This window comes from Pseudonaja textilis, chromosome 2 (assembly GCF_049901715.1).
Source record: "Pseudonaja textilis isolate UNSWEBS1 chromosome 2, rPseTex1.2, whole genome shotgun sequence".
Taxonomy (NCBI): Eukaryota; Metazoa; Chordata; class Lepidosauria; order Squamata; family Elapidae; genus Pseudonaja; species Pseudonaja textilis.
Window position 1 is genome coordinate 844,223 of NC_141991.1, and position 111,853 is coordinate 956,075.

Here is a 111,853-nt window from a genome sequence, read left to right on the forward strand (position 1 = left end):
CCTGAGAAAGGTCTGTAATAGTGAAATATCTTGAAAGACTGTTAGCTGTCACCTTGCTGGAAAGGAAATTCACTGTAAACTAAGAGGTTTATCGGGATGAGGCGTCGGCTTCGTGCCGTTGGGGAAGTCTAGGTCAGAACATAGCTCTTGGAGAAGTGATAGGTGCTGCAAAGGATTTGGGGGAAACGACCCGCTGCGGAGGATATGCCATTAGCATGCACCAATTCCCTGCTAGACCACCGGGGTCTCATCTAGGATCCTTCCAGGAAGGGGGTGCTCCTTGGGGTGGCAAGAAAACCAGGTCTTTGAGGCCTCAACCAGCTCAGGCTGCAGATAGAAACTGACAGGACAAAACACACTTGCTCCTATGCATAGAAAGCACGGGTGTCGGGGAGAAGGGCAGAGCGAAGGGTGTTGTTACTGCCATTTTAGCTTTTTACATGCATGAGGATTGCAGTGTACTGGATGGAAGCAAGCAGGTCACATCCCAACACACATGCCAGGGGTGAGGATGGATGGGCAGTCATCTCCCAGATATTAAACCCAGCAGCTTGCTAAGGACTGAGCTGCAGCCTCAAAAAATGTCCCCGTCCCACCCCAATTCCTCTTGCTTAGTAAGGCCTAGAAAATTGTGTCCAGTTTAGGTCACCAAATTATATATAAAAAAAAAGATATTGAGACTCTGGAAAGAGTGCAGCAAAGAGCAACAAAGATGGTTAGAGGGCTGGAGGCTAAAACGTATGAAGAACAGTTGCTGGAATTGGGTATGGACAGCCCTAGAGAGTCCTCCTCCTTAGAGAAAAGGACTAGGAGTGACATGACAGCAAGCTGGGGAATTCTGGGAGTTGAAGTCCACAAGTCGTCAAGTTTGGGGACCCCTGATTTAAAGCAATAAAACGGGTGTCCAACCTTGGCAACTTTTTAAAACTTGTGTGGACTTCAACTCCCAGAATTCCCATGGCGGGCTGGGGAATTCTGGGAGTTGAAGTCCAACAGGCCTTAAAAGTTGCCAAGGTTGGACATCCCTGCAATAGAGAGCGCTCAATTCAGGAAAGTACCACTCCGGGTGGCTTCCTTGGGCAAACATCCTTTTCCTCAAATGCTGGTGTTCCCCATGGAACCCCATTACCCCCCACACACACACCCTCTTCTTGTTTAAAGGCTAAAGGGAAGCCATTTGCAGCTTTGGAAAAGGTGAAGCCATGTTTAGGCAGTTCAAGCCACTAAAATGCAACTTCCTCCCTCTGGCACCAATGGAAATCCGCCCCCCCTCACCCCGGTTTCCCCGCGGGTTTGAGAACAAGCGGCCTGCATTTCTCTTGGATGGCAGGGCAAACATTGGAGTTTGGATGCTTCAAGGGGTTGGCCATGCTACAGAAGGAAAAGGGCAGCCTCGGACATCTTATTTATTTGCGCATATGAACATGGTCACCCCAGCCATGTTGCAGGTGGCTAACTAAAGAGCACTAAGAGCAAGAAATTGGATACAACCCTGAGGTGCAGCTGGAATTGTGATTTGGGCTCCTTGATGATCCCCCAATTTAACTCCTTCCTGGGCTAAGCAGGACTTGACCTGCACTGCCAAAAGTCATTTCAGAGCGGACAGTTATGGGCCTCACCATAAACTCCAGCTCCATTTTAAATCTTTCTACCCAGCCCATTGAGGACAAAGTGAGTTTTTATTTTTTTAAAAATGAACACACAAACAAAAAACAGACGAGGAAAGCGTTGTTCTTTTGCCTTACAGGAGGTGTAAAATACTATATCCAGAATCAAGGCAACAGAATGGTTTTAATGTTCAGTTTACTGGATTATTATTATTATTATTTGAAATGGAGGAAAAAACAATCCAAATTTCTCAGCAAAAGCAGCGTAAAAAACAAGGGTGGGAACTCTTTACATTAGAAAATATAAAGCTATCCGGACAGAAACAGCCATTTATTTCAAGATGCCCTTCCCCGCTGTAGAACCAAACAACGGTACACGTTAAAAAAAAAAAAGTATTGGAAAAAAACAAACAGCCCAACGCAACTGAGACTTGGGTTCAGGTGATATGTTTTCAGAAATCCAGCCTGATTCAGGATCTCCCAGAAATGTTGGAAGATTACTCCAGAGGTTACAAGGATCTGCCCATGAAGTCAGAACCAACACTTTTTAGAGGTCAGGATGGGACCCCTTTCTAAGCTCCAGATGCTTTGACTTGAAAAAGTTTGCCACACCTCGAATCCTCAGCCTCACTTGCTGCCCTCCCGTCTGCAAAATGGGTATAAAAGGAATCTTACTCGAAGCAGCAGCTCGGTAAACACTGTACTTCCACCCCCCCACCCCCCTCCCCATTTTAAGTTTACAAGCCTGTGTTTTGATTGTTGGAACCAACTTGGTTCTTCAATATTCTTAGTCAGTATGTGTGTGTGTGTGTGTATATATACCTATATACAATAAATACAATAAATAAATTGCAACTGAGAAATGGGAAGACGAATAGCAGCACCTCTTAACGGTCATTTGAAGAGCTTGTGTTGGGTATAACATTGATACACCAACTAAGTTTGGGTGAATAAATATATAAACCAAGGTTTGGGTGTTTGTAACTTGTAGCTTTAAGCACCAAACTGCCTGTAATTAAGGGTGCGGTTACAAACGGCAATAAAAGGCAGTAAGAGGAACGTAACCTCTCTCTGCTGGTTATTCTCTCTGCTCTGCTTGATCTCTCTGCTTGCTCCTGTTTTTGTTTGCTACTGTTTGCTACAACTGTTTGAATACCTGAACGAAAGGACTATTTCATTGATGTGCTGATATCCTGTGAATACTCAGCGTTGTCTTCAAAAGGAAAGGTATCAGAGGAGAAGATATCTTTACAAGCAGATAAGGATATAGAACTGACTAGTAAATGGACTAAGTTACTGAATGGATATATTTGTGAATGACATATGGACTGATTGACAATGTTTAAACTCTAATTGGATTAAACACCTATTTAAACTACAAACAGTGTTTGTCATCAGTGTGTGTAAACTCTAGGGCCCTTCCTCTCTCATTTGGCTGCCTGGCTTGACTGCTGCTGCACATTCTGTTTGGGGGTTTGTCCCCAAACACTAACAGCTTGCGATTTTCACCTCCTTCTTTTAATTACCGGAGAAGTAAAATGACCTTGAAGGTATCTGCTTTTAAGTGACTATGTAAACGTGGGTTGATTATTCCTATTTTGCAGATGGGCAGATGCAACTTCCTTGCCCTAAATCCACCTCCGACAGATCAAGCGCTCTGCGGCTTTCTCTCTTTTACTGCCATCTGCCATCCCGGGGGCTCAGAAGCCCGCGGCAATCCTTCCTATGGGCCTGAAGCATTGCCTCAGGCTTCCTTGCATAGATTAAGATGGGATGTCCGCCTAACACGCTAAAGGCAGGGAGACGTGGTGGAATTTGCCAAGCTGGCAAGAGGAAATGGAATTGCTCTAAGGAAAAAAAAACCTATATATATATAAAAGTTATGGGTCCTCAGTCCCATGTCTTCCTTTTCGTGCCCCTGCTGGGCCTGGCCTCAAGGCCACAGGAAGTGGCATCAGAGGTGGAAGGCTTTGGGGAATCGGGCGCAGCAGCCTCGCTTGGTCCAGCGGTGGGAGACGGCTCCGGGACTGGGTCACCGCTGCCCCCAGGCAGGGCCACCGGAGGCACCGGGCAGGGAATGACAGGACCGGCGACCGGCTCGGAAGGCATGCCAGGGACGTGGCCGGACGGTACTGGAGCTCCAGGTTCTGGGGGACCCCAGGGCGGGTTGCCATACCCTGAGTAAGAGCTGGGGTTGGTGTAGGTGCTCTGGGCGGGCGACTTCTGGCCCGTAAAGACCTCCGCGATGGCAGCCATGGCGGAGGTCTGCCTTCCCAGGAATTCCCCCAGGTCACTGTGGGAGCGTTTGATGGCGTCGACCATCAGCTGCGCCGTGGCTCGATCCTGCCGCCGTTCCTGCTTGCGGTGCTGCCTCTCCTCCTGCCTGGCCCTGTCAAAGGCCTTCAGGTCGTGACAGTGCAGGCCCCGCATGGCATCCAGCAGCATGGAGGGGGCCCGGGAGGCCGACTCCACCAGCTGCATGCTGGTCTCCAAGCGCTGCTTCCGGTTCCTCATCCTCCGATTCCTCATCCGCTCGGCGTTGGTGAGGGGCCTCCGGAACTCCTGGATGGGACCTGAGGTGGGCAGGATTGGGATGGAGGTGGGGGGAAGATGTAGAAGGGTGTCCAAGGAGAGGGGGAAAAAAAATAAGATCTTTGCTGGAGACCTGAGATTTACAACCGTGAAAATTGTTCCTCACTTACCCCCCACCTTTAAAAAAAAGGGTTTTTTAAAATTGCAATTTTGGCTTGTCTAGTGTTGTGGCCTGCCGGCGGCTAGCGGAGTGTGATGACCCAGGGCATGGCACCAAGGCAACACAGGCCGATAATCAATAAGAATCCCCTTGTTATCTCCAACTTTGCCCCCAGTGTCCATGATTACCTTCTGGCTGGAGAGAAACTCTCCCGGGAACAGCCTTTGACGGCAGAAAATTCAGTCCAAAACGTGAGCAACACAAACTGTAACTCAAACTCCAAACAAGCCAAACTGAAGTAATTAGTTTGGCAGGGCAGGACCATGAATTCCAGACTTGAAAGCACGGCAAAATTCACACAGTTGGGAAGATGCCAGGAACAGAGATAAGTCACAACAGTGCAAGATAAAGTCACGTTTGCTCCCCACAGCTCACTGCACGCAGCTTGCCTTTTTTTATACAGTGTTCCCAGCTGTGGCTAATGAAGGGAATCAGGGCCCTTTCTCCCCTGCAAGGCACGCAAGCCATGTTGCTCCCTTCTCAGTTCCTCCCTGCGTAGTCCTTAACGGCCGCAGTGGAGCCCAAAATTAAAGGTTGCTGAGTGAAACATTTGTTAAGTGAGTTGGGTCTCCTTTTACAACTTGGCTCGGTGGTTAAGTCCATCACTGCAGTTGTTAAAATTAGACAAACTGCCGTTAAATGAAAGCTGGCTTCCCCATGGACTCTGTTTGTCAAGAAAGTCGCAAAAGGGAATTGCATGCAACCGTCATAAATATGAGTCAGTTGCCAAATATCTGAATTTGACCATGGGGATGCCACAACAGTCATTAAATGTGAAAACCGGTCAGAAGTCTTTTTTTTTTTAGTACTATTATAATTTCGAATGGTCATTAAATGGAACCGTTGTAAGTCGAGGACTACCTGCAATGGTTTCTTCCCTTTGCAGCCAAGATAGAAAACCACTTCTTAAAAAAACTAATTTTTAAAGACTGAAGATTGAAAAACAGATCCGTTCAAAGACCCCCAAAAGATTGATTTCCCTGTTTTAGTCACTCTTGCTGCCCTTCGGAAAGATGGAGCTCCAACCCCCATGTTTCTCAGCCGGCGCCGATCTGCTGAGGGAAGTGATGGGAAGTGGAGTCCCACCAGTAGAAGGAGATGTAGCTCCCCCTGGAAGATCAGCTTACCGTAAGGGCGGAGGGTGGCGCCGTCGTCGGACGCCGACTTCCTGCCGAGCATCCTCTGCCGAGCATCCGCCGGCACTCGCTCCGCCACAGTGGGATGGGGGGCTGGCTGTCCGATGGCCGGGTACGGAGACTGGGGGGCTAAGGGTGGGTACTGCATGGGCAGCGCCACCGCGGGGTAATGGACCTGCTGTGACAGGGCAGAATACTGGGCAGGTGGTGGCCGGGTAGGATTCAACATCAAGTCCTCGAAGGACCACATCACCTGAAAATGGCAACAGGGAAGTTAATTCAGGCTTGTTTCTATCTGGGGGAAATGCTCTGAGGCAGCGGGTAGCGAAACTTGGCTCTTCTATCACTTATGGACTTCAACTCCCAGAATTCCTGAGTGAGCCAAAAGAGGTTCCCCATCTCTTGGCCTACTGGTTTTTCAGTTGTGGGGGAAATCCATTTTTTGACTTGAATGGGACTGTTTAATATACAAATTTAGGGCAAAATTGATTTCCCTCACAACTGAAAAACCAGTAGGCCAAGGGATGGGGAACCTTTCATGGCTCACTCGGGAATTCTGGGAGTTGAAGTCCATAAGTGATGGAAGAGCCAAGTTTCCCTACCCGCTGCTCTGAGGGAACTGGGTTGTGTATCGATCAATCAGAATAGAGCTGGAAGGGACCTTGGAGATCATCTAGTCCAGCCCCGTGCCCAAGCAGGAGACCTGGCCTATACCAATTCAGGTAAGTCTCTTTTTAAACACCTCCAGGGATGAAGCAGCCACAGCCTCTGAAGGTAAAGCTTTTCCCATTGGTTGACTGTCCTCACTGTTAGGAAGTTTCTCCTTGGTTCTAAAATGGATGATCTTTGTGGCTAAGTTTCCCTCCCTTGCTTCCGGTCTTGCCTTCTGACGCTTTGGAAAACAGAATCAGAATCGAGCTGGAAGAGACCTTAGAAGATCCAACCCCCTGCTCAAGCAAGAGACTGCACCCCTGCACCCATCATCGCATCGCATGCCCCAATCACCATCCGTCCCAACTGGAGACATCCCCTCACCCAGGTGCAGGAATAACATGACCTTGACTTAGAAAAAGAATGCTATTATGTCTAACCACAACCACTCCAAGAACTTCCCCCCTCCCATTGTCCCAGGCTCAAGAATGTGGCAGCGTGGAAGCATCTGGTGTCAATATGGCTTCCCCTCTGACACACACACCCCTCTGATCCATGGAAAACAACTCTTTCCGCGGAAGCGGTCCCTGGTGCCCAAAAGGTTGGGGGCAGGGGCTCTGTTTTACATCTCCCTGTAATCTAGCCAAGGATTGGTTTATGAGCAGTTGGACAATATGTCCATATTGGTTACCTGTGGCTCTTTCCTTTGGGTCTCTCTCTGCCGCGCCAGGAACTCTTCTGAAAAGGCCACTGCTTGGCTGCAGCTCTCCGGCCTCCGTTCCCGGACCCAGCTCTGCATCTCCTGGGGAAGGATGGTCAAAAATTGCTCCAGGATCAGCAGCTCCAGGATCTGCTCCTTGGTGTTCCTCTCTGGCCGGAGCCACTCGTGGCAAAGCTCCTGCAGCTGCCTGCAGGCTTCGCGGGGTCCCTCAGCCTCTCGGTAGCGATGCCGCCGGAAACGCTGGCGCAGGATCTCCACACCGACCGTCCCTTCGTTCGGAGGCTCCTCCTTGAGGCCCCCGTGGCTCCTCCGTTCTCGCTGCTCCTGGACGTTGTAGACCGTTTGAGTCCCCCTGCTCAGGCTGGCCAGAGTCTGGCCTCCCCATCCTCCCGAGGGCCAGGGGCTCGAATTGCCCGGAGTCTCGTATGGGGCCTGGAAAGAGCTATTGTCCCACGTCAGGGGCTTGGGTAGAGCTGGGTTTCTCCACCCCGATGGAGAAAACTCCTGCCTGGGGGGAGCCCAGTGATGGGGCGGGAGAAGTTCATCCGGCTCCTGTTTGACGTGGCGTGAGGACTCTCCAGATAAGAACTCCCGCGTGGAGCCGATCTGAAGGAAGCGCGAGACCCCTCCTCGCCCCATCTCTTGCGTGGCCCTGTCCTCCATCTTCATGGCCGGCCGCGGGCTCGGCTCGGCAGCCCCCTGCAGCTGGAGGTGAAGGGCAGCTGTTTCCCCTCTCCCCGACGCCATTTTGTCCCCCGCCGCGAGGGAGGCCTCTGTCTCACCTCGGGACGAGCGAGGTGAGGCCCTGGGGCCCTGGCAGGAAGGATGGCTGGCCCTGCCCGGCGGCCAGCGGGGAGTGCAGTGAGAACTGCAGGGCACGGAGAAGATTTTGCCTATGGGTTCCTTCTGGAAGGGAGGGGAGGGAGAGCAGCTCAGGCTCACCCACCTCCTCCACTCTCTCAAAGCAGGAAAAGCAGTCAGACCCCCAAGCTCGAAGGCCTGCCTTTCGGCCTTGCCCCTTGCCTTACAACAGAAGCAGCCAGGGAATCGACGGCTGGGTCAAAACAGGCGGCATTGCTCCCAGACAAGATCTCATGATCATCGTGAGAAGTAGCGGTGGCCTGAGGTGATTTCTGGCTTTCTAAAAAAAAAACCTAAAGAGACATAAAATGTTGGAGAAAAGACTTATTACCACAGGATTTATTTCAGCTGCTTCCATCCCACTGTTCTGGAAAAAGATAGATATGAGGGTTGTTTACTCATCTGGACTCTTTTTTTAAATTTTGTTTTTAAATAAACTTTATTGGATACAAAAAAATTAATATACAAATCTGCAAACTCAAAAGACAAAGATTCATACAACCAAACGTCACAATAATCTCTGTGCTAAAACTAATTAAACTTTCCTTTAGGACATTTGACAGTGAGTTGAATATTTCCTAAATTATATTATGCGGCCGTTATACCTTGTTTCCTATAGGTTCTCTGTTATTTATATTCTATCAGACATAATGTTCTGTTATTAAACGTTTATTGTTGGATTATACTTATTTATTTTTAACCGATGAATTCCTTCTATTGATTGTTTAAAGAACGGGGGAATCTAAGACTAACATTAACGATTCCTGTCTTGACTCTTTTGAGGGGTGAAATGTTCAGCAGGAACCAATTAAACCAGATGCAACTTTTAGTATGTTTTGCGTGGTGGCCCCATGCAACTATTTCCCTGATCTCAGGGAAGATATAACAGAATAACAGAGTTGGAAGGGACTTTTGGGACCCTACTAGCCCAACCCAACTCCCAAGACCCTATACCCGTGTTGGCGACCCTATGGCACACGTGCCAGGCGTGACAAGCAGAACCATTTCCCCGGGCACACGAGAGGTCACCGGAGGACTCCCACTGCACATGCGTGTACGCGCCGCCACCCGACAGCTGATTGTTGGGTATCTGGCGCGCATGCGCAGGAGGTGCATGGGAGATGTGTGCGCATGCACAGGGGGCACCGGGGGGGGGCAGCACGCATTGCCTTCTGGGTACTGGCGTGCAAGCCGAAAAAGGTTAGCCACCACTGCCCTATACTATTCCAGGCAAATGACAGTCCAGTTTTTAAACGTTTAAAAATACCGATTGAAACTAACGTTTGGTTTAAAATAGTATTTCTCAACTCCATCTTCGCTACAGAATTAACAGAGGGAAAAGAATCAAGATCACATGAAGTGTCAATGCCACTTTATAATGCCTTGTTAGTAAGGCCACACTTGGAATATTGCATCCAGTTTTGGTCACGACGTAAAAAAAGATGTTGAGATTCTAGAAAGAGTGCAGAGAAAAGCAATGAAGATGATTAGGGGACTGGAGGCAAAACATATAAAGAACAGTTGCGGGAACTGGGTATGTCCAGTTTGATGAAAAGAAAAGGGTCACATGATAGCAGTCTTCCAATATCTCAGGGGCTGCCACAAAGAAGAGGGAGTCAAGCTATTCTTCAGAGCACCTGAGGGCAGGACAAGAAGCAATGGGTGGAAACTAATCAAGGAGAGAAGCAACCTGGAACTAAGGAGAAATTTTCTTACAGTGAGAACAATCAATCAGTGAAACAGCTTGCCTCCAAAAATTGTAAATGCTCCAACACTGAGAGTTTTTAAGAAGAGATTGAACAACCATTAGTGGCAACTACTAAAACAGGTATAGGAAACAGGTGACAGTAAATTACTTATGTCAGAGTTGGCTTCATACAGGGTAGTGCCAGCATGTTGCCTCAAACCTTTGAAGTTTGGCTCAAGAATCATGATTTAATTAGAGCGATTGCTGGAATCCTGACAATTCCATTCCATTCTATTCTCCTCTATATTCTATTCTATCCTCCTCTACATTTTATTCTATACTATTCTATTCTATTCTGTTCTGTTCTGTTCTATTCTCCTCTACATTCTATTCTATTCTCCTCTACATTCTAATTCTATTCTATTCTATTCTATTCTCCTCTACATTCTATTCTATTCTATTCTATTCTCCTCTACATTCTATTCTATTCTACATTCTATTCTATTCTCTACATTCTATTCTATTATATTCTACATTCTATTCTATTTTATTCACATCTACATTCTATTCCATTCTATTCTATTCTACATTATATTCTATTCTATTCTCCTCTACATTCTATTCCATTCTATTCTATTCTACATTATATTCTATTCTATTCTCCTCTACATTCTATCCCATTCTATTCTACATTCTATTCTGTTCTATTCTCCTCTACATTCTATTCTATTCACCTCTAAATTCTATTCTATTCCATTCCATTCTTGTTCTTGTTCCTATTCGATTTGCCTGTCTTGCTCAGCAAAACCCTACGAATCCATACTTGAGGTCTGGAAAAATCTTCACCGTGTAGCCCCCAAATTGCATTTCTCTCACCCTGGGGAGTCCTAACTGAAGATCAACTGCAGAAACAACTTGTTAGAAAGGAGACAGGAAAAGCATGCACCCCAAAATGGCATAAAATAATAAAAGGAAATGGTGGCAGGAAGCAGGTGGTATCACGAGGGGGCGGGGGCGTGTAGCAGAGGGTGCCGGGTGGCAGTTAACTCTGTTAGAAAGAAGGATGGGTGGGTGCCAAAACAGGTACTTATTTAGTGACGTTTCAAAGTTGCAACCGTGCTGAAAAAAGTGACCATTTAGGACCATTTTTCACACTTCGTAGCATCCCCATCCTCATGTGATCAAAATTCAGATGCTTGGCAACTGGTTCGTACTTATGACCATTGCAGTCATCCCAAAGTCCTGTGTAACCTTTGGATGAGCAAAGTCAATGGGGAAGTCAGATTCACTTACAAACTGTTTTCCCAACTGCAGAGATTCACTTAACAGCTGTGGCAAATGTCATAAAATTGGGGTGGGGGACAATTCACTTAACTGCCTTGCTTAGCAACAGAGATTTTGACCTCATTTGTGGTCGTAAATCGAGGACGACCTGCATTAGAAGACCACCATAATATGATTTTAGTCTTCAGTCCCCTAATCGTCTTCGCTGCTTTTCTCTTTCTAGATGCTAGAGACTCAATGTCTTTTTGGTCATGGAGACCATACAGTATTCCAAATACGGCTTTACAAAAGCAATATAAAGCAGTGATCACCAACCAGTGCACCGGGGGCCACTGGTGGTGTGCGAGAAAGTTTTGGTGGTCTGCAGAGAAATGTCACCCCCAAAGGAATTAATCCAGGCTGCGTGGGAACACAAGGCTTGCGTCGCTTGCATTGCAAACAACACAAGGTAGTGAGGGGAGAAGGGAAAGGGCAGAGGGGGAGAACTTACCCCACGCACCTCGCCTGGCCACTGGGCTGCTTCTTTATGCTTCTTTCTTCTGCTGCTTTTGGCTGCAGGCAAGGAAAGCAGCAAAAGTCTTTCTTTCTCTCCCCCAAACTCTGCCAGAAATGAGTCTTTGGGACCCTGCAAGGCATCCTGCTCCAAGAGGCTGCGCCGGCAAGGACTCATTTCTGGCGGAGTTTGGGGGAGAGAAAGAAAGATTTCTGCTGCTTCTGCTGCTTTCCTTGCATGAAGCCAAAAGTCTCTCTCTCCCCCCCCAAGAATGGAGCTGGAGAGCATATCCTGTGATCCCAAAGAAAGAAAGAAAGATTGATTGGTAGGAAAACAGGGTCAGGAATTTCCCTGCAGACTTTTTAGGGGGTTTTCCCCAGGGTCTCTGGTCCGCAGGATTTAAAATTATGTGCTTGGTGGTGCCTGAGGTCCAAAAGGTTGACGACCCCTGGTATAAAGCAATACTAACACGTCACATGACCTCAATACTATCTCTCTCTTGATGCAGCCTAGGATTTCTTTTGGCAGCTGCAACACACTGCTGGCTCATATTTAAGTGGTTGTCCCCTGGGACTCTTAAGATCCCTCTAAAAGCTACTACTGTTGGGCCAGGTACTTCCTCTTCTACATCAATGCACTTGGTTTTTCTTGCCTAAGTGTAAAACCTTTATTTTATCAACACTGAAACAGCATTTTGTTGGATAGATACTTGTGTTCAAATCTGTCAAAAAAAAAATTTGTTATATGTTGTGCCTATCTTCTAAAACAAGAGTCTTCAAACTTGACAGCTTTAAGACTTGTGGATTTCAACTCCCAGCAGAATTCCTGAGCTAACATGACTGGAGGAGGAGTTCTGGGAGTTGAAGTCCACAAGTCTTAAAGCTGTCAAGTTTGAAGACCCCTGTTCTAAAAGGTTGGCTCTTCCCTACCCCACCCCACCCAGCTTGTTATCTGCAAATTTGATAAATAACTCTTCTATTGCTTCATCTAAACCGTTTATGAAGCTGTTGAAGAGTCCTGGGACTGAGACAGAACCCTGGGGTACCCCACTGCCTACTCACAGAAACAAAAACTCCTGCAGTATTTCTGCAAAGTGGAACAAGCCACTGTAAAGAAAGAGGGCTTTCTCCTTATTCGGCTGCTAAATGGCCTTAGGCAATAGCATCATTGCATAATATTTGATGCAAGGAAGTCTATGCAAGGAAAACACAGCAGGTAATATTATCTTGCCTTTATATCTCACATATTTCCTTTCTACCTCACACATTATTTCCTCTCTCCTTATCACCCAACTGCTTCTGCTTTTATTATGTTGCTCATGTGACCTCGTGCTAAAACAGGCCAGCCAACCGATGGACAAAAATACAGCATGCCCAGGCTGCAATGTCTTTTATTTGTATATTCTGCATTTTATCTATTTTATTGCAAGCCACCTAGAGTCTCGTATGTCAGATGAGCGTCTCTCTAAAACAAATTCATTCATTCAATTCTGGACAGCGAACAATCTACAGAACGATGCCCATCATAAAGAACCAAAAAGGAAAAAAAGAAAATTTAAAATACACAGCTGCCAAAAGGGATTATCGTCATCTTCATCATTTCTTCTATTAAAGAATCTATTCTAATTCTATTCTATTCTATTCTATTGCTATGGTATTCTATAGCTATACTACAGGTAGTCCTCAACTTACAAGAGTTCACTTAGAGACCATTCCAAGTTACAAATGGAACTGAAAAAACTAACTTACGACCATTTTTCACACTTAGGAACATTGCAGCCTCTCATGGTCACATGATTTACATTCAGATGCTTGGCAACTGATTCACATTTATGACAGTTGCAGTGTCCTGAGGTCATATGATTCCCCCCTCTTGCTACCTTCTGTCAAGCAAAGTCAAGGGGGAAGCCAGTTTCATTAAACAATGGTGTTACTAATTTAGTAGGCCCAGAACGGCAGTGATTCACTTAACAAACATGGCAAGGAAAGTCGTGAAACGAGGCAAAATTACACTTAATACATTTCTCACTTAGCAACATACATTTTGGCTCAATTGTGGTCGTAAATTGAGGACTACATGTATTCTATTGCTATGATATTCTATTGATGTTCTATTCCTATTATATTGCTATTGCTACTCTACTGCTTTGCTACTGCTATGCTATTCCTGTGCTAGTGCTATTTTACTCCTATTGTTATGCTATTCTATTCCATTGCTATTCTATTGCTAGCTAATCTATTGCAATGCTAATCTATTGCTATGTTATTCCTATGCTATTGCTATTCTATTGCTATTGCTACTCTATTGCTATGCTATTGCTATTCTATTGCTATTTTATTCCTATGGTATTGCTATTTTATTCCTATTCTATTGTTATGCTATTCTATTCCATTGCTAGCTAATCTATTGCAATGCTAATCTATTGCTATGCTATTCCTATGCTATTGCTATTGCCACTCTATTGCTATTTTATTCTATTCCTCTTGCTATGCTATTCCTATTCTATCCCATTGCTATTCTATTCCTATTCTATTGTTATGCTATTCTATTCCATTGCTATTCTATTGCTAGCTAATCTATTGCAATGCTAATCTATTGCTATGTTATTCCTATGCTATTGCTATTCTATTGCTATTGCCACTCTATTGCTATTCTATTGCTATTTTATTCCTATTCCTCTTGCTATGCTATTCCTATTCTATTCCTATTGCTATGCCACTCTACTGCTATACTAATCTATTGCTATGTTATTCCTGTTCCTCTTGCTATGCTATTCCTATTCTATTCCTATTGCTATGCCACTCTATTGCTATGCTATTCTATTCCTATTGCTATGCCACTCTATTGCTATGCTAATCTATTGCTATGTTATTCCTATTCTATCCCATTACTATTCTATTCCTATTCGATTCCTGTTGCTATTCTATTGCTATGCTATTCCTTTGCTATTGCTATTCTATTGCTGTTCTTCTATTCCCTATGATTCTATTCATCAGTGACGTTCGGTCCTTATTGTAGCTGTTACAGCAAAAGCAGCCCTGAATTCCACGAGATTGGGTTTCTTAATCTGCTCTAATGCTGTAGTAGTGGAAGAAACCCCAACCATTTGCAGCACTTAACGGGGTTCACTCACAGCAAGACCTTTGGAGAAAGGGGCACCAGGGTGGGACTTTCTTACTTTGGGGCAGGGCGATACTCACTCCTTTCAATGCGCCCGCTTCAGCCGGCGCCCTGTCAAGATCGGGGAGGGGGAGCTGGACTACAAAACCCATCCCCTCCAGCTAGCGGGTTCTGCAACCTATAGAATTAGAATGCACCGGATTGTTGGGGGGGTGGGGGGAGGAAGCCTGCATGCCAGCCCTCCCCCCTTTCGCTGCAGGCCCGTCCCCGCCCCAGTCTCCTCCCGTTTCGCCGCCTCGCCGAAACTCACCTCCTGCCAAGCGGAGGACCCGCAAACGGGCCGCCCCTCCCCCCCCCGCGCGCCCGACTTCAGACAATCCGACGGGTTTCGGCGGCTACCACTTCCTCCCAATCGAGAGTAACGGACAGGAAAGGGAAATGCGCGCCGCTGCTTGCGCTTCCGGGCTGCTCTAGGCGACATTACTTGGTGGTTTCAACTCTTTCAAAGGTACCTTAAAACAGAATAAACTTCCGTTGGAAGTTCTATCTAGGTCAAGGGTCTTCAAAGTTGGCAAGTTTAAGACTGATGGACTTCAACTCCCAGAATTCCCGAGCTAACATGACTGGAAGAGGAATTCTGGGAGTTGAAGTCCACCAGTATTAAACCTGTCAAGTTTGGAGACCCCTGTTCTAGGGCTAGGTAGGACGTGAATGAAAGAGGGGAATTGCTTCAATAACTTCCCCTCTCCCGTTTTAATTTTTTTTTTAACGGTCCAGAATATATCCCTGCCTACTTTAATGTTATGGCTGAAATGTTATGTAGGTTGCTTTTCTGACCTCAGGTTGAGGTCATTTGCTTTGCACTCAGCACTCAGCCCATGCTCAGGAACACTCTCGATTGGGAAACTGTCTAAGGGTGAATCCTCACCGGGTCTGTAGGGACTATGATCAGGCAGACTCATCAGTTGAAGGACAAGGCATTGTGTGCTTGTTCAATGAGTCTTGGCTTGCTTCAAGGAATCAAAGTTACAAGTGGCAATTTAGGCTATTGAATTTGGCAGTGCCAAATTAATGCATCAGAGATTTATTTATCCAGCCATTATCCAGCCATTAATTTATTCAAATTTATCATAGCTGCCAATTCCAATAGACTCTTGAACACATCCAGGAAAACGGAGGACAAGGACTGGTTTAGGTCTACATGCTGTGAGAATCAGGAAGGTTTTTTTTTGACATTTCTTCACATTCATGGAAATCTCCCATGGGAATTCGCTTGTTTGTGAGATGGGCAGCTATATAAATTTGAAAATAAATATATGAGAACAAGTGTCATTACTCCAAATGTCAGCACCACAATGGCCAAAGGATCCTAAATGGCATTACGGAGTAGTATTTTAAGAAAATAATATAACAGCCCAAGATGCCTGAAATCTTTTAAGATTTTGATAACGAATACATTAAAGAGATTTCATAGTTGGGTGCCCAATGGGGTATTTCAAATACTTTATACAGGTAGTCCTTGGCTTACGACCACAGCTGAGCCCCAAAATCACGAGGCTAAGTAAGAAATTTCTTAAGTGAATTTTACTCCGTTTTACGACCTTTCTTGCCACCGTTATTAAGTGAATCACTGCATTTATTAAGTCACTAACACAGTTGTTAAGTGAAGCTGGTTTCCTGTTGACTTTGCTCGTCAGAAGTTTGCAAGAGGGGATCAAATGACCCCAGGACTCTGTAACTGTCATAAATATGAGTCAGTTGCCAAGGATCTGGATTTTGATCATGTGACCATGAGGATGCCGCAACGGTCGTAAGTGTGAAAAATGGTCATAAGTCACTTTTTTCAATGCTGTTGTAACTTCGAACTTTGAACAGTTCACTAAGTGAACTGTCAAGGACTTACCTGTAGTCACATTTGCAATCACACTTCAAACTCAAACACAATATTTGTCTTCGCCTTCGCGTCGGAAAGGTGAGGCTTTCTGTACATGGTTTTTAACCCCTTGACAGAATTAGTCCCCCAACCCATTAGCAGTTTTCATAAGGCAGAAGCCATCTTACATTGACCAGTGTCTATCATAAGCCACAAGGTTGTCTAAACGTCTTATGACCCCATTGTGAAAATGACAGAATCAGTTGTGTCCTTTGCACCATTTGTCAAGAACATAATATGTGTCTTTTGCACAATGCAGAATGATTTACATGTCACTATTTGTCCTTCATGGACATCCATGCCCTAATGTAAAACCAGCATATTATTTCATCAAAGCAGGACTATTTTGCAAATGGCCTGCTTTGCAAATGGCCACTTTGTTAATATGGCTATGATGCTGGGGGAAGAGAGCTGGTTTGGTGTAGTGGTGAAGGCACCAGAAGATGGTGAGTTCTAATCCCAACTGAGCTGCAAAGCCAGCTGTGTGACTTTGGAACAGTTGCTCTCTCACAGTCCTAGTGTGGGAAGAAATATCCACCTGGATCGATTCCAAGCCGGGAGAAAGATACTGGAAACACGGAGGCTGATTGGAAAGATGGTTTATTGATGAAGCAGAACCATATGGGTTTGTGGTTCTGGGCAGCTGACCAAATGGAGTTGTGAGTGGATGGTTTTTATACCTTCTTTGGGCTATGCACTTCAACTTCCTGTTCCTGTGGAAGAACTTGTATTCTATTGGCTGTTGTCTGATTCCTATAGGGTTATGTAGGGATCGTAGCTGGCTCTATAGGCAAAAGAAGAAATGCAAATCCCAGGTCTTCTCTGAGCTAAGTTTGGTTGAAGTTTGGACTGCTCTGAAAGACTGTTGAGCAATTCCTATTGTGTCTTAATGGCTTTGACCTGTGTTGGATCTGGACTGAGGTCTAATCCTACCATTCTGCCTTTGTTCAGACTTTGCTGCAGGGAGTTTCAAAATATCCTGAATGGATTTCTCCCTGCAGTATTTGCTTTGCCTATGAATAGAGCTATCTAGATACTTTTTCAATAAGCTTTTTATCTCTTTAGTGCTGACATCTGCCATGGACTACTAAGGAAAGTGGGGTTTGCTTTCTGCCTCTAAAAAAACATGTTTCTCCATTTCTCCCTTTGGGGAAATATAATATTTTGCCTTTTATTAATATTCTTCAAAATATTTCATTCTTTTAGGAGGAGTTAGGCACTGACTTTCTAGGGAGAAGGCAGCAAAGGCAAACCACTTCCAAAATCTTGCAAAGAATATGTAGGTTCAACCAGTTGCCAGCAGTCAACACTTTTTCAAAGGGGTAAAAAAATCAAATCATCAACAACAAAATGGCTGGAGATGTCAGGCTTGCCTTCATAAGCTTATAGAGCTTGGCCCCAAAGGACTTTCACATTAACCGCTTAATTCTGAGGGGTCTGGTGATCACTGACATCGGTTATTTTCTTGAAAACATTTTATTACCTAACTAGGTAACATCTTCAGTGCTAGAAGGGAGTGGGATTTGCTCCATTTACAGATAGTCCTCAATTTATCAACTGTTTGTTTAGTGACCATTTGAAGTTACAAGAGACTGAAAAAAAGTAACTTATGACCGCTTTTCACACTTACAACTGTTGGGCATCCCAATGGTCAGGTGATCAAAATTCATATGCTTGTCAACTGACTCATATTTATGACGGTTTCAGTGTCCCAGGGTCATGTGATCAGCTTTTGCAACCTTCTGACAAGCAAAGTCAGTGGGGAAGCCACTTAACCATGGTGTTATTAACTTAACTGCAGGGATTCACTGAACAACTCTGGCAAGAAAGGTCATAAAATGAGGCAAACCTACTTAATAATTGATTTCCTTAGCAATAGACATTTTGGATTCAATTGTGATCTTAGGTTGAACATTTTTTTAAGCTAAAGTGGCACAGAAGCCCCAATGCTTTCACTTCTAATTGCATGAGTCTATAATCAGGGGTTTTCAAACTTGACAGCTTTAATATTTGTGGACTTCAACTCCCAGAATTCCTCTTCCAGTCATGTCAGCTCCCCAAGTCTTAAGCTTGCCAAGTTTGGTCTATATACATCTCCTAAACTCAAAGAAAATGGCAGAATGTAAAAATGACACATGAGAAATAGATAAAAGTAAGGGGTTTTTATATCCCTCTTTTTTCCTCAATTCTCACCCCAACTATCCCTCTGAATCTGTAGTCCACTGTAATAATTACACCAATTTTTCAAACTTAGCAACTTTAAAATGCGTGAACTTCACCTCCCAGAGTTCCCCGGCCAGCTTGGCTAGATAGGGAATTCTGGGAGTTGGTCCTCACATTTTAAAGTTTTTTTTTTTACACAGTTGGGTTCTTTAAAAATAGGAATCTCTGCTACCCTCTGCTTTTTTACTTTCACAGGAGGGGTCTATAAAGCACAGCCTCCCACTGAATCCCATAGATTTTCACACCAGCCCAGGAATCCTTGTATTGAACCTTGAATCTTGTTTCTGTTGCTCGCTTTTGGAAGGAAGTTTCCAAGTATTTATAGCAGGACCAGTAGATTCTGTAACAGCTTGTTCCCTATGCCATCCATCTTGCAAACTTGGGTTCTTTTATTCTGCCATGTATATGGAAACATCCGAAATGGACTGTGATGTTTCTTTGTCATATACGTACGTGTATGTGGGTATATTTTTATTTTATTTATTTTATTTTATTTATTTGTCAATTGTTTACGAGATAATAAGTAAAAGTGTATACATAATTATGAATACATGAAATGAGTACATATAAGAAAAATGAAAGAAAAATAAAAGAAACAATAGGACAGGGACGGTAGGCACGTTGGTGCGCTTATGCCCGCCCCCTACAGACCTCTTAGGAAAGGGGTGAGGTCAATAGTAGACAGTCTAAGGTTAAAAGTTTTTGGGGTTTGGGGAAGAAACTACAGAGTCGGGTAGAGTATTCCAGACATTGACCACTCTGTTGCTGAAGTCGTATTTCCTGCAATCAAGCTTGGTGCGGTTAACCTTGAGTTTGTATCTGTTGTGTGCTCTTGTGTTGTTATGGTTGAAGCTGAAGTATTCATTGACAGGTAGGACATTGCAATGTATGATTTTATATACCATGCTTAAATCAGACCGAAGATGGCGTAATTCAAGGTTTTCTAGTTCTAGAATTTCAAGTCTGGTGGCATAAGGTATTCTACAACGAGTAGAGGAGTGGAGAACTCTTCTTGTGAAATATTTCTGGACTTTCTCAATTGTGCTAATATCAGATACGTAATGTGGGTTCCAGACTGATGAGCTGTATTCGAGTATTGGTCTAGCAAATGTTTTCTATGCTCTAGTTAGTAGTGTGATATTACCAGAGAAAAAGCTACGTAAGATTAGGTTAACAACTCTTAATGCCTTTTTGGCTATGTAGTTGCAGTGGGCACTAGCACTTAGATCATTAGAGGTGAGTATTCCAAGGTCCTTTACAGAGCTTGGATCATCAACAAGATCTTGACTATTCAGCTTGTATTTTATTTTCGGATTTTTTTACCAATATGTAAGACAGAGCATTTATTTGTTGAGATTTGAAGTTGCCATTTGTTTGACCATTCTGATACACAGTCAAGATCTTTTGAAGGGTAGCAGTATTGTCTGTGGTATTGAACAGCTTTACATCATCAGCGAAAAGAACGCAGTTGCTCTTAATATGATCACAGAGGTCATTTATGTAGAGTATGAAGAGAGTTGGTCCTAGAACACTGCCTTGGGGGACACCACTATTGACAGGTACAGAATTTGATAGGACACTCCCAATTTTGACCATTTGTTGTCTGTTTGACAGGAATGCTTCTATCCAGTTATGCAGTTGTCCAGAGATACCATAGGATTTTATTTTTAGTAGTAGTTTGTCATGTACCACTGAATCAAAGGCTTTACAGAAGTCTATGTAGATTGCATCTATTGTTTTGCCCTGATCAAGTTGTGTAGTCCATATGTTTTTGCAGTGTAAGAGTTGCAGATTACAGGATAGTTTTTTCTGAAACCAAATTGTTTATTGGAGAGTAGGTTGTTTGTCTCTAAGTGGAGGATGATGGATTGGTTAATAATTGATTCCATGACTTTACAGGTGACGCAGCATAAGGAGATTGGTCTGTAATTTTCAACTAGGCAAGGGTCTCCTTTTTGAAGATGGGGATGACTGTGGCTTGTGACCATAGGTTAGGCAAGGAACTGGTCCTGAAAGATTTTTCAAAGATTATGCTTAGAGGTTTGGCTATGGCAGTGGATAACTTTTTTAAGAAATAGGCACATATTCCATCCGGTCCAATAGATAGGGATGGTTTTAGATTGCGTAGTGCTTTTTCAACATTGTCTTCTGTAAAATCAATATGTATTAGATCACTGTAGTTATCTGTGGTTCGGCTAGGAAATGCTGGGCATGATCCATTGCTGTTTACAAATACTGAGCCAAAAATGTCTTAAAGATGTTGGCTTTAATGGTGTCGTCGTTGCAGTCTTTACCATTAGGTCCTATCAGGGTGGGATGGACCTTGAATCTTTTAGTTTGTTGTTTACAAAATTGTAAAAGCATTGGTGGAATTGGTGCTTAGAAGGTTTTCCTCTTGTTTAATGTGATAATTGGTGCATTCGGTCTTTATTTGGTGGCATAAATTTTTGTATCGGCTTTTGAAATTGGCAACGTGACCAGATTTGTTTTTCCGCCAGAGTGATCTCTTTTTGGATTGAAGTTTCCTTATTGTTATGGGCAATCTGTTTTTTTGTTTTGTTTTGGGAGTAGTTGTTGGTACATATAGTTTGATGACTCTTTTGACTTCAAGTAAAAATATGTTGTAATGGTCTTCAACAGTATTGCATCCAGTGAATAGAGATTGCCAATCAAGGGATGAGAGATCGTTGTTTATAAGATCATAGTTGCCTTTTTGAAATTATAATTGGGGATCACATCATTGTGGTGGTTTTTGTGTGAACGTATGTTGAGACAAAAGTCAATCATATTGTGGTCACTGCTGGAAAGGGTTCTTTAGTTTGTATTCCGTAAATTAAATTCAAACTATTGCAGAAGATGAGATCGAGGCAGTTGTTTAGTCTAGTGTTGTTGGATACTAGTTGTTCCAGTCCCAGATTTGTAACAGCATTGTAAAAGGTTGCATGTATGGTTTCAGTTGTACATTCATTTAGGGTCCAGTCAATATGAGGCAGATTGAAATCACCAAGAAAGATAAAGGGTATGGGCAGGATGCTGCCCATGTTAGTAGTGTATTTAGCTTGTTTACATGTTCAATGTCATAATCAGGTGCTCTGTAACATAGTAAGAATCGAATTGTGATATTTAAGGATAGTTCACAGATAATGGTCTCAGGAAGAGCAAGCTCCTGGGTAACTTGGATATTTTTAGATGTAAGGACTTTTTATAGAAGATAGCAACACCACCTCCTCTACGAGTTTCACGATCTGATCGGTAAACATGATAGTCTCTTACTGTGGTAATGGAGTCGGGAGAGATGCATTGAGCCATGTTTCACAGACAAATATAATGTCGAATTTAGCCATATTTAGTAGGAGGAAAAATTCAGGTATTTTATTTACAAGGCTTCTTGCATTGAGTAGCTTGCATTTAAGGCCAGCAGTAGTTGGAATTGAGGTAGTTAGGGCCGTGCGTGCCTAGTCTTGGGTGATGGTGGATTGGTTGAGGTAGGGTTGTGGTTGAAGGTTAAAGCTGAGTTGCGGGATAGTTATATTTTGAGAACTGAATGCAACGAAATTTTATTTTAATGTATGCTGATTAGTGTACATTTAAAGTGACAATAGTTTTCTGTTCTGTTCCATTCCAGTTCCATTCCATTTTATTCCACTCCATTCCAGTTTCATTCCAATTCTATTCCATTCTAACTTTTGAGTAGCTGATGCAGCTTGCGTAAAGAGGGCAAAAGGAAAAATAAACCAGGAACACTTCACCAATGCCCTTAGTACAATCAAAAAACAAATATATTTTTATCCGCGAGGCGAGCGGCTGCTCGGAGCCACCGATCTTCTGAAAAACCACCTCTAAGGCAAAATTAGAGGCAAGGAGCTCCGGTTTTTGAAGGGTTAAAATTCAGATTACTTTGCTAGAGAGGTGTGGCCGCGGGGGAAAGAGACGGGGGGGGAAGCTTCTTTCTGTTGAACCCGCCGTTCTTCGGCAAATTTGCAAGCGGATTAGCCTGCTTTAAATTGCAAATCCAAGATGAATTAGAAATAAAGTTTGAGGTGGAGGGGGCCTTATTCCACAAGCGCGCCTTTATTCGAGGCCGGAATTCCCATTGCAAGGAAGATCTCTCGGGCCTTACTCGGCATCTGTAAGTGAAGGGGCGAGGCGGGAGCAATAGGAAACGCCAAATGAAGAGGGGTATACGCAGCCCCCCTTCCAAACGGTCTTTGATCGCGTGCACAAGACTGCCAATGAGTGAAGGGGCGCTGTTAATTGGCTTTCATTGCATTAATCAAGGATCAGGGGGAAACTATTGAAATGGAAGCTAAACAGGTAAGTAAATGCATCTTTAATTCAAATGCAAGCCAGAGTAGAGTAGAGTAGAGTAGAGTAGAGTAGTTGAAAGAAACTTGCAGGTGATCTAGTCCAACCCCTTACCCAAGCAGGAAGACCCTACACCATTTCTGACAGGTGGCAGTCCAGTCTCTTCTTGAAAGCTTCCACTAACGAAGCAACCACAATTTCTGAAGGCAAGCTGTTCCATTGGGTGATTGTTCTCACTGTCTCCTTATTTCTAGGTTGAATGTCTACTTGATCAGTCTCCATCCATTATTCCTTGTCTGGCCTTCAGGTGCTTTGGAAAGTAGCTTGACTCCTTCCTCTCTGTGTGGCAGCCCCTCAAATATTGGAAGACCGCTATCATGTCTCCCCTGGTCCTTCTCTTCACTAGACTAGCCAAGCCCAGTTCCTGTAATCGTTCTTCATATGTTTTAGCCTCTAGTCCTCTATCTTCCTGGTTGCTCTTCTCTGTACTTTTTTAATATAAGCAGTTTAGAATTGCAATGTCTGTTGCAATTACATTGTGTGTGTTTTTTTCCCCCTCTGGCAAGTGAGAAATTGGTCTATGACAGTTCTCTGCTGCCAACTCGCCACAGCCAACTCACCGCAGGGCAAGAGTTACACTAATATCAAAGAAATAGTGGAATGGAGCCATTGAAGGACGCAAAAGGAGGGACAGAATGAAATGTGAATGGCAAAACTTAAAATAATTTTCTTATTTATTTTAAATAATTAAATAGAATTGTTAAATTGTCCCACACAGAGTTGTCCCACAGCGAGTTGGCTGTGGTGAGTTGGCTCATGGGAAGTTGGTGGCGGCGAATTGTCCCACTCCAACTGGGAATGGTTCAGTTTGGATGAACCACAACCACAATCCTGTAAAGGAGGTCAGATTGGGGGGTGGGAAAGTTGGCTGGCTCTGAACCCACAGAGTCCCGCTAGCAAGTGACAATCTGAAGCCAGCTATTCATAGCATTAATGTTCACAAGTGAAACCTGAATTTCTCTTAGTAAACAAAGCTGTTGTCCAAGTGTGTTGTGCTCAATTTTACAACCTTTTTGCCACAATTCTTAAGCAAAATTTGTCCATGATGTGTTTGGAGTGCCAGACTTCAGGGCTTCATCCCAATGCAGCATGTTTCTGCCCTTTTAGCCACATACAGGCCAAACACCAACTTTAAACCAGGAACACATTATTCTGTGTGATTTTAGGGACTACACCCTATGTGATCCCTTGCCATTAGCTCTGCTGGTTGGAAACAATGGGAATTGAAACTTAGAACACCTGGAGGCTCCCTGTTTGAGTATTCCTGTCCTCATGAATCTTTCTATTTCTTATTTTTTTTAGGGAATTGATCTTGGGGGAGATGAGAAGCCCCCCATCAATTTGCCTCGGGGAAGCAAGATCCCAATACTGGATGTTTTCCTCTGCACTTGAGGGAAGAAATGGCGGCTTGGAAGTGAATTAGATTCATCCAGGGAAAAAGATCATGCCTTTGGAGCGGGAGGTGGAGATTTCAGCCTCGGGGTTTCAGAGAGTCATCTTTGACCTGGACACGGAGCCAGAAATCAAGATGGAAAAGCAGGACGTGGAGCCTGAGAGACAGGCCCACCTGGCTGGGCATACCGAGGCCACATCAAGAGGGTTGTGCCACCCACTTCAGCACATTAAACAGGAAGATGACGAGAGTATGGAGCCACAACAGTGGGAAGCACAACAGTGCAACTTTCTCGACACATCCCCATCTCTTCCTCGGGGCCAGGGGCTCTCCGAGTTGCCGGAGGGGATCCTGCAGCATGGACCCAAGGCTTCTCCATCCATTTTGGAAGGAGCAGGGCCCATGTCTGACTGGGCTAAAGCAGGGAAGGTGCCCAAAGTGACACTGGACAGCAGAGACTTCAGGATGCCAAGTGGGGGAAGCGAGGAGCAAACCGAAAGGTTCGAAGCTGGCAATTCCGAATGTCAGCGCCAGCATTTCCGGCAGTTCAGTTACAGGGAGGCTGAGGGCCCGTGGGAGGCCTACTGTCAACTCCGGAAACTTTGCCACCGGTGGCTGATGCCCGAGAGGCGCACCAAGGAGGAGATGCTGGAGTTGGTGATCTTGGAGCAGTTCCTGGCCATCCTGCCCCTGGAGATGCTGAGCTGGATCCGGGAACAGGATTCTGAGAGCTGCTTGCATGCAATAGCCTTGGCAGAGAGTTTCCTCCTAAGGCAGCATGAGAAGCCAGATCAGCAGGTGAGGGTTACTTCTGGAGATGCTGAGCAGCAGAGGATCAGAGGAGGAGGAGGAGGCATGGGAGTCAGGCCCAGCATCAAGGCAACCTGAGAGCTCCGAGGGGGAAGAGGGAATGGAGCTGTCAGAGATAGAAACAGAGGCAGAGCCTGGACTCTCAGATGGAGCATCAACAGTCCCCAGGTCTGGAGGTAGCCGATGAGGAAGAGGAGGAACAGCTGGGTCCAGTGCCTGACGCGCGGATGCTCAGAAGGCAGAGGAGAGGAGACCAGCGGAAATCTAGGGGCTGATCCTTGGGACCGAAGAGCCACCACTGCTAGCGAAGCTGTGAGGATAAAAGGCAGGAGGCAGAGATGACTAGGTGTGGCAGAGAGACTTGTTAGCCTGCTGTGAGAGAGAAAGAGGGAGCATCTCTAGGATCATTTGATCAAAATTCAGATGCTTGACAACTGGTTCATACTTATGACCGTTGCTATGTCCCAGGGTCATGTGATCCCCTTTTGCAGAGAGAGAAAGAGAGGGGGGGTTGGCAGTGGTTTGATGCCAATTTTGCTTACTTGTGGTATAATGGGTGGCCAATAAATTAGATAATTAAATAGATGAGATAGGTAGGTAGGTAAGTGGCTGGCTGGCTGGCTAGATTAGATTAGATTAGATTAGATTAGATAGATAGATAGATGATAGATAGATAGATAGATAGATAGATAGATAGATAGATAGATAGATAGATAGATAGATAGATAGATATTGACACTGATTTGCTCTCCAAACTTGTTTCAATTTAGTTTCTCTCCCCCCCCCCAGTTTTTATTAATTTTTTATTATATAAAATACAAAGAAGATAAGAAAAAAATAGGAAATTAAGGGAGGGAAAGGGAGTGGGGAAAATGGGGAGTGAAATACAAGGAGAAAAAGAAAAAAGAAAGAAAAGGGGGCAGTGACTTCCAACTCTTCTTAGCACAGTACAAGATGAACACACTCCAATTTTTTGCTTAACTAGCCATTCCTATAACATCAAATCTTTCTCATCAACAAAACCCAAGCCAGAGTTTCAGGTTTTTTTTTCCTCCACAAGCACCAATGCCAGAAGGGATATCCAAATGAAAACAAATGTACCTCTTTTTGAATACAATAATCAATTTAACCATGCCTGCTTTATCTTCCTAGCCATGGAAATAATGTGTATTTCTATATGCACCTAAGTGATCTTTGGGAACTTTCACCCTTTTTATTTACAACATTCATTGTATTCTTTCCAATTCTTTGACCTGACTAAAAAGAAAAAAAGGGGGGGGGCAGGATTTATTTTATTTTTTTTAGTTTTTGGACGTTTTGTTACCAGGTTAGGTAACATCAGGATTTTCTTGTCCTATTCTCCTTCGCTTATCAATGTCTCGTGTGACAGTTTGGTCGTTTGATCGGTTGTTCTTTTGGAGCTCAATTTAAATTCTGAGCAGCTGATTGGTTGCTCTTGTTGATCGGTCGTTCGAATAGTTGGGTTTCTTACGTATACATATGCTGGCTCTAGATCAATATGTTTGTTAATTGCTCCTTTGGTAGAAATACCAGGCTTCAATAAATTCACATGTGTGGCGAGTGCTGGCATGGCCAATGATTTTTGTTCCTTCCTAATCAAACTGGTGCTTATTCAGGATCAGTGCGGTTCGAGATCAGGGATTTTTGATGGTGCTGTTGAAATGCCAGTTGATGTTCATGAACCCTTGTTAACAATTGCCTTCCTGTTTGCCCCACACAGAATCGCTTACAATCGTTGCAATTGGTTTTGTATATACTATATGTTGCTGTTGTCTTCCTTCTGTATTTTGTCTTTGACTTTCGGTAGCTCTTTTCTGGGTGTAAATCTGGGTTTGTAAGCTATCCTTTATTCCTAGAGGGTCGCAGTATTCTGGCAGCCATTTCAGATGTTCCTTTGATGTGTGGAATGTATTACTTCATATAATAAAACATAACACGTAATATAACAGATAATCAGAGTTGGAAAGGACCTTGTAGGTCATCTAGTCCACACACACACCCCAAGCAAGAGACCCTACACCATTTCTAACAGATGGGAGTCCAATCTCTTTTTGAAAGTCTCAGGTGATGGTGCTCCCACAACTTCCGAAGGCAAAGTTGTTCCATTGGTTGATGGCTCTCACTGTCAGAAAGTTTCTCTTTATTTCCAGGTTGAACCTTTCCATGTTCAGTTTCCATCCATTATTCCTTGTCTGGCCTTCGGGTGTTTTAGAAAATAGCTTGACCCCTTCCTCTCTGTGGTAGCCCCTTAAATATTGGAAGACTGTCATCATGTCTCCCCTGGTTCTTCTCTTCCCTAGACTAGCCAGGCCAGTTCCTGTAACCGTTCTTCATATGTTTTAGTCTCCAGTCCCCTCATCATCCTGGTTGCTCTTCTCTGCATTCTTTTTCTACAGTCTGAACATCTTTTTTATAATGTGTCCAAAACTGGATGCAGTACTCTGGGTGTTGTATTACTAAGGCTTTATAGAGTGATATTAGTACCCCACTTGATCTTGATTGTATCCTTCTGTTAATGCAACTTAGGATTGCATTAGCTATATAATACACAATTTAATTTCATAATACGATCCTTGTCATCCAAACCCCGACAAAATACACAGCCAACCACCACACAAAAACAAGTCTTGCCATACAGTACATCAAAGGAACATCCAAAATGGCTGCCAGAATACAGCAGGGTGGATTTGATTTAAATCAAGCCAATTAAAATCACGATTGAAATCACTAGTAAAAAGGCTTGATTTAAATCAACTGGATTTAAATCATAATTTTTAAAGAGCAGCTGTCATCTCTGTCCCACAGCAGCTCCTCCTCCTCACCTGCTGTTGACTCACTGACAGTCCCAATATTGCAGAATTTTGCTACATAACTAAGCTTCCATTTCATGCTGAATAAAGTAAATTATTAATGTACCTTAAATAGAAAACTATATTTAGCTAGATTTTTACTCCAAAAGCATTTTATTAAAATAAATTTGATAAAAATAAAAAAAACCTATTTAAATAAAAAAAATCCAATTTTAATTTAATAAAGCTGTGTTGTTGTTTTTTAAAAAAATTTAAATCGATTTTTATCTACCCTGGAATACTGCAAATGTTTCAGTTAGCAACATCAATTTTGGGCTCAATTGTGGTCGTAACTTGAGGACTACCTGTACTTCTTTTACCTTTAGGCAATTCTTCCTAATGCCCAACCACTCATTCAGTGACAGAAGTTATGAGGGCATTGTGGGGGAAAGACTTATGATTATTTTTCACCATGTTACACATGATCAAAATTCAGATGCTTGGCAGTGGGTTGATACCAGAGTGGATAAAAATCAATGGTTTTTTTTTTAAATTTAAAAATCAGATTTTTTTTATTTAAATCAGATTTTTTTTATTTAAATCAGAGGGTTTTTTTAATCAAATTTATTTTAATAAAATGCTTTTGGAGTAAAAATCCAAATAAAGATAGTTTTCAGTTTAGGATACATTAATAATATACGTAGTTTGTGCATTGATGAACTCAGACAATTTCACAGCAGCTTCACAATAGCTGCTCTTAAGTTGATTTAAATCAAGCCTTTTTATAGTGATTTAAATCAAATCCACCCTGGTTGATATCGTATTTCTGATGGCTGCAGTGTTCCAGGGTCATGTGATCACAGTTTGGGACCTTCTGACAAGAATTTCACTTAACAACTGTGTTCTAATTTAACAACGGCAGTGATTCATTTAACAGGTTTGGCAAGAAACAACGTAAAATGGGGCAAAACTCAATTAACCACTGTCTTGGTTAGCAAGATAAATTTTGGGCTCAATTGTGGTCATAAGTTAAGAACTACAGGTAGTCCTTGACTTACGATCATAATGCTATAGACACTCAAAATTTCTGGTGTTAAGTGAGACATTTGTTAAGTGAGTTTTGCCCCATTTTACGACCTTTCTTGCCTCGGTTGTTAAGTGAATCGCTGCCATTGATAAGTTAGCAACCCGGTTCTTAAGTGAATCTGACTTCCCCTTTGACTTTGCTTGTCGGAAGGTTGCAAAAGGGGATCAGGTGAGCTCGGGACACAACAACCGTCATAAATAGGAACCAGTTGCCAAGCATCTGATTTTTGATCACATGATCATGGAGATGCTGCACAGGTCACAATTGTGAAAATCGGTCAGAAGTCCCTTTTTTCATTGCCATTGTAACTTTGAAATGGTCACTAAATGAACTGTTGTAAGTCAAGGACTACCTGTACTTAGACTTCCCTGCAAACGTGGACCCGTGGTGGCAAGTGGCTAAAATGCAGAATTGCAGGATAATTCTGCCAATTGCTAGCAGTTCGATTCCTTCAATCCTGACCGATTCAAGGTTGACTCAGGCCTTCCATCCTTCCGAGGTCGGTCAAACGAGGACCCAGATTGTTGGGAGGCAATAGGCCCTTGATGGCGAATCTATGGCACGCGTGCCACAGATGGCATGCACAGCCATTTGTGCTGGCACGCGAGCTGCAGGCAAACTGACCTCACTGAGCATGCATGCGCCTCACAGCTGATTTTCAGCCTCCTAGAGGCTTGAGGAAAGCCTTTGCAGGGTGAAAAATAGGCCCGTTTCAGCACTTCCTGTATTCCCGGAAATACCAGAAGTGATGAAACAGGCCCATTTTTCAGCCTGCAAAGCCTGCAGAAGCTTTCCTCAAGCCTCTGGGAGGGCAAAAAAGGCCTCAAATGGGCCGAAAATCAGCTGGGAGGTACAGTGCAGGTAAAGGGGGAGGGGGGGATGATTGGGGTGTGTGTGCATGCATTGCCCTCTAGGTGCTGTCACACAAGCGTAAGCATGAAAGCACATGCACAATTTTTGACACAGGAGCCCAACAAGGTTAGCCACCACTGCAATAGGCTGACCGTGTAAACTGCTCGGAGAAGGCTAAAAGCCTTAATGAAGCGGTATATAAGTCTAAGTGCTAGTGCTGTTCACTGAACCATCGTGGCAAGAAAGGTCGTAACGTGGAGCAATAACCCCTTTAAGAGTCTTGCTTAACAAACACCATTTTGGGGGGCTTGGTTGTGGTCATAAGCTCAGGACTGCTTGTACTAGATTACAGGCTTTCTTTCTTAGACCCTTGGAAGTTATTGCCCCTTTCTGCGTTCAGAAGGTCCCGAGTTCAAATCCCTAACAAAATCGAAACATAAGTCTAAGCGCTCTTAACTATTGCCATTGTTATTTCAGTTCATTGGGTCTTCTCCTGTCTTCTTAGAAAATAACAATGGGGTGGGTTTGGGTGGCTGCCCTACTTTGTTTGGAAACATGCCCAGCTACCCTTCCCCCCCTCCCCAAAGAGGCAAAGGGGGTGTAGGAAGTATCTATCTCAAAAAGATGGCCATTTTCTCTACCCACGGTTATGGATTAAAATTCCTCTTTTGTTCCAGATGACAGGGATGAAGGAAGAGGAGGCAGCAGCGGATTTCCCCGAAGGGAAAGGAACTTCTCTGGATGTTACCCTCAGGCAGCTGAGCAAGGAGGTCAAGCAAGAGGAGGATGGGAAGGCCTGCATGACAGGTAAGGGGTTCCTTTGTTGGCAAACTACAACTCCCAGCTGTCTTTGCTCTCAGCCGTGGAAGCTTTAGCGCCCTCCATTTTGTTCATTGTGGAATTTCACCGCTAGGGGGCAGCCTTTGCAGCATCAGCCTCCATGCTGTGACTGAAGAATTTGAATTATGTCACTTGATTTGAGAAAGGGGGCGTTATCCATACAAAGGAGAACACAGGAAAAGAAGAGGCTTCCGGCAAGCAGAGTCGATGGGGAAGTCGGAGGGAAGTTGGAGGCTGTGATCACATGAGATCCTTAAATGTTGGAGCAAATCTTGATTCCAATAAGGACTCAAGACCACAAAAGGTGGAAGAGTACAGGTGTTTATTTTGCTTAAAGGGTTCAGAGCATTCACATGACAATTTCTGAACCCCCAGCTCTTCCCGAAACAATGCTTTTATACCTAAAATGACATCAGCCAGAACCTGGGCGCTATTCTTAACACTATTCACCAAATAAGGACAGTTATACATATTTCTATTACATATTTCCTGTAATTTCATCCCTGTTCTTCCCCCGCTTCATAACAACCTTCACAGTCCTTGTTGAGGACTGCCAAAACTGCCATCGCTAAGAAAGGTGGTGATGTGAGATCATGCTTTACAACTGTGTTGTTCAGCAGTGGCCGTTCCAGTCCCCCTTTGTCCTCATAACACGAGAACTACAAACGCAAAGAACTTTTGGCCTTCAGAATGTGGCTGAACCTCCCCTCTCAGCTGTCCTAGACAACTTGGCTGAGAGTGAGGACTTCTGGGAACTGTAGTTCAGCAGCATGTGAAAGGCCTCAAATTCCCAAAAAGGTACAGGTAGCCTCCAACTTACAAGCATTCGTTTAGTGACTGTTCGAAGTTACAAGGGTGACTTATGACCATTTTTCGCACTTAGGACTGTTGCAGCATCCTCAAGTTCCCACGATCATAACTTGGACTTTTGGCCACTGACTCGTATTTATGACAATTGCCATATCGCGGGGTGACGCGATCATCCTTTGTAACCTTCTGACAAGCAATGGGGAAGCCAGATTCGCTTAACAACCATGAGATTACTGCAATGATTCGCCTAACAACTGTGGCCAGAGAGGTCGTAAAAGAGGGCAAAACTCCCTTAGCTGTCTTGCCTAGTGAAGGAAATTTGGGGCTCAATTGTGGTCATAAGTTGAGGACTACCAATAATGGGAAGAAGGACTAACCTTGAGGGGTAGAAGGAGGAGACACAACCCAAACAATGGTGAGACAAAAGAAAATTCGGTCTTGGCTAGAATAATAAAAAGTTGTGGCAGGAGGTGCTGTTAATCTGAGGCATTCTGTTCCACTTTTCCATATCTCACCCTACTTGGCAGTTGAGTGACCGTTGGCAGGAGAGATAATCCTCAACTTATGACCATAATAGATCCTGCCCATTAAGGTAATAGGTCACAATAGTAGTAAAGTGGTTATGTCTAATTGGACTCATTGTTATGATCTCTTTTCCAGTGGTCATTAAGTGAGCTCACTATTCACTCTAGGGCATTTTTGTAAAAAAAAAAAAACAGAAGTAAACACTAGTTGCCTAGTGCCCAAAATGAGGTCACGTGACTGCAGGGGAAAGGGTCAGCCATTGGAATTTTGGAACTGGGTCGTAAGTAACTTTTGGGGTCTCCATTGTAAATTCAAATGGCCACTAAGCGATTGGTCATAATTCGAGGACTATCTGTATTTTCACTGGCCTGCTTCTGAGGCTCCCCTTTTTCTTCCCTCAGCAAAAAATGGGTTCTTTTGCAAAACTTCCAATTCCCCCATCCTTGAAGACCCTTCTGTCAGGATTCCAGCGATCGCCCTAATTAAATCATGATCCTCCAGCCAAACTTCAAAAAACTTCACAGGATTTATTAGGAACGACATACTGGCATGACCTGTACGAAGCCGAATCTGAGATACGTAATTTACAATCACCTATACGTAATTCCCCTCACCCCTCTGAGTGTATCATAATTCAGATTGTCCAACGAAACACGTTCATGGCCTGGGTGTCATCAATCACGCTCTCCAGTAGAGGATTTTTGCACCCAGAATTTACCTCAGTTACAATCGTTGTGAGAAAAGCTAGGAATGTGCTTCTGGGTTCATTTGCCATATGCTCCTTCAGGGTTTCTCTCTCCCACTCCCTCTTTCTTATGGCAACTTGGAGACAGGCATAGGAATGTTTTACAAGTTGACACCTTCCTCATTCCTTGGCATGTTTGAGCAGTCCAAGGAATTGCTTACTCTGCCTGAACCCTAACGAGAGAGGTACTAATCGGTGGGGGTATTATTGCATTTGGCAGATGACAAAGGGCAAAGAGACCACCAGGAGATGATGACAGAGAGAGAAAACATCCAGGATTTAAAAGAACCTGTCTCCAATCCGACCAAGCCAACCAAAGAACAGCCAGAAGAGCCAGAGACCGATCCTATTGCATTGAAGAGGAGAGACCTCTACACAACCATCCTCAGGCAGCCGATCCCCAAAGGGAAGCAACCAAGTGACAAGCTGTTCCATAGCCTCAACAAGCATCTCCAGGCCCACACCGGCAAGGAGCTGTTTGAATGCTCCGATTGCGGGAAGGCCTTTATTTCCAGAGCCGGCTTCATCGTGCACATTCGAGTCCATGGCCGGGAGAAACCCTATGAATGCTCGGAGTGCGGGAAACACTTCCGCCGCAGTTCGCACCTCAACAACCACAGCAAAATCCACACCGGGGTGAAGCCCTTCCAGTGCTCGGATTGCGGGAAGACCTTCAGCCGTAGTTCCAGCTTGGTTTCCCATCAGCACATGCACACGGGGGAGAAGCCCTACCACTGCGCCTCCTGCAGCAAGCAGTTCTGCGACAAATACAGCCTGGTGCGCCACGAACGCCTCCACACTGGCAACAAACCCTACAAGTGCACAGAGTGCGGGAAGAGTTTCAATCAAAGCCACCATCTCGTCACTCACAAGAGGAGCCACACGGGTGAAAAGCCCTATGTGTGCTTGCTGTGCAGCAAAAGCTTCTGCGATCGGTCCACATACATCCGGCACCAGAAGAACCACATGGGCGAGAAAATGTTCAAGTGCTCTGAGTGTGGCGAAAGCTTCAGCCGGAACAAGCACCTTCTCCGGCACCGGAGAATCCATACGGCCGGGGAGCTGTACACCTGCTCCGATTGCGGCGAGAACTTTTCCCGTCAGTCGGGCTTGAAAATGCACCAGAAAATCCACACGGGGGAGAAACCCTACGAATGCGGGGACTGCGGGAAGAAATTTAACCGAAGCACCAACTTGATCAGCCATCAGAGGGTTCACACGGGAGAAAGACCGTACGGTTGCCCCGACTGTGAAAAGAGATTTAGTCGGAGGACGCACCTCGTGAGCCACCAGAGAATCCACGGGCAGAAGACGGAAATGCCAGAAGGGCTGGCTGCAGCAGGTCTGCATCCCCCTGCAGCAGTTTTCGTGCCCACGCTGTTCATCACAACCCTTTGAGGTAGGTCTGTTGGGTCTGAGAGGCGGGCAAGGGTGTGATTCAACCAGTATAACAATCGGTTTGGTGAGCGCCCACTCTGCGTTCATGCCCCGCGTTTAAAAACGCTAATACTTACCTTCAACTGCAGCTGAAGAAAATGGCTGAGTTGCGGCAAACGGCTCTGCCACGTGAATCAGCTGTGCTCTAACAAAAAGACATAAAGCACAGGAAAGAGCCGAGGCCGGTAGGTGGGCCCACATGCTCATCCGAATGAACCGGTTTGGAGCCAGCTGATCGTCAGAACAAGGGGTTCGCCCGAACCGCGAGAATCCCACCCTTGGAGGCGGGCCCAGCCGAGATGATTCAAGAACTCTGTGGGGTTCCACAGTATTTTCCCACGGTTGAATGACAAAAATCGACATTGTAGTGTGATTTGATGTCGAAAGATGTTGAGACTCGACTCTAGAGAGAGCGCAGAGAAGAGCAGCAAAGTTAATCGGGGAAAGGAGGCTAAAAGATATGAAGAACGGTTGCAGGAAGGCCCAATCCTTTGTGCCTTGAGTGAAAAGCCTGGGCGATTCGTTCAATGATCCATCAATATGTTTTCTTGGCTGTCCATGGTAGTCTCTGGGGTCTCCTGCAACACCAAAGTTCAAAATGGTTGCAGGAAATGGGTATGTCCAATTTAATGAAAAGAAGGACTAGGGGTGACATGATAGCAGTCTTCCAATATCTCAGGGGCTGCCCCAAAGAAGAGGGAGTCAAGCTATTCTCCAAAGCACCTGAGGCAGGACAAGAAGCAATGAGTGGAAACTAATCAAGGAGAGAAGTGATCTAGAATTAAGGAGAAATTTCCTGACATTTAGAACAATTAATCAGTGGAACAACTTGCCTCCAGAAGTTGTGAATGCTCCAACCCTGGAAGTTTTTAAAAAGATGTTGGATAATCCTTTGTCTGAAGTGGTGTAGGGTTTCCTGCCTAGGCAGGGGGTTGGACTAGAGGACCTCCAAGGTCCCTTCCAACTCTGTTACTCTATTCTAATTTCCCCAAAATTGATAAAGTCTGTCAGACTGGTGATCTCTCAGGAAAACGTCATAGCCTTGTCTGAAATTTTGCAGAATCTCATACAGGAACACAAAACTCATGCCAATGTTAGTGCTCACATGGACCGTAGGCAATTTTTCAAGTTTAATTTTTGTGTGTGTGTGTGTTTAACCATTTTTATTGAGTTATAAAATATAATAAGATACAGAATACAAAAATAAATCGGAAAACGGTGGAGAGGAGGAAGGGGAAGAGAAGTGAGGAAGGATAAGGGGGGATAGAAAAAGAAACATTGACTTCCAACTCTCTCTGTTGGAGTGAAATAAGGCATTAACATCAAATCACAACTTTTTGTTTTTTTCATAATAATATGAGTAAGCCGTTTCTATAAAGGTCTTATCGATCTACTCAGTAAAGCCCAAAATCAAAGTTTCTTTCTTTTCCACTTCAAGCACAAAGATAGAAGCAGTCTTCATGTGGAAACAAAAGGACTTATGTTCATTTCTTTCATCCAAACAGTCAATATTGTCATTTCAGCCAACTCCCATCAACCTCTGCAACCATGGTAGGAACCAAAGTGTCCTTTCATTTTTGCGCATACAGCAGTCTTGCTGCTGTCAACATATATAATAACAAAGTTCCAAAATAATTTTTCAAGTTTAATAATGGGCATCTAGGATGATATCCGGTGGTTATACCATCAAATTGCATCCCAAAGGTGCTTTTCCAAAAGGCAACAAGGCTTTCTTAGTTTTTCCTTGAAAACGTTTTGCTTCTCATCCCAGATGCTTCTTCAGTTCTTCAGAAGCTTCTTGGATGAGAAGTGAAATGGTTTCAAGGGAAAAAACAAGAAAGTCCGGTTGCCTTTTGGAAAAGCACTTTTAGGACAACCATGACCAGAATGAGTGAGAATCTCCATAAACCTCAGGTTGCAAAGTTGCGCTGTAGACTGAATCTATGGATCAGGAGCCACAAAGGAGCTGCTGATACAGTTCTACAAGAGGAATTATTGAGCCTGTCATCTGCACCACTATAACCATCGGGTTTGGGTCTGCAACCCAACAAGACAGACACAGACTTTAAAGAGTAATTAGGTCTGCAGAAAAAAAAAACAATTACTACCAACCTGCCTTCCATTGAATATACTGCATGAGTCAGAAAGACGGCTGTGAAAATATTTACAGACCCCTCACATCCTGGACATAAATTGTTTCAACTCCTTCCCTCAAAACAACACTATAGAGCACCGCACACTAGAACAACTAGACACAAGGACAGTTTTTTCCTGAACGCCATCACTCTGCTAAACAAATAATTCCCTCAACACTGTCCAACTATTTGCAAAGTCTGCACTACTATTACTGTTAATCTTCTCATCACTCCTATCACCCATCCACTCCCACTTGTGACTGTATGACTGTAACTTTGTTACGATTCATATTGACTGTTTCCTAGTATGATTTGATTATTTGTACCCGATGACTATATTAAGTGTTGTACCTTATGATTCTTGATGAATGTACCCTTTCTTTTTATGTACACTGAGAGCATATGCACCAAGACAAACACCTTATGTGTCTAATCACACTTGGCCAATAAATTCATTTCATTTCATTTCAAAAGCCATTACAGGTAGTCACACTTACTGACAGCAATTGGATGTGAGGACTCTGTGGCTAAGCAGCAGGATTTTAAGGCATGTCACAGGACTGTGCTGATTTGGTGATTTACTGAGAAGCATTTTGCCATGAGGAACCGTATAAATTATAAACAATATAAATTGATATTGCACGTTCCAGAAGCAACCTTCTCTCTGAAGTGCCATTTTTCTACCAAATGATCTCTCTCTTTTTTTCCCCATTCTTGTATTTCAGATGAATCATTTAATTCTGAAGGAAGACCTTTACCAGTTTGCCTCTTCGGTAGGAGCAGAGTGTCGCTGTTACAGCTGAATGTCAAAAAGGGGAATACGGAGGAAATGTGCTGTAAAACACATTTCACGTGGGTTGAGGAACGAATTCTCTACCTCTCCACCAAAATCTAGCCCTGGTCCTCAATCTAGCCCCACACTTCCAGCCTTTTTTGCTAAGAATTGTAAATCACTTATGTGAACTGTTGTATGTTTCTGTTTATGACTGTTGCTTTTTTTTTTTTTCCACGTGGAGGAAATTGTATAACATCAACAATACAAGTCATCCATCAATTTGATTTGGGTTTTTGCGTCTTCCTGAAATTAAAGCATCCTACACTCACTATCCCTCCCTTTTTCCCATCTATGATTTAGGAATCACTTTTGTTGAGAATGATAGGGCAGCTCCTTATACCCATGGCGAAAATACACACTTTCCAATCCATGGACAGGCAAAGTACAACCAAGAGTTGTGTCCTGGTTCTCCTCTTCCTTATGGCCAGGGCAAAATTTTGTCCCTGGATTCTTAACAATTTCATCACTGGAAGCTTTCAAGAAGAGACTGAACTGCCATCTGTCAGAAATGGTGTATGGTCTCCTGCTTGGGCGGGGGTTGGACTAGATGACCTATAAGGTCCCTTCCAACTCTGTTAATCTGTATAATTCAGGATAAGAAGTACAGGGAGTTTACTTATTTACTTACTTACTTAGAAATTTTATATTGCCACCTACTTGCACATGGTGACCCAAGGCAGCTTACATGAATATAAAAACATTGTATATAAAACATAAAACTAATAGAAGTAAATAATCAAATAATACGATAGCCCCCCACCCCGGCAACAACATACCACACAAGCCATTTAATGGGCTCCATTCCACTTTGTGTTCCCCAGGCCTGCTGGCAGAACCAGGTCTTCAGCGCCTTCCGGAAGAGCGTTAGAGAGGAGGCCAGTCTAATCTCTGGGGGAATGACGTTCCAGAGAGAGGGAGCCACCACGGAGAAGGCCCTTCTTCTGGGTCCCACCAGGTGTATTAGAGCGGCGTCTAAATGAATTTTAAAAAATTGAATACCTTTAAAATCAGGTTAGATGCCACAGAAACAATGTAAGAGACAGAGCAGATGCCTTCAAAATACGACTTCAAAAATACTTTAAAACAAATCTTTACGGCTATCTTTTCCCTGGACAATTAAAATCAAAATGGACTCTTTCTAATCCTGGTTAGCACAAAGTAAGACACAGGCAGAATTTAAAAGATTCCTTAATATGATAGATAATTTTATTCGTTATCAAAAAACCAAATAATTGGAAATCAAGTTACGCCATGAAATCACAAGTGTTTCATGTATTTGGTTAAGCATGTAACTTTATCCTTCTTTTATCTTTTCCAGATGCCAGATTGCAAACTATTGCAATCTTATTATTCCGGCTTCAGGGCTTTTTTGTATGATGCATTAATTCACCTTCACCCTGAAACTGTGTCATTGTACCACCTTAACACTCACTTGCACCCCAAAAGTTCCCCTGCCCCAGAAATTCTACTCCCTCCAGCGCAAAAGCACAAAAGAAAACCCTGGACAGATCCATCCATGCAAATTTAAGCGCCTGTTTCCCGGATAGGCGTGGCCTCTCTAGGAAATCCAACTCTGTAGATTTAATCCTTTTCATTATCTCAGCGTTTCCCAACCTGGGCAACGCTCGCTGGTGGGACCTCTCTGAGAATTCTGGGAGTTGTAGTTCACACATCAGGTTGTCTAGACTGAGAACATTACTTTTATCTTATGGGAAAATGTTATTTCAGAGACGCTTACCAACTTTTCAGCTACCTCTCACTTCCATGCCTTTAAAGCAGCTTGATGTCAAAATCAATTTGTCAAAACCTGACCAATTTTTAGAGGTGTAAACTCTAAACTCCCAGAATTCCTCATCCAGGAATAACTGGGAGTCCACCCATCTCAAAATTACCAAGGCTCTAAAGCATTGGTTTAGAATAGTTAACTGCAAGTGGTTTTATTCTATTGTAATACTAATAGCAATAAACGAGCAACGACAACTAAAATATGGAAGTAATTTTAATTGTATGTTTGAGATAAGGGATCCAGTATCTTCATTTTATCTCAATCTAATTTATCTCCAGGATTGGTATGACAACAGAATGGACCACTTTCAAGCATTAATTTCTGAAGATGGTTGAGAATATGGTAAAGTGGAAAACAAAGCAAACAATTCAGCCCCCAATGTTATGTTTCTTCCTGGCCAATCAGACCTAAGATACATTGAATAAAATGAGATTTCCTCTAAGATAAGTGTGCATAGAAGTACAGTCCTTTATAACTTCTTTTCCTTTCTTTCTTCCTTCTCATCTTCTCCCTCCCCTTTTTACCCCCTTGTGTCTCTACTAATTCTCTCTTCTGTATTTCCCTCTTCTGTTGCTTTCTGATTTTATACTTACTTTTCACTCTATTTTTTTTGGAGTTGTTTTTCCCAATCTTAAACTTTCCATTCTCTTTCCCCCCCTTTCCTTTTTTTCCCCCATCTAAGATTACTTGTTCATTAAAGATGGCTTCTTCTTTATTGCAGTCTTCTTGTTCTGCAGGCATTTCTTGTTGTTTCTCATAATTCCAAATCTCCATTTCTAAAAACTGAAATACAAAGGCAAAAAAGAACCTCTCCCTTCTTGTGCATCTTCTTCATATTTTTTAAGTTCCATTTTCAGTTCTTCTAAAAGTGGAGCCATTTTAAACAGTTTTAAACAACCACCCAATTGATTTTAGACATTCAAATACAATAACCAAAAATCCAGAAATTATCAAGTAATCCAAATAGTCCCGAGTTATATCTTCTTATTTCTTTTTCCACTTTCTCTTCCTGGGGTTTTTGTTGCGATATTTCAGTTAGAATATATCTTTTGGAAGTTTTGTTGAGATTTTGCTGTAAGTTCGTATTAATTCCAGGCAGTCTCCTCCCTTCCAGATCCTGCCCTTTTATTCTTTTTCTCTCCTTTCCTGTTTTCAAAAGCTTTTAATTATCCAGAAACCTTTATTATCCCTTTGACTTTTTATTTTCAGCATTAAATGCCTATTAATGTCAAAGTGGATTTTTTTCCAATTTCTTGCTTAAGTCTCTTAGCTGTCAGTATAGGAAAAGGAGAAAAAAAAACCAAATATTTTCCCCTTTCTCTCTCCTTCACAGCTTAAAAATCTTCTTAGGGAACAATGTTATTGTTTTTTTTTAATAGTTTCAATTCCAGGGTACCTTATTTGTTGCTTTTGCTGTTTGACCCGGTCAACCAAAACTTTCTCTTCTTATCTTCCTCCTGCACATTCTTTTCCAGTCAAGTTCTTCTTTGTGGTGGCCATTTCTGACCACCGCTACAGCCGCCTTCGGGAAAGGGAGTAATGGCCAGCTGGGGAGGAGAGATGTGGCTCTCCTCAACCCTGCAGGCAGTCTCCGCCTCTTCACCACCTCTACAGGGTGGCTTAGCCCCAAAACCAGCCAGCTCGGGGTGCTCCAGCGGCGAGCACAGATCGAAGCCTCGCAGAGACGAGGTTTCAGTCTGTCGCCAAAGAAGCTCAAACCGGAAGTCGGCAACTGGCTCATATTTATGACAGTTGCAATGTCCTGGGGTCATAAGATCAGCTTTTGCAAACTTCTGACAGGCAAGGTCAATCTTTGGAGAATCCCGATTCACTTAACAACCATGTTACTAACTAAACAAATGCAACAACTGTGGCAAGGAAAGAATGGGGAAAACTCACTTAACAAATGTTTCAGCAACATATATCTTGGGCTCAATTGCTGTTGTAATCTGATTTACAGTTAAATTTAGTTAACATTAAAAACAGTTAATATTGTATGATTATTCTCTGGTTATCTATCATCCCCCTGATCATATTAATTCTGAAGGTTGAAATCTACATGTCTAAAAGTGGCCAAGATTGAGAAACATTGACTTAAACAAGTAAACTGTGCTAATACTGGTCAAAAAAAGTGCCCTCCCCTATTGGAAGTATGGTCTGACTTTTAACATACCTCCATTCCTGATCTTGCAAACTCACGCATGTCCTCCATTCCACACGAGTCGCACATATTGAGTTCTCACAACCCCTCACAAGGAGATCAGAGAACTACAACAGGAATGGGCAAGGTGAGTCTATTTTAACCTTTATTTTATTCTATTTTATTTATTTCATTCATTCATCATTGCTTAGCATCTTTCTTGAGTCCGGCAGGTTTGTCCAGAGAATTCTTCAAAGCCAGGGAAAAACTCCAGGCAGTGCAGTAATTCCTAACAGTTGGAACAATTCATGAGTGGAATGAGATGCCTCCAAAAGTGGGTGCTCCATCACTGGAGGCATTGGATTAGATTAACAGAGTTGGAAGGGACCTTGTAGGTCATCTACTCCAAGCCCCTCCAACCCACAAGTCTTAAAGTTGACAAGGGTGGAGACCCCTGGTATAAAGGGTTTACAATAGTGGCGAATATCTCTGTAGCTCGGATGTAGGATGAGAGGGAATGTTTCGGAAGGAGGGAGACTCACATTATTGCCTTTTTACACACACACACACACACACACACACACACACACACAACCTTTTGGTCCCCCACCCACCCTCCACACCCCCAGATTTCATGCCAAAGGAAAGGATGCTTTCAAGGCTCCCCAATGTCATCTTATTTGGTCTTGAAGACACCAACAAATCAGTTGATATCACCAAAGTTCTTAATATAATAAGCAACTCAAATACAACAAACATCTCTCCTGAAGATATCATTGAAATAACCAGAGATGGCCCTGAGTCCAAATACAATGATGGCTTGGTGGCCCCAAAATTTTGTAGAGTTGTTTACAAAAATGAGTCCAGCAAACGCATATTCGTGCATACAAAAAACACCATTGCAAAAAACAATCCCAACCACAAAAAACTTCTCTCAAGACCAGACTTATCCATACTGAAAAGAATCTGCTCCCGTGAATTCTGCACAGAACTCAAAAAACGTCTAGACAATGGAGAAAAGGACCTGTACATTGACTACCATGCTGATTCAGTGGTACATGACAAACTACTCCTAAAACTAAAATCTTATGGTATCTCTGGACACCTGCATAACTGGATAGAAGCATTCCTGTCAAACAGACAACAACTGGTCAAAATTGGGAGTATCCTATCAAATTCTGTACCTGTCAATAGTGGTGTCCCCCAAGGCAGTGTTCTAGGATCAACTCTCTTCATACTCTACATAAATGACCTCTGTGATCATATTAAGAGCAACTGCGTTCTCTTCGCTGATGATGTAAAGCTATTCAACACCACAGACAATACTGCTACCCTTCAAAAAGACCTTGACTATGTATCAGAATGGTCAAGCAAATGGCAACTTCAAATCTCAACAAATAAATGCTCTGTCCTACTTATTGGCAAAAAGAAAATCAGAAAATAAAATACAGGGTGAATAGTCAACACCTTGTTGATGATCCAAACTCTGTCAAGGATCTTGGAGTACTCATCTCTAATGATCTAAGTGCTAGAGCCCACTGTAACTACATAGCCAAAAAGGCATTAAGAGTTGTTAACCTAATCTTACGTAGCTTTTTCTCTGGTCACTAATAACTAGAGCATACAAAACATTTGCTAGACCAATACTCAAATACAGCTCATCAGTCTGGAACCCACATTATGTATCTGATATTAGCACAGTTGAGAAAGTCCAGAAATATTTCACAAGAGTTCTCCACTCCTCTACTAGTTGCAGAATACCTTATGCCACCAGACTCGAAATTCTAGACCTAGAAAATCAAGAACTACGCCGCCTTCAGTCCGATCTAAGTATAGAATATAAAATCATACATTGCAATGTCCTACCTGTCAATGAAGACTTCAACCATAACAATACAAGAGCAAACAATAGATACAAACTCAAGGTTAACCGCACCAAACTTGATTGCAGGAAATACGACTTCAGCAACAGAGTGGTCAATGTCTGGAATACTCTACCTGATTCTGTGGTTTCTTCCCCAAACCTCAAAAACTTTAACCTGAGACTGTCTACTATTGACCTCACCCCTTTGCTAGGAGGTCTATAGGGGGCGTGCATAAGCGCACCAACATGCCTACTGTCCCTGTCCTATTGTTTCTTTTATTTTTCTTATATGTATCTGATGAAAGGAAAAAGAAGCCTTGCCCTTTTGTGTAGGCAAAGTTCTCTCCTTTTGTGGATTCAAATTTCCCGGCTGGGAGAAATGGAAAACGATTTGGTCAGCTGCGTTGAAAGTCAGAATCAGTTTATTAATAGGAAGGCAGGTAAAAAAAATCTCACAGCGTTTTTAGGATTAATCTAATCTTGTGAATAGAGAATCTCTTTTTTATACCCTTCAGATCCTTTGATTTTGTGAGCGTGAAACTTTGAAGTCTTTGATTGGTGTGTGGGTGATGAGTTCCTGTCTCTTCCTGGGATCTTGGAAATTGTTTTATAGAAGCTGTTTGTTGCATTAGGTTGCAATATCCCGAGTTTCCTGTTACGCCTCTTGATTTGCTTTTCACAAGTTTTATAGCTTGCCATCCATTTGATTTCTATGGGAAAGGATCTTAGCTAGTTTGTAGGGTTTTTTTTTCCTCTGAATCTCATGCCTGTCATTTTCTCCTTCCTTTGTTGTGAAAAGTAAGCTGGCTCCAGCTATTTTAACAGCCCTACTTGACAAAGGGTGCGGTGGTGGGGGCTGATGGAGCTGACCCTGCTTGTGTTTTCACCTCTTCCTTTCTTCTAATCTTTTCCTAGAAGACAGGGGAATCACAACTTCCAACATACCCATGTATTCATAACTATCTGTTTACTTATACCTATTATCTTGTAAGCAATTGACAAACCCAACCCAACCCCAAAACCAACCAAACCAAACACAACCCAACTCAACCCAACCCCAACCCCAACCCCAACCAAATCAAACCTAAACCAAACCAAAACCAAACCAAACCAAACCAAACCCAAACCCAAACAACCCAACCCAAACCAACCCAACCAAACCAAACCAAATCAACCCAAACCAAACCAAATCAAACCAAACCCAAACCAACCCAAACCAAACCCAACCCAACCCAACCCAACCCAAACCCAACCCAACCCAAACCCAACCCAAATGAAACCCAACCCAAATGAAACCCAAACCAAACCCAAACCCAAACCCAACCCAACCCAACCCAACCCAACCCAACCCAAACCCAACCCAACCCAAACCAAACAAACCAAACCAAACCAAAAAAAAAAAAAGATCTGCCGCGCATCTCCCCGCCGGCGCCGCAATGGTTAAACGGGCCAGCGAGCTCGGTCGCTTAGAGAGACAGGAAACGTGGAGCAAAAAGGGGGGGCGGGGGGGACGACGGTGATCGCCCCCCCCCCCTCGCATCCCTGCACCTTCCTGTCCCACCGTGCCGGGGGTGGGTCCGGCCACCGGCCGTGGGAAGAAAGGGGGAAAAAAGGCTCGCCGAGCTCCGGTGCGTCGGGAGGGAGGGAGGCGCTTTCCGAGAGCGCAAAGCGCAAGCGACGAGGGGCGTGTAGGGCGGGCGGACACCATTGCGCGTGGGGATGGGGTGTGGGGGGGCGATCGCTTGCAAGCGGGGGAGGGTGGCTTTCTCCCCTTGCGAGCCCACGCAGCTCCCCCCACCCTACCCTTCCCCCACCGCAACTTGGAGGGGAAAAACGCTTTGGCTTTCTTTTTCTAAAGCTGCCCCATCCTGTTTGCAAAGGTCGATGCTGATCCCGCCCCAAAAAAGAGGGCTTTGCTTTTGGTCACGGATTGGGCGGGGAGGCGTGAGGCCGAAGGAACCCTTGGTTGAGGTGGGTGGGCTTTGAAAGCTCTTTCGTGAGGTGCTAATATTCCCCTAGAGATAACGCTGCAGTGATAAGATTTTTCAGCCATCCTTTGTTGACTTAGATTCAGTTTGTTTCCGAACAGAGCTGGAAGGGACCTTGGAGGTCGTCTAGTCCAGCCCATTGCTCAACCAGGAGTAGTTCCCCCCTCTAGTCTAGAGAAAAGGAGGACTTGGAGGTGGAGGGACATGATCAAAGTATTTGAGAGGCTGCCACAGAGAGGAGGGGGTCAATTGAATTTTCCAAAGCACCAGAAGGCAGGGCGAGAAACAATGGACGGAAACTAAGCAACCTGGAATTAAGGAGAAACTTCCTAAGAGAAATGTCTATGGAGATTTATCAGTCACCCGGGTCCTAGTTGTCCCAAAGGGGCTTCTTTTTTTGTGTTTTTTTTTCCCAAGAGGCAGATGGACTTTCCGGGTTTTTCTTTTGAAGACTTTCGCTTCTCATCCAAGAAACTTCTTCATCCTAACAGAAGCTTCCTAACAGTCAGGACCACTAACCAGTGGAACTGTCAGCTTTGGAAGCCATATTGTGACCCCACACGGCCACATTTTTGAGCCTGGGAAAATGGGAGGGGGCAAGTTCTTGGAGTGGTTGCGGTTAGACATAATAACATTCTTTTTCTAAGTCAAGGTCATGTTATTTTGCACCTGGGTGAGGGGATGTCTCCAGTTGGGACGGATGGTGATTGGGGCATGTGATGCGATGCTGGGTGCAAGGGGGTGGATTTGTAATTTTTTTACTTATTGACTTTCAGATTCGGGATTCCCCAGATGTGCCAGTTTGCTATCCAAATGAAACAAAACTTTTGAGAAGATGTTTGTCTCTGAGTTATTGTTTGGAGTGGAACACTGACAGGACCAGCTTGTCATAAGAAGTTGTAGGTGCTAGTATGATTCAATTGCTTATTGTACCCTATGACTGTTATTAAGTGTTGTACCTTATGATTCTTGACGAATGTATCTTTTCTTTTATGTACACTGAGAGCATTTGCACCTAGACAAATTCTTTGTGTGTCCAATCATACCTGGCCAATAAAAAATTGTATTCATCCCTGGAGGTTTTGAAGAAAAGACTGGACAGCCCACTTGTCTGAAATGGTATAGGATCCCCTTGAACGAGGGCTGGACTAGAAGACCTCCAAGGTTCCTTCCAGCTCTATTCTGATTCATTTCAGACAAGTGGCTCTCTTCTTCAAAAATCTCCAGTGATGAAGCACCCACAACTTCTGAAGGCAAAGCTATTCCACTGGTTAATTGTCCTCACTGTTAGGAAGTTTCTCCTTGATTCCAGGTTGGTTCTGATTTGCATCCCATCTTTCGTGTAGGAGCTTAAAGCCATTAATATCCCTTGTACCCTCCTTCTTATTTTTCCCCACAACAACACTGTGAGGTAGGTTAAATTGGGAGAGAGGGATTGGCTCAGAGTGCCCCGCCCCAGCAGCTTCTGTGGTAGATGGGTGGAACTAGGGCCTGAATCCTTCGCATCCCGGACATAAACTGTTTCAACTCCTTCCCTCAAAACGATGCTATATAGACCACTGCACACCAGAACAACCAGACACAAGGACAGTTTTTTCCCCCCGAATGCCATTACTCTGCTAAACAAATAATTCCCTCAACACTGTCCAACTCTTTACAAAGTCTGCACTACTATTACTGTTAATCTTCTCATCACTCCTTATCACCCATCCCTTCCCACTTGTGACTGTATGACTGTAACTTTTTCGCTTGTATCCTTACAATTTATACGGACTGTCTCCTAGTATGATTTGATTGCTTAATTTGTACCCTATGACCATTATTAGGTTTTGTGCGGGATGATTCTTGATGAATGTATCTTTTCTTTTATGTACGCTGAGAGCATTTGCACCAAGACAAATTCCTTGTGTGTCCAATCACACTTGACCAATAAAAGAATTCTGTTCTATTCTAATTCTAATCTCCCTACACCAATTCAGCACGTACATACTGGAGATGGAGAGAAAGGGAGGGAGGGACATATTGTGTATACAGGTAGCTCTTGACTTACAACCATTCATTTAGTGACTGTTTTAAAGTTACAACAGTACTTTAAAGAGGGACTTTTGACCGTTTTGCACACTTATGACCGTTGCCGACACAAGAACAAAATTCAGTTGCTGGGAAATTGGGTCATATTTATGACGGTTGCAGTGTCCCACAGTCACGTTGATCCGCTTTTGCGACTTCTGACAAGCAAAGTTAACGGGGAAACCAGCTTCATTCAACATCCGTGTTACTAATCTAACAATTGAAGTGATTCACTCTACATTGTAAAATGAGGCAAAACTCACTTTAACAACTGTCCTGCTTAGCACAGAAATGTTGGGCTCATAATTGTGGTCGGAAGTCGAGGACCACCTGTATGTACAATATGCCTCTATGTGTTTTATTTTGAACTGATGAAGGTTGGATATTTTTTTTTCCCCAGCAGGCCGGGGTAGAAATGGAGAATCGGGGACCAGTACGAAAAGTTCCAAGAGGACGGAAAAATTCTCATCCCGTTCAGCTCGGAGCCATCCAAGACTTCTCGGTTGGACTAGATTCCCGGTTTATTAAGCAGGAACCAGAAGAAAATTCCCAGCAGCCTTGGGATGTTCAGTGGCAGGATTTCCTGAAGGAAATGCAACCCTCTTGTTCTGGGCAGAAACGCACTCGGCTACCCAATCCTGCCCGGTCCGGGGACAATTCCCAATCCTCGTTTAAAGAAACGGCTGATTTGAGTCAGAGGCCAGGGAGAAGGAGCCTAACCCGGCTTCTGCCAGGCCCCATCCAAGATTGCCAAGACTTAATGTCCTCAGGGAGAGTGAAGGAAGAAATTTTGGAGGGGAAGAAACCCCTGCCTCCGAAACGGAGCGACAGCGGTTCAGGCACTTCCGCTACCTGGAAGCCGAAGGGCCCAAGGAAAGTTTCTTCCAGTTGCAGGAACTCTGCTGGCAGTGGTTGGAGCCCGAGAGACGCACCAAGAAGCAGATTCTGGACCTGATAGTGCTGGAGCAATTCCTGGCCATTTTGCCCGCAGAGATGCAGGGCTGGATCAAGGAGGGCAAGCCAGGGAGCTGTGCCCAGACGGTGGCCCTGGCAGAGGATTACTTTCTGAGGGTGCAAGAGGCTGATAGACTGCCAGAGAAGGTAAGCACAGCCCTCTTCCTCACCTGAAGGCAGCTGGAGATAAAACCAACAGCAGTGTAAACTCTGCGATCTGAGGTGAATGTTGCTAGATCTGTTTACTGAACTATTCGTCGTGGTGGCGCAGTGGTTAGAGTGCAGTACTGCAGGCTACTTCTGCTGACTGCCGGCTGCCTGCAATTTGGCAGATCGAATCCCACCAGGCTCAAGGTTGACTCAGCCTTCCATCCTTCCGAGGTGGGTAAAACGAGGACCCAGATTATTGGGTGCAATATGCTGACTCTGTAAACTGCTTAGAGAGGGCTGTAAAGCACCGTGAAGCAGTATATAAGTCCTAGTGCTACTGCTGGTCCTTGCTTTTCCTGCCTAAAAGGAAATTGGCCTTAAATTACCTGGGGTTCAGTTCAAACGTTACCCGTAAAGAATATTTGTAGCTCAGGGTTGATATGAGGGGGTCCTTGGAGTTCTCTGAGCTTGCTTATTATGTTGCAGGCGTTTTATTACCCAAACTAGATAATTTCACCTCTCTGACAGGGCAAGACACCAGAATATAAACTGAGTGTCAGCCCTGGGTTGTGCAGGGCTGCCATTCTGGTGTGTGTGTGTGTGTGTGTGTGTGCGTAAATCATGTCTTAACTAGAGGTAAAGTCAGCCAGCCATGATCAAAACAAACTGTAGCTCAGACCCGGAGCCTGTGAAAATTATGCTTCCATTGAAACTTTGTTCCTGTTTCAGGTGTCCTGTCCGGGGGAAGAAGTCACTGTTCTTAATTCTTCTAAATCAAAGCAGTTTCCATCTGAAGCAGTGAATCATCTCTCTGCAGAGGCAGAAGAAGAGAGTGATGAAGAGGCCAGTTATTTAGGTAAGAGATAAGGTCTTGTCCTTCTTTTTTTTCTTCTTTCCAACCCCAAAGAACATTTGAAAGAAGTGACAGGTAGCCCTTGACTTAAAAACATTTTGTTTAGTCTCCATTCCAAGTTACAACAGCACTGAAAAAAGTGACTTATGGCCATTTTTCACACTTGCAACCTGTTCTAACCGAGGCTTCCTGAGACCATAATTAAGCACATGTTTTAGTCCAAACAACTCTTGTTTTAGTTCAGCGCTGGGAATTATGTTCATTCCCAGCCTGTAATGAGTCCCAAATAGTCCCTCGAGATAAGCACCCACCTTTATATCCTTTGAATGGCTGCCAACAACTAAAGTGCCAAATTAGCTGTAAAAAAAAACCCAACCGAAGTACCAAGTCCACACAGAGCTTCAAAGTTTAATCCGAGCAGAGCAAACAACTTTCAAAGGTTTCTCTACCTTTGCACTTCCTTTATACCTTTAGGGGAGGAGGAATCACCTCCCAGCCTTACTCCCGAGTCACCCCTTTTGTCTTAGCTGCTCTCGCCTTCCAGCAGCTCTGCGCACACGCGCACTGAGAACAGACTCCGCTTGTTCCTCTGCCTCGCTGCTGACAGATTCCGAAGGCTCCCGAGTCAGCACCCCACTCCCAGATGGTCCTGGCCCCCATCTCTGCATTGGATGCAGGACCCTCATTTGAGTCCTCCCCAGACTCCTGGACTGGTCCCCGTTTTTCCCCATTGTCCAATTCAACTGCCATCTGCACAGGCTGCTGGTGAACCACAACACAACCATTGCAGCATCCCACAGATTCACATGATCAAAATTCGGACGCTTGGCAACTGACTCATATTTATGACAGTTGCAATATCTCAGTGGGGGTGTGGGGGTGTCATGTGATCCCCTTTTGTGACCTGACAAATAAAACTCAACGTGGAAGCCAGATTCACTGACCAACCGTATTACTAACTTAACTGCAGTGATTTTTCTCTTGGGTCACTATTCCTAGTTACGTTTAATTTATAATTATTGCAAGTTCAGTACGATTGAACGGGTTCAGAAGTATTTCACGAGAAAAGTCTTGCACTCTTCTCTGTACACAATATAATTCCCTATGCTACTGGGTTCGAAATTCTCGGTTTGGATAACTTAGAACTGCGTCACTTGCAGCCAGACCTAGATATTGCATACAAAATTATATGTAGTAATGTTTTACCTGTAAATGGCTTTTTTTTGTTTTAATTGCAGTAATATGCGTGCTAACAACCACTTTAAACTCAATGTAAATTGTTCGAAACTTGACTGTCAAAAAATACAATTTCTGTAATAGAGTTGTCAAAGTCTGTTCAGTTGTTTCAGCTACAAATTTTCAGTTTCAGTCACGAATTGACTTCCGTGCACCTTACATCATACTTAAGTGGTTAGTAGAGGCGTCCATAAGTGCGCTGACGCGCCTATCGTCCCTGTCATTGTATTTTTATTCTTTTATTCTTGTTCTCATTTTTGTTTGACAAATTCTAATAAATAACTTTAGTAGGGCTATGTTTGGTAAACAAGAGCTTTTAGCGTTTATGCTTTGTATAATGCCTTGCCTTAGAAGGGCTGGTTACTGCCAGTCATCAGGCTAAACCAGTGGTCAGCAACTAGAAACCCATAAGCCACATGCAGCCCATTTGCAAACCTTTCCACTGCTAAATTGGAAGCAGGGAAACAACTAACTTTCAGCAATTCAGCTTTTGCAGATGTTTGAAACCATGAACGGTGAATCAAGATTGATCTGAGAGGCGCAACATTTATTTTTCCAACATTGAATTCCCCCAAAGTGTGCAGTTGGAATTGAGGCTGGGGTTTCTTACTCAACACCCTTCACATCACCCCACTCTTTAAAAAAATAATAATAATGAGCAAAAAACAATCCCCATGTCATCCTATAACGCCAGCAGCAGCCCTCTGGCTAGTAGTCGGTCTGGTTTCTAACTCAAATATATTTTTATTTATCTGTTTTTAATTAATCAAATTTATGCAGCTGCCCATCTCCCTGATAGGGGACTCTGGACCGTGAACAAGAGTAAATAAAACAGCCAATATAAAACTGATATAAAAAAAATCTAAAAATCAGAACAATAAATAGCATAAAAATGGCTCCCTTGGACAGATCTGGGATCCCCTGGGAGCCCTGGCCTGGCAGGTCTTGAGGGCCTTGCAAATGAACAAAAGAGGGCCAATCCAATTTTAGGGGACAGGATGTTCCATATAGTAGGTGCTTCAGCAGCGAAGGCACCTCTCCTGGGACCCACCAAATGTAGGATCTGGCCGACAGTACCCGCAGCATGGCTTCTCTGCATGATCGGGCTGATGTAACTGGCCCTCAGATAATATCTCCCTTAGAGAGTGGGATGTGTTGGGTCCTTAGGGATGCTGTGTTTCTAGCTAAATATGAAGCTGTATTTATTCTGTTAACTATAGAATAAGCAGCCTGATGTCAGGCCCCAAGAACCCAGAATGACCCACGGAGTTACTTCTGTGTAGTTTCTCTATTGTTTTTCACCGACAGACAGAATCTTGCCAGACTATCAGCATAACTATAGATATAATCTGTGAACTGCTAGAGAGGGACTGTTTTAGTCCTCTTCCTGCCTACCAGACATTCCAAGGTCTGATGTCTCTGGGCAACAATTCCTCCTGGAAACAAGGAGAAACTTTCTGACAGTGAGAACAATCAACTAATGGAACAGAAGTTGCCCTCGGAAGTTGTGGGAGCGCCATCAGTTGGGATTTTCAAGAAGCGATTGGACTGCCATTTGTCAGAAATGATGTAGGGTCTCCCGCTTGGGTGGGGGGGTTGGACTAGATGACTTACAAGGTCCCTTCCAACTCTGATTATCCGTAATCTATCCTCCCTCCTGAGACACCAGACAACATTCCACCACATCAGATTATGTCAGCCCCACGAGATAGACCAGACCAGAAAATCAATATCACAGCAAGGCTAAGACTAAGTGTATTGAGATTGGCTATAGTAACAGAATCCTGCAAGTCTGATTATGCTGTACATAATCCCCATTCTTACATACCTGTGAATTAGGGAGGTGTCTAAGCAGCTTTTGAATGTTGCGTGGACTTTAGGTAACTGCTGTTGCATTTCTTCATCAAGGTCATTTTATTTACGCTCCCCTAGTCACGATTCTCCTATTTGTACCTCCAGGCAATGACCAAGGTTACGAAAACGAGGAGGAGAACTTCCCCTTTGAAAGGCACCCACAAGTAGGCATCAGTGGACTGTCCTTGGCAAGACTCCATGGGAAATTATATCAGGTCTGTGGACTGGAAAAGATGGCAGGAAGTGAGCCCCACCAAGAAATCCACCAGGAAAACCAATCGGGGATCCCAGCTTTTTTTCATGAGGAAAGCTTACGAGAAAACACCTTCCAGCCGGGACGCCAGAAGGGAAAGAGGACGAATACAGGTCCCGCCAGTTGGGGGACAGTTCTAAACCGTGGTTTCGAATTCCCTCCAAACCGGAAAATGCAGAAACTCTACACGTGCACCTACTGCGGGAAGGTCTCTAATAACAGTGCGCATATGATCATCCATGAGAGGACTCACACAGGCGAGAAGCCGTACAAGTGCTCGGAGTGTGGGAAGTGCTTCAGTACAAACTGCAACCTGATGAAACACACCCGGGTGCACACGGGGGAGAAGCCCTACCAGTGTCCCGAGTGTGGCAGGAGCTTCAGCGACAAGGCCTCGCTCATCGTGCACGAGAGGACCCACACCGGAGAAAAGCCGTACGAGTGTCCGGAGTGCGGGAAAAGCTTCACCTCAAGCTCCAACCTCATCACCCACAAGCGGGTGCACACCGGGGAGAAGCCCTACAAGTGTTCCGAGTGCGGGCAGAGTTTCGTTCACCGGCCACAACTGGTTATCCACATCCGGACGCACACCGGAGAAAAGCCGTACGAGTGTCCGGAGTGCGGGAAAAGCTTCAACCAGAAAGCCGATCTCATCATCCACCGGCGCATCCACACCGGGGAGAAGCCGTACGAGTGTCCTGAGTGTGGGAAAAGCTTCATCTCGAGCTCTTACCTTCGTAAGCATGAGCGGCTACACACGGAGAAGAAAGCGCCCCCGGGCGAAGAAAGCCACCGGTGCGGCTATTGCAGGAAGAGCTTCATCAGCCGATCCAAGCTTCTCATCCACGAGAGGACCCACACGGGAGAGAAGCCCTTCGAGTGCGCCGACTGCGGGAAGAGCTTCAGCACCAGCTCCAACTTGGTTAACCACAAGAGGGTCCACACGGGCGAGAAGCCGTACCTGTGTTCCGATTGCGGGCAGAAATTCAGCACGAACTCAAACCTAGTCAATCACCAGCGGGTTCACACGGGAGAAAAGCCGTACAAATGCGCTGACTGCGGTCAGAATTTCGGTCATAAAGCTTCTCTCCGGAGGCACAAGAGAATCCACTCCAGGGAAGCCACCAGATGTCTGCTTGGAACGGGGGCGAAATGTTAAAATCAAACTTATAGCCACGTGGAAAGTTGCCTTATGCTACGATAGACTCCTGGCCCATTGAGTCAGCATCACTCTGAAGAAACCATTCATGGACAGGTGTCATTCGCTGCCCTACTTGGAGAGATCAAACATAGGACCCGATACATGCCCAGCCTGTCCTATGCTTCTGATCTGGGATCCATCAGCTGCATTTCCAGATGTTATTGGAAAATTCCCCAATAGGATGAGAAGGCAGTAGCCACAAAGGCATGCAATCTCTGAGCTGCACTTCTTCTGCACACGCTTACTTGAAGACAAATGAAGTGGGGCTCTACCAAGTCCCCAATTTGGTTGCAGGAATCCCAGAAATCACCCAGGGCTCCGTTAAATCCAGCAAAAGACTTTGGTGTCTTTTTCTAACATCTATGTTCTACTCGAATGGTCCACCAAGACGGGTCGCCAAACTTTTGGACCTCAGGGACACCAAACTCATAATTTTAAATCCCGCAGACCAGACCCTGGGAAAATCCCCCAAAAAGGTCTGCAGGAAAATTCCCCATCCCGTTTTCCTACCGATCGATCATTCTTTATTTGGGATCGCAGGATACTGTCTCCCGCTCTGTTCTCAGGGGGAGAGAGAGACTTTTGGCTTCATGCAAGGAAAGCAGCAGATGCAGCAGAAATTTTTCTTTCTCTTCCCCAAACTTCACCAGAATGGCTCAGCCTCTTGGAACAGGATCCCTTGCAGGGTCTCAAAGACTCATTTCTGGTGGAGTTTGGGGGAGAGAAAGACAGACTTTTGCTGCTTTCCTTGCGTGAGCCAAAAGCAGAAGAAGAAAGAAGCAGCCTGGTGGCCAGGCAAGATACGTGGGGCGAGTGGACAAGTTCTCTCCCTCCACCCTTTCTCCCCACCTCCCCTCACTACCTCGTGTTGTTCGCAATGCAAGCGACACAAGCCTTGTGTTCCCACAGGCCGTGTGGGGGCAGCACAGCCTTCTGTTCCTGTGCAGCCTGGATTAATTGCTTTGGGGGGCGTGCTTTGAGGGTGACATTTCTCTCCGGGCCACCAAAACTTTCTCACGGACCTCCAGTGGTCCCCAGCCCATTGGTTGGCAACCACTGTACCGAGCGGTTTGGGTCGCTCCTGGTCTATTACACTGAATAGGGACGTATTAGAATTTATTATACAATGGAGTTGGGGTCTAGATTCCTTCAGGGGTTGGAATTGAGGGGGAGCTTGGGTTAGCTTCTTAGGAAGTTTAGAAACAATTGAGAAATATTCCTTGATAAGGAAGCACCATTTGCAATGTGTTAGCAATACTGTTGTGGTGGAATGAAGTCTGGAGTCCCAAGAGGGAGGGGCTATTCCCAGATGGCAAAAGAGCAGCGGAGCTTGGAACGTCTGGTAGGCGGGAAGAGGGCTAAGATGGCCCCTCCCCAGCAATTCACAGAGTACAGATAGTGTCAGGTTTCCAAGTGATGAAATCCATTTAAAAAGAAAAGAGCAAAGTCCATCTTCCAAAAAATTTCTTTTATTTAGGAAAACATCAAATGGGCAAACTCTGTTGTAATTCCGGATCTGACACAACCCGGAAGTATACCACATAATATTGGAAGTTAGAAACAGCCCCCCAAAGTCACATTCTCCAATAGGAGTAAATCAACGTTTCCTGGTGTCATCAATCTCCACCTCCAGGTCTCAGCAGAGTCAGCTTTTGTTCCCACGGGAAGGAGAACCACCTGGCCTAAACAACTCTCTCTCTCCTTAGGAATGTGGCAAGCCCAAAACCCTTTCCCCCATAACCAGCAAAGAGAAAGAAAGAAAAGGAACATATAATAAGCTTCACGCCAAGGCGAAGGACGTCAAACAGCAGTCCCCCTGACTTCCATGAAGTGTTTCCGTTGTGGGCCGCAAGTGCATCGCTCATCAGAGTGCTTAGCACAAGCACCAATACCTCAAGTGAGGTACACCGGCTCCCTTAAAGGGAAAAAGGCACCAAGAAAACCTCCAAGCTTCCAACCATTCGCTTAGTGATCATTAAAAGTTACCACGGTGACTTATGACCGTTTTTCACTCGTATGGCCATAGCAGCATCCCCATGGTCACATGATTAAAATTCAGCTGCTTGGCAGCTGACTCATACTTATGACGGTTGCAGTATCCCAGGGTTGTTTGGCAAGCAGAGTCAATGGGGAAGGCCAGATTTCACTTTACCACCAACTTACTAACTTTAACAACTTGCAGTGATTCACTTAATAACTGGCAAGAAAGGTTATAAAATAGGGCAGAAATTCATTTCACAAGTGTCTAGCTCAGCAACGGTAATTTGGGGCTCCATTGTGAGTGTAAGTCAAGGACTACCTGTATATCTATAGTTATGCAGATAGTAGCTTTAATCTAGCAAGAGTCTGTCCATAGGTGAACAACAACAAGGAAAATAGAATAGAATAGAATAACAAAATTGGAAGGGACCTTCTAATCCAACTCCTTGCTCCGGTAGGAAACCCTACGTACCATTTCAAACAAAGGGTTGTCCAATCTCTTAAAAACTTCCAGTGTTCGAGCATTCATAACTGCTGGAGGCAAGTTGTTCCACTGGTTAATTGTTCTGTCAGAAAAAATTCTCCTCAGTCTTAGGTTGCTTCTTGATTAGTTTCCATCCATTGCTTCCTGTCCTGCCTTCAGGTGCTTTGGAAGATAGGTTGACTCCCTGCTTCTTTGCAGCAACCCCTGAGATATTGGGAAACTGTTATCATGTCACACACACACACACACACAGTCCTTCTTTCCATTAAACTAAACATACCCAGTTCCAGCAAACTACTCAGAATTAACACCCTGTAGTGTTGTGGGGCCTGGCATCACTCCCTCCTGTGACTCCAGGCGACATCCCACCACAAATATATAATGTAGCTGCTTTGGTTAGCCTTGCCTATGTTCATCTGCGAATCCAAATGAATTTTGTTGTTTAGGTCTTGAACAAAAAACTAGTATGCCATGGGAACTTTGGGCAGCTTCCTGTAGTGTGGAGACACCATTGTATGGTGCTAACAGGTGGAACAATGAAGCTTATAAGTTGAAATATGGATCTTTTCTACAATGGTAGCATTTGAATAAAATTAAACTCTTTGTTTATACTAGATAATAAAGCTTGGAAGCGAGAGCAATTTCTTTCTGGAACAGCAAGGTGAAAATACAAAGATGTGGCACATAAGGCTGAAGGGAAGTTAAGAGTGAGAGATGCAGAGGTAATATGCCGATTGAATCACGATGGAGGGCTGACAGCATTTCTGGGACCTGGAAATTCAACGCAAAAGTAAACAGCCCTCCCTGCCTCCCCACTCCCCAATGTTATAGCAGTGGCCAGAGCACCAAACAAATGTTAGCTTCTGAACATCAACCTATGTATATATAGAAGCGAAATACCACTCACGCATCATCACAAAATCTCCAGAACCGTAAAGCCTACAAACTTGAAATTTGGCACGTATGTTTCTCTTGGCTTCTAGGTGCTAAGAAAGGACTTTTTGAAATGACCATTGGATCATTAGTATTTCGTATAGTATTATTAACACCCTCTGATGCTAAGGAGTTCTACTCCCCCTCCCCACCTGAAAATAAATCTGTTCCAAATGCAAAACACAAGCAGCGGAGAGGAGTTTCAGTTTTAGTTTCACAGCAGCAACCAGCTTTAGTACAGAACAGTTGAGCTAAGCCACGTCCAAGCTCCTTGCTGTCTCTTTCTTGCTCACATAGCAAATACTGTTTCACTTTCCAAACAGCCCTCAACTCTCTCACACACTGACAGGACGCTAGCCAGATGAATATCGATGGTTGCTGGTAGGCAGAAGCAGAATGTTTTCCCCTTTATTTTCCTCCCCAAAAACTAAGCCCCACCACATAGTTTTGTAGGGAAGCACGGATATAGAGCTAGTTTTCAATATGCAAGAGTTCTGCATTTAAACCTTTCGTGTCATCAATCTCATCTAATCCAGGCAGGGGCCTGTTTTAACGAACAAGGAAAAGATGAAAGGATCAAAAGTTATGACATTATTTTAATACTTGTACACACCGTTGTTATAATTGGAAATGGTGTTTCAAATATTTTTGTTACTGGTGGCACTTTTCCTCCAATCAAAATTTGGCCTTTGAAAGACAGCTGAATTAGGACCTCAAGGTTTTCTTTAAAAAAAATAAAAGACGTCCCTTTGATTATTTTTTTTTTAAAGGAATTACAAGGAGTTTAATAAGTATATTTTCAACATCTAAGGCTAGGCTTTGGGGTATTTTTAAACTGGAAATAATCTTTCAACAGCGTTTGTTAGCATAGCTGGCTGGGGAATTCTGGGAGTTGAAGTACCCAAATCTTAAAAGTTTAAAAGTTCTAAAAATCTAAACCATATTTTCCAGTTGCAGTTTCATCTTAATTTCTGGCCCAAAAGAATATATACAGAGCCACTCCTTTTTTTAAAAAAAAATGTAACTCTTAAGACAATTGTGTTAAGACTAGTTTTGCTGTCTGGAAGGTTTTCACACCTTGTTTTCCTACATAAGCACCCTTATGGCTGCATTCACATCTTACTTTTCCATTTCTGAGAACAATAGGGGTTGTTTTCAACAATCTGCGTTAAGAAATGAGGCTTTTCCCATGCTCGTAACACCTGTACAGTTTCTCACCTGTTTGGCTTTGGACGTGATTGGTAAGAGAAGACCTGTCACTCAAATATTTACTACGCTTGGAGGATGAGAATGTGATTTCTCACCTCTGCAGGAGTGTAATAACTTTTGATCTCAAATTGAAGTTTTTCCCCCACAGGTTGAGCATGATTTCTCCCCTGGACAATTTCTCCGATATTTGGTGACGAGGATTTATTGCTGAATTTTTTTTTATAGACGGGGCACTCATAAATGTGGATTCTGTGATGGATTCTCTCAGCTTGCTTGTTTTCTTGCAGACATTTCATTCCCCAAACTAGGTAACATCCTCAGTGTTAGTAAGCTAGTAATTCTCTAGTGTGTAGAGCTAGTGCTTGGGTTATGACGATTTGTTCAGTAACTCTTCAATTTTACGAAGGCTCCGAATGAGCGGGACTTAATAATCTGTCCTTGGAGTGTCAACTCTTGCAGTGTCATGAGTGTGTGTGTGTGGAGGCAGGAACAGCTTGCCTTCAGAACTTGAGAGGTTTTTAAGAAGAGATTGGACAGCCACTTGTCCAGAATACTATAGGCCTGTGATGGCGAACCTATGGCGCACATGCGACAGGCGGCACGCAGAGCCATCTGTGCGGGCACAAGAGCCCCAGGCAAACTTACCTCACTCCGCATGCGTGCGCCTCCCAGTTGATTTTCAGGCCTTTTTTGGCCTCCTAAAGGCTTGAGGGAAGCCTCTGCAGCCTTTGGAGGCCGAAAAATAGGCCCATTTTGTCACTTCCTGTATTTCTGGAAATACCAGAAGTGACGAAACAGGCCCATTTTTCAGCCTGCCAAGGCTGCACAGGCTTCCCTCAAGCCTCTGAGAAGCTGAAAAAGGCCTCAAACGGGCCGAAAATCAGCTAGGAGGCGCAGTGCAGGTAAGGGGGCGGCGGGGGGGAATCGCACATGTATACACGGGCATGGGGTGCACGTGCATTGCCTTCTGGGTGCTGGCATGCGAGCACGAGCGCGCGCACAATTTTTGGCACAGGAACCCAAAAAGGTTAGCCGTCACTGCTATAGGCAGAAGCGGGGTGCTTCCAGTTCACACTGGTTCACGTGAATCAGTAGTTAAGATTCTGTGCAGTTCGGCAAACCGGCAAATCCCATTACTGGTTGATCCTGCCCCCGCTCTTTTTTTGGCCGCTTTCAGGCTGTTTTTCAGTCCGTTTTGGGGGCTGAAAATGGCCTGAAAAATGGCTGGGTTTCTTGGCCGTTTTTTGACCTGAAAATGGCTGAAAAACGGGCTGAAAAAGAGGTGGGTGCGGGGCCAAGCAGTGGTGGAATTAGCGCCAACTGGCTGAATCGGTCCTCTTCCTTTGAGGCAAGTAGCCCAGAGGCGGGGCTAGGTGTGATGAGTGACATCACCCACCCAGTCACATGAGCAACCGGCCACGCCTACCCAGCCAGAGAACCGCTTGTTATGTTATTCCAACCCCATCACTGAGTATAGGGCAGCAACCCCCAACCTTTTGGGCCCTAGGGGCCGGTTCTGTGGAGGAAGGTTTTTCCGTGGACCGGAGGGAAACGTGGCTTTAAGTGCTGCCTGCATTCCGTGGATGAGACTACCCTTGTTCGCGTTTCCCCATTGCTGGCATACCGTGGTCCAATGCCGATCCCTGGACTGGAAGTTGTGGGGCCCTTGATATAGGATCGCCTGCTTGTGCGGTGGGGGGTGTATTAGAAGGCTCCAAAGGCCCTTCCAAAATTTCCACTGCTAAGCAAGACTGTTATTAAGTGAAATTGGCCTCACTTTATGACCTTTTCTTGCTACAGTTGTGAAGTGAATCGCTGCAGTTGTTTTAAGTTAGTCATGCAATTGTGAAGCGAATCTGGCTTCTCCATTGACTTTGCTTGTCAGAGGGTCCCCAAAGGTGATCACCATCATAAACTTGAATCAATTTGCCAAGCATCCAAATTTTAATCACAGGACCTTGGGGATGCTGCAACGGTGAGGAAAACGGTCCTAGGTCACTTTTTCCAGTGTTCTTGTAATCCTGAACGGTCACTAAACTAATGGTTATAAGTCAAGGACTACAATTATAGGATTCCTTGCAGTGGTGGGATTCAAAAAATTTTACTACTGGTTTTATGGGCCTGGCTAGGTGGGCGTGGCCATGTGATTGAGTGGGTGTGGCTTTTTTTTTTTTTTTTTTTTTGCAGTCCTCCCCCACCTGTTTTTTGGGCCTTCTGGGCCTCAGAAGAGCCTCTGGGGAGGGGGCATTTTTGCTCCCAGAAGTCTCCTCTGAGGTTGAGGGAGAAAAAAAACAGCACAGGAGGGGCAAGTAGCACCCCTCCATGCTCCATTTGGAACCTTCCTGGCCTCAGAAGAGCCTCTAGCGGGGCTGTTTTTGCTCCCAGAAGGCCCCTGTGGGGGGGCTCAGGAAGGCAAAAAAATGGTGGAGGGGAGGTTGAGCCCCTCCCTCCATTTTTTGCCTTCCTGGCCTTCAGCAAAGGGAATCCTGGCCCAGCTGATCATATGAACAGCTGATTGTCTGGAAGGAAAAAAAAAATACCTTAAAGCAGGGGTCCCCAACCACCGGGGCGCGGACCGGTACCGGTCCGTGGAACATTTTCTACCGGGCCACCAGTTTGCTGGGCACCGCCATCTTGTTTTGATGAGAAAGTGCTTCCGGTGAGCTTTTCCGGTTGGAAAGCGGCGTTTGGGTCCTGAAGGAATCCTCGCGCCTTAGTTTCATCGAAGGGGGGGTGACTTCAAACAAAACTAAGGCGCGAGGATTCTTCCAGCACCCAAGGCAAGGCGAGCCAAGCGACCGTCCCGAAACCCATCGACAAAGGTACAAAGGAGGAATTGAAGGTGGCGGGGAGAAGCGGGAGACGGCTGGCTGGCCGGTCGCTCGGCTCGCCTTGCCATGCATGCTGATGCCGGTACCGGGCCGCGGATCATTTTGTGATGCCGATACCAGACCGTGGCACAAAAAAGGTTGGGGGCCACTGCCTTAAAGGGCAAGCGCAGGGTGAACAAGCTAGCAACCGGGTCGGGGGCGTGGCCAGCCAGAACTTACTCCTGGTTCAGCAACCCACACCAAATCCTTGCTACCGGTTCACCCGATCCGGTGCGAACTGGCTGAATATACCATCCATCAGCTGAATACCACTGGTTCCTTGGTCGACACCGCATGCATACATCCTGATAGCTGATAGTTTGCAGTTCAGTTCATCCTCCCAACAAATCTGCAAGGTCCCAAAAATGCTTTTTCCAAAAGGCAACTGGACTTCTTGGTTCTTTTTTTTCTTCCTTGAAGACGTTTCACTTCTCATCCAAGAAACTTCTTCAGTTCTATCTGAATGGTGTGGAGATCTGAAAGGTTATTATTAATCTGGTAAAAATGAGTTGCTAAAGGAGAACCAGGGCTTATCTAACCCGATCTGCTACTTCTCACCAATTAATCCAACACATTTGGGAACTCCTCAAACACAACACTTCAAGCATGTCCTAGCAATAAGAGGGCAAGACTAGAATAGACTTGAGCAACCAAACCTGAAATCCTCAACTTACCCATTCGCAACACCTCACTGGATGAGGGTTGCAATTATAAAATGAAGGACAACCACCATGTCCACTAGTGGAAGCTCCTAGGAGACAGATGAAGGAAAATGTATTGTAAAATCCCTTGGCTGAGATGGGCGGCCATAGCAACTGAACAAATAAAATAAAAATTTAATAGTGTAATACAATAGAGATCCAGCAGGAGGCATGCTGCCGTTGTTAGTTACAACCAACAATGGCCTAGAATAGAACAAGGGTCCCCAAATTTGGCTACTTTAAGAGTTGTGGACTTCAACTCTCAGAATTCTCCAGCAAGTTATGCTGGCTGGAGAATTCTGGGAATTGAAGTCCACAAGTCTTCAAATTGCCAACTTTGGAGACCTCTGGCCTGGATAATTCTGGGAGTTGAAGTCCACAAGTCTTAAAGTGGCCAAATTCAGAGACCTCTGGCCTGGAGAATTCTGGGAGTTGAAGTCCACAAGTCTTCAAGTGGCCAAGTTTGGAGACCTCTGGCCTGGATAATTCTGGAAGTTGAAGCCCACAAGTCTTAAAGTGGCCAAATTCAGAGACCTCTGGCCTGGAGAATTCTGGGAGTTGAAGTCCACAAGTCTTCAAGTGGCCAAGTTTGGAGACCTCTGGCCTGGAGAATTCTGGGAGTTGAAGTCCACAAGTCTTAAAATGGCCAACTTTGGAGGCCTCTGGCCTGGAGAATTCTTGGAGCTGAAGTCCACAAGTCTTAAAGTAGCCAACTTTGGAGACTGCTGGCCTGGAGAATTCTGGGAGTTGAAGTCCACATGTCTTAAAGTGGCCAACTTTGGAGACCTCTGGCCTAGAATTATACTAGTTGGTCTCCATTGGTGCCCAATATGCCTCAGCACCGGTGTTCAAATACAGATCGTCCTCGATGTACAACCACAATTGAGCCCCAATTTCTGTTGCTAGGTGAGTTTTGAGGTGAATTCTGTCCCATTTTACGACCTTTCTTGCCACCGTTGTTAAGTGAATCACTGCCAGTTGTTAAGTTAGCACCACAGTTTGTTGAGTGAATCTGGCTTCCCCATGGACTTTGCTCATTAGAAGGTTGCAAAAAAGGGTGGGTGGGTGTCACATGATCCTGGGAACACTGGAACCGTCATAAATGTGAGTCAATTGCCAAGCATTTGAATTTTAGTCATGTGACCAAGTGAATGCTGCAAAGGTTGTAAATGTGAAAAATGGTTATAAGTCACTTTTGTGCTATTGTCACTTCGGTCACTAAGCAAACTGTTGGTTGTAAGCATGGCAATAACTTGAAATGGTTGGGAAGACGCCAGTAACACAGATAACTAAAGTCAACACAAGATAAACTCACGTTTGTTCCCAGAAGCTGCCGCATTCAGCATGCATTTCTTTTAAACTCTCTTCCCAGCTGTGGCTAATGAAGGGAATCAGGGCCCTTTCCTCCCCCGTAAGCCACACAATCAATGTTTCTCTCATCTCCGTTCCTCCCTGTGTGCCCTAGGATGAAGAGGGGGTGGGCCTGGGTCTTCCTCTGAACATCCTCTCCCTTGTTCTACCTCTCGCCTGCTCTGCCCAGCCGGACTTTGCCCTTCCCCAGTTTCCTCCACAGCCAACGGAGCCACACTCCCACTCCCAGTCAGCTGTTCCTCCTCCGATTCAGACTCTGACAGGGGAATGACAGATGTTGGAAGATGTCCGTGACTGTAGAATAAAGCCAAGTGATGAGGTCCTCAGCCACAGATGCTCCCTGGAAGTCTTGGATCTGCCCATCCCTTTCAATCTGAGCTAGTAGGGACATCTGGAAGATGATCCATGGCAACTGGGCACACTTAAGAGAGAAGCTGGCACAGGGGACTGGAGGCTAAAACATATATAGAATGGTTGCTGGAATGGGATATATCTAGTTTAATGAAAAGAAGGACTAGGGGTGACATGACAGCAGTGTTCTCATGTCTCGGGGGTTGCCATATAGAAGAGGGAGTCAAGCTATTCTCCAAAGCACCCGAGGGCAGGACAAGAAGCAATGGGTGGAAAACTAATCAGGGAGAGAAGCAACCTAGAACTAAGAAGAAATTTCCTAACAGTTGGAACAATTAATTAGTGGAACAACTTGCCTCCAGAAGGTGTGAATGCTCCAACACTGGAAGTTTTTAAGAAGAGTTTGGACAACCACTTGTCTGAAATGATATAGGGTTTCCTGCCTGAGTAGGGGGTTGGACTAGAAGACCTCCAAGGTCTTCCAACTCACTTAGTATATAAGACGATGTTTTGCAAATCCAGAAAGTTGGTTTGAGTTTATGATACACAATTCCTTATATGTCCAATCACACTTAGACAATAAAGAATTCTATTCTATATTCCATTCCATTCTATTCCTATTCCTATTCCTATTCCTATTCCTTATTCTATTCTATTTTCCATTCCATTCTATTCCATTCCATTCTATTCCATTCCTATTCCTATTCCTTATTCTATTCTATTCTATTCTATATTTCATTCCATTCCATTCTTATTCCTATTCCTATTCCTTATTCTATTCTATTCTATTCTATTCTATTCTATTTCTATTCTATTCTATAATCCATTCCATTCCTATTCCTTATTCTATTCTATTCTATTCTATTCTATTTTATAGTCCATTCCATTCCATTCTATTCCATTCCATTCTTATTCCTATTCTATTCTATTCATATTCTATTCTATTCTATTCTATTCTATTCTATTCTACTTCATTCTATAATATTCTATTCTACTCTACTCTATTCCTATTCCTTATTGTATTCTATTCCTATTCCTATTCTATTCTATTCTATATTCTGTTCTATTCTATTCAACACCATCTCCTGATTTCTAGCTATCCCAAAGGAAAACAGAACTTTTTTTTCCCTTTTAAAAACCACAACTGGTCCCTGCGTGATTGTGCAGGCACCAGACCTGTAATTGTTCCTTGCCTTCTGGATCAGAGTCCTGAGGAACAGGTCTCTGGTCTCTTGGTGATTTGTAGTAGATCCTAAGGTTTCTGATGACTGAATAGTTAACTCATTGCACAGTGCTTACTTGTTTACTAAACTAAGAGTAAACTAAACTACTAGGTTAGTTTACTAAAGTTGGAGGCAAGAGTGCCAGTCAGTTTAGTAATTAAACCAGATTGTGAGTTCGTGTCCTGTCTTTAGCACAAAACCAGTGACTTTGGACCAGTGACTTTCTCTCAATATTAGGAGGAAAATCCTAGGAAGATCACTTCTGAAAATCTTGCCAATTTTTTTTTGCCAGTAAAGATTTGTGGGCTTATCCATGTCATCCCTCAAGGCTGACTTTTCAAGGGTGGGGGTGATGTCAGCGTTCCAGCAGCCCTCCATTTCAATCAATAACTCCGAGACAAACTTCTGAAATTGGAGAAATGCAAATGTTCTTGATGGGCAATATCGGTGCAAAGCATCTGCCGAATTGACTGTGTATAAGAGTGCCATTGTGCCCGCTTAGTTTTATGAAAAAGAGAAGTTGGGTCTGTCAAAAGAGGCATTAACACATCTTGAATGCGGGCATTTAAAAGTCTTTTAAAAGTCTGCCTGACCAGGGGACAGAGAGTCAGCAATGGATGGATGCCATTAGAAAGAATGGAGGACTTTGGAATTGCAAAAGCAGAGGAGTTAAGAATTAATAGGTTGAGAGGAATTTTAAAGAAGAAACTGATGAGGTGAAAACACAGCGAGGGCTGCCACAGGGTTGGCAGGCTGGGGGACAAAAGTTGTTGAACATCCTTGATTGTCACTTCCCAGGTCAAAAACACCATTGCTTCCTCAGTCCCAGCCCAGGGAGAGAAGTTAGTAGCCGATCTCTGATGTCGCCCATTGGCCCATAAGTGGACAGGCATTGGAAACCCATTAAAAATTGAGATTCCTCCTTGCGCTTGGAATGGCTTGTCTGGTTGCTAAGCTACCTGTCAGCCTCCAAGATTCCTTCTTCTGCTTGTTTCTATGGGCTGCCATAGAAATGGGGGCGGAGGATAATTGGGCCTCGTGGGGGGCAGGGTGCTGGACGATAAAGTTGGTGAATTGTAAAAATTGGGGTGCTTTCTTGCTTATGCTCATTTGCTTACTGCACAGATGTAGCCACTTATCTTTTCTAGGCCAATTGAGGTCAAACATCTTTGCATGCCAGATGTGTGAGATGTCACCTGAATCTGTAACCAACATGACATAATACACACTATCAGACTGGATGTCCAGTTTGAACAGTTGGGGGTGGGGACTTGGGATAACTTTCTATATGTAATTTTTGTGCCTTCTGCTTCAGATCTTGTATTTCTTCTGATGCTACCACTTCAGATTCAGTAGAAGTCCTTTTCTCTATAAAAATGGAGTTTCTTGGATCTTGACTGGAGCTACACCTGACACCACCGTTCTTTTTGCATTACAGTTAAATATGGGAATGTGACATCTCATAGTTTGAGGTCAACTATAGTAACTATAGCTTATATAATAAAATTATAGTTTGTGTACATAATCAGTAATTATACCAATTATAACTATCCTATAGTGACTCTATGGCACCATAGTAAGGTGATTTTATTATAGGTTTACCTTAACATTTTATCTCACATTTTGTATTGTCCACTACTTTCTAATATACAGTATGATATATCAGGTATGCAATATATATTTTTTTTTGCCACAGTTGCTGAGGGAATCAGTGCAGTTGTTAAGTTAGTAACCCGGTTGTTAAGTGAATCTGGCTTCCCAGTTGACTTTGCTTGTCAGAAGGTCCCAAAAGGGAATCACCTGGAACTGGAGAACACGGCAACTGTCATAAGTATGAACCAGTTTCCAAACTTTGATCACGTGACCATAGGGATGCTGAATAGGTCGTAAGTGTGAAAAACAGTTCATAACTCACTTTTTTCAGTGCTGAGGTAACTCTGAACGGTGGCTAAAATGTATTGTTGCAAGTCGAGGACTACCTGTATATATTTGCTGGTGTTTAATATTTATATTTGTGTTTGTATGCATCCTGTGCTTTATTGATGTAGAAAGTTAGCATCTACCCATCTCCTACAAGCATGAAATATTCTACAGGGGTCTCCAATCTTGGCAAGTCTTAAAGTTGCTAAGGTTGGAGACCTCTGTATCTAGGAAATATTAAAAAGGCAGAATATTATACAGTATTTCCCTGGATGAGAAAAGGACAAATATGTTTTTAAAGACAAAGCCGCTTCCTGCAGCTCCCTGCCCTCCTCTTCAGCTCCAGGGTGAAAGGATTAAGACGGAGCCCTCAGAACATAATAGGATTACCCATTGCACCACATGACACCTGGGAATATTGCATCACCCAGCAGGATTCAGGTAACAGATAATCAGAGTTGGAAAGGACCTTGTAGGTCTTCTAGTCCAACCCCCTGCCCAAGCGGGAGACCCTACAAATGGCAGTCCAATCTCTTTTTGAAAGTCTCAAGTGATGATGCTCCCACAACTTCCAAGGGCAAACTGTTCTATTGGTTGATTGTTCTCACTGTCAGAAAGTTTCTCCTTATTTCCAGGTTGAATCTCTCCTTGTTCAGTTTCCATCTATTATTCCTTGTCTGGCTTTTGAGTGCTTTGGAAAATAGCTTGACCCCTTCCTCTCTGTGGCAGCCCCTCAAATATTGGAAGACCACTATCATGTCTCCCCTGGTCCTTCTCTTCACTAGACTAGCCAAGCCCAGTTCCTGTAACCATTCTTCATATGTTTTAGACTCCAGTCCCCTAATCATCCTGGTTGCTCTTCTCTGCATTCTTTTTCTAGAGTCTCAACGCCTTTTTTCTAGTGTGGTGACCAAAAGTGGATGCAGTACTCTGGTGTAGTCTTACTAAGGCCTTAATTAGTGCCCTTTTTGGCTGCAAGTTGGAACCCACAACCGCTGAAATATTTAACCAGGCTGCTTGATGGACTTGACTTCAGCCCACTCAAGATTTGCGTTTTGGGGGAGAACTTCCGCTTGCCAGCCTTGGTGGCAGCAGGGATTTGCGTCTCCTCGCAATCCCTGCTGGGCTCACCGTCTTGGTGCCTCCGATCCTGATGGATTTGGAGGATAAGGCTGTTTTGTAAATTCAGCCGAAGACAGGGAAGATCTGGGGAAGGAAAGGGGAATGTCGCAGATTCCCCCCGCATCCAAGATTTGCGTTTTGGCTAGGGATTTGTGAGATGTAAAACCCAAATTATTATTATATTAATCCTCACAACATGAAGACAAGTCTCTGGTTTCAAAGGTTTATTGCAGGAAAGAAAAAGCGGTTGCAAGTGCGGCCTTCAAGACCCTTCCCCAATTGGACTGAGTACAAGGAGAACAAATTTCACTACTTTAACAATACATTTTATATCCCTGCACAGAACACGCCACGCCTAAAAAGCCCTCCCGTTACACCTCCTTATTTTCTATATGCTAAACAACCAACTTGTTTCTTGGGCCTCAGTGTTTTTTTTTTATCTTCCTAGGCTGCCAAGCTTTACCTTTGATGTATGTTCTTATCTTACTTACTCTCCCTAGCCTGGTCAGATCTTCCTGTTGTTCTAATAATGTATCATGTCTTTGTGGAATGTATCATCTATATGTGAATGACCAGGGCCAGGATGTTAGTGCTTCTTTGCCTTGGCTGATAACTTCTTTCAGTAGAAATAACAAAAAGGGAGGGGGGCGGGATTTCATGCAAAGATAAAGGAAGCTAGCAAGGGCACATCAAAAAGGAATGAAAGAAAAGAATATTCTCGTTTATTTCACATACAAAATGAACCAAAGAGCTTTCTAATCTTGCTATATAATGTTCATTATAAAAGAGTAACTTATAATTTTCTCTCAGATTCACGAGAAAGAAACGAAGCCCGACCTGCTAAACTAAAGTCTAGCAATTTCAATTTTTGTTACATTCTTCCCACCCCCCTTTATCTCAGAGATTGAAGGGGTTAAAATGACAGAGCTCTGCTTCCTAGATGGAGCCAAAAATTTTTTTTCTTTCCCTTTAAAGCTGCAGCTGAATTCCTCTTCCTGTCTTTCCTCCTGGATGGCTGGTTTGAAAGGAGACACCACCTTTCTCCTGTTTTTCTTTCTCTCTCGTCTCCTTTTGGCATTTTATATCGCAGATTTGCAAGACTGCAGCGCAGCTGTGGAAGTGAGTCGAGGAAAAAGACGGAGAATTTATGGGGGAAAGGCTATCAGGTGGGAACGTGAGGCTCACAAAAGCAAAATAAGAGGCACCGGGGAGGGTGGATGTTACAAAGCTTCTGTAAAGCTGATAGGACGCACCCACCTGGCTTTCCTTTTGGATATTCCCACGATGCAAGAAAAATGCTGCAGCATCAAAATGAGACAGAGCTGAAGTTAGCAGGAAAAGCGGAAAGCTTTCTTTTTAAAAAAATGGCAGTGCAATTTTTTTAAAAATAATCCGAACTCAAAAATTCTGCTGCAACTAATAGTCATCTGTGCAATGCGCTCAGCATCTCAAAGCACAAGGAGCCTTCAAAAGGGGTGGGTGGGTTGCACGCTTCTTTGCATAGCTTTTCCCCAAACCAGGTTTCTCCAGTTAGACTTCAGCTCCTGTAATTCCTAGAGAGCAGCAGAAGGAAATACTATACGCCTTTAAGGCTAAGGACTGCAAGAGTAGAAGGCTGCCTTTCTTTTATTTGAATGAGATCTTTGGTCCAGCTAGCTCTCTACACCAGTCTTTCTTAACTTGGCAATCTTAAAAAGCGTGGACTTCAACTCCCAGAATTCTCACAGCCAATGGAATTCTGGGAGTTGAAGTACAGACATCTTAAAACGGCCAAGATTCCAGAGACGGCTCTCTTGTACCTTTTCCAATCTGCTATTCTGCAAGCAGGCTAGGATTGAGCTCCCATTATCCCCAACCAGCTATTGCTGAGAATTGTAGTCCAACTCTCTGGGATGAGAATCATCACCCAAGAAGTGTTTTGTTTGTTTTTTTTAGCTGTTTTGGAACGAGGACTGAACATTCACCAAGGATCTCCTGTTGCAGAGTGAACAGAAGTCCGTCTACAGTTTCAGTCTATCCGAAGTTTCTGAGAAGAACTGAGCTAATGTATCTTTAAGAAGACCGCAAATGAGGATCAGCATCAACAGTGGAGCTACATAGGAGCCCCATCTTGCAAAGCTGAACAAGTATGCCCTTTAAGTGTGTGTGGTTCTTTGTTTTATTTTCTTTGCCTTTCATTTCGGCCTCTGGCAAGGACAGCCTCCTTCTCCAGCACCTCCTGGGTTAGCTAGAAAGAAGGAAGCCCTGGTTGTGGGCCCATCCTGCCCATGATAATATAACAGATAATCAGAATTGGAAGGGACCTTGTAGGTCATCTAGTCCAACCACCTGCCCTATACCATTTCTGACAGATGGGAGTCCAATCTCTTCTTGAAAGTCTCAAGTGATGAAGCTCCCACAACTTCCCAAGGCAAAGTTGTTCCATTGGTTGATGGCTCTCCCTGTCAGAAACTTTCTCCTTATTTCCAGTTTAAATCTCTCCTTGTTCAGTTACCATCCATTATTCCTTGTCCGGCCTTCAGGAGCTTTGGAAACTAGCTTGGCCCTCTCCTTTCTGTGGCAGCCCCTCAAATATTGGAAGACTGCTATCATGTCTCCCCTGGTCCTTCTCTTCACTGTAATTGTTCTCCATATGTTTTGGTCTCATCCTGGTGGCTCTTCTCTGCACACTTTCTAGAGTCCCAGCATCTTTTTTATAGTGTGGTGACCAAAACTTGATACAGTACTCTAAGTGTGATCTTACTAAGGCTTTATAGAGTGGTATTAGTACCTCACTTGATCTTGATTGTATCCCTCTGTTAACGCAACTTAGGATTGCGTTAGCTTTTTTGGCTGCTGCAGCACACTGCTGGCTCATATTTAGCTGGTTGTCCACTAAGACTCCAAGATCCCTCTCACAGTTACTGCTGTTGAGTCTGGTTTCACCCAGTCTATATATGTACTTTTGATTGTTCTTGCCTAAGTTTCTTCCCAAATTTGGGCTCTGTCTTCAACTAGTACTTAGCTTTCCTAATGAATTTTAAGAAAATGTTATCCTAGACAAGAAAAAAACGGTATTTCACCTACTCTAATGGGCTGGTGGAGCATAGTTGAGAAATTGTGCTGCATCGTGGTTATTAACCCTGGTTGTGTATATATTTTTCTCCCTGAGGGCCAACCAAAACTTTTAAAAATGGAAGAAAAAGACCAGGCAGGATCCAGAGAGGACCTGAGAAGAGATTGGAAGAAGTAGGAAGAGGCCAGGATATCTCTGTAGAGACCAGTGTGAAACCTGTGGCTAAGGCAACACCACCATTTCTGAAACAGAACCTAGAAGATGGACTCCAACAGGACTGGGAAGGCCAGTGTCCAAACTTCTTGACTTGCCCGCCATTTCCTTATCCAAGATGGAAGAATCGAATATCAAAGCCTGGCGGTCAAGAACACCCATCCTCCTTGGAAGGAGTGGAGGAAGGGTATCAGTGGCCTAGAAAAAAATATGCTACTCAAACCAGGGCAGCATTCTGTGAGAAGGCCCACAAGGCCTATGCAAACCTGAACTTTTCTGTGAACTTGAAGGAGGAGATTCTGGAGGACATCCCTGATTCAGAGAGGCAGCGCCAATGGTTCAGGCGGTTCTGCTACCAGCAGGCTGAGGGCCCTCGAGAGGCCGCTAGCCAACTCCGGGAGCTCTGCCACCGGTGGCTGAAACCAGAGGAGCACACTAAGGAACAGATCCTGGAGCTGCTGGTTCTGGAGCAGTTTGTGAGCATCCTGCCCATGGAGATCCAGAGTTGGGTCCAGGAAAGCAGCCCCGAGACCTGTTCTGAGGCGGTGGCCCTGGCTGAGGACTTCTTAGAAAGACAACCAGAGGAACGCCTGCCGAGCTCTCCAGGGAGGGACCAAGGACGCAAAAGCTGCCGATCTCCTTGGAATAATGTTTGTGTGGGGACTGGATTTGACAAATCCAATATGATTTGTTGGTGGGAAGGAAATGGGGAGATCACTCGGGTTCAAATTCCGACTTATCTAATGGCTTGGGAAAGACTTTTGGAGATCTGTTGCCAGACACAGCAATTGGATTTATTGGGCTGACATAACATAAAGCAAGAGCCTTACTATAGCTTTCCCCCTACCCTGGGCCTTTGTAGGGCGCTCCTGGCATTGTTGCTATTTATAATGTTTGCTGCAATGGAAGAGCAAATTTGTTAAACCCATGGGAAATGCCCATGGTTGTGTTTTAATATGAAGTAATTTTGAATACATCAGCCATGTGCAGGTTTTGTTCTATTCCCACCCATTTTGTGTAGCGAGTTCCTTGTGTACGCTTCTCAAAATGGGGGTTTGGCCCAAGGAAGGTTGGTGGCTGCTCTGGTTTAGATGCTGTGGATATCTCTATGATTGATGGGAACTGCAGTGCCCGGCAGCCAGAAGCACCCAGGAAAAGAAAGGGGCTTATGGTTGTTAGCTCACTTCCTGCTAAGAGGAGAGAGGCCTAAGTTAGAGAGTGGAAATATCTGCCCCATCATTGCTGGGCAACTTGTAATACTGGTAGTGCTCGACTTACAACCAAAATTAGCAATAACAATAGCACTTAGACTTACATACCACTTTACAGCCCTCTCTAAGCGGTTTTACAAAATCAGCATATTGCCCCCAACAATCTGGGTCCTCATTTTATGCACCTCAGAAGGATGGAAGGCTGAGTCAGCCTTGAGCCTGGTGGGATATGAACTGCCAAACTGCAGATAGTCAGCAGAAATAGCCTGCAGTACTGCACTCTAACCACTGCGCCACCAAGGCTGAGTCAGCCTTGAGCCTGGTGGGATATGAACTGCCAAACTGCAGATAGTCAGCAGAAGTAGCCTGCAGTACTGCACTCTAACCACTGCGCCACCAAGGCTCTTTAAGCCAAAATTTGTTGCTAAGCGAGATAATTGTTAAATGAATTTTGCCCCATTTTATATCCTTCCTTGACACAGGTGCTAAGTGAATGAGTACAGTTGTTAATTTAAATTTAGGTATTCCCATTGTGATGGCTAATGGCTTTGTATGTGGTTACCCAAAGAGAAACCACTGTTAGTCCAATTTGAGGTAATTTATCCAGGTTTAGGAAGAATAGGGAAATGTCACATTTTCACAGGAAGCTCTGGCGTCATCTTGACCAGGGTCCTGTTTGAATCTTCCTTTGATGTCCTTATTTTGCTTCCAGGTGCCAGAGTCTTTGGGAAACCTGCCTGCTAAAAGCCCCACCTCAGAGCAGCTGCTGTCTGATGATCCAGGAAAGGGGCAACTAGTCAGCAGTGGCAAGTCAAAAAGTGATAAGGAAACCTTCTTACTGGGAGGTAGGTCATAGCTTCTAAAGGCAACAACATGCGAAATAATAGAAAATACTTGTAGCTCGGGCTTAAGACTTCGGCAGTGGCTTCTTCTCTGAGCTTGTTTTCCATTTTGTTCCCAAACGTACCTCGTTAGCTTAGATATGTCTTGTGTGCCCTGTGGTCAGTTGGTCATGTGATTGGTTGTTCATTTGGAGCTACCGTGTTTCTCATATAATAAGGCCGGGTCTTTTTTTTTTTTTTGAGCCCTGAAAAAATGGCTAGGCCGTCTTTTCGGGGGTGACTTAATTCCTCCCCACCCTTGCATCTTCGGGCGGGTGGGCGGTGACGGCTTGGATGTTGACCTCGGCGTTGGTGGGGCACTTCGTATCAGGGTCAACGCAGGCAGCACCATATCCGGGTGTGCCACAAAAGTACTTCCTAATGGCGACCCCCCCACACCATTCCCCCCCATTTCGCATGTTTTAATATAGGCCTTAACTTGGGGGAGGGGCTTAATTTCATTTCATGCCTATGAAACATGCTGGGACTTCCTATTGGGGGAGGCCGTGTTGTTGGAGAAACAGGGTATATTTAAATGTGGAATATATCCCAACATATCTCTAATCCTAATAGTAACCATAGTGTTCCAACTGCCTTTTGTTATGGTTTTTTGTTAGACTCCTTAAAAGAATAAGAGAGTTGGAAGGGACTTTGGAGGTCTTCTAGTCCAACCCTCTGCTCAAGGCAGGATATTAAACCAGACCAATTCCAGCAACCATTCTTTATATGTTTACTTGACTAGGATTGGTCGTGTACAGATCATGGAGAAGGTGTTGTCCTTCTCCATGATGAAAATAAGGAGAAAAAGACGCTGTTTCCCAAGATAATAGGAAAAACAGTGAAGGATGTGGCTGGATCTTGACATACTGTCTGAAGCAGAAGAATGATGAAAGAATGGTCACAGCCTGTCTGAAGTTCAAAGTAAGCCAGTTCAGGAAACAAACTCTCATGCCCCTGTGGGAATCTGATTCTGAGGGAGAGGTGGAACAGCTGATAGGGAGTGGGAGTGTGGCTTCAGTGGCTGTGGAGGAAACTGGCGAAGGGCACAGCCAGGCTGGGCATTCAGAGGAAGACCCAGGCCCACCCCCTCTTCATCCTAGGGCATGCAGGGAGGAACGGATAAGGGAGCAACATGGTTTACAGGGGAGGAAAGGGCCCTGATCCCCTTCATTAGCTGCAGCTGGGAAGACTATTTAAAAGTACAAACTCCTCAAGGCAAAGTTTCTGGAAGCAAAGCGTGAAATTATTCTGGTTTGTCAAGTCTTATCTGAGTTCTGGCACCCTCCCAAGTGTGTGTGTGTTCTGTTATCTTTTGAGGTCTTCAATCCTTTATCCTGCCCTGTCTTATTTTGCTGCAGTGTGGTTTGTGTTGATTTTTATTTATAATTTATATGTACTTTGAGTTCGGACAGAATTTCTTCCTTTTAAAAACTGTTCTTGGGAGAGTTTTTTTCTCCAGCTAATGATAACTGGACATTGGGGACCAAGTTGGAGGAATTAAAGGGACTTTACCTATTTTTGTGACTTTGTTGCTTTTGTGCCATGCCCTGGGTCATCACACAAACTATGGAACTTTGGTGAGACAGGCTAGACTTTTCCCTTTCTCTTATACTCTAGTGCAGTGTTCCCCAATCTTGGCAACCTGAGGAAGTGTGGACTTCAGTTCCCAGAATTCCCCAGCCAGTTATGCTCCCATCACCTGTGTTGAGTTATTTCAAAGTCATCTCCAGGACTCTCTACACAACCATTGAAACGGGCCTTACGTATAGTCCTCCTGAAGATAACAAATTTTCTCGTGTTTGTTTGCGTGTACCTTTGAGTCAATCATGATACCAGCCTGGACTGGCCCTGGATGTTATCTCAGAAATATTTTCAGAGTGGTGTACAATTGCCTCCTTTCTAGGTCTGAGAGAGAATGACTGGCACAAGGTCACCCAGCTGGCTTTGTGCCTAAAGTGAGAGTGGAACTCTTGGTCTCCCAGTTTCTAACTGGTGCCTTTAATGGTCTGACATGTATTGTAAACCTGAGAATCTTTTTGATAGATATTGAACATTTTAGATCTTAGGTAAAGGTTCCCCTCACACAAGTGTGCTACTCATTTTTGGCTCTAGGGGGCAGTGCTCATCTCCGTTACAAAGCTGAAGAGCCACGTCTCCATGGTCATGTGGCCGGCATGACTAAATGCTGAAGGCGCACGGAACGCCGTTACCTTCCCACCAAAGTGGTCCCTATTTTTCTACTTGCATTTTTACATGCTTTCGAACTGCAAGGTTGGCAGAATCTGAGAGAAGTAACGGGAGCTCACTCCATTACGCAGTGCTAGGGATTCGAACCGCCGAATTGCCGACCTTTCTGATCGACAAGCTCAGCGTCTTGGCCTCTGAGCCACCGCTTCCCTTTTTAGATCTTAGATAGAGATATAGAAGATAGATATAAAGTTGGCCTTCCAAATTTCCCTTCTGCCAATTGTTAGCTTTTTAATATGGTTAAAATCAAAGAAGTGGAGTTTATTTTGGCAGTGTGTAACAGGAAAGCACCAGAACTGGGTGAATTTCTTCTTTCACTTTAATGAAACGTGTTCCTAAACTTGATGAATTACACAGAGTTTTGAAATTGGCATCTTCTTCACTTAATGAAGCGTAGATTACAGTTGTACCTTTTATTTATTTTATTTATTTATTTTGTCAAGCAATTATAAGATAACAGGTATAAGTATAAACATAGTTATGGATACATGAAATGAAAAAAAAAAGATACATATAAGAAAAAAAAAAGAAACAATAGGACAGGGATGTTAGGCACGCTGGTGCGCTTATGCACGCCCCCTATAGACCTCTTAGGAAAGGGGTGAGGTCAATAGTAGACAGTCTAAGATTAAAGTTTTTGGGGTTTGGGGAAGAAAGCACAGAGTCAGGTAGAGTATTCCAGACATTGACCACTCTTTTACTAAAGTCATATTTCCTGCAATTAAGTTTGGTGCAGTTTACTTTGAGTTTGTGTGCTCTTGTATTGTTACGGTTGAAGCTGAAGTCTTCATTGACGGGTAGGACATTGCAATGTATAATTTTATACACTATACTTAGATCGGACCGAAGGCGGCGTAGTTCTAGGTTTTCTAGGTCTAGAATTTCGAGTCTGGTGGCCTAAGGTATTCTGCAACGAGTAGAGGAGTGGAGAACTCTTCTTGTGAAATATTTCTGGACTTTCTCAACTGTGTTAATATCAGATACGTAATGCGGGTTCCAGACGGATGAGCTGAATTCAAGTATTGGTCTAGCAAATGTTTTGTATGCTCTCGTTAGTAGTGTGATATTACCAGAGAAAAAGTTACGTAAGATTAGGTTAACAACTCTTAATGCCTTTTTGGCTATGTAGTTACAGTGGGCTCTAGCACTTAGATTATTAGAGATGAGAACTCCAAGGTCCTTGACAGAGTTTGGATCATCAACAAGGTCTTAACTTCATAACGATGGACACTCCATGCTATTGGATTGTGACTCACAACTCTCTGTTGATCCTTGCAGGTAACAAAGACACAGAGGCAAAAGAAGATGGATTCCTTGAGCAGGAAACATCTTTGGCTGAAGGGACATTTTTCCTATTCCATGATGAGAAAGAGACCGAGCCTGAAAATCAGCCAGAACTACAGAGCTTTCAAAAAGACCATCCTAAAAAGACCAAGCTTTGCCAAGGAGGTGATGAACATGTTGTCAAAGGAGACCCAATCCAGAATAAAAGCGAAAGGAAATGCACAGAGTGTAGACACTTCTGCGAGGTCGATGACCTTCCTGCCAATCAGAAAATGAACCCGGAAGAATTTTACATCTGCCCCCAGTGTGGGAAAACCTTCCAGAACGGAGTGCCCCTAGCATCCAGCCAGGGAACTGCGGCCAGGGTTAAACCCTATCCGTGCTCAGAGTGCAGCAAGAGCTTTGGCACCAAGGCCGCCCTCCTGAAGCACAAGGCAACCCACACGGGGGAGAAGCCCTACGTGTGCGCCGAGTGCGGGAAGTGCTTCACCACCAGCTCCAACCTGATCTACCACAACATCGTCCACACGGGGGAGAAGCCCCACAAGTGCGCCGACTGTGGCAAAGGCTTCCACTGGAAGTCGTCCTTGATCACGCACGAGAGGACTCACACGGGGGAGAAGCCGTACGCGTGTCCCGAGTGCGGGAAGAGCTTTGGGAACAGCTCCCAGCTCCTGAGGCACAAGAGGGTGCACACGGGCGAGAAGCCCTACCACTGCTCGGAATGCGGCCGGAGCTTCAACCAGATTGCCTCGCTCATCGCGCACAGGCGGATCCACACTGGGGAGAAGCCGTACGAGTGCCCTGAGTGCGGGAAGGGTTTCGGCACGCGGACCAACCTGATGATGCACCGCAGGGTCCACACGGGAGAGAGGCCGTATAAGTGCTCCCACTGCGGGCAGAGCTTCAGCCAGAGGACTCACCTCATCATCCACGAGAGGACCCACACGGGAGAGAAGCCCTACAGCTGCTCCGAGTGCGGGAAGAGCTTCAACGCCAAAGCGCCCCTGATCACCCACAAAAGGATCCACACCGGGGAGAACCTTTACCAGTGCTTCCAGTGCGGGAAAAGCTTCAGCACCAGCTCCAACCTCCTGAACCACAACATCATCCACACGGGGGAAAAACCCCACAAGTGCCTGGATTGTGGCAAGTGCTTCAATCGGAAATCCTCCCTGATTACTCACCAGAGGACCCACACCGGGGAGAAGCCCTACGCCTGCTTCGAGTGCGGGAAGTGTTTCATTTCGAGCTCAGATCTCACCAAGCACAAGAAAGTTCACCGGGGGAAGCGGGCCGCCTGCCCTGCAAGCTTAGCGTATAGCCCAACACTTGAAGGATCAGGGGATCCGGGACAACACCCTTGCTGAAATCTGATACTGGACTGACCTCTATCCTACACAGGTAGTGTCAGGTGTGGCTGCATTCACGATCCAAGAAAGAAAACCTTAGACTCCATTGTTATAGAGCCATGATGGCGAACCTATGGCATGCATGCCACAGGTGGCACACAGAGCCATTTGTGCCGGCATGCGAGCTGCAGGCAAACTTACCTCACTGCGCATGTGCGTGCCTCACAGCTGATTTTCGGCTGGTTTGAGGCCTTTTTCGGCCTCCCAGAGGCTTGAGGAAGGCTTCTGCAGCCTTTGCAGGCCGAAAACTAGCCCCATTTCATCACTTCCTGTTTTTCCAAGTATACCAGAAGTGACGAAACGGGGCTAGTTTTCGGCCTGCAAAGCCTGCAGAAGCCTTCCTCAAGCCTCTGGGAGGCCAAAAAAGGCCTCAAATCAGCCAAAAATCAACGGTGAGGCACAATGCAGGTAAGGGGGTGGGGGGGGATTGCTTTTTGGGTGCTGGGTCAACCTTGAGCCAATGAGACTCGAACTGCTAGCAGTCAGCAGAGTTAGCCTGTAAAAACTGCATTCTACCCACCAGTCCACCATGGCTAGATACGTGTCCAGTCACCAATTGTCTGAATTTGGATCACGTGACCATGGGGAATGCTGCAACCTCACAAAGATCGAAAACAGTCCTAAATCACTTTTCGGTGCCATTGTGACTTCAAACGGTCACTAAATGAACTGATGTTGAGTGGGAGGACTACCTGTATAATGTGGATCCTGGAGACAATGGCGTCAAAGTGTCATAGTTACCGTGTTTCTCATAAAACATGACCTACCCTAAAAAGAAGGCCCAAGCACTGTTTTGTGTGCATGCAGTAAAATTAAGCCCTTCCCCCAAAATTCGGTTTCATCACATGTATTAGTTGTAGAATTTAAATGAAATCTTTGAAATATTTCATATCCTATTATTTGTCTCTCTTTGGATACACATTTGGCCAGTTTTCCTAATGGGTGTGCCAGCTTTCTTCTTTTACATTTGGACCACTTTAAACACTGGCACTCCCTTTTCTTCCTCTTGAAGCCATTTTCTTCCGTATTTCCCGATTGTTCTTTTTAATAGCCTATTATGTCTCTTGAAATTTGTGACTTTCTTAGCGTGGAAAAATAAAATACAACCTGTTTTGTGATGTACTTACTAAATGATGCCCTGTGGATTTTTGTTGTTGCTGGAATTATTTGACTGTCAACTAAACAAAGATATGAAACCTGAATAATCTATAAATGGGGAGCACTTGAGACTAAATACAATTCAAAATCCCTGCATCAGAACATTAGCATGTCAGAGAAAAGTTATAGAGTTGCTTTCCTCGAGTCCTGTTTTCTAAATGCAAGGAGCTGAGTACATTACACCTGCAAAGATAAGATTAAGGATATGCAAGAACTTTAAAGAGGTTATCAAAGAAAGGAGATGTTTTTTGTTGTCAGAGAGAGGGAGGAGTTGAATAATTGAATAAGAATTGCAACACTGACTTTGCCCCAATATTAAGAGTACTATGGTAAAGCTGTCTTATTGAGTAAAGGAAGTATTTTGAGGCAAGAGATCTCAAATAGCTACATTTGAAAAGACGAATTTACACAATAGATGCTCATTTGAAATGAGAGAGTCCCTCTCATAAAATGGCTGCTTAAGGAGACAAATTATTTTGCCAACCCAAACCTGCAAGGAGGGAGAAAGCTCTAAGGCCCAGAATAAGCTAAACCTAGCAACTAAAGTCAGAAATAATAAAAAGTTTGAATATATAAGGAATAAGAAGAATGCCAAGGGGGAAAAAAAGGTACACTAACTGTAGTTTTATGACCAGTGCTGCTTTTGATATGTTGGGTTTTTTTCTTCCTTCCTGCATACAAGTCAAAACAGGCAAGGAATTAATAAGAGAATACCTACCTACCCTGGATGAGTACAAATCACCTTGACCAGATGGTTTGGGGGTGGGGGTAGGGGGTGTTTGAACAAGTTAGCAGATACAATTTCAAAGCCAATGAATGTAATCTCAAAGCTCGTGTAGCACAGAGGAAATAGTTCCCAATTCCTGAAAAATTGCAGATTCCAGGAACCAGGAGCACTACTCAGGGGACCCTGAGGATACAGATAACTTCCAAGTGCTTCAATGACCCACTTAAAAGGATGCAAATGACTTAGCTGTCTGTAAGGAATATAAATCCTTCCATTCCCCACTATCCTGTCAGAGATGAAGGTTCTTGGATGAGAAGCAAAAGAAAAACAAGGAAGTCCAGTTGCCTCCTGGAAAAAGCACCTTTGGGACGAGGTCAACCCCCCTCTTTTTTGTGGCAACACCTCCAATATTGAAATACTGCTATCATTTCGGCAGCTAATCTTCATATGTTCTAGTCTCTAGGTCCTTAATCATCTCCATTTATTTTTATTAATTTATTTATTTTATTTGTCAATCTCTTACAAGATAATGGGTATAAGTATAAACGTGAGTAAGAATACAGGAAATAGGTACGAATAAGTGGGGACAATAGGACAGGGACAGTAGGCCCAATGGTGCACTTATGCACGCCCCTTACAGACCTCTTAGGATTGGGGTGAGATCAATAGTAGATAGTTTGAGGTTAAAGGAGTGGATATAACAGAGGATATAACAACAGAGTCAGTAGTGCATGCCAGGCCTTGCCCACTCAGTTGCTGAAGTCGTACTTTCTGCAATCGAGTTTGAAGCAGTTTACATTGAGTTTGTATCTGCTGTGTGCTCATGTGTTGTTCTGGTTGAAGCTGAAGTAGTCGTTGACTGGTAGGATATTGTAGCAGATAATTTTGTGTGCTACGCTTAAGTCTAACTGTAAGCAACGTAGTTCAAGGTTGTCCAAGGCCCAAATCTCAAGCCTGGTGATATAGGGCAGTGGCCCCCAACCTTTTTTGTGCCACGGCCTGGTACCGGCATCACAAAATGATCTGCAGCCCGGTACCGGCATCAGCACACGACAAGGCAAGGCGAGCCGAGCGACCGGCCAGCCGGTCGTCCCCCGCTTCTCCCCGCCACCTTCAACTCCTCCTTTGTACCTTTGTTGATGGGCTTCGCTTCGGGACGGCTTTGGGACGGTCGCTCGGCTTGCCTTGCCTTGGGTGCTGAAAGAATCCTCGTGCCTTAGTTTCGTTCAAAGCCCCCCCCCTTTCGATGAAACTAAGGCGCGAGGATTCCTTCAGGACCCAAATGCCGCTTTCCAACGGGAAAAGCTCACCTGGAAGCACTTTCTCATCAAACAAGATGGCAGCGCCCAGCAAATCGGTGGCCCGGTAGGAAATGTTCCACGGACCGGTACCGGTCCGCGGCCCAGTGGTTGGGGACCCCTGATATAGGGTATTCAGTTGCGAGCAGAAGAGTGTAGTCTTCTCGTGAAATACTTCTGGACTCGCTCAATTGTACTAATGTCCCATACACAGTGCAGATTCCAGACTGAAGAGCTGTATTTGAGTATTGGTCTAGCAAAAGTTTTGTATGCTCTAGTTAACAATTCGATATTTCTGGAGGAGAAGCTACGTATCAAATGACCTAAGCGCCAGAGCTCACTGTAACAGCATTGCCAAAAAAGGCATAAAAAGTTGTAGATCTAATTTACAACTTTTAATGCCTTTTTGGCATTGCTGTTACAATGAGCTCCAGCGCTTAGGTTATTTGATATGAGAACTCCAAGGTCCTTGACAGAGTGAGGATCATCAACGAGGTCATATCCGCCTAGTTTGTATTTGGTGTACTGCAAGAGGTGGTATCCAACATGTTCTGACCAGTTCTGGAGAACCGGTAGCGGAAATTTTGAGTAGTTTGGAGAACCGGCAAATATGACCTCCGACTGGAGATTTTACAGTATCCTTCCCCTGCCACGCCCACCAAGCCACACCCACAGAACTGGTAGTAAAAAAAATTGAATCCCACCACAGGTGTAGATTTTTTTTTACCAATGTGTAGGACAGAGCATTTGTTGGTTAAGATTTGGAATTGCCAAATGTCTGACAATTCAGACACATAATCAAGGTCGTTTTGAAGGACAGTAGCATTGTCGGTGGTGTTCGAAGTCTCAACATCTTTTTGATAATGTGGTGACCGAAACACAATGCAGTATTCCAGGTGTGATCTAACCAAGGTTTTATAAAGCAGTACTAATACTTCACGTGATTTTGAAGTATCTATGCTTCTGTTTATATAACCAAGGATTGTATTAAATTTTTTGGCTGCTGCCACACACTGCTGGCGCATATTTAAATGATTGTCCACTAGGACTCCAAAGTCCCTCTCACAGTTACCTTTTTTGAGCCAGGTTTCGGTGAAACTGTACTTATATCCTTAGTTTTTCCTGCCTTGGTGTAAAACTTGGCTTTTCTCCACCTTACATTTAATTTTGTTAGATGGGGCCCATTGTTCAAGACTGTCAACATCTTTTTGGATGCTGAGATTGTCTTCCGGGGTGTTGGTTATTCCTGCCAGCTTAGTGTCATCTGCAAATCTGGTGAGTTCCCCAGCGATGGTCTCAATTGTGGTTGGAGGACAGCCAGTATTGCAACCTTTTGATTCGTGACCTTCTGAACAAGCAAAGCCAGATTCACTTAGCCATCGCGCTATTTAACTTGGCCACTGCAGCATTTTTGCTTAAAACCCCTGTGGCAAGGCAAGTTCGTAAAATGGGGCGAGGCTTGCTTAACCACCGCCTTGCTTAGCCACGGAAATGTTAGTGGTCGTAAGACGAGGACCACCTGTTAACGCAACAAGCGCTGAGTTTAATCTAATTAGCTTTAAGAGTTGGAAGGGACCTTGTAGGTCATCTAGTCCAACCCCCCCCCCCAAAGCAGAAGACCCTGTCTACACCACTTCCTTTGGCCAATGCTCCTCCACCGAGATTAACGAGACTTCCCCCACAAACACGTGGCCAGAGCCACGGCGGCTTCCACGCAAACTCGTCCCCCCCCACTTCGCGCGTCCGCCAAAACCCGAGCACATGTCAGCCCTTCGGACTCGCTCGCGCCTCCCGTCCCCCGCTGGGCTCCGCTCGGCCGGCCCTGGAGTCCGCGCGCTCCCGCGCCTGCGCCGGTCCCTTTTCGCAAAAGGTTAAAGGCACCGAGCTCTCCTGCCTAGAAAGGTCCAGATTTGTGGCGGGAGGAGGGGGAGGCTGGGTGGAAATGGGTGGGAAGGGTCGTCTCCTCCTCCTCCTCCACCTCCTCCTCCCTCCTCCTCCTCCTTCCTGTCCTGGCTTCGGCTCCTTCCTCCCTGGGTGAGAAACTGCCCTTTGTATGCTCCTCCATCCCGGGTGCCATGGAGAGGGTCACCGATCCCTGAAAGTTGGGATGCAGCGGCGGAGAGGCGCGATGCAAAGGCTGCAAAGGGAAGGTGAGTAGCCGACCAGGAGGGAAAGCCCGGGCTGGGGAGAGGCGGGTTGCAAGGGAAAGAAGATCTGGGCTGGGCACCATAGGAGTTGTAGTCCGGCCAGCCGCTCCAGCAGGCAGAGCGCTTTTGCTGCTGGAATTGTTCGGCTGCAAAGCCACCTTCGCGCGCAGGAGGGTCCCAGTTGCTGGAAGACTCCTAAGTAGGCGATGGGTATGATTTGTGATGATGTGACCCCCCCCCTTTTATTTTTCCGGAGCAGGATCGCTTTTTCTCCCCGTGACTTGCGGTGTGATTTATCACCCCACCCCCACGGAGAAAGTAAGAAACTTACGATCCGGGATCCTTGATCAGGAAATAAGATCGCACTTAGGAAGGAAAAAAAACAAACAAACTTAGGTTTAGTCCTGCCCTTGGCTGTCCAGAAGTAAGTTTTGCTAATTGCTCCGTGATGATTTGAGGTGGAATGATATATAAACAACCGAGTTTCCCATCTGCTCAGTAATCCGAGTTTGGTAAACAGATGACTTGGCTATTAAGGAGTGAAAAATAACGAACGAAACATTAAAATACCTAGGAATGGTGCTATAAAGCACAGGGGAGGTATTATAAAACCATGCAAAAGCAGCTATCCCAGAATATTTCTAAATAAAGCCTTGGTTTTAACTTGGAATGCATCGCTTTATTCAAAAGGTCAACTGGATCAAAATAAAATGAATTGGACACCTGCATCCAGTGTAACATTCAAAATAAAGACAGCTGTAATTAAATGCAATAATGAAAAGTATCAGGAGTCTTGTTTTTAATCCACAATCTATCCAGTTAATTTTCTCCCAACTTTTTGGAGCTTCCCTAGATTCCTTTTAATAGTTTTGTAAAAAGACTGACACAACTATTTTATTTTTCATAAGCCTCTCCAGACTGAAGGAACAAAACAGCTGAATTGCCTGCAGTGAAACTGATATAAAAAATAAAAAATGATTCCTGATTCCAAATCACTGCTTACCCTGTTGTAGAAATGACAGATCCAAAATTATTTTGAAAGGAAAAATGACTTTTGGGGGGCAATTATTTTGAAGAAACAATCAGGAATGGGGCACATGCATGTTTTAAACCCAAGTCTTGTTTTTTTCCTCTCTTTTTTTTCTGAATTTTTAAAATTAGGTTGCCCATTGAAGAATGTTGGAAAGTTGTAAAGTATTTTGGAAAGTTTCAGTTAGTCTGATAAAACAGAAATGGCGACCTGCAGCCTTCCAGATATTAATGTCCCACTGCAACATTCAGAATCCCTCACAATGGTCAGGTTTCCTGGGAGTTGCCCTGAATAACTCCTAGAGCTTTGCTGATTCTCCATCTCTACAATAAAGGTATCCTCAGAATTTGGATTAACTGGCCTGGTTTTTACTTCTTAAGTAGCAATTGGAGACCCCTGCTGATCTATTCAAACCCATCCAATAGTAGAATAATAGATCCTAATCTACTTTTTATCCACCCCAGGTTACACTGATTATACAGTGATGAGGGATAAACTGTAGGGATTTTTCCCCTGAGTTCTCCCAAGATCTTCTATTCAAAGATCTATTTCCATTTTTACTAAATCCTCAAGGCCCATCCATTGTTAATAGTAAAGCAATAGTAATTCTTGCAGCTGTCCCTCAGGTAGCCTGTGCCATACAACCACAGAACTAAATTGGAACTATGGTAGTATGAAGATGGAATTAGTTTTAACCCCCCCAAACAGCTCTGGGATTCTAGGTGGTTGCACTAAACATCAATCAGTCAACCTGCTAGTTAGGTCAAGAAAATTGGGACAAGAGCATTAACAGCGGATTAATTTCTTCCTCCTGCTGCCAATGCAGCGATTGACCTGGAATGGCCCTGCAAAAATCAGGACCACTGTAATGTAGGACCTTTGCCTCTCTTTTCCTTTTTTTTTTCACAAACACAAATCCATGGAAACAGCAGAGGAAAACGGGATGAAAGAAATAGGATTGGTAAATTTCCCCCAGTTTTGTCTGCAATGGTACTGACCTCAATCAGCCCCCTGTAGGATCTAGACAGAAGATATGCCATCCCATGTGCTTCTATGAGGAGTGTGTATGTGTAAAATGCCCTGGTTTGAGTGGGTTGTCTGACAGCTTCGTGCCAGCTCACAGTGGCAGCTATTTTCTCTTGCACAGTAACTGAGTTGGTTGGGCATATTATGCAACTGTAATCTTCTCATCCCATTTGAGTACAAGGATTTTTTTTTCCAGTATTGGAAAAATTGTACTTGTTCCTTCCTAAATGCCATTTTTTGGCATTCTAAATTGAGGGGAGCAAATTTATTATTGCTCTGGCTAAAAAAAAACAGGAGTAATCTTAAGGGGTAAATTGGAATAGATTGTTTGACAAATCATTATTCTGATTTCTGTAATTTAGAGACGCCAATGCAATGTTTCTCAACCTTGCCAACTTCAACTCCCAGAATTCCCTGGCCAATATGCTCGCTGGGGAATTCTGAGAGTTGAAGTCTGCAAGCCGGAAAATGGCCCAGATTGAGAAACACCACATTAATGACTAGACCTGGAAGGTTCTGTTTTGCATAGGCGAATCATAGAGTTGAAAAAGTCCAACTTCCTTCCTGTGCAGGGACCTGAATTAAAACGGATACACAAGTAGTCCTCAACTTAACAACAGTTCATTTAGTGACCATTCAAAGTTACATTCAAACAGCACTGAAAAAAAAGTGTCTAATGACCATTTTTCACACTTTGGACCGTTGCAGCATCCCCATGGTCACGTGATCAGAATTCTTGTCAACTGTTTCACGTTTATGGCAGTTGGAGTGTTGTGGGGTCATGTGATCAGATTTTGTGACCTTCTGACAAGCAGAGTTATTATTGCAACGCGCTGTACATGGGGCTGCCCTTGAAGAGCATCTGGAAGCTCCAGTTGATGCAAAATGCAGTGGCCCTCATGGTTTTATGCAGACCCTTGTGTGCAATGTGTCACCCCTCCTGCAGGAGCTGCATTGGTTGCCAATTTGCTTCCGGGTGCAATTCAAGGTGCTGGTTGTCACCTTTAAAGCCCTTCAAGGCTTGGGACCAGGTTACCACTCTTGCCAGTGACATCTACCCGACCCATTAGAGCGCGGAGGCAGGGAATGTTGCGGGTCCCACCCCTGAGGTAAATACACCTGATGGGACCCAGAAGAAGGGCCTTCTCCATGGTGGCTTCGTCTCTCTGGAACATCATTCCTCCAGAGATTAGAATGGCCCCCACTCTAGCACTCTTCTGGAAGGCACTGAAGACCTGGTTCTGCCAGTGGGCCTGGGGAACCCAGAGAGGGATGGAGCCCATCAAATGGCTAGTGTGATCTGCTGTTGTCGGGGAGGGGTTGGGAGTTGGTTTTCGTTTTTTTGTTTTCCCAAATTTTGTTCTATTGTCCTTTACTAATTGATTTGATTCTTTTTGTTGATTGTTATTGTTTTTATTTTTTATTTTGTTTTAAATACGGTTTTACATTGTGTAAGCCGCCTCCAGTCACCATGGGCGAATAGGCGGCAATATAAATTAAATAAATTAAATAAAATATAAATAAAGTCAATGGGGAATCCAGATTCACTTAACCATGTTACTAACTTAACAAATGCAGTGATTTCACTTAACAGTTGTGGCAATAAAACTCATACACTCGGTCAGAACTCACTTACCAAATGTTTCACTTGGCGATGTAAATTTTGGGCTTTTTGCAGTCGTAATTTGAGGACTTACCTATAGATGGGTGTCTTAATATGTATTTAGCTGTTGAAGTACACACAGAAAAAGCAGGCGAGAAAAAGCATTGAAAGAATCCAATCAATTTTTTGCAGTGATTTTTTCCCCCTTCCATTTCGCAGAATAATGAAAATTGTCCCAGAAGAGAAGGAAAAAGTATCTGAAACATTTATATTAAAACAAAGATTTAGAATTCAAGATTCCTGTGGAATTTTGCTTTTTTTTTCTCAGCTAGCCACAAACTTGGCAGCCTTGCTTGAGTTGCTTGAGTTGCTTGCTTGAGTTGCATTCCCACAATCTTCTCACAATCCTCATAATATCCCATAGAGAGAAGATTCAGCTTCTCCTATTCCTAATCTTACGTATAGCCTGAGGATAAAACTAGAGCCTTTGTGGTCAATCTGCCTGACATTAGCTGCTCCCTAAAGTGTTTAGGTTATTTTAAAAGCCACATTCAAGTACAACATAAGGCTGAAATGTACAGTAGACATTAAACTGAATTCATCATTAGGCAATTTTCTTTTTCCAGTTCAGATTGTCCAGCCAGCAACTAAGATGGCATCATGTCACCTGTGGGGGCCAAATCCCTTCGCAAACCAAGGGGAAAGAAACTCTCGTATTTTCCGTGGGGAAACAGCAAAAAACATCCTGACAGGGGCAGCTCTACTGCAAAACAAACAGGGACTGGGCGTAGGCCTGCAAGAGAGCCAGAAAACTCAACAGCAGAAAGGATTGGCGATGGTGCCTTCTCTTTACTCTGTTTGGAGACCCTCACGGTTGTTTGAGTCGGTCTCTGAGGAGGACATGATGGCGTTCAAGGCTTCCTATCGGATGATGAAACAGCCCAACCAGTTGTCCAAGGAAGGGCGTACAATGGGGAGGCCCGTCGTGCAGGGTATCAGCAGGGAACCGCAGAAAGCCCCCGAGAACTTGACAAGATCGGGGCCTTTGAAAGAGCAGGCCTTGACCGAGGTTGACCCGGACAGCTTGGAGATAAAACGCCAACATTTCCGGCATTTCTGTTACGAGGAAATCGAGGGTCCCCGAGCGGTCTTGAACGAACTCCAAGAGCTTTGTCGCCAGTGGCTTCTGCCGGAGAGGCGCACCAAGGAACAAATTGTGGATCTGGTGATCCTGGAGCAGTTCCTGACCATCTTGCCACTGGAGATGCAGATCTGGGTCTGTAAAAGTGGTCCGGCCACATGTTCTCAGGCCTTGGCCCTAGCAGAAAAGTTCCTCCTTCGCTTGCAAGAAACGGAGTCTTGTAAACAAAAGGTAAGAGTGTGGTTCATAGGCTCTTCCAGTGCCACAATTTTGAGGTGCAACTTCAAAATGTGGCCTTTTTGCAAGTCTATAAAATATCGCCAGGTATTCTCACTAGTGGGAGTTCTCACAGTGGCTCGGTGGCTTAAGATGCTGAGCTTGTCGATCAGAAAGGTTGGCAGTTCAGCGGTTCGAATCTCTAGCACTGTATAACAGAGTGAGCTCCCGTTACTTGTCCCAGCTTCTGCCAACCTAGCAGTTCGAAAGCATGTAAAAAATGCAAGTAGAAAAATAGGGACCACTTTGGTGGGAAGGGAACAGTGTTCCGTGCGCCTTTGTCATTTAGTCATGCCGGCCACATGACCATGGAGACATGGCTCTTCAGCTTTGTAACGGAGATGAGCACCGCCCCCTAGAGCCAGAAACGAGTAGCACACATGTGTGAGGGGAACCTTTACCTTTATTCTCACCAGGGCATATCATTTAACAACCAAATGTGACTCAAATTCAGCCAATTCTTGTGGCCCTTAATTTCTAAATGTGAACATCCCTTTTCTGCATTGGCTACAAAAAAGCCAAATGTCTATGGAGATTCTCAGTCATTCGGGTCATAGTTGTCCCAGAGGTGCTTTTTTTCAAGAGCCAACCGGACTTTCTGAAAGAAGAAAGTCCAATTGCCTCTTGAAAAAGCACCTTTGGGAAAAAGCCAGACAGAGTTTGAGGTTGCAGCAGTAGGAATATTGTTTCCAAATCATGTGAATTAATACAGTAGTTTCAATCTGTTTTGCACTGAGGAGGTCCTTTATAGTTTGGCACGATACACAACATGCTCAGTCTGTTTTGTTTTTTTAATCAGCCCACGCTCTGGATTCAGTTTAGGCCGAAATAACAATAATTGTATGGATTATTGTATGAATTATAATTGTATGAATTATATGCAGCATGCTTTTAAGTAAATTGTGTGAACCCAGCTACCAAGACTATCCCTGAATTTCATCCCAAGAAACTGGAATTTGTTCAGAGAAAGGCATCCAGCGAGGTTGATTAAGGTGAAACATCAAGGAGAGGATGAGAGAACTGGGTACATTTAATCTAAAGAAAAGAAGCCTTTTGGGTTGATGCAATGACAAAATGTTGATGTAACGAACCTCCATTTTGTGGGTTTAAGAGACAAACACAGTTCAGTGCAGTTATTCCACCTATGCACTCTGTTGCATTCACTTAAATTTATGTTAATGCTATGACATCTGTGGTGGTTTATACCAGCGGCTCCCAACCTTTTGGGCACCAGGGTCTGGTTCTGTGAAAAGAGGTTTTTCTGCGGACCGGACGGGGCCTGGTTTCATGTGCTCCCTGCATCCCATGGATGGGGCTTCGCTTGTTTGTGTGGCCCGGCTTCTGTCATGCTGCGGCCTAGTGCCGGTCCAAGAGCCAGGAGTTGGGGACCCCTGGTTTGTACCATTTGCAGGATGACGTAGGTAGGCCAGAATCGTACATTTCTGCAATATGTCTTTTCGTGTGTGTGTGTGTGTGTTTCTATGAACTGCATATAAATCTGAGCTGCGCTGACAGAAATGACGACAGAACATTGAGGACTCGATTTACCAGCATTTTTAGGGCACTTCAAGGAGCGTGAAGCAATTATTTGTCTGTCTGTTTTGATTTAGGTGTCCCTCAACTACAGTATCGGCTGCCTCCATTCAATCCCCAGGAAAGAAAACCCCTTCATAGATTAGAGAAAAGATACTCTTACTAGGAACTAACTGAATGCAGCAAAGTTCAGACAAGAACTAAAGAAAATTCGTGCAAAGCAATAAGCTAAAGCCAACTCCAGAGACGTCTCACTCCCCACCCTACCCCGGTAATCAGGCAACCAGAGTTCAATCATCAGTCAGAAAAATGTTTTGGGAAAGTCTCTAGTCCAGGTACATCGTTCCTCCTTCGTACACTCCGAAGCCTGGACGGTTGGTCTTGAAAATTGCTAAACAACCCAAGCTGGCCTCCCTGAGACCAGGCCTTCTCACCGCTTCTCAAAAATTTCACTTCCACTTCCCGCACAGCTTTCCATCCCAGATATCCAGTGCTCCCACACATATACACACACACTCTCACTCATTGTTTCCACGGCAGCTGGCAGCAAGCTTGAAAGAAAGCAAAGATGCAGGCTGACATAAATCAATGAACAGTCAAAACAGAAATAAGCTGGAATCAATACAAAAAACAGATGCCAAAAGGGCACATGTAGAAATAGTGGATGCGAGGCTTGATGTGGCATAGTAGTTACTGAACATTATTTTGGAAATTAAAGTACAGATTGTCCTTGACTTACAACCATTTGTTTATCAACTGTTCAAAGGTATGTTTTGGTGGGAAAAAAAAGGACTGTGTTTGTTTGATTATTGTAGCTGCCCAACTCAGCCAAGTGACTCTGGGTGACTTACAACCACCGCAGTGTTTCTGCAGTCACGTGATCAAAAATGAGGCTCTTGGCAACTAGCAGGAATTTATGACTTCCTGGGGTCACAGAGATAGCCATTTGCGACCTACCCAGGAGGCTTCTGACAAGTAAAAGTCAATGGGGAAAGCCAGATTCACTGAACTTAACAAATGTAGTTAAAAAAGGTCATAAAAATGGGCACAAATCATTTAATGACGGCATTGCTTAGCAACTGAAGTTCTGGTCCTGACAATGGTCGTAAATTGAGGACTTACTGTAGAAAACCGAATCACCAAAAAAAAAAAAATAACTCCCTGAGGCAATTTTCTGATGAGTTGGAAAACAAGCCTGGCTATGACAATAGAAGTTTGGTCCATTTGACTAAAGCAGGGGGTCTCCAAACATGGCAGCTTTAAGGCTTGTGGACTTCAACTCCCAGAATTCTCCAGCCAGATATGCTGGCTAGGGAATTCTGGGAGTTGAAGTCCACAACTCTTAAAGCTGTGGTTTGGAGACCCCTGGACTAAAGGAATTTGGAGATACGCAGAGGAGTTATATGATCTTCCATCTTTTTTTCCCCCATTATAAAAGTCTAAAGAAGGATCCTTGATTCTCTTCTTCCAAGCAAACTGGTTTAATTTCTTTAAGGCTGCCGACTGTATCAGAACCGTCTGCCTATATGTTGGCTAATCAGGCATATGGGTGTCTTGTTCTTCAGGTGCCTGGACTTCTAGAGGAATTAGTGAATTCCCCCACATCTGAACGTGATCCCTCGGAGACTGTGGAAAGCTGTATCTCCATAGATGAGGAAGAAGATGAGACCATCTTGGGTAAGATTGAAGCGCTGTGTTCATCAATATCTTCTTCAAGAAAACAGGCCCAAGAAAGACAAAGGGAGGACTGACCTGCAGACACCTTAATTCAAATCCAGAATTTGCCACTATAAGTTGTGGGTAATAGCGCCCGTTCAGTTTTTGTGCAGTGGTTGATCTCTTGCTCAATAGTGAAGATCGATATTTAGAGCCAATCAGCCTTTGGACATGTGGAGAAAACTGATCTGTTCTGATGAAATAATTCAAAGGAAAACAATGGGATACAGATACTATTTTTCTTCTTCTTTGGAATTACGCACACACCCTAACAAATTCGTCCCTTTGCTCTTGCAGAAAGTGGCTCAGGGCTTTGTGATGTTGGAGTTGCTGTGTGTGCACACATATATATTGCTTTTCTTCAAGACATTTCATGGCATCTCCCTCAATATACAGTCCTATATACCATTTTCCCAAGTCTTCTGCTGGTCAGAGGCCTTGACGGAAAATTCCTAGGTTAAATAGCCAGCATGCCTGATGCATCTATGATACAGTGGAGTAGAGAAAGAGGACCATTTTCCGAGCAAACAAATAACCAATATAACAAAGGTATCAGCTGGCTTGGGAGGTTGTTTAATATTTGCAGCTGTACTCCCTACCCATCCCAAAATATTCAGCAGGAAAAGTCTTAACCAACTAGATTACAAGTAGTGAACAGGAAAAGTAAAATAATACAGTTGTGGGGAAATTATAGAACATTGGGAGTAAATTAGAAATGGGATGTTTTGGAAATTCTGGGAAGCTTTTGGGGAAGAAAACAAGAAAAAAAAATCTGCCTCTCCCTTCCAGCAATTTGCCTCCTTGCAGCAAACAGCCTGTTTAGCACAAACAGCCTGTTTAGCACAAACAGCTGATTGTCGGTTGGATCAGCCTTCTGATGATCAGCTGTTTCAGGCTGCATGGATTGCAATTGCCTATTGCCGCCTCGGCATACCCCATTTTTGGCCTCCGCATCCCATTTTCAGCCTCTGCACACTCTATTTTCGGCCCGTTCTGGGCAGTGGGGATTGGAACGGGAGGAAAATGGGGCGTGTGAAGGTGGAAAACAGGGTGCACAGAAGACAAAAATGGGATGCGGAGGCCGAAAATGTGGTGCACGGAGGCAGCAGTAGGTGATGGCAATCCCTGCAGCCTGAAACAGCTGATCGTCAGGAGGCTGATCCAACTGACAATCAGCTGCTTGGGCTAATCAGGCTGTGTTGAAGCTGACCGGGCTGTTTGCTGTTTACTGCAAGAAGGCAAGTTGCTGGGAGGCAGAGGCCAAAGGGTGGGTTGGGCTTCAGCAACATTTGCTGTATAAGATGCACAGATATTTCCACCCACTTTTGGGGGTGGTATGTTATTTAACAAATTACAAAAATTTCATGATTATTCATGGGTCGTTTGCTTGCTTCTTTCAGAACCTAAGGAGTCTGCCCAGGACAACCAGAAGCAAAACCCCCTTCTGCTGGGGATATCGGAGCCAATGGAATGGGGTATCCCCTTAGAAAAAATCACAGGGAAGTTGATATCGAACCCTGAGGTAGAAGAGATTCACAGGAGCCACCAAGTACACTATCCAGGGAAAAGTATAAAACAGGCTCGCTCTTTGGGTGAAAGTGAGAGGAGCAGTCAAGAGGCACCCGTCAGTCAGAAGAAGAAGAAGAAGAAGAAGACGACGGCGGCAGCGGCAGCAACCAAGGCCCTTGCTGAAAATGGCCTCTGTCCAAGCCTGGGTTTCTTTAAGAATCAGAAGGTACAGACTGAGAAAGTGCAACGATGCAGCCCTTGTGAGGAACGGTTGTCTAAAAAGTCAAGCTCGGGGACTCAGGAGAAAGCCAGTGCTGGAGAGCAGCCATCGAAAGGCTGGCCGCGTGAGAGCGACTTGCCCAAACGTAGCGCCGCCCTAAGAAGGGACGAAGAAGGGCCCGAAAACCAAGAGATGGTCTGCAAGTGTAAGGCTAAGAGGAAAAGCCCTGAAAGCAGACGCTTGCCTCAACCCAGCTCTGCTCACTTGGGAGCGCTGCCGAAGGGAGAAAAAACGGCCAAAAGCACCGCCTGCCGGAAGAGGCTCTCCTGGGAATCTCCTTTTCCGAGCCTTGACAAAACTGATCCGGGAGGAAAACCGCACCACTGCTTTGAATGCGGCAAGAGTTTTAGCCAGAAAGGCAACCTCAACATCCACAAGAAATCCCACACGGGTGAGAAGCCGTACCCCTGCTTGGAGTGCGGGAAGCGCTTCGTGACGAACTCTCGGCTGCTGACCCACAAGCGGGTGCACACGGGTGAGAAGCCGTACAACTGCTCGTACTGCGGCAACAACTTCAGCCAACTGGCGCACCTGGTCCAGCACCAGCGGAGGCACACTGGGGAGAAGCCGTACAGCTGCCCCTACTGTGGGAAGAGCTTCAGCGTCAAAGCCAACCTGATCACGCACCAGCGCACCCACACGGGGGAGAAGCCGTACGAGTGCTCCGAGTGTCCCAAAAGTTTCGTTTCCAGCTCTGATCTTAAAAAACATAAAAAGGTGCACACTGTATAGGTGTGTCCATGAGTAGACCTAAGAATGACCACCCTTGTTCTCCCCTTTATAGCAGGTGGAGAACACCCCCCGCCCTTTGAGTATTTTTAGTGCACTGTGAGGATTATAATAATAAAGGCTCCTTTTTAAAAAAAACATACAAAGAGATTGATCCCGCTTGTGCATCTTACATTTTTGCAAGATGTGTGTTTTTATTGATTCCACTGTGTATGTTGTGGTTTTTGTTGTTGTCTAACTTTGACTCATTCTGAAAAAGGATGACTTAATCATTAACTGGGATTTTCTGCCGTGGGATGCAAATGTCCACCAGTGCAGGCAGCTTTAAAGGCAGCTGCACAAATGGGATGGGGGAGGAAAGGGGTGGAGTGGATCTAGCTATCAGTGGCTGCTTGATGGCTCTTTGCTATTTTCTGAATCACCAGCAGCCTCTTTTAAACACCAGTTGTTGGGGAACCCCAAGATGAAAGATTCTATGGTCCCTCCATTCATGTTGGTGAATTTCCAGATTGGCCACTGCATGACGTATGTAGAATGTAGGGCTAGGCCCCCGATTTATTATTTTTAAAACATATTTCTATCCCACAAAGTCTGTTGAGTGCTTAAAGGTAAATGTAAAGGTTCCCCTTGCACATACATGCTACTCGTTCCTGACTCTAGGGGGCAGCGCTCATCTCCGTTACAAAGCCGAAGAGCCGGCACTGTCCGAAGACGTCTCTGTGGTCATGTGGCCGGCATGACTAAACGCTGAAGGCGCACGGAACACTGCCACCTTCTCACCAAAGTGGTCCCTATTTTTCTACTTGCATTTTTACATGCTTTTGCTAGGTTGGCAGAAGCTGAGAGAAGTAACAGCTCACTGTTACACACCGCTGAACTGCTGACCGTTCTGATCGACAAGCTCAGCGTCTTAGCCACTGAGCCACCACGTCCCACATTGAGTGCTTACATAGAAATTTAGATTTATCTGGTCCAGGACACATTTCCAGAGCTAACCATTTGCTGGGAATTTGAGGGGACCTGGAATTTACAGTCTACTAGTTATCAAAGTTGGGGATCATTAACCTACATTAGTGTTTTCTAACCGTGTGACTTGAACATGTGGAGATTTTAGCTGCCAATTCCCATACTAGCTGGGAAACTCTGGGAGCTGAAGTCCACACATCAAATTGCCATGGTTGAGAAATACTGGTTTACACAGTGCACTTTCTTAAAGTGCCCTTGAAGGTGGTGTAAGATTGCAGTTCCCATCAGCCAGGTCAAGCTTTGAATAGCACGTTGGGAATGAATCTAGTTAGGCCCATCCTGGCAGCCATTTTGGGATAACACCTACCGTGCAAGATTTAAAAACGGGCACAGCAGAGTTTGCCTGCTTCTGATCTGGTGCTCAACCTGTTTTCAGAAGCTGAGAGAAAAAGAATAGATTTCTTTCCTAAACCAGAGGGAGCATCACAAGTACAGGTATTCCTCAACTTACAAGAGTTCATTTAGTGCCTATTCGAAGTTTCAAAGGCACTGAAAAAAATGATGTAATAATCTTTATTGTCATTGTACATATATACAACAAAATTGATTTTGCTCCTGCTGGTGCGATCCATAATAAAAATAGAATACAACATAAATAATATAGAAAATGGTCCCTCTACAAGAAATCAGTCATATGTATGCATGGAGTGATTGTAGTTGTATTTAGGAGTGACAGCCCATGGATCAAAGCTGTTTTTAAACCTGTTTGGCTGGCTCTAGTGTGTCTTCTGCCTGATGGTAAAAGTGAGAAAAGACACCGACCAGGATGTGAATCATCCTTAATTATCTCCCTTACTTTGCTGAAACGAGACCTGGTGATGTCATACAGTGGTGTTAGGCAGCAACAGATGGTTTCTTGTGCCAAATTTATTACTCTGTAGTACTTTCCTGTCTGTGGCTGTTGAACCAGCGTACCATACTGTTATACAATATGTGAAGACACTTTATCGTGGACTGATAAAAAGAAGTCATCAGCCTTTATTCCACCTGATTTTTCCACAGGACTCTTAAGAAAATGAAGTGTCTGTTGAGCCTTCCTAACCACCTGCAACATGTTGTATTTCCAGGTGAGGTCTTGACTAATAAATAAGCACTCCCAAGAATTTAAAAGAGGAAACCCTCTCCACAGTCCCCCTTGATATACAGTGGGGCAAGTTCTTCATTTTCCACACGTATGACTGTTGCAGCCTCCCTGTAGTCATGTGATTTACATTTGGATGCTCGACAACTGACACATTTACGAGGATTGCAGTGTCCCAGAGTAATGTGATACCTTTTTGTGACCTGACAACCAAAGTCAATGGGGAAACCAGAATCATTTAACCATGCTACTAATTTAAGAAGTGATTCACTTAACGAAGAAGTGAAAAAAAGTCCTAAAATGGGGCAAAAATCACTTAACAAATTTCTCACCCAACAACATAGATTTTGGCCTCCATTGTGGTTTTAAGTTGAGAGCTCTCTGTACTTGGTCCTGCCTTGTGGATCAAGAGGAAAACTCCCAACTGTACTGTCAAGAAAGGATCTTTCCCCGGAGCTGTTTTTTCATGATCCACTTAAATTCCCCAAAACAATATTATAACCCAGCACCAAGTTATGTTAAGACTGTGTTTTGCAAATCCAGAAAGTTTGGTTTGAGTTCATCACACGAATTCCTTGTGTGTCCAAGCACAGTTGGCCAATAAAGTTCTATTACTATTCTATTTTAATTCTATTCTAATTTCTATTCTGTTTCTCTATTCTATTTTCTACTCGATTGTTGCTATCCTATCCTTTCTATTCTAATTTCTATTCTATTCTCTTATTTTCTGTTATGTTTTCTATTATATTAAGTGTTGTACCTTATGATTCTTGACGAATGTGTCTTTTCTTTTATGTACACTGAGAGCATTTGCACCAAGACAAAGTGTGTCCAATCACACTTGACCAACAAATAATTCTGTTCTGTTTTGTTCTGTTCTTCTCTGTTGTTCTGTTCTATTCTATTCTATCCCTATCCCTATCGCCTAATAGCAATAAGAATAGGAATATTCTACTTCAATATTGTGGGAAATCCTCTCAACCACATGCAGCACTTATAGGGAGACCTTGGAATCTTGAATTTGAACAAAATACACAAAATTATACCCACGGAAATTATGTCGGTTCTCCCTTTCTCCTCCACCCCACCCCCCATCCGCACCCTCGGAACCACGTTCGCCCTGAAAACTATCAGCCCCAAAGGGTTTCTTGCGCCTTGAGGGGAAATGATCCCCCCCACCCCCAAAAAACTTCGCTCCGCTCGGTGGATTCGCTTCATTTCCCGCCTCCGCCTGTCCTGGATTCGCAAATGCTGCGAAACGGGCCGAGTTTCCCCCCGCGCGCACAGCCCCCCCACGGGACGACAACCGCCGTCTTCCCCGCCCCCGTCCCCCGCCTCTTTTTAACTCAAATTTTTGTTTTTGTTTTTTTAAACCCAGCGCAACCGCGGCGCGCCAGCCTCGAGGCCTTCCTCGCGCGCGTGCGCGCGCTCGGCCCAAAGCCGGCGAAACAGTTAAAGCCATAGAGAGAGCCGGCGCGGTCCCAGACAGGCCTCACCCCCCAAGAGGCGCCGCTCGGCTCTCTCTCTCTCTCTCTCTTCTCCACCACCCGCCACCCCCACCCCCTCCCGTTCCGAAAAAGAACGCGGATCGCCCGCGAGGCTGCAGACCGGATCGGGAAAGGTAGGCGCATGGCAAAAAAGAAAAAGAAAAGAAAATAGAAAATAAATAAATAAAAGCAAAAGCGATCGTAAATGCTAAAGCGACGGGGGCAAATCGTTAACCAGGGAAGCAATAATGGGTGCAATGCAAAGCGAGGGAAACAATTCCCCCTCGCCTCCCGGTTATTGCAAAATCAGGTGTCCCCCCGAAAAAAAAAACTTAATGCGGAAGCGGCGAACAAATGTTCGCGGCGGCGCAACCTTCTGATCGTATATAGATCGCTGGGTGGTTGGTTGTTGTTTTTTTCCTCCCCCAACACTCCCCCGATCTCGAGGGGAAAAAAAAAGAAAGAAAGTCATTGAACCGGCAGTTTCAAACCCCGCTGGGGTGGAACCACCAGGCCCGTAAAAGTCAATCGCTCGAGAAAGAAAGGAAGGAAGGGAGGCTTTTTTTTTTCTCCACCCCCCACCACACCTTTGAAAAGGCCAGATGTCCCTTTCCCCTTCCCCCACCCCCACCCCCCAAAAGAGGGGGACAAAAGAAAGGGAGCTCCGATCGCGGGGCTTGGCCGGACTTGGCATGGGAAAGGGCCTCTTCACCCGGGAAAGGCCCCGGATCCTCCGCAAGGGAGCTCCGGGTGGCGAGGGGATCGTGGGGGAGAAAGAAAGGCCTCGTGGGACCCTGGAGGGGAAGACCCGGGATCGGCGGCCCACGTGGCTTCCTCGGCTCGGCTCAGAGCTCGGCCCGTTTCTGGACTTGTTTTATTCCAAGTTGGGTTAAAGCAGCACCTAAGAACCCCCATCGGAGGGGAGGAAATCTGGCTTTTGTTTCAAGCAGGGAGTTAATTTTGCAAAAATAAAAAAAAATCCTGTTCAAAGAGGTGGTAGAAAAGGGGGTCTTTTTCTTTCTTTCTTTCTTTCCTTCCTTCCTTCCTTCCTCACAATCGGGTGGCCTCCATGACTCTTCTGTGTAAAAAAAAACCAAAAACAAAACATGTTTCCTTCTTCCTTTTCTTTTCCTTCTCCTGGAACTGGCAAGGGAGGAGGAACAACAACTATGGAGGAACAGGAACTTGTGGTGCACAAGGAGGAGGTGGTGGAAGAAGAAGAGGAAGAAGACGAAGAAGAAGGAGGAGGAGGAGGAGGAACGGAGAGAGAGCAAGGGGAGCCCATCGTGGTCCAAGTCAAGACCATCGAGGATTTTATGAACAGGGGCAGCGGCCTGACCCACATCAAGACCGAATCTGAGGAGGAAACCCACCGATATTGGGACTCGGAATGGCACGACTTCTTGAAGAGCGTGGCTTGGCTTTCTCCGGGACCGCCTTCATCGGAGGAAGAGGTCCGAGATTTCCAGGCCTCCTTGGAGAGAGCCAGGGAAGAGGCAAGGGAGGGGAGCTCCGGAGAAGCCACACCGGATGCCAACGTCCGCGGGAAAGCCTGGATCGGCAGGAAAAAGCTGGATTCCTGCAGGAAGATGAAAGAGACGCTGGAGAAGATGGGAATGGAGAGACAGTGGCCTCTGCACCTCAAGCCGTTCTGCCCACCAGATGTGGAGAGGGCCCGGGTGAGAATCTGGTCCCTGAAGGCTGATAAGGCGGGGGAGGGGGAGGTGTGAGACAGGGGAGGAGGGGAGAATAAGAAGGTGGTACAAAAAAAAGCCAGGAAGATGATTAGTTCATTAGTTTACTTTATTGCCATTGCACCTCGTACAATGAAATTAAATCATTATTATCACCTTTATTGTCAGAGTACAACATGTGTACAAGGAGTTTGGCTCAGCCTCCCTTCGTGCACACACCCCCCCCAAACACAACTCACAGTGAGGACAGAAGTCCCTTAACCCAGTCCCAATCTTATTATACTATGTGACCTTGTTGCACAACGTGGCAGCCCCGCAAGTCTATCGTACTATGCCATCTTCAGTGTACATTGTAACCATAAAAATAAAAAAACAAACACGCATCCTTCGCATTCTATACCAGGGATCCCCATACTTGGTAACTTTAAGACTTGTGGACTTCAACTCTCAGAATTCTCCAGCCAGCAAAGGTTTCATTACCAGAATTCTGGAAGTTGAAGTCCACAAACTCTTAAAGTTGCCGATTTTGGAGACCTCTGTTCTGTACAATTGAATTGAAACCCCCTGATATTGCATTAATATTGCACTATATAGTAGAATTCAGTATAGTTGCTGCTCTGGGATAGAAGCTTTTTTTCGGCCCGTTTGTCTTTGTTTTTATTTTTCCTGTACTGTCTGCCAGATAGCAATAGTTTTAAAAAAATGGGTGCCCAGAATGCAATGGATCTTTAAGAATGTTTTGAACTTTTTAAATAAAGTTCTTAAGCTTAATAAAGCTCTTCCAAAGAGGGAAGAGGCCAACCTGTGAAATATGTTACTAGTTAGTTGTAGTAGCAGAGTTCAGGATTTGGGTTTGACTGTGTGTTGGTGGGAAAGTGAAGCTTTCTGGTGGGAAAATGAAGCTTTCCATTGTTTTATTATTGTACTATACAAGTAGTCCTCAGCTTACAACGGTTGCCAAGTTAAAATGGCACTGAAAAAATGTGACTGATGACTGTTTTTTGCACTTAAAACAACCATTGCAATATCCCCACGATCCAAATTCAGATCAGGATTCATGTTTACGACCATTGCAGTGTCATAAATTCATATTTATGCAACAGTCATAAATATGAATCATGAACTGATGGTTGTTAAGTGAATCTGGCTTCATTAATGATCGCATGATTCCTCCCCCAACAGTCATAAATTCATATGACCGTAGGGGTCATGTGATCAACTTTTGTGACCTTCTGGTCAGCAAAGTCAATGGAGAAGCCATCTTAACAATTGCTCAAGTGATTTACTTAATTGGCAAGAAAGGCCATAAAATGGGGGAAAACTCACTTTAAAATGTCTCATTTGCCACAGAAATTTGGGGCTCAATTGCACTTGTTAAGTCGAGGACTGCCTCCTTATTTTCTTTCTCACTTTCTTTTTCCTTCCCTTAATTTCCTGTTTTTGTTATTTTATTTTATACATTGATAGAACAATCAAAGTCAAAGTCGACTACCTGTATTTGTGAACAGTTGCTTACTGAGGTAGCAGCTAAATGAGAACTGGCTGTATTTTGGCTGGTGAAGCCAGGGTTAGGCTTATTTTGCAAAAAGCCAGCCAAAAGTTTGTATCTGAAGACATGATCTGCTGTTTTGCAGGAAATTGTCCAGAATGAGATGCAGCCACTCCCTGCTTAGCAACTACTTTGGTTAATGACCATTCAGAAATACGATAGCACAATGGTTCATTTAATGACCGTGTGAAGTTACAACCAAACTGAAAAAAGCGACTTATGACTACTTTTCATACAACTATTGCAGCATCCCCATCATCATGTGATCAAAATCCGAATGCTTTACACCTGACTCATATTTATGACAGTCACAATGTCCTGGGATCACATTTTTATGACCTTCTGGTAAGCAAAGTCCATTGGAAAGCCAGATTCATTTAACCACTGTGTTACTAATTTACCAGCTGGAGTAGTTCACTTAACCATTGTGACAAGAACAGTTGTAAATTTGGGGCAAAATTCACACTACAAATGTTTCGCTTAGCAACAGAAACGTTGGACTCTGTTGTGTTTTTAAGTTGAGGACTACCTGAAATACCAAATTAATTTTGTGACCATTATGGGCATTTACGACTTCACATCTTCACTCTCCTCTCCGTCACTTATCTCCTATTAGAGTTAGCACCACGCATATATATCCCGCTCTTATTTTTACTTGCTTATTTACATGTCTATATGTTTTATATCCCATACCAAGCTACCTGCGAAGAGAAAGAACGCCAACACACCAGAAGGAATAAGAAAGAAGCAAAGGAAAGTCATCAGTCTCAATTTGAAGATGAAGATCATCAAAGCGTATGCTGATGGGAAGAAAGTGACTAATATAGCTCGAGAAGAAGGTCTGGCCCATTCCACTATCTCCGCCATTTTGAAGGACAAGGAAAGGATCAGAGAAGCCATCAAAGGATCATCGGGAATGAACGTAAGTATAACAAGGCAGCGAAAAGGCCTCATCCACGAGATGGAAAAACTCCTCATCCTCTGGATCGAAGATCAGATACAAAAGAGGCTTCCAATGAACCTTCTCCTCATACAGAATAAGGCACGCAGCATTTTCTCGACGCTGAAAGAACGAGCAGGCGAGGAATGCACCGAAACGTTCACGGCCAGCCGTGGCTGGTTTATTCGCTTCCAGCAAAGGTTTCATTTCCAGAAAACTCATACCTCAGGGGAAACAGCCACTGGTGACGAAGAAGCTGCCAAACGTTTTCTGAACGAACTCGATGGGATCATAACAGAAGGGAACTATTTTCCCGCCCAGATATTCAGCATGGACGAAACTGGGTTGTACTGGAAAAGAATGCCAGAGCGAACCTACATACACAAAGAGGCCCAAGCAATACCTGGTTGCAAATCATTCAAAGATAGAGTAACTGTACTATTGGGCGGAAATGTTGCCGGATTCAAGCTGAAGCCATTTGTGGTCTACAAATCTGATCACTCCTGTATGTTCAAAAACGTTAGCAAAACCGCCCTGCCTATTCATTACCGATCCGATCCTAAGGCCTGGATAACGCCCATCCTCTTTGACGATTGGTTTATGAATTGTTTCATACCCCAAGTAAAGGAATATTGTTGGCAAAAGGGGATTCCATTTAGAATTCTTCTGCTCTTAAGCAAAGCACCTGGGTATCCGCCAGATCTTGAAAGTCTCCATCCTCATATAAAGATAGTTTATCTGCCCCCAAACACCTCTGTGCTCTTACAGCCTATGAGCCAGGGAGCTATCTCAGCCTTCAAGGCCTACTATTTGCATGAAGTGTTCGTCAAAGCCTTAGCCACAATGGAAGATGAGAGTATAACACTGAGCGAGTTTTGGAAAAGCTACAATATCCTGGATTGTATCGAAAACATTGTGGCAGCCTGGCAGGGGGTTAGCGTGAAATGCATGCAAGGCATTTGGAAAAAGTGCTTGAAATGTTTCGCTGCTCTGGCAGATAATTTGGAGGAATTTGACCCGCACCAACATTTAGACGAAATATATAAGAACATTTTGACGCTCACGAAATCCCTTGACTTAGAGGTGGATGCTGAAGACGTGAAAAGCTTGATAGCGTACACCGAGGGAGAGCTTTCCAACGAAGATTTAATTGAATTGAAAGAAGAACTGGAAGAACAGAAGGTGGTGGAGGAAGAAGTCGAGAAGGCAGAAAAAAAAGAAGAACGGAAAGAAGAAGTGAAAAAAGTCGTAGAAGTCCAGCCCAAAACGTTCAGTCTGAGAAGATTGGCTAGCGTTTTCTCAGGTGTTAACAAAATTTTATCAGAATTAGAAAGTATGGATCCAGACGTGGAACGATTTAGACGGGTACACTGGGAAATGCGTGAAATACTAAAGTGTTATCGGGAAATATATGAAGAAAAAAGGAAAGAAAGCGTGGAAAGTAGACATGGTGGGTTCCTGAAAAAAGTTACTTCTTCCCCAGTTCCAGTCCCCTCCCTCTTACCCTTCCGATCCACGGTAATAGAACACCCAGATGACCCTCAGCCATCAACTAGCTATGCCAGAGGATCCGATGTTCCTGAAAACTCGGAAAACCATGAATCTTTCAAAGGATATATATCCGATTTGATGTTTACAGGTATTGTAATTTTAAAATCTGATTTTGTACTGTTGTATTTATTTTTGTTGTTATTATTTCATCTTTAGTGAGACTCACCCCCTTTGGGGCTGGCTGGTAGCTCAATAGCTCGAGTCCTAACCAAGGACCTAGGAACTGTTAAGGTAGCGTCGGAGGATATTAGCTGTTCCAAGTAGGGTGGGGTTTTTTTTTTTGTAGAATCAGGGTATTCAAGTCTGATAAATTCAGAATTTCCAAATAGTGAGGTAGCCCTTTAGGTATTGCTCCAAGGGCAATATGGAGCAATTGGGATAATACACAATGTCTTTTTCCAAAGTCGCTCAACTTCAATTTATAAGTCCCAATATTTTGCTGCTTGTCTTCAGTTCGTGCATCACCAGGTATTGCGATGTCAATGAACCAACCCTTTTTCTTTTCAACTATTATGTTATGTCAGGTGTGTTGTAGGCCAAATGCCTGCCTGTCAGTCTGAATTCTGAAGTCCCTCCAGAACCTTCTCAACCTGATGTTTCCAGTAGTTGTTACTATACTCAATTCCAAACTTTTGGCAGTTTGCAGTGAATAATCTTAGCAACTCGGTTATGGCGTTCTAGGTGGTCAGTTTGTGAAATTTTGCTGTACCCACTTACTACTGCTACTACTATTATTAGTATTATTATTATTGTAACAAAACAAATAACTTTTTTGGTGCCTTCAAGCCTTTGTTGACTTGGACTGGCACCAATAAAGGAAAATATTTGTAGCTCAGGGTTGAAATGAGGGGTCCTTGGTGCTCCCTGAGCTTGCTTGTTGCATGGTTGTTATTAGTGTACTGATGATGTTCCCTAGTTTGGGCAATGAAATGTCTGCAGGAAAATAACCAAGCTCAGAGACCATCGAGGACTCTTCATTCTTGGTTTGGTCTGCATTTTCTTGGCAAGATTTCTTGTGTAATGCCTAGGGCAGAACTAGAATTCAGATTCTCTTGTTTTTATTAACCGGGACCTTAAATACTACAGGTGATCCTTGGATTAGGGCTATTTAGTGACTATTCTAACTTGGGGTGGTACTGAAAGAAGGGGCTTAAGACTTGTCCTCGGAGTTCTGGTGATTGTAGTGTTCCCGCAGCTATGTGATTACACTTTCTACCAGCTTCCCACAAACAAAGTCGATGGGGAAGCTGGCAGGAAGTTAGACGTTGTAATCATGTGAGGTCCTTGCTTAAAGTTGGCAAGTTGGACTGCCAGAATTGCTGTTGTTGAGCAGTGCATTCACGTGACATTTGGTGCCGTGGTAATGTGTAAACCAAATGGGCTCTCAACACAATCTAAAATTTGGGACTTAACATAATTAATCAACTTTTCATGCACTTAATTTTTTCATTTAACCTTTTTTCAATTGCACAATGTCCTCTTTTGTTACCAGCATCTCTGTTGGAATTGGTTGTTCGGCTGCAGAGTTGCAGTCAAATTTTTTTCTGTACTTCTGTGCCATTTATTTCATCTACATCTCCTTGCAAAATTTAGTGCTGCTAACCGAATTTAGTGCTGCTAACCGCCTTGACGGAGCTAACTGAGGCTACTTCCTTTATTTTGTCAGATTACGTGCAGAAGAAATAAAAAATATTTTAATTAGAGGCATGCAAATTGGATCTATAAGTACTCCCCAATTGGAACCATCCAATTTATGGTCATACGTTGAGGGGATTGTCAAAATGTTTTCTTTTACCTTTTTTTTTAAAGCGGCCATTAAACGAACAACACGGTCATTCAGCACACGGTTGTTTTGCTGAGTTTTGACAAAAGATCCCCACTCAGGTTATTTGTTAAGTGAACCCATTCTCCTGAATGGGGATTTTTTTGTCAAAACCCAGCAAAACTGGGAAAAGGTTCAAATTATAGTCATGTGACTGCAAGATGCTGCAACCTGTCACAATGATGAACCCGTTGCCAAACAGCCCAAATGCAGTCAACCCAGTGCCCAGAGGGAACCACAACATTTGACTGTGGACACAAGCGCTTTACATAAAATGACAGTTCATAGGTCAAGAACGACTCGTTTTCCAATTCTGACTTAGCACGTGGTTTTATTGGCGAATACATACTTCAAAATGGCCCCTGCAGTACTTTTTGTTGTTGTTGTTGAATCAAGTTTCTTTTTTCTTTTCCCTCCCCAGTCATCCCAAAGAATACGATGCTAAAATCTCCGAAACAGGAAGAAGAGACCTTTGAGATTGTAAAGGTGAAGATTCCCATGGATATAAAGCAAGAGAGTGATGGGGAAGCCAATTAATTAGGTAAGGATGCAGGTTCGTCGATCATTGGAAACATTTGTGGGACGCTTTTGAGCCAAGGTGCGCTCTTTTGGAAGCCCAGAGAAAGGGCTTCAGAATCCTTCAACAAGTTGTTGCCCTGGTTGAAAGGGCTTCAACAAGTTGGTCATGCAGTCTTTCGCCTCTGATGGTTCACCAAGCCAAATGCCATTTTCTTGAGAAGGAAGAAGGTTCCAGTTTTCATCGTGGAATTTTTGATTCCTGGAATCTTTGGTTGAAAAGGTCAGGTTGCAGAGGATGGGAAAGAGCTGACGCCTAGAAAAAAAGCAAAACTGCTATAGACTTTGCTGCCAGTTGAATGTGTAAGTTCCCTAAGTCCCCAATTTCGGTCAGGTGGACCCATAACTTGATGGATTGATTCTGTGCCATCAACTCAATGTTGAATAATAGCAGCCACATAAGATTTTCTCTGTGACAAGATCTATAACCTCTTGGTAGAGATGATAAATTCTTTTTTTTTTTTTAAAAAAAATTATTTTAACAAAACAACATAGACATACCACATAAAACATAAAAATATCATCCTTCTTCATAAATTTACAAACAGTGCATCAATTGGTTTACCACTTTTTTTTGTGCATCCATTTCCTAGTCACTAATATAATTATATTACATAATAGCTCATATTATCAATCGATAATTGTATAACCTAATATCACTAAAAAAATCATTTATCTATAATTTTGTTAATTCATATTTTAACGAGATAACTATAGTTTACTTAGTTTATTTTGCAATAAATCATGATCATACCAAATCTATCTTGATAAGGTTTTATAAAGATAATATCAAGAAAAAAAAAGGATGATAAATTCTTACATGTGGAAGAAGCCAGGAAATAGTTGCATAGGGTGGGAATCCAAATTCAGACACACCCCCACACACACCCCTATCTAGTTTCTGTCTGATCTTAAGGAAGGGGACCCTCCCACCCTTCTGGCCCATTGCTTTATCTGTCCTTTTGCACAGGTTGATCAAAAAAGAAGGATGGCCATCTAGAGAAGGCTGAGCTTAGTTATAACCTACTTTGATTGGCTTATACCAGTGGTAGCCTAACCTTTTTGGGCTCCTGTGCCAAAAACTGCATGTACTCACGCATGCGCACTTGCATGCCAGCATCCAGAAGGGAATGTACATGGACACACACACCCCACGCCCCCTGTGCATACGCACAGGTTTCCCTCCCACCCCCTTATCTGCACTGCACTTCCCAATTGATTTTCGGCCCATTTGAGGCTTTTTTTTTTGGCCTGCCAGAGGCTTGACGGAACCCTTTGCTGGCCGAAAAATGGGCCATTTTGTCACTTCCGGTATTTCCGGAAATACAGGAAGTGATGAAACGGGCCTATTTTTAAGCCTGGAGAGGCTTCCCTCAATCTTCTGGCAGGCCAAAAAAGGCCCAAAAATCAGCTGGGAGGCGCGCGCATGCGCAGTGAGGTAAGTTTGCCTGGGGCTCACGTGCCCGCACAAGTGGGTCTGTGTGCTACCTGTGGCACGCGTGCCATAGGTTCGCCATCATGGGCTAAAACTGTTGCATGTACTCAACCATCATGGCTGTACATTGTGAGTAAGCCCACTGGTATTCAATGAGAAATATATTTCAGTGAATCAGTGGCTTAGTCCTAGAAGAGGATTTTATTAATGATGAAGTCCTCCCAAACTAGAGTGTTGCAAGCTACAATGGGAGTTAAAATGTTAGTGAGTGAGCCTATTCACTCTGTTTAATTAAAATAAATATTAAATTGGTGGCGTAGTGACAAGTTAACTATTCTCTGTTGCCCCAGAAGAGAATATTCTTGATGCTGGGGTCCTCCCAAGCTGGAGTCTTCATCTAGTGTTGAACATCATCAAATGAGCATGATTGAAATTAAGGTTTCTTAGATAAAGCAGGAGGGGAAGATTAGATCAAGGGTCGCCAACCTTTTGGACCTCAGGGACCACCAAACTCATAATTTTAAATCCCGCGGACCAGAGACCCTGGGAAAATCCCCCCAAAAGTCTGCAGGAAAATTCCCCACCCCGTGTTCCTACTAATCGATCATTCTTTATTTGGGATCGCAGGATACTGCCTCCAGCTCCGTTCTCAGGGGGAGAGAGAGAGACTTTTGGCTTCATGCAAGGAAAGCAGCAGAAGTCTTTCTTTCTCTCCGTCAAATTCCACCAGAAATGAGTCTTTGCCAGCGCAGCCTCTTGGAGCAGGATGCCTTGCAGGGTCCCAAAGACTCATTTCTGGCGGAGTTTGGGGGAGAGAAAGAAAGACTTTTGCTGCCTTCCTTGCGTGCAGCCAAAAGCAGAAGAAGAAAGAAGTGGAAAGAAACAGCCAGGTGGCCAGGCCAGGCGCGTGAGTCGAGTGGGGCAAGTTCCTCCCCTCCGCCCTTTCCCCCTTCCCTTCACTACCTTGTGTTGTTCACAATGCAACCGACACAAGCCTTATGTTCCCGCAGGCATTGTGGGCAGTGGAGCCTTATGTTCCCACGCAGCCTGGATTAATTGCTTTGGGGGTGACATTTCTCTGCGGACCACCAAAATTTTCTCGTGGACAAACCAGTGATCCCTGGCCCTCTGATTGGTGACCATTGGATTAGATGGTCTTTTAGAGACAAGGTCAGGAAGGAGGACGCATGTGAGGAGACCCAGGAACACTAGAACGCACAGCAGAAATGGTTTGAAATACATTGTTGGGAGAAAAAGCTACATAAATACCTTTTTCTCTTTCTCTCAGAACGTGGACCGATATTAAGGAGAAGACTTTCCGGGTGGGAAGATCTGAAGAAATAGACATTTGCAAAGAGTTTGGAGGGAATCAATAGCTTGTATTTCTGGGGTTCTGGGGTTAAAGAAAAGTGAATCAATCCACCGGGAGCACAAAGGCATTTAGGAAAGAAAGCCAGCGAAGCCTGAAGACGATGATCAAAAGTTACAACCACCAATTTTCGATTCGGAATTTAGAGGAGCCAGAGGTGTGCAACCAACAGTGTTCCAGGTGTGCAAGGGCAAACTGCACAAATATTTACACTGTTAGAAAAGGAACAGCAAGCCTCCAGGGCAGCACTTCCTCAGCAAGAAAAAAAAAAGATACATTTGCTCACAATATGGGAAATTTTGGTTGGAAAACAAACCTCACGAAGAACAACAGGATCCATGCAAAAGAAGCCATATATATATATGTCCAGACTACAGCAAAAGCTTCACTGGTCAGATGCCCTCGTCAAAGGCAAGAGGATCCATTACAGGAGAGAAGCTGTCTGAAGTGTGGGACAAGATTCTGGATCAGTTGCCACCTAAAGCTCCATAAAAGGATGCACACAGGTGAGAAACTCCACCCGTGTTTTGGAAAGCTTCGATGAGAGAGCATCGCCGGTGAAACGCAAGAGGACCCACAGGGGCGAAAGCCTTACAAGCGCTCCGAATGTGGCAAAAGCTTTCGGACCAACTCCCAGTTGAAAATACACAAAAGGACACCCACACTGGCCAGACGCCATATCCGTGCTTAGACTACAGGCACTGATAACGATCCCCGTTGAGGGTCAACACAGTAGACAGACTGTACAGGTGCCCGAGTGTGGGAAGAGCTTTGTTTCTAGCTCACATCTCAGGAAGCTTAGTATATAGCATACATGGCCAAGAAGCTGCATAAATGCTCCTACTGTGCGCAAAGCATTAGTAGAAAATCCCAACTTGGTGGTCCACCAACAGGATTCATATCAGAGTTCTTCCACATTTCATAAACACACGAATATCCACCCAGGAGGAACATCCTAGAGAGGGGCAGAGTTGGTGTTCAGGTCTTAACATGCAGTCTCAGAGATAGCGATAGTGACATTAGCATTGGTGTAAAAGAGCAGACGGCTAAGAGTCAAGCACAAGGGGGGCATTGGTGGCTTTTAAACATATTGATACATTAAAATGTTCTAAAAGAAGTCCTCGTTTCACACTGAAGTTCTTTGTTCTCTGGGATTGCAGGCAGGTTAGAAATGGCCCCTTTTTCTGAAACCTCAGAAAAGATTTCCGAGCCGAGATTAGGAAACCGACTAGACTATCTCCAAGGGCTGTTGCTATGCGAGGTGTGGCTCCTTTCTGAATACATTTTGGCCTCTGGAGATTTTAGGAAAGGAGCTACAGCTTAACACAGTACAGTGGGACTTTTTTACCGGGTGGCAAAAACAGGGTGTCTTTTTTACTCCCTCGAAATGCCCTCATAGGCTTACACCCATTCTTCAGCCTTCAGATTTCACCAAGCCCTTCTCTACTTTACCACTCCTGTGATTACTACCTTAAATCAAATCAAATAAAATCAATCGATCCTATGATAACATTTCCACTCTTGAGTCTTTGGGAGTCACTTGATGCTTTACCGTTGTTTATTTGAACGATTTATATGGCTGCCTTTCCCATAAACAATGACACTGGGCAATAGGCACAGGGTTAAAATGAAAATTAGGTTCAATAATCCTGATCAGTGTTTCAGTAGACGAGAATACCTGCAGCTCAGGCTTGAACTGTGTAGCTCTTGTTGTTTGCAGATGTTTCATTACCCAACTGGGTATTCTACCAAGGAGAAAACCACGCCCCCGTGAACGTTTGCCAGGCAAGCTACTGTATGTAAACTGGGAGAAAACCCCCTTCCTGTTTCACATGGATTATATTATCTACTTGGCAATGAAATATCTGCAAGCAAATCCCAAAGCTCAGAAAACATCCAGGACTCCAGGGACCAATGTTTTTTTCAGCTTTGGCAAGGCTGATTGAGGAGTTCTGGAATTGAAGTGCACACGGCTTAAAATTGCCAAAGTTGAGAAACACCGATCTAGATAAATGAGGCACGGAAGAGTCTTCTGAACACACTGAACGAGTAATGGTGGAAACATCCGAAGTGTGGAAAGGAAAATCAAAGAGAGGCATGAAAGGAAGGCTTGAGATTTCCAATCTTGTGAAAGGAGATGCCTGTAAGGGGTAGCACAGTATTATATCAATCTTAAGAGAGTAGAAATCGTGTTCCTAAACGATGTTCTATTTTATTTTGTTATTGATTAAAATTTGTTTACCTCCCAGGGACTCACGGTGGTCCCCATCCCCTGCAAATAGACAAATAACAGATCCCTGTGCAAAGTTCCCATCTAGTCCTTTGTCTCCTCAGTACAAGTAGCTGAATCTCCCATGGCTGAAGTCCATTTTAGTCTATGCTACCCTGTTGTGCAGTCTGTGCAGTTTTTCTCCAAAATGGTGTGGATTTTCACATAAACCCTGTAGGAAAATGATTCCCCAAATACAACAATGCACAAATTTTCCGCCCAGTGATATAGTTCCTTTTCCCTCATCTCCCCACACCTCCCAGTTTGTTCCATGTTTCAAAGTGCCCATAATCATCCAGTTCTAACACAGGATTTTGCACACCAAGTTAAATAGCCTTAGGGGTTTTGAGGTAAAAAGCTGGAGGCACAGCCAGCTGATGCCCAGATTCCTCAATTCCTTCATCTGAAGGGTGCAATACCAACACCTAAAGATAATGAAACGCTGATTTCCAGAGCTGTTAGTCTCATAGCTACGAGTATCTTGAGCTGCCTTTGAGCAGCAGTTTGTACATTAATTTGCATCACTGACTGTTTCTCTGCTTCTTTCAGATTTTTAAAAATCCTTTGGGTCAAGGCACATTTTTATGTTTTGACCGACATCATGCAGGTTAATAATAAAGAGTTGGAGCCCTGCGAGCCACCTCAGATGTTTTGAGGCCAAGTTTCAAACAGGAGCACCTTTTGTTACATCTGGCAGAAGAGGCTGCTCCAAGTTGCCATCTATTAGGGAGATCCTTCTGGCAGGACGCAGGAAGACAGCCGCTTCTGTCCTGACGCCCACCTTCTGGAACACCGGATGATCAGACTGGCCCCAACCCTGCTGGCTTTTCTTAAAGCCTTTTTTTTTTTATTGAGCCTGGGGCCCTGGTTGTGTGGCTGAGCCAGAATCATAGTTAACTTTTAACAGTGTTGGCTAGATTTTTTTATCTTGGTTGCAGACTATGTCATTTATT

The 111,853-nt window shown here is 44.3% G+C and overlaps 5 protein-coding genes across 7 annotated transcripts; 4 read left to right on the forward strand and 1 right to left on the reverse strand.

The window, feature by feature from the left end:
* Positions 1–1,772: 1,772 nt before the first annotated feature.
* LOC113450757 (uncharacterized) lies at positions 1,773–14,735 on the reverse strand. Its single transcript, XM_026722048.2, has 4 exons — positions 14,623–14,735; positions 6,838–8,021; positions 5,487–5,748; positions 1,773–4,180 (listed from the first exon to the last, which is right to left on the reverse strand). Exons 2-4 carry the CDS (start codon positions 7,612–7,614, stop codon positions 3,498–3,500), a joined length of 1,722 nt encoding a protein of 573 aa, XP_026577833.1. The 5' UTR covers positions 7,615–8,021; positions 14,623–14,735; the 3' UTR covers positions 1,773–3,497.
* Positions 14,736–21,990: 7,255 nt separating this feature from the next.
* On the forward strand, positions 21,991–37,336 carry LOC113450763 (uncharacterized). Of its 2 annotated transcripts, none has more exons than XM_087927991.1 (5): positions 21,991–22,782; positions 24,136–25,024; positions 30,463–30,592; positions 32,926–34,104; positions 37,003–37,336. In XM_087927991.1, exons 2-4 carry the CDS (start codon positions 24,278–24,280, stop codon positions 34,101–34,103), a joined length of 2,055 nt encoding a protein of 684 aa, XP_087784117.1. In that variant the 5' UTR covers positions 21,991–22,782; positions 24,136–24,277; the 3' UTR covers position 34,104; positions 37,003–37,336. The 2 variants fall into 2 exon arrangements, with proteins under 2 accessions (XP_087784117.1, XP_087784116.1); XM_087927990.1 differs by having other exon boundaries at positions 21,991–22,597.
* A 7,084-nt stretch (positions 37,337–44,420) lies between these two features.
* Positions 44,421–55,541, forward strand: LOC148126518 (uncharacterized). The gene is given in 6 exon segments (XM_087927961.1): positions 44,421–44,530; positions 45,667–45,789; positions 47,361–47,754; positions 47,757–48,061; positions 48,794–48,920; positions 52,113–55,541. Coding segments are annotated over 4 exon segments (2,118 nt in total). The 5' UTR covers positions 44,421–44,530; positions 45,667–45,789; positions 47,361–47,375; the 3' UTR covers positions 53,420–55,541.
* Positions 55,542–69,762: 14,221 nt separating this feature from the next.
* LOC113450760 (uncharacterized) lies at positions 69,763–79,073 on the forward strand. The gene is given in 4 exon segments (XM_087927886.1): positions 69,763–70,833; positions 70,836–71,543; positions 72,817–72,949; positions 76,511–79,073. Coding segments are annotated over 4 exon segments (2,355 nt in total). The 5' UTR covers positions 69,763–70,695; the 3' UTR covers positions 77,887–79,073.
* Positions 79,074–82,957: 3,884 nt separating this feature from the next.
* LOC113450755 (uncharacterized) lies at positions 82,958–94,239 on the forward strand. 2 transcript variants are annotated; one of them, XM_026722046.2, is made up of 4 exons: positions 82,958–83,261; positions 87,544–88,289; positions 91,433–91,544; positions 92,984–94,239. In XM_026722046.2, the coding sequence occupies exons 1-4, from the start codon at positions 83,165–83,167 to the stop codon at positions 94,102–94,104; spliced, it is 2,076 nt and encodes a 691-aa protein (XP_026577831.2). In that variant the 5' UTR covers positions 82,958–83,164; the 3' UTR covers positions 94,105–94,239. The 2 variants fall into 2 exon arrangements, with proteins under 2 accessions (XP_026577831.2, XP_087784152.1); XM_087928026.1 differs by lacking the exon at positions 82,958–83,261 and adding an exon at positions 84,425–84,622.
* The last annotated feature ends 17,614 nt before the right edge of the window (positions 94,240–111,853 follow it).

What these genes read in the sequence shown, in the direction of transcription:
- LOC113450757 (XM_026722048.2), bottom strand. Translation starts at nt 7,614, where the DNA reads ATGGCGTCGGGGAGAGGGGAAACAGCTGCCCTTCACCTCCAGCTGCAG. An exon ending in CCCAAAGGAAAGAGCCACAG is followed by an intron (nt 5,749 to 6,837) that starts GTAACCAATATG and finishes TGCCATTTTCAG; the next exon opens with GTGATGTGGTCCTTCGAGGA. An exon ending in CGCCACCCTCCGCCCTTACG is followed by an intron (nt 4,181 to 5,486) that starts GTAAGCTGATCT and finishes TGCCCACCTCAG; the next exon opens with GTCCCATCCAGGAGTTCCGG.
- LOC113450763 (XM_087927991.1), top strand. Translation starts at nt 24,278, where the DNA reads ATGCCTTTGGAGCGGGAGGTGGAGATTTCAGCCTCGGGGTTTCAGAGA. An exon ending in ATGAGAAGCCAGATCAGCAG is followed by an intron (nt 25,025 to 30,462) that starts GTGAGGGTTACT and finishes CTTTTGTTCCAG; the next exon opens with ATGACAGGGATGAAGGAAGA. An exon ending in TGGGAAGGCCTGCATGACAG is followed by an intron (nt 30,593 to 32,925) that starts GTAAGGGGTTCC and finishes TGCATTTGGCAG; the next exon opens with ATGACAAAGGGCAAAGAGAC.
- LOC113450755 (XM_026722046.2), top strand. Translation starts at nt 83,165, where the DNA reads ATGCTCCTCCATCCCGGGTGCCATGGAGAGGGTCACCGATCCCTGAAA. An exon ending in CGGAGTCTTGTAAACAAAAG is followed by an intron (nt 88,290 to 91,432) that starts GTAAGAGTGTGG and finishes CTTGTTCTTCAG; the next exon opens with GTGCCTGGACTTCTAGAGGA. An exon ending in AGAAGATGAGACCATCTTGG is followed by an intron (nt 91,545 to 92,983) that starts GTAAGATTGAAG and finishes TGCTTCTTTCAG; the next exon opens with AACCTAAGGAGTCTGCCCAG.